General features: G+C 38.0%; 1 long non-coding RNA gene across 1 annotated transcript; it reads left to right on the top strand.

Moving 5' to 3' along the window:
* The first annotated feature begins 69,410 nt into the window (after positions 1-69,410).
* On the top strand, positions 69,411-137,800 carry LOC139684968 (uncharacterized). Its single transcript, XR_011700006.1, has 3 exons — positions 69,411-69,464; positions 129,626-129,668; positions 137,668-137,800. It is a non-coding gene; the product is annotated as an uncharacterized lncRNA (long non-coding RNA).
* Positions 137,801-144,179: the final 6,379 nt, after the last annotated feature.

Below are 144,179 nucleotides of genomic sequence, written 5' to 3'. Positions count from 1 at the left end.
CATTTTTTACTTATCAATCATTTGAAATTTTTGGGGCAGAAGCAGTGCAGCTTTGTTTTTTTGGTGTTTCTTCGGCTGTTGCCATGCAAAGTACAGATTTTAATCAGAGGTAGGCAAAACAAAAACTATAAAACATCTTCATATTTTAAAATTATAAATGAATTAAAATTTATTCAAGTTATGGAGTCAGGTTAAAGAAGTTTCAGTATGCATCCCTTCACAAACACCTCAGTTTTTTTGCACCTCAGCCCATATATTTATTGTGAAGTTAACTTATCATGTGGGGCCTTTATCATCTTCTTCATTTCTTCTCCTGATGAGATCCTTGGTTTTAACAAAAGAAGAATACACGACTATTTCATTGCAACTTACTGTCAGTAATTTTCTGAGTTTCATTGTTTGAAATGCATTTTGAAAAATTTTTATTTTCCTTCTTAACATAGCTCCTAGTAGAACAATTTAAAAGTCTCAGAAAGATGACAGATACAAATGAAATGGCTGTAGAGCTACACCTTTTTGAATTACAGTGTGAGATTGCCCACTGACATCAAAACCATGCCATCATAAATTTGTGTCTTTTGTGGGGAAAAAAGAGAAAATTAGATGCCAAACATTCCAAGTGTTTTCTGTCACCTGGCAGCACCCTTGGTTAAAGGCAAAAAGGATAAAGTAGGAATCAAAATATTTTAATACATTGCTAATTCAATTGTATGACAGTGGGGTGGGTTGTGTCTGAAGCAAATGGTTGAAGTCTAGAGGTGCATGGATGTCTTTTGTTGTGCTATTCCTCCCCATCAATTCATACTGCACTGGGAATCTGTGATAAGACATTAGTCAGGCAGTTTGAAAAACAGCAATGTGCTTCACTGTTGAGTAGGCTACTTAATGAACTCACGCTGCTTCTTCCCACACGTACATGGAGCACTGTCTACCGTCACTGTCTCACAGAGTGAAAATAAAAAAAATATACTATGCAGGGTCTTCAAAGCCTCTGTACTGCATGTTCTCTATACCAGAATTTTGAAGTCCTATGAAATGTTTTTGTGGGGTTTTTTTTAGAGCTATAACTGCTTCCTTTTTCTTGACATGGCACATATTGGGAGCCTCTAATCTACTGCTGAAAGAATCGTATAATTTTTCTGGTTTTGGATTATCTACACAGTCCTTCATTATAACCATAAAATGGTAACAATTGCATGAGTCTGAAATAGAATAGTAAATATGTTGATATCTTTGCAGATATATGATTATATAAATGTTAGTTGGCTTTATTCATCAAATTACACCATACACAGAGTCCATACTATGCTCAATCCCATCAGTTGTATACAACAAGGTTACCTGCAGGATCTGTAAATACTACTGTAAAAATTAGGTTTGTATATGCAAATACTTGCAACTTGTCTTGCACAATATAAATAGACTTGAACTATATGTCTAACCTGAATATCCCAGATGGGAGTGGGCAATTGACAATTTTTTTCTGAGTTTGGTAGCTTGAACATCCCTTATTCATAGTCTGTGTCTTTAATTGCAAAACTCTGTGAAGTTCCTCTGCAGCTCCCAAAGGGGTTAAAATATTTGGTCTATTTAACTTCATGTAAGTTTCATCATCTTGAGTTTTAGATTTAAATGAATTCAGAAACAGCTCTGTTTGTCCATGACTTTGTTCTAGGGTCATCAGGGCCTGTATAAATTTCTTTTATTTTTGGCTAAGGGCCAGCTCCAAGCTGACTCAGACATGTTGAATGAACACAAGACAAGTTTAAAAACTGGCTGTTTGTAGATAGTGCTGGTTGTACACAAGTGATAATTGCAAGGAGCATTATTGAGGTTGCTGCTTAACAAAGGGAAATTATTTTTTCCATCATCCTGGGACAAGAATAAGAATAAGCTGACATAAAAATAAGCTTTATTAATAAAATATTTTGTCCAGATAACTTTTTATATTTTAATTTATTGTAAGTGACGCCACAAAATATTACATACTTAGGGGAAAAAAAAAGATACCTCATAATCTCAGTGTCTTCATCTTACCTATGTCACCTTACACTGGTATAGAGGACAACACAGACTAAAACACATTTGTGAGTTTGTGTTTACAGGAAACTCCTAAGACCAAAGCAAGTAGAGTCGAATCAGAACAAGACAGGTTGTTTCCTATATACACATAAAATTAAGTGTCCTGCTTCAGATGCTGGTCAACACAAAAGGTCTGGAACACATACATGAAGTGCACTTATATAAAAAAGATAAGTTACATCTGCATGTAGATAGAGAGGTAGATTTTTTTTTTGTTCTTTGCTTTGCAGAAAAATGAACCCCAGGGGAAACATCAAAAACATGTTTCCCTGTTTGCATAGGAGTGCCATAAAAGATCATGGTGATAAAACAGTGTTTGACACGCTCTGTGTATGTGATTGGTTCAGAAACATTCAGAGCAGTTTTCCCTTTCTGTAACTCTACCTGTAGAAAGTATCATGGGAAACTGATTCAGAAGGAAGAATGGGAAATGTATCAGGTTACCAGCTCTGGGAAGCATCACAATTCATCCCTGCATTGGAGGTTGATTCCAGGAACCCAGGTCCCTAATTAATAACACAACAAGCAAAATAATGATACACACTGGTTACCAAAACCACTTCAAGAATGAAAAAGTCATCCCTCACTTTCTGTATTTTTTTTTCTCAATGAATCTCTGTGTGACTTTGAAGCAGGTGCACATTGACTGTTTTCTGATTATTACCTTTGAAATTACCTAAATGTGAAAGGAAATCGAAAGTTTATCTTTCCCACGTCTTCTTATATGTGCAGGAATATGGCTGAGTTACAGGAGAGATGACAGACACTGTGGCAGGTGGAGTGAAATGTGCCAGTAGAAATTTGTCTTTTAGATGGAAGGTCCCTAAGTCAACTGGCATCCAGTCCAGGAAATCAACTGCATCCTTACCAAATTGCTGTTCATCTTGCAAGGAAGAGCACACTGAGTATCTGAGTGCACAATCTGTAGAAGTCAGATAATAGCATATATTGGATTGTGCTGCAATAAAATGAGTAAAAATGGCTTAAGTATTCAAAGGAAGGTACTGTTATCTGACACTCAAGATGTTATTACTAAGCCTGACAGTATTGGATCCTTTACAATATTGGCTTTGATCATGCCTTACTAATAAATTCTTTCTCTTCCATTTCACTGGAAATAGCTTCATTTTCTTACCTATACCTTTCTATTGAGTCATTTAGAAAAAGTCAAAGTCATATTCCACAACTGAGAAATGGGAATTATTCTCCCTATCTGAGAAACCGGTAAGTGTCATATCCTCAAAAGAGATGTTCAAAAAATCAAGACTTATTTCATTCTTCTTTTACAATTGCTAAGGGGAGCCATGCAATTCTCTTCTTCGAGGCCACTGAGGGGCTCAGCAACTCTGCTGTCTCATACACAGTGGAGTGAAGTGTTTCTGAAATGGAAAAGAAGCTGTGAACAAAGTCACATAGGACAAGTTTTTCATTACTGCTTTTCTGCAAACAAAGATTGGGATTCCTTATTTTCTTCAAAACAGTATCATTGCATCATAGAATCAGAATGGTTTCAGTTGCAAGGGACCTTAAAGATCATTTATTTCTAACCACCCTGCCATGGGAAAGGACTAGACCTAATTGTTCAGAGCCCTATCTAACCTGGCCTTGTCACTTCCAGGATGGCACATCCACAGTTTCTCTGGGCAACACCTTCTAGTGCCTCATCATTTTCACAGTGAAGGATTTCATCCTACCGTCTAATATAAACATACTGTTGTTCATCTTAAGGCCATTCTGCCCCATCCTATCACTATATGCCCTTGTCAAAGTCCCTCTCCTGTTTTCTTTTAGCCCTTTCAGGCAGTGAAAGACCACAATGAGCTCTCTCTGGAGCCTTCTGTTCTCCAGACTGAACAATCCCAATTTGGTCAGTATTTCTTCGTAGGAGAGGTACTCTATCCATTTAATCAACTTGTCTCTCAGCTGGACTCACTCAAACAGGTCTATGTCCTTCCTGTGATGAGTCTGCCGGATGCAGTCCTGAAATCATTGTCTGTCATTATTTTGATTTCTCAATAAACTCATAGTGGCTCAAGCCTGGACAGTATTTAAAATTGGGGTTTTTTTTCTAGGATTCCTTCCACTGCAGGCCACTGCAAAAAAATAGACCCTAAACAAAAGAATCAGGAAAGTGCTTTATATCACAAACTTCAAAGAATGTCTGGGTCTCTTTATGAAGAAAATTTTAGAGTGCTATAATGCAGGATAGGAAAAGAGGTGTTTTCTTGGATCAGTTTATTTTGTCTGATACTTTGATGTCTTTCTTATAGGTAGTATTAAGAGTATTTTTATAGGTGACAGCATAATAAAACAGAATAGAATAGTTCATCTGGAAGGACCTACGAACAGCCATTTAGTCCAAATGCCTGACCTGTTCAGGGCTGACTAAAAGTTAAAGCATGCTTTTAAGGACTTTGTGCTAATGCTTCTAGAACACAGAGAGGTATATGAAATTGACCACTTTGCTAGGAATCCTCTCCCAGTGTTTGACCACCTTTTGAGTTGCTTTAAGAGACTACAGAAAACAGGACTCCAGCCAATTTAGAGTAAGATAAAATAAAAAGGGTAGGTCTTTTAATTTCAGACCTGAGGCCTACAGGAATAGATGTCCACATGCCTCCCAAATATTGGTTTCATGGGGTTTATAAGTGTCCATCCCATCCTCGTTCCACCATCCTTCAGTTCTGCCTCATTCCAGCCCCTAGCACACCCCATCAGGAAGTGTTTAGGACCCATCCTTCATCATCCTTGTCTTCCTCATATCATTTCGGGTTCTTGGAGGCTGTCCAGCGTTCTGAGCTTTGAGGTCACTCTGCTTATGTTTATGTCTCCCAAAGTAGTAAGATGTTTTTCAGCAATTCTGCCTTGAAAAGAAGACTAAACAGATAATGGAATTTTGTGAGAGTAATATGAGATGGGGTTGCTATGTCTAAACACTGAACTTAAACTACTAGAAATACTGGTACACTAAAATCTACATCTAATACAAATACCTCTAAAATCTATAAAAATTAAAAAATAAAACAAAAATCAAAAATCCTAGGGCATCAGCTTCATAATATCAGTCTGAACTTCCACTCATGAAGCTTCGACCCATTTTTATGCATCCTATCACTACATCCCAGGGGGGGATGAGCTCAACACCTCACTCTCCACATCCCCTCCTCAAGAAGCTGTAAAGAGGATTAGGTTACACCTCAACTGTTCCTCACAGGACATCCCATTCATCCCTTTCTGCAGCTTTGCTGATCTTCCCTAGATGCATTTGCTTAGTAAGTTGTGGAGCCCTGAACTGCCACATGCCACTCAAGGTGAGACAGCACCAATGCTATTGACTTAATAGGTAAAAAACATCTACTAAACCTGAGATTATTACCCCATGCCCTTTTTTTGTAACATAAGCTTTCCATCTGACTACTTCAAGTGGCCTTGCTTTTTTTCAATGTTAGTAATTTTTCAGGAAATTTCTGTACATAATGCCAGTTTTGCAAAGAAATGGATAATTCATTAATTTAAATTCAAACAGTTTTATTTTCTTTCAGTGGATGAAGGTGTTTCAGCTTCAGAGATTTTTATGAAATCACATTCTTGAGAACTACCTATTCTTTCTATGGCTTTGCATTGATTCAAAGCTATGGAATAGCACTTGCACAAGAAGTTGCTACTTATTACTAACAATTGAGAATATTCTGCTTTATTTATCCAGGGAGCTGTAGTAATAGAAAAGTGACAATCTGTTGCATTTGATAAAAAGTCCTTAAAGATGCAGTAAGACTGTATGAATATACTGAAAAGGAACATTCTTTGTGGAATGAAATCATGACATCAGGTAGGTTGGATAATCAACACCAGAAGGCATCATGAAAAAGCCACCGCAGAAAGCATCAAGATGACCAAAATGTCTACTATTCAGCTTCCAGAGCTGTCAATTGAAAATGAGGCCTTACAGCTCAAATCAGAAAAGTCACAATATAGTGACCTAGACCAGATTCCAGCTCACAATACTAATGCCACTCCATACAAAGAACATGAGATAGACTTTGAAGGTGCACTGCTCTTATGGGAGACTATACATAATTCGAAAAACACCACTGAGATGACAGACAAAGACAATGTAGATGGAGGGGATATCCTATATATCACATAGTATTTCAGTAGTTGTAATGCTCTGACAGTAGGTTAGAAAACAGAATGGATCGTAGAAGCTACGTTTTGTCTTCTGTATCTACAGAAAAGATAAAATGAGAGTAAAATAAGGAATTAATAAAATTAAGAACAACAAAGAAATGTAGAAACCTAGTATAAAAGAGGGGAAACATCTCTGGAATCTATAATAAATTGTTTCCGCTTGCCATCTGAAAAACACATAATGATGCAGCAAAAAATCTAAAACTTAGAACACATTCTACAGCCATCTGGATTAAGACCAAAGTTAGAAAAGTGAACAAAGAACAAAAGAATTAAAAGATTAGGAAGAGAGGTAAGAATGAAGTTAGAAAAGTGAACATATGGTAGTCCAGCTGGACAGCTTTAGCAACTCTGAAAAACCATCGTCTGTTGGACACTGTTAAAAGAGCTGAAAGAAAACTAAACAGTATAGAAAATATAGCAGTGAAAAGAATGTAACATAAACAAAGTAAATCCACATTTGTTAGAAACCATGGTGACAGAAGTAAGAAATGTAAATTTTTTAAAGATCATGTACTGGAGGATGACAAGACCTTACAAGACACAGCAAAAAGACAGTAACACTTATGTCCCTGAGATGAGTGCAAAACTAAATATTGAAAAAAAAAAAAAGGAAAGAAGACACAAAAAGTGGAAATAAAACATTCAGAAATTTCTCCTTCAGAAACTTGGAGATGACATCCAGCTGACAATTAAACAAACCATAGCATGTGGGAACACCTTCTCTCCATAGATCACAGCATTGTATCTGGGCAAAGACCTCTGACATTTCTTTGTTTATGGTCTGTGAAACAAAGCAATTGTGAACCATATAGAGGTCATGTAATAGACTGATGTTTCTAATCATGTGTGTTTATCCTCGAAAAATTAATTCTGATTGCCCAGTCTCGTCAAAGCAGATGGGCTTCATTTATCTAGGAAGGGCAAAAGAACTGTAGCCCATAAGTTGGCAGGTTTGAAGGGGGAAGGGACGGCAACTGGGCTCTCCAGAGATAGGCCTAAGGGCATAGAGCCCGAGTTGAGAATGAAATCAATGGCCCAGCTGAAGTGCATGTACACCAATGCACGCAGTATGGGAAACAAACAAGAGGAGCTGGAAGCCATAGTGCAGCAGGAAAACTATGACATAGTTGCTGTCACAGAAACGTGGTGGGATGAATCACATGACTGGAGTGCTGCTATGGGGGGCTACAATCTCTTCAGAAAGGACAGGCAGGGAAGGAGAGGTGGAGGGGTGGCTTTATATGTTAGAGAGTCTCTTGACTCTGTTGAAGTTGAGGTCAGCAGTGACAAGGTTGAGTGCCTGTGGGCCAGAATCAGGGACAAGGCCAACAAGGCTGACACCCTTGTGGGTGTCTGTTACAGACCGCCCAACCAGGATGATGAAGGGGATGAATTATTCTACAAGCAGCTGGCAGATGTCTCAAAATCTCCAGCCCTTGTTCTTGTGGGTGACTTTAACCTGCCAGATATCTGCTGGGAGCTTCATACTGCAGAGAAGAGGCAGTCAAGGAGGTTCCTGGAGTGTATAGAGGACAATTTCCTTCATCAACTGGTAAATGAGCCTACCAGGGGGAAGGCACTGCTAGACCTACTGTTTACAAACAGAGAGGGGCTGGTAGATGATGTAGTGGTTGGAGGCCAGCTTGGGGCATAGTGACCATGAAATAATAGAATTTTCAGTTCTCAGGGATGTAAGGAGAGCCACCATTAAAACCTCTACCTTGGACTTTCGGAGAGCAGATTTTGGCCTATTCAAAGAACTGATTCAGAACATACCCTGGGAAACAACCCTTAAAGGCAAGGGGGTCCAGGAGGGATGGACATGTTTTAAGAGGGAGATTTTGAATGCACAGCAACAGGCTGTCCCAGTGTGCCGAAAGGCCAGCCGGAGGGGAAGACAGCCGGCTTGGTTAAATAGGGAGATTCTGCAAGAAATCAGGGATAAAAAGAAAGTTTATACACTATGGAAAAAAGGGCTGGCTACTTACGAAGAATTTACAGATAGAGCTAGGTCATGCAGGAAAAAAATAGGGAAAGAAAAGTGGAATTTGAAGTAAATTTGGCTATTTCAGTTAGGGATAACAAAAAGTCCTTTTATAAATATATTAATAACAAAAGGAGGGGCAAGGAAAACCTCCATTCTCTGTTGGACTATGAGGGAAATATAGTTAAGGAAGATGAGGAGAAGGCTGAGGTACTTAACACCTACTTTGCCTCAATTTTCAGCAGTAAGACAGGTGGCCCTCAAGACAACTGGCCTCTGGAGCTGGTGGACAGGGAGAGGGAGCTGAATAGCCCTCCTGTATTCCAGGAGGAAATAGTGACCGACTTACTGAGCCAGCTGGATCCTAACAAGTCTATGGGACCAGATGGGATCCATCCCAGGGTGATGAAGGAGCTGGCAGAAGAGCTTGCCAAACCGCTCTCCATCATCTTCCAACAGTCCTGGCTCTCTGGGGAGGTCCCAGATGATTGGAGGTTGGCGAATGTCACCCCAATCCACAAAAAGGGCTGCAAGCAGGACCCTGGCAACTACAGGTCTGTCAGCCTGACCTCCGTGCCTGGCAGAGTTATGGAGCAGTTCATCCTGAGTGCAATCACACAGCACCTTCAGGGTGGACAAGGGATTAGACCCAGCCAGCATGGGTTTAGGAGAGGCAGGTCCTGTCTGACCTGATCTCTTTTTACGATCAGGTGACCCACCTGGTGGATGAGGGGAAGGCTGTGGATGTGGTCTATCTGGACTTCAGCAAGGTCTTTGACACTGTCTCCCATAATATACTCCTGGAAAAGCTGGTAGCCAATGGCCTGGACAAGTGTACCCTCTCCTGGATTAAGAGCTGGCTGGAGGGTCGGGCCCAGAGAGTGCTGGTCAATGGAGCTGCATCCAGCTGGCGGCCGGTCACCAGTGGTGTTCCCCAGGGGTCTGTGTTGGGTCCAGTCCTGTTTAACATCTTTATTGATGATTTAGATGAGGGGATTGAGTCCATCATCAGCAAATTTGCTGATGACACCAAGTTGGGAGGGAGTGTCGACCTGCTGGAAGTCAGGAGGGCTCTGCAGAGGGATCTGGATAGACTTGAGAGATGGGCTGATTCCAATGGGATGAAGTTCAACAAGGCCAAGTGCCGGGTCCTGCACTTTGGCCACAACAACCCCCTGCAGCGCTACAGGCTGGGCACAGAGTGGCTGGAGAGCAGCCAGGCAGAAAGGGACCTTTGGGTACTAATTGACAGGAAGCTCAACATGAGTCAACAGTGTGCCCAGGTGGCCAAGAAGGCCAATGGGATCCTGTCCTGTATCAAAAATAGCGTGACCAGCAGGACCAGGGAAGTGATCCTTGCCCTGTACTCTGCATTGGTGAGGCCACACCTTGAGTACTGTGTTCAGTTCTGGGCCCCTCAGTTTAGAAAGGATATTGAGGTGCTGGAGCGGGTCCAGAGAAGAGCAACAAGGCTGGTGAAGGGTCTGGAGCACAAGTCCTATGGGGAGAGGCTGAGGGAGCTGGGGTTGTTTAGCTTGGAGAAGAGGAGGCTCAGAGGTGACCTCATCACTGTCTATAACTACCTGAAGGGAAGTTCTAGCCAGGTGGGGGCTGGTCTCTTCTCCCAGGCACTCAGCAATAGGACAAGGGGGCATGGGCTTAGGCTCTGCCAGGGGAAATTTAAGTTGGATATCAGAAAAAAATTTTTTACAGAGAGAGTAATCAGGCATTGGAATGGGCTGCCCAGAGAGGTGGTGGATTCACCATCCCTGGAGATTTTTAAACGCAGATGGGACGTGGCGCTGAGTGCCATGATCTAGTAAATGAACTAGAGTTGGACCAAGGGTTGGACTCGATGATCTTGGAGGTCTTTTCCAACCCAATCGATTCTATGATTCTATGATTTATCCATGCCTGGATTTTAACCGACAACATAGGGATGAGGAGAAGTTTATTGAAATATTCCCTAGTGATTTTTTTTTCATCTCTATTGAAAATTTTAAATTATTTTCCTTTTCTGTAAATCATCATAATATAATCTCTGATTGACAATACTATATTGTTGAAATTGTATTTTGAGACCAAATTCTCCAACTTTGTCCACAAGGTGAAGAGGGTAATATGAAAATTATATAATAAATACAGAGCTTCTGTAAAAATGTCTCCAAGTGTTCTTCCTCTCACTGTATGTCTGTGACTTTCCTGGGACTACTTTGCATAACTGATCATTTTTATAAATAATTGATCTTATATGTAAAAAAAATGGGAAGGATTTTTTTCAGAAGATCATAGGGACAAGGTGGTCTTAATAAAAAATGCGTGTTCTATCCAGCATTGCTTTAGTGTTACTTCTCTGTACAGTAAAGAAACCGCTTTGCACAAACTCCTGTCACATGTCCACAGGAAAAGTAAACTATTTCCTTTTTTGTCCTGTAAGTAACTAAACTCTACCATCCCTGCCAGGGAGCAGCAAGCATGTGGCAGCTTTGCAAAGTAGAACTAGCTGGTAGCTGAGAAGGTCCTGTCAGGAGAAGCTGGAGGTAAGAGTTTAAGTGGTCATGGACGAACAGTGCAACAGTTCAGGTATCTGGATGCATGCAAGACTAAAAAATGGCAATCACCAAGAGTCCTTGGTGTGGGCACAGAACAGTCACATAGTGTCTCTTTATGTTAACAGCCTGAAAATGTGGTTACCAGTATCCACAGAGGGTGGTTGCAGCTGCAGTATATATTGACAGGAACTCTGTAGCATTCCCCAGAAGACTCTAGCACACTGCATACCAAGAGAAACATCTTGAGCTGGCTAATATGATTACTGGAGACAGTTCATCTCCCTTTTTGCAGCTTGTAGAAAGACATTTATATATATATGTGTGTATTGTTTTTATAGACACTGCTGGAAATGGGAACATTATCTCAGGTTGTATCCTGCTTATCCAAAGTGTTGTGAAGGTCCATAAGTGCAGCAAGTATTAGAAAAACTGGATTCTGCCTTTTTTTCCATGGCTTCAAAAGAAAGATAACTAAACAGAAATCACCTGAAAATTCATATAAGCATGTCGAAGTCCCTAGCAGTGAACAATGTACAATAGTCTGTGCAAGTTTCTCTGTGGGGGAGTAGGGACAAGTTGAACCACAGTTGTTAAAGAATTTCCCAGTTCTTTACCTGACAGGACCAGTCAGGCCATTTGATAACAAAAGTTTGTACACAATGAAATTCATCTGGAAAGTTTTGCTCTGGTGAGTCAGCTGGTATTCATCACTACACCACATTTTTTCTATTGAAAAGTGACTTGGAGATGCCAAGCTGTGAAGCAGCAAATGTTTTAAAACTTTCTATATCAACTTAAAATATTTTAACCAACTGGCTCCCAGTAACAAAATGGATGTGAATATTATGTGTTACTTTATGGAATGGTTTGCTCTTACTGGCATTTTTTGCAGACATTAGGAATATTACAAATAACTTTTCTAACTGAGCCTATAAACTTTGTATGAAGGCTGAGGCATTGACATACCCAATGACTTTTATTGGGTATATAGCAAATTATTTGTAGTAAAATGTTGTTACACATCTAAATGTATGATCGGAATAGAACAAGAATTACATACATATATTGTGTGCTCCAAAAACGAGGTAATAAGAACCAGCAAGCAAATTATTTTAATGTATTTCTGACTATTTTGATACAGAACTAGAAACAATGACGAAATTGTAAGAGCAGTATGCTCATAAGTTTTTGTGCCTTGTTTGATTGTAGCTAAAATATAAAGGAAAAAATATGAATAGGCATAGATGGGAAAGGTACTCAAAATGTCTTCAGTTGTAAATAGCAGCAATGAAATATAAATTTTGTAATGAAAAACAATAGTTCCTGTTAATGTTAAGTTCTTAATTTAACAATATCATTAAATTCAAGCCTTAGAGTTTTAACAGATGAAAAATAAGAACATGCTGAGGTCTTTTTTGCATTACTTATTGGATAAGCATAAATAAAGTTATGTACAGATGTTTGCGTGTGTGTGTATGATGGGTTGATGTTGAATAGAAAAACAATATTTCCAGTGCAACTCCAACATAGAAAGACTAGAACAGCATGAACACACAGTTCCATCCTTGTACAACACTTTTTTAACTGTACAAAAATTACCAATTTTCCTTTTTCCAAGCAGATTTTTGCCTGGGTAGAAGCTGTTGTGTTCTATATATGTCACAGTTTTCCTACAGAAATGAATGGATCTAAATCTTGCTTTACACTAGCAATGTGTTTGTGAAAAATAGAGATAGATAGATAGATAGATAGATAGATAGATAGATAGATAGATAGATAGATAGATAGATTTGTTTATTTATTGAAAACAGTGAAATTCAAGACCACCACTATCACAGAAACAATCTTTGCAGTTTTTCATTAATTTGGGGGTTTTAAATGGATTTTAATGGATTTTACCAAATCTGCTTTTGAAATCCCTTTATGTCCAAAATTCATGGTGTTTCTGGCACAACAAAACCATCCTTGCACTGGTAAATAATTTTTTTTAAAAAATTAATCTGATAAAGGCTCTGTAAATTAATTGTTTAGTTTCTTTAAAAAAGTCATCTTGTGTTTTTTTTTTTTACTTGTTTCAATCTCATTTATTCCACATTTACTCTTGAGCTCAGAGTTCTGATTTCTCATTAATTTACAGCATCCTCTGGGGTATTCTCAATCTTAACTAGATTACATTTCAGAGACAAAATTTGTGAATTAGCCTCTGTCAGCCTCCGTTACTTCACAGAAGGACGTTTCATCCTTACTTGCTGCAGTATAGCCATACATAGCATACGTTTTTTTGTTCTGTATAATACTGAGTGATTTAATGTTTTTATTAGATTCTGCAGTTTATTTCAGTTCTTCTTGCCAGCTACACATCATTATTCATGTCAGTAGGAAAGGTTTTCATTTTCTATATTTCTTCGCTTCCAGAAATCAACATGGGCTTAATAGAATAAGAAATGTCTGGTGGATTTAACTGTTTGTTACCCATGTGCGTTGTAAGCTGAATCTGAGAGACAAGGATTCAAGTACACTGTGTTCCACCTGCACGAGTTCGATGATACTCCCACTGAAATGCGTTGAAGTTTTGACATTGAAAGCAATTGGAACAATTATTTTGTAATACTCAAGAAAGCATTTGATTTATTAGAAGCCTTGTTTATCTACATGCAGAGATACTGAATTCTTGCCTCTTCTTAAATTTAACCATCATAATTATTGGGGGGGGGGAGGGGTATTCATTTGTATATTATCTTTTTAACTAAGCTAAAAGCTTTCCTAACCCTGTTTAAATTACTTTGTGGATTGAATAATTTTTCTTGTTGTTAAAATAGTTATGGAAGTAAAATCAAATGTGAAGTTATGCAACTATTCCAATATAGGTATTTCAGCTCTATCTTATTTTTTCATGTTTTTAATAGGTCTTTCAAGGCCTTTGCTCTCATTACCATAGTTTGTGTAGAGCTGGTTCCATTCATTGCTTCAAGATCTAACTAATTCTTTCAAATTGACATCTTCCATTTATGTTCCTGAAAATTGTCATATGCCCAGATAAGACAGAAAAAATGCAATATATCTAAACCCTCTGACTTTGCATTTTATAGTAAATTTCTTTTTGTTTCAAGATGAAAACATAAAAAAATAAGCAACTCTACAGCTAGGCAAAAGATATTTCTAGAGTCAGAATGCTTGCTGATCCTGAAATCAGTTTATTTTTCATTTTTCTGTCCAAGCATGGCATTGATTCAAATTTTAATTTTTGTTTGTTTGGTTATTTTTTTAATTTTGAAATATATTTGAAAACACAGTATTCAAGCAGCCCCTTCTGAAATTGCTCCTTTTTGATTTCTTTGTTGGTGGCCACACAGTAAAAGGAATTCTGTTCCTTTATAATAGATAATTTTAAAATACAAATCAGTTTTCTAGTCTATTATCTAAGCAGTGGTTTGTGTATTTGTTCCTAGACACAAAGAATATATTTTTGTTCTTGTTTTAAGAATCTGTTAGACTATCAAGAGAACTGCATTGTCTTTAGGAACCTGTGTTTTGTTGCCTTTGCCATGGCCACCAAGGATAGATCTTTCCTCTTCTTTGCCAAAAATGAGTGGAAATCTAAATTATATAATCATTGTATTAGTTGATAAATTTACTTTCTGTACTCCTCAGAGCTCCAGCATTCAAAATATAATGGTTAGGATTAAGGATAAACTAAAATCTTAAGAAATTTTCTAATGCAAAATTTATGTGGGTAGAACTCAAATGTCCAATTGCTGTAGTTACTCCTTTTGTTAATATTAAAACTGAGAAGCAAATTGTGCAGAATAAAGAGAGAATGTTTCCACTGAATTCCACCAAATCTGCTGGGTTGACTCTTTTTTATCAGCTCTGGGTGATTAAATACAGATTACAAGCCCCCTTGTGGTAATGATATTTTACTGTCTACTCTCTAGGGATTATTAGTGCTTCCATGTCAATGGTAATTGTTGCATGGAACAGCACTAAGCAGGTTGTGGTGAAATGAATGATGGAGGAATTGTGTGCATCCACAGAGGGCAGACAAGTACTAAGGGGAACACCAGATGTGGGTTATGTTCCTTTAAACTTAACCTCCAGAACTGCTCAGGCAGCAGAGTTTCACAAAAAAGGTCTCAGCTTTTCCTCCTGATAGGGTCCATTGCCATTTGCAGACAGGCTACTTTAAGGATTTAGAGAGAAATGTACCACTGCTTGCAAGGTGTTAGTAGATGTGCAGTTAATGTGAGGAATAACGGCATTTTCTGAACAAATGACTGAGCTGTGGGAGAAAAAGAACAGTGCAATTTTCATGTGAAATATATTTATAATATGCAAAGTTTGACATATGTGAAAGTATTTTTGAGAATAAAAAATCTATGAGAAACAACTGAAATAGAGGGGGAACCTGCTTTATTAGCCATGCTTTCTTCACTCCATTTCTAAATAAACAATTATTTTACTCACAATCCTTTTATAATGAACATCTGAAATATACCTCTGCAGAAGTAATCTCCAGAAAAGATGTTTTAAAAGTACAGCTAGTTACATAGTTTGACATCCAAATTACTGTATTTTCTTCATGCCTGTATTTTGAGCCTGTATGGATCAGAGAAGGATGTGACAGAGATAAAAGATGAATAAATGAACTGAAGATAGTTCTGGTAGTTTTAGCTAGGCCTCAAATTAGCAGGCTCAGAGAATTTATGTAGATTAGGAGAGACAGGTATCACCTGACTTAAGCAACCAAAGAAACATTTCATTCCAGATGATGCAAACCTGAGATAGGTAGGAGGAGTTTCCCACTTGGCATCATTTCTGCAGTGGAGGCAGGACGTGCTGCTGCTGCCCCGCTGTCCCAGGCCTTGCTCTTGCCACCACTACATCGTATTTTGTTTTAGTTTCAGGGAAGTAGAAACATTTGATTGTTATGCTCTCTTTTTTGCCTTGCTTGGTATCTTTTAGATTATTTTATGAATCTAGGGTAATGGAATCTGGTTTTGGTGGGAGGTAGAAAATTGTTGTTGTATCTAACTTGTGTAAGTGTGTGTTATATTACAGGTTGGTTTGTGTTTTTTTCTGTATAAATATATATAGTTAGTTTAAGTTTAAACCTAGTTTGAGGGTATTTTTTCCCTTTCTCACTTTTCTCATTGTATGGACGGGTGAGGTGGGGGGAAGAGACTGACTCTGTGTTGGGCAGTTGGCATTTTGCCAGCTGAGCCCAGACAATAGTTCTTCTGGAAGGAATTTGATGTCATCTGCTTTCATATCTATAAAGAGCTGTGGGTTGTTTATTGTATTTTATCATGGTATCAGGAAAGTGTTCTACACACACTGTCTTGTCAGATATGGGTGAGATTGTAAGAACTGACAAGATATTGATGTACTTCTTGCATGCTCTATTTCTAGTTTGTGTTCAAACTTTGGGAAGTCACCAGCTTCTGAAAACCCTGGCAAATGGGTCCACAGCTGCAGGGAGGGTGGAACCAAACAAAATTAATACAGAAGAGAAAAATGGATCTAAAGGACAATTTGCAGTCTGACAGTTTATCTAGCTTTACTGAACAAATCTGGAGTTGTTTTGATATATTTCCTCTTTTTGTTGTTTTTTTTTTAAAGATGCAAGGTGCCAGGCAGGATCATTAAGAAAGAGAAAAATCTCTGTCTTTGTTTTCCTACAGGGTAGTTTAGATCACAGTTCAACTTGCTTCAAGTTAATAGGTTTTGGTTTATTGTTTTGTTTTTATTTTCTTCTTACTCATTGATACTCCATGTTTAACTCTGGCCTCATAAGCACACTGACATTTTTCAAACAAGAATGGAGATTTTTCTAACAAAGAAATGAGAATTTTAGACCCTATAAGTCTTTCCTTTCAGGCTAAGTGTAAAGATAGTACTACAGACTTTGTTGCATCAGGCTCCCTGAATCTCATTCAATAAGGAAGTTGCTGTTACCTAAATATCCAGTTTCTTTGGAGTTATTACCTCACTTAACACTAAGGCCTATCCAGCTGAGCACAAGGGTGTTGATATGATAAATAGGTCTATGGAGCCACTCCATCTACTTCAGTTAGCAGCAGCCAAGTTCAGGTTGCTGTAAGCAACTACTTGAAGACCTCCCTGCCCATAGTGGGGGGAAATGGTTGGACTGGGTGACCTATAAAATCACTTCCAACTCAAACCATTACACAATTCTCTGCCCTGTATTTGGGCACTGACCAGCATCACCTTTTCTCAAAACTTATTCTCTTCACCCGTAATGAGTAACGTTGCCTCCTTCTTGACAGAAGACAAGGGTTGTAACAATAATGCACTCACTTTCAGCTGTAGTAGAGAGAAGGCAAGACTTGCTTTGTAAGAAATAGGCTAAGTCTGGCTACTCCCTTTCACATGGGAATTTAAACTCAAATAGCCTAATAATAATATAGAACTGGACTGAATGAAAGGGAAGGATTGAAAACGGGATATTTTATCATCCCCAAGGACATACAGGATTTCAGAGATCCTTTCTTAGCAACCCATACATAGAAAAAAACCTTAATCCTTTCTGCAGTCCTGAAAGGCAAACCTTTTACCTCTCTTCAGGTTCCTATCTGCTTTCCCGCAGATGGTCAAGCCTTGGCTCCCCCACTAATTTTAGAGAAATAAAGATTTTATATATTTATACAAACATGGTATAGTATTATGCCAGAGAAGCAATTAGCCTTCAGCAAGAGGGCTATTTAGTTCAACATTTGAGTGGGTAGTCTTCTAATACAACTATAACTATTTACTCTCAGGTACTCATCTTCAGTCCCATTAATTTTTGTGTACTGTGACACTCTATAATTTATTCTTCTCAAGATTTACATTCATCTGCACTGCCATTAATTGTGTTTGTTGTGCTATTAGCTTTAAACTTTAATAAATACCACAGAGATGGCAAATAAAGTGTCAAGGAAAGTGGGTGATGTATGAAAGAGTATTAGTATCTGTCTGGAAAGATACACCAAATTTCTTGAGGGAATATGTCAGCTCCCATAAGATAACTGTTAAGATTATCTTGGGGTTTGAGGCTTAGTCCTGAACTGTATTGATTCTTTATAGTGTTTATAGTCCTTGAGGCACAAAAATTGATGTTGCCAGGACAGTTGTTACTCATGTCCTTCTCTGCTGATGCTCCCATCTACATTTTGTGTAAATTAAAGATGCTAGGAGACCCACTTATCACTCTGAAACTTTCACTGAGGATTCTCTGTGAAGAAGAAATGTCCTTTATTCCCTGGGAGTGACAGCATCCTGTATTTTAAGATGCTCGAAACACAGACAGATATCTCAGTTATCATGCACGAAAGTGCTAAATAACACAAAAGGTGATACATCCCAATTCTATGTAATTATTTTTCCATTCTGTTTTCAGTTTTTGGGGGAGACATTGGAGCAGGTAGTACCACAAAGGTGAAAGCAGATGACAAACCTAACTGTACTAGTTACCAATTCAGATGCAACAGTCAGAACAGTGGTTTTCTCATTCAAATCTTTAGAAGAACTAAAAATAAGAGTATGCATCCTCCTACCCCTATCTTTCTTTCCCCCACTGGTATAAAAGAGGGTGAAAAAGAGAAAAAGTAAAATGAGATCAAGAAATTGTTAATAATAATCTAGTTGTAAATGATTAGGAAATCTATGTAGCTATTAGATTGTTTTCTTGCACAGACTAGATATTTAATTAGAATCTTGGCCCATCTTTCTTGTAAAAAACACAATTTTGATTCTGATGGCCCCAGAAAATATTTTATCTTTTTCCTTTTCTCATTTTGCTGTGTACACCTGACTTTGCTCTTTTGACATTTGATTGCTCTATACTGAAATTCCACTGATGCAAATAAAGCAGAAGGAAGTTCAAAACCAGTGATGTAGCATAAACACATTTTCAAATATTTGACAAATAAATGGGCTTTCAAGCTGTCTGCATAGGTTCACAATTATCTTTTGTACAAAAGTACTCTTGTTAAGTGTTTCAAATCTCAAGTTCTTGTCCACAATCTGTTGTGTCTCCAGGTGAATTCAAATCACAACCTATTCTATGTATTACTAAAATGATGAGAAATGTGAACATTTTTAGCTGCTTTCCTGTGCCATTTAACACAAAGAGATGAATGGGATTTCTTTCAGAATCACAACATCAGAGATTGGCACCTGTGATCCAACAGCACAAAGTTAAGTGCATACACAGTTTTGAAGAAATATGGGAAACTGCAAATTAAGGTTTAGACCTACTGGGTTACACAAAATGAAAGTATAATTAATAGATAGCATAATGTTGGCAGTTGTTGTTCAGGCTTGATCCTATGGTATCCTTGGGATTCTTGCCATTGAGAGGCCCTGTTTCCTATGCAAAGCAACAATAATGGATTTCATTTTAGTACTCAGTGAGGGGTAACCCAATCCTTGTAGGTCTGATAACTTTCTGATTTGCTGGAAATTTAGACTAACTAATGTAATTTTCTGATTATAGTAACCAGATATCCTGTTAGAAAGAAAGTAAATTCTGTTCCTCACACTTGACTGTGAAGTATTGTCTTGCACGTCAGTAGTCTTGTGTGCTTTGAACCTGCACTTGCAGACATTTTTCAAACAGTATAGCAATAGACTGAAATAAAAAAGGAATAAGAACAGTGAAGTAGTGCCAATGCAGATAGCTCATGCTTTGAGAATTCTGCAAAACAAGGGCAATTTAATCTCTTAGGCCATCTTCCTATTTCATCTCTTCATCTGCTAATGTGAAATAACCCTAAGGTGAACATATCGTTATTTTAAACACCTCAGATTTGGTAGATTATGTATATAACCTTTCACCTGAGTGCAGCTATATTAAACATTATGAAGCTCAGAGCAGTGCTTGGAGAGGGTCCCAAAATGAGGATCAGACCCGGTTTTACATCTTAGAGACTGTGATGTCTTTGTGTCCTTTTCTGCACAGTCCTACAGAAATTCATACAGGTCTGCTAATCCTATTTTGGGACAGAAAGTGGAGGGAAATGTGACTTTAGTTCACATTTTTTAAACCTTTGCTTAATTTTCTTAGTATTTAACCATTGTAGATATAAAAACACATATACACAAAGTCTTAAAAAAGGAGAGGAATAAAAAAATGAAAAAACCCCAAAACAGTGACAGTTCCATACTTGTCAGATTTCTAACAAATAGCTTGTTCCAGCAGCCATTTCAATTACTGTGGCTTGAAGAACTACCCTAATGCTCATGTGTTCTTAGAGTGATTATTCTTAGTGATCACAAAGATGAAGAACTACAGCTTTGAGGAAACCAGAATATGTGTCAAAAAGCTTAATGTCACAGCATAAAGCTGAAGGGTTCATTTGCCTGCATCAAAGTACATGTTGCCAAAAGAAAAACATGACTAGCAACAAGAATAGAAGGAAAAAAGTGAAGAGGTAATTCAAAGGCTTTTGCAGTTTTATTTCAATTAGTTTTTAATTGTTTGTTAAAGCTTTCTAGTCAGTGCTGAGAGATGGCAGATAAGAAATTTGCTAGATTGCTTCCAACTGCAGCATAAAACATACTCTAAGAAATTATATCAATAATGTTTTTAAAAAGAATAGGGAGAAAGAGGGAATCGAGTTATGATTCATACATAGTGTTGTTTTTTAGTTTTCAACTTAAATATCTGCAATTTGAATGAATTTTTAAATATATTTTAGGAGTTTATTAACTTTTTCTAAAGGTTACAAGAAAACTCAGTGCTTTTCCTTTTTTCATTTCAATTCATAATTAATATATTGGATACTAAATTTGCTTTTTAATATTGTGGAATGCATGCAATACAAAAAAGGAATATCCCTACACAGATAAACATTGGTGTACATGATCTCTACTACTTACTATTTTTTATTCTGTTATCTTCAGTTGGATGATTCTCTTCAAACAAAATTTGCCTGTCTCAGAAGTCATGTGGTTTTAACAGTGAGTTCCCTAACAGACAAAAATCAACCCTGATAAAAACTGGGCCAACATTTGAATAACACCATCTTGTGGCTTATTTTTATGTCTCTGATAATAGTTACATAGTAGCTGAAAGAGAAGGGCAACCATTTATAGTCAATTCTCTACAGTATTCACTTCTTTTGGCAAGGAGGAGGATTTCAAGCTTCATGTAATCTCCTAAAAATATCCTTCAATGAAATGGTACCAGCATCAGAAAATGTCAGTTTATACTTTCTCTTGCATTGGCTTCCTTCCAAAGCAAGCTCATCTAAAATATCTTGACAAAAGCATCATGTATTTTTTAACATGCATTTCCTCATGTAGTATAATAGACCCATTCAAGGGTCTCAGGATCCCACTCAGGATGGTGACCATCCTGATGGCTTAAGGGAAACACCTTAGCACCTGGAAGGAGTGTTCCGAGAAACCATTGTCAGAGTATAATGGGTAATACAAGAAGAGACAAAGAGACCCCAGTGGCTTCCCAAAAGTGCTCAAGATAGACTGATAGGATTAATGGAGAAGGGAGTGCTATGTAGACAGCATGGCCTTTCTTCACCACATCCTATGGAGATATAGGGAGAGAATCCTCAGGTCTATGTCATCTGTCTAGCACCCCAAAAACTATTATTGGCTATAGTCACTCAAACTGCCTCAGAAAAAAAAAGGTATAAAAAGAGATCGGATATGAGCAAAATCATGGGAGAATTGCCATCATCCCTGCAGTGGTAACCAATGAGGTGCCCTGTCTCCTCCACACCTTCGGACAATGTAAGGGTGATCAACCATGTATTCTGTTTTCCTATGTCTTGTAACTCATGCCACCTTATACTCTTATAATGCCTATTAACTTATACTTTACCTAATGCTCCTATATATTATACCCTTATGATACCTTATACCTTATGGATTACCACCCCTCACTTTTACCTTATAGCTACCCCATTTAATAATATTACCTTGCTATATCTTTATTTCATAGGCACTTTATTTATTAACTGTACTTTGCTACTTTGATGCTAATTATATCTTGATTTACACTTCATAACTCACCAGGTATATATCTACAATGTACTTGTTGGTATGCAGTTCCTTTAACTTGTGTGTTAGTGGGAAGCAGCTATATTCTTCCTTTTTACTATTTTTTGTCACTGAGTGTGTTTAGATTTTGTTCTAGGTTGTTGTGTTTCTGGTTAGTAGGTTTTTGTTGTTAGTTAAGTCTGTTGTGAGGTGGGATGCTGCTTGAGTTTTGTATTGAGGCTTAGGTTGTTGTGCTGCTTTTTGTAGGGTGCTTCTGGTTTGGGGTTTTTGTTATTAGTTAAGTTCGATCATGCAGTAAAACATCACCGACAAAATGCAATCCATATAGTAGTCGTCACATATTTTTATTAGTAAAAGTTATTTTGGGAACTGCTAGAGTCAGTCCGATTTGTTTCTGGTGCTGGCAGTGATATAACTTGTAAGAGAACTTTACGGAGAAGGTTCTCCCTGCTATTAAATGCAGTCTTCATATGAGTATCAAAAGTCCCGTCTAAACAGTGAACCTGCCTAGTGCAGGGTCTTTTTAAGTACAGTGCAGACAGACTGATTTTGACTTTAAAAGTCTTTGATATTCTGGAGACACTTATAGCTACTAACAATATATTAATACAGGTGGGACAAGAAATCTCTGCATTTCTGCTCCTCTACATGTGACACCTCATGAAAGATGCAGTGAGTGGTACATCATCTCTTATACTACTTTAATATATGTTTATAGAAGTTAAACAAGCTTTGTATTGTTCTGAACAATATGGGACTGAAAATAGTGGAGAATGAAATTCTTATGTGCTGTGGGTTAATGCCGATGCACAGAGTATGAAACCAAGAAAAGATTAAAGTTACTAAAAAAAAAATACAGATACCATTCACTGAAATTTGGAAGTAATATAGAGCAGACTGTCTTCATCACAGTGCAGCTGATGTGTTCCAAGTGATGATATTGATCTGAGTATGTTTAATGCCATTGTTTATCACTTTGCCATTTTTAAATTCAAAGACACTCGGCTACATCAGGTACAACACCCTTGAAAGGAAAACACAGGACGCAAGATTGGAAAGTGAAGTTTCCTTGTCCTTCCAACTGGATAATGGACACCATAATGTAGACACCTTTTATAGAAGAAGGAAATCTTAATTGTTGTCAAATATTGGTTGCATTTGTCCGAGCCTATTTATCCCACAGTGTAGTCTTCTAATAAACAAAATAGTATGGGATACTGGCCTAGCCCAGGCATAAAGGACGCTGTCATGGGCTGTCTCTTGTTAAGAGGGGTTAGACTTTGCTGATCTTGAAAACAGTAAAAATTCCAGGCCAGATAACACTGTATCACTCTCCTCCAGCTCCAGCAGAGTAGAGCAGGGAATGGTGACTTTTTCCAATAGCTGCAGATGCAAAATGAGTCTGAGATCACCTCTCTACTTGGGCTCTGCTTTGAGTCTGAGCTTGCAGAGCTTTGTAAATAGTCCTTTCATCTAGAATTTCTGGGTTGAGTTTGCTGCTAATAGAAAATCTGACCTTCTTCTTTCTTTTAGCTGGAAGCACAGGGCAGAGGATGTTCTCTCTTGTGGCCATGATTGTGGCTGGAGTACTAAAATCTCTTGACCTCTGTCAAAAAGACTGGAGGCTGAACCTGCACTTGTGTCTACAAGTTTCATGGATGACTTGATGGAATCTGAGAGGAGCTGAGCTACAGTCAGTCAGGTTTTTTAGGCTTGTGAACCCCATGCATCCAAGAGATTAAGATCTAACCTACTAAATAAGGTACTTCCTATAATGCAGTTCATATGAGGCTATCAATTCCAGATGACGAGGATGATGATGATGATGATGATGATGATGATGATGATGATGATGATGATGATGATGATGATGGTGATGATGATGATTATAATAATATCCTGGGTTTTATTCCCTAAGAAAAAGGTTTGGGAGTTTTTTATCCATTTTGCATTTAAAATGTATCACCATAACATTTCTTACTTTCTGCCTTACTTATTACATTTAGGATCTTCCAAACTTGGATTGATTGGGTAAAGAAGGATGATTTTGGGCCTTTTCAAACCTGAATAGTAAAAAACTGTGATACCTTAGTAGATAAAATTTTATCAGTCCCATTTACTGTTGTAGTTAGGCCTCATTAGCATCACATATACACTCTGCCACCATGTGAATAAAAATCTCAGTTCTTCTTTACACAGACACAAAAATTCTCAAACAAGAAAAAAATTACCACAGTTGAGACTTTTAAAATATACCAACCATTGACCTGTGGAGCTGACAACACTGCAGCTACCTTACAGCAGGAAAACAAGATCCAGTGTTGTTTAAAATAATATAACATTACACCTGAAAAATGCTGTACAAGCATCTTTTCACAAAGTCTGTAGTTTAAGCACTCTCTAGGGAGAGGGGTAAAAAGATTCTCTTCATACTGTTTTAGATTCCTTTGAATCATTGCTGGTTCTAGAATTTGTGGATTATGTTGCATTCTTCATCCCACTGCTAAAGACAGAGCAGTAGCTAATTGTAGCAGTACCCCAGTCTTTGCTACCATATTGCAATGTAGCTTGTTTCATACAGAAATTACATATTTATTTATTTTGTATGTTTCCATGCTCCTACTCACAGACCCTTTATATCCACCTACAGGTCTGCTTGCTATTATAACTTGATATTAGCCATCCACCACACCCTGTCTTCCCTTTCATATGTGTGAAACAGCTGCCTTTTCGTATACAAAAGGAGGCCTGTATGTATAAATTGTGCAAACCAGTTTTTAGAGGATATACAGCATTTACATTTGCATTATGGAGACATTGGCAAATAAATGCCCAGCAGGAAATGTCAAAGAAATGCTGCTGTGTAATATAGGTGGCAATATCCTGGCATGCTGACATAATGAAGATGCTTTTCTGCTTATCCAATTCTGACCTGGGAAAACACAGCAAAGTGGGAGGAAGGAGTTTGATTTCTGAGTTGGTTCATGTTCTGTCATCCTACCAGGAGCAGCCAGCTGAAACACGTGCTTGTAATTTGAATGCTTATGAAAGATCACTGGGATTGAACACACAGGAACAACTAGAATGCACAACCATTACAACTATTCAGGTTTGTGTAGGATAGGGAACAGTACATCATTTCATCATTTCATGAGGTAACTTCCAACCATAACATACACAGGTGTGAGTTAGAGGATGTGAAGGTGTGGCCACAGGTTTCCCAGGAAAAGACGGAGATTTAGAGTAATATTTGGGAAACATTATGGCAATCTTCCTTTAGCAAAATGTAGATAATGAGGCAAAAACAGACTCCATACTGTTTCCTTCCCCTCTTCTTCCCTTTAGTTCCCTGTATGATGATGGCAGCAGACAGAAATAGACTCTTGCTGAAGACAAATATTCCACTCAAACCAACCCTGTGCATCTGGCTTATGGGTTCTCTTCACTACCCTGGGCAAGCAGCAGCCAACCCAGAGATGAGCATCTCAATCAATACCCTTTGCTCATCCTGCCAGAGAGGCCAGGTGCCCAAATGCTAAGTAGTAGTATGACAGCCAGCAAGAATGCCACATGTGCTGATCCATACTGTGTCCCAGACTGAGTCTTATAAGTCCTCAGCTCTGGCAAATTCACATTTCTTGAAGCAAGGCACTACATTTGAATTAAGTATGCAGATAAGATGTTTTATTTGCATAAAAAACAAGGTTTTAATTTTTTGTTTTGACCTGCATAATCACTGTGTTTACTTTCTCTTTGAAACATGGAGGGAAAATAGGCATCTCAGATACTATTCTAGTAATTTGGTAGTTGCTGACTTTTTAATTGTAATCACTTCTGTGGTACCAGAAAATGCCCTTTGTGATCAGTGATGACTCACTTTATATTTGCTGTCAGCAAGTCAAAGTTCAGTTTTCACATTTAGTTATTTTATAGGAGGGTATCCAAGATCTGACTCCTGCATATAGCTTCAGACATACTGCCTTTCCTACACAGATTATTGAAATAAATTATAAAGGTTGTCAAGTTACCCTATGTCTTGGTTTGAGATAAGCAACTGCCAACCCCCCCAAGCACAGAGAGAAAAGCCTCCCTTCTAACACCAAGGAAAGGGAGGAAAAGAGAGGAGAAAGAAAAAAACACTTCAAAGCTCATTTATACTAAAACTACATATATTTTTACAGAAAGGAAGAGACAATTAGAAGAGAGTACAAATATACACTCACACAAGCCTGCAACAACAAGTTCCCCACCTCAACTTCTTAACGAACACACAAATTCTACTGTCTTAACTACACATTACTTAAGAAAATACTTATTCCCCAGGGAGACAAACTCAAGCAGAAAGGAGAGACCCAGAACAACACAATTTACTTTCCTGAGATACCCTGTGAGCCAGTGGTGGGCCTGGTCCTCTCCATCCCCCCTGGGGCAGCATCGTGCGTCCTCCCAAGAGGAGGGCTGAGAAGCGACTGCCTTAACCACTCCCACACTGGTTCCTACTTCCCTGGAGATGATGTCATAATGTGGTATGGAATACAAAATTACTGGCTAGAAGAGGTCAGCTGTTAGCTCAGCCCAGCTCAAGTCAGCTGACAGCTTCAGCCTAGTCCAGACTTCAGAGCCCAAATCCAGGCCCACCTAGGTGAACCCATAACACCCTACTGTAATGATCACCAAGGTTTTTCTAATATATGTGTGGACAGGTTTAATTAATGGTTTGGGATGGGTGTAGATGCACAAAAAACTTCGTTTTCTGACTCCACAAACTGTGTTACGAAATTCTGGATCATAGACCTGATTGTCTTCTATTAGGAAAACTGGGAAGATCTCCCAAAAGTCTCCCAAGTTTAGGAGAAAGATTGTAATGTTTAATTTTCACTATACTTTCAGATGAGTTTCAACTGTGTGCTATTTAAATGTATGAGCCATAGTTTTCTGGGGAAGGGGGGATTCTTCTCAGTAAAGGATAATTATTTCTCATACAATTCAGCTGGTCAGTGGCCCAGTGATTCCATGTGGCTCCCTTTTGTACCTTGTCTAGCCTACACATCTCTCAATCATTGTAATGAAAAAATGCTTTGTGAATAACCTTTTAAGTTGCTCTTTGTTCATGTCGTTCCTACAAATAGGCAGTATAGTCACTTATCCTTTTGAGACTGGACTCAGAAAGCAATGACTTGCTCAGTACTCTGGCAGTTTCAGGGAGGCATCCGTGTTCAAGGATGAGAGCACTTGGAGGAGGATTTTTCTTGGCTCTTGCTGAGGCTGGCACCTTGGTGACTGGAAATGGACTCTGTACAGTTACCTTTGGTTTAACAACTTTTGTTTCCACCTTCAGCTCTAAATTCTTTTCCATCATTTTAGCAGATCAAAAAGATATTTGGATATATTCATTCTGACAGCAGAGAACAGTAAGTGGAGGTTTTAAAGTATGTTTTTATGGATTCTTATTCTGAACACCAATTCTTTATTCCAGTTACAGTTTTTGCATTTATTGCTAGTTCATAACATATTGGTCATCACATCCTTTCAACAATTGTGTATAAGGAAGGAAAAATATTATTCATTAAAAAAAGTCTTGGGTATAATAGTCTTGATAATGGCCGTATTAAAGTGAGATAGTGTAACATAAAAAACTGTAATGTGTGTAAAGAGGAGAAATCACTGTGAAAAACTCTACACATTGCTTGTAAATGATCACTGAATACAGCACAATTGTAGTAAATTGTGATTATAACAACTATGTATATTATGCTTGCTGCAGGGTAACCTCCAGGTGTTCTTGAAACAGAAGCAATAGGAAGCAACTGTAGCAATTAGCAAACTAAATATTATAAATTTAATCACAGGAGATACTAAAATCGTAAAATATATAAAATGGGTAACTAGATTTTTCAAATGTAAATATGGTTGTGACTGCGTTTTGTGGAATACAAACCCTGTGTCCAGTGAGGTTATAGAGAGATACATTTATTCCAGGCCTGGGTGCATGGGGGATAGCTCCTACAAAAACATGTGCACCTGGTTGAGTTAACAATAGGTTTATGTGGAAGTAAGTTATACATATTTATTTTTCTTTCATGCATAAACATTATTTTCTTAGAGAAGACAGGGATATTATAATGAGTCTCAGGAACTGATTTCCATTTTCTCCGCCCCGTACCGCTCCTTCTTGCGCTTGCGCTGTTCCTCTTGGTAATTCAGGGCAAGGGCCTCTGGTGGTCTTTGAGGATTAAGTAAGGCATCTTCCTCCTGTGAACTTTTTACCTTTTGCTTAAAACTGGTTTAAACCAGTCTTGTTGGCAACTGTAGCTGGTCTAATTGGACTTATCTTTTTCTTTTGACATGTTTTCTGACTTATCATGGGGTATCCTGGATGTTTTAATTAGTCCAAGAAGCTCTAGGCCTCTTGGTATGACACTTTCAAGGACACTGTGTGAGTTTTGCTATATGTTAGACAGTGAATTTCATACTATTAAGCAAATTCTATGATAAGTATAAAAGCATAAGTAAACTAAAATAAGCATCATCATAAGTCTAGGTAAATGAGCATAAACAAAATAAGCATACGTAGAATAAGCATGAACAAAATAAGCATCCTAATCCCTAAGTAAAATAAATATAGGCCCCCTTCTCCTCCCCCCCCCCCCCCCCATCAACTGTTAAAGCCATTAATCAGAAGTCATGGAAAATTTTCAATTTTTATATTTATAAAATAATGTCTAATTAGAGTCTTATTGCTAATACTGCTACGTTCGTAATGAATGACACTTTTTACCTGATGAGGAAGGTGGAGAGGTGGAATAATTCAATGAATTACAAGAAGCTTGATGAAAAAAACCTGACCATTTTCTTTATTTAGGCTTGAGCTGTGCAGACAGTAATTTAATGCTCTCTGCCTCTTTACTTTTGCAAGCAGAATGTGACATGCCTTCTGAAGTTAGCAGTTTGAAAATGAACATCACTAGGTAATACAATGCAAAAAATAAATTTATGCTACAGACTGAAGATTCCCATTCTTGATCCATCCACTGGAAAGGAAAAAAAAAAAGAAAAAGAAAATAAAAAGTACTTATTTCACCAGAGGTTGAGTTTATAATGTTTAAACTCACAATTGCTTTAAAGAAAATCTAGATATTGATAGTATTGATAGTAAAGTGCAATTTTATTACTGCTTGACCACAGGCTGGAGACATGCAGGGAGCTCATGCCCCAAAGTACGTGTCTACTGTGTACAAAAATCTAGTGATTTTTATACAGATAGCTTAAAATATTATCTATTATAGACACAGATTAGGTTTATATATGATTTTTAATATAAGAATGTTATATAATATCATTTTAAACCATACTCCCTTCTACCCCTCCACCCAGCTTTTCTCCCTCCTGCTGTGCTGATGACAAGGTGCTAAACAGGCCTCTCTTATCAGTCTTTTATTCAAGCAAGCCTGTAATTCCCCTTTTATCTCACTTGTCCACATTCAAGACCTGCTTAAGTCCCTTTTACTTTGCCTGCTAGCAGTTACTTTTTGCAGTCACAATGAACATAGTTAAAATTTTTATGCTATAATTTTTGTCCCTGTTTCACAATGACTAAAGAGAAATTAAAGGATCAAGGATTGATACATGGTGTCTTTTAAAACTGTTAGGCAAGGCTTTTATTTTAGAAGCAGTAATCTTGAATGACAGTTCACAGCCTAAGCTTCTGTAACAGAAGAATAAGATAAATAAGACACATTTAGAAGCAAAATACTCAGTTTTCCTCCCAGCTTTTTATCATAGCATCTTTCTTAAGACCAGCAAAGCTGTTGTACTTCTTTCTGCAGTTACACATCATATGACTAATCACATGGGATGCTTTTTGTATTTTCTATTAATGTAGAAAGAAAGGTAGCAAAAGTTCAATATAAAATTAACAAGTCCTTGGATGGACTGACAGAAAACTAAGGAAGAAGATATCTTTATTTAAATGGAACTTTGTTAGTATTTCTCTGCTAAATTAATTATGTGGTACCTATTTCTGTGAAATAGAGCAGATATGAATATCTTTTAACTAGGTACACCTGAAGTAGTTTGAAAGTCTGAAGCAGGTGTATAGGTGTCATAGGTTATGCTGGGCGCTGACTGTCAGGAACTGCTGCGTGTTTCTACTTGGCTCAGGGAACTGAATATGTCCATTAACTTCCTGAAAGCCTAACACACATAGAAATATGTAAAGAGATTATACATGTTGTCACATGAAAGGGAGGAGTCAGACAGAAATACAAAGATTTCTACTCTTAACTGTATTAATTAAAAGTTATTAGCTGTAAGCGCTTTCAGACAATCAAATCCTTATGTACCCCAACACTGTCTGTCTTTTAACTGACAGCACACAGGTTGGAAGGGGTTCTGACCTCTGATATGAAGCAACACTTCAGCCAGGGAGAAAATTATTAGCAATAAGCGCTTCTAGACAATCAGAGCCTTATGTTCCCCAACACTGTCTGTCAACTACCAGACAGCCCACGGGTTGGAAGGGTTTCTGACTTCTAATATGAAGCCACAATTAAGCCAGAAAAGAACTTTTCTCACAACAGCCCCCGAAATAACATTTATTAATAAAAATTTGTGACAGTTATTGTGGGTTCTGCTTTGTCAGTGATAGCGTTCAGCTGCAAGATTGCATTTAATTGATAATAAAAGACTCCCAAAGAAACCAGCACCAAACACATTCTACAGAGACAAACTAAACTCAAGTTACAATATAGCAATGTATCCCATTTTCATAACAGACAGAAACTAGCAACAAAGAACTACTACCTAAAAACACAGCCACCTAAAACATTTATCCAGACACTCTCTGAACAACATAGGACAATAAAGTACCTTGCACACCACTCTATAACACAAAACAAAAAGAAAGAACAGAGCTTCTTTTTATCAACACACATGTTGAAAAGGAAATTGCACATTGAAAGTAAAGCAAGTTAGTGTAGAGCAAAACAGAGCTGGTCTTATAAAGTCAGAATAGCAAAAAGCAATAACCAATATAAAGTAGCAATGTGTGAAACAAGTTACTGTTATTAGTATTAAGGTAGCAAAACACATTTTGTAAAGGAAATGCTTATAAAGTAAGAATCAAAGAAGCTGTTAGCATAAGATGTAAGATAGAATGTAAAAAGGAAGAAAGTAAAGAAAGTAAAGTTAAAAAAAATAGAAAGCACATGATCCTCTCACCCCTACATTGTTCCAGGAGGAGGAGGAGACAGGACAACCTGCAGCAGTTACCCTCACAGAGACACTGGCATTTCCCTTCTCTCCTACTGGAGTTTAAACTCCAAACACTTTTTATACTTTTTTTCTTTCATGTGGTTTGTGTGACTAAAAGTCAATCTTTTTTTTTTTTGGGGGGTGGGGGGATGGTGATACAGATGCCCAAGGGGAGGTGACTTCTTTGAGCAGTTAAAGAAGATATCGCAAAGTAGAGCCTTGCTATTTCTTAACACTCTACCCTTTGTTAATCTCATCAGTTTGAAAGCTTTTTGTTCTCTGCTGGAGCACCCCTCCAGGGATTGAGGCATCTTCCTCAACCCATCAGACCTTATCAGGGGCCATCACCCCGCACATGCATATGTGTGTGTATGTAAAGATATGTGTATGAACTTTGCCCTATGGAGATAAACTTTATTTTGCTGAAATACAGGTATCTTAGATGTTCCATGTAGTGTTTCTCCTATATGATATCTATTTCCTATGTCTGGCACAATCAGATGAATTAACTAGCAAACATCAGTCAGATGTGGAGAATTGCAGAAACATTTTCATGTGTTTTGGCACTTCCCTGAATTGGACAATAGAAGCTGCAAAGATCACCTAGAGCTAGATATCTAATTCCTTCTCATACCACTGCCTCAGGTAGACTAGGGATATTGCAGTAAAACGTTCTGTTCATAGCAACTACCTGATATTCAGGAATACCTATATTAACATTAAAGCTTGCTTGGATATGTTTACATCTAAACATATATGTGGAATTAAACTTATAATTGATAGTAGTTATAAGCAGTCATTTCCCCAAGAATAGATAAGTGTTTCATACATGCCAGCATGCAATTATAGTGATATGTATGCCTTCAATAATTATACAAGGCATAACAAAAATGTTCAAAATCTTTCCTGTTAAAAACATAGTCAAATACATATCTTGGAAGAATAACGAAAGAATATGAACAAATTGATCATCAACTATAAAGCATTTTTATTCTAAAATTCAAATGATGATATTTCTACAAATGCTCTGAAGGCAAGACAGCAAGATGAATTTTTTAGTGCAACACTATGATAAATGCATATTATTTTCAATTAATCCTGATTTCTTTTCCCCTTTCTGTGGGGAATGTAAGCTGAAATGTACATTTATGATACCTGAAGCTAATTATTTCTTACCTTATTGTGCTCCTTCTGAGAGAAAAACAATATAAAACTGTTCAATCATGTTTTCTGATGTCTGACTTGTTAACAAGAGCATGGGTCACCTAGTCTTTTAAATAATGTCACAGTTTCTGAATTAATTTCTTATTAGCATTATTTTCCAAAGGAAAAACTATATTTTAGTTTGCTGTTTTGATATAAACCAATGAAAAGTATTGATGAATACTGGAAAAAAGCTTCTGCTTTTCTTCCCTGCAGTCACCATATTATTTTTCAATTAGTTCTTTTCTTCTGATTTTCCTCCAAAATGAAAATTTTATTAAATGAATTGTAATAGTTTATAGAAAAATCTGATATTATCAGAAACTATTCCTGTGAGATCTACTGAACATATAATGTGATTACACTCAGAGCCTGTCACTCAGTATATTATGCGTGGAGAGACAGTGATGCCTCAGAAGCATTGATTTTATGGATATGCCATCTCTGAATGACTGACACCTAAACAGCAAATCCAATGCATTCTTCAGTTTCATGTATGTGTAATTCTTACAAGTATGGTACTGATTCACTGCGCAGTACATGCCCATCTCTTTCTGGTACAAATGAAGGCAACTCTATAGTCCTTAAGCCAATGATGTTCTTAATACGGGAAATGATACCTTTGGATCTTGATACTGTGTTCTGGTTGGACTGACCTGAATATGACAAATTTTAAAAGTCTGTGGGACTTTGCACACAGGAAGGTTGAAGAATTTATGTCCTGAGTTTGTAAACTAATCTTTAAACATTGTGTGCTTCATATTTTAGGGGAGTTATGATATAAGTGCAAATTATGGTCATTACAAACTTTGAGAGATTAATATAGCCAAGGAAAAAGAAATGGCTTAGTCTACCTAGAGATTAAATGGATAACATTAATAGGCCTTACACCATTCCTGACTCCAAAGTTCAGAACCTGAAGTCAGATTATATTAGAACAATGTCTTGCTCAGGTGATGTGGGACACCATTGCAAACTTAAGCATTGTAGGTTTTTTTTTTCAAGACTGATGTTGGCTGATGCAAAACTGAAATAGGCACAAGTACATCTCAGAGTTTTCTATACCATACATTCAGCTCATTAACTGAAACAGAACTTTATGAAAAACACACATAAGCAGTTTTTACTTAGCATTGTGCTATGAATATAGATTGAAGTTATAAATAATTCTGGCAGCCTGCTGATTTTTTTTTCGAGACATCTCCAGGCCTGTATAATGTTAATCCATGTGGATACAGGAAAACAAAAAAGCCAATAAAGATGGTGCGGCAATGTGGAAATCACACCTTCCTGTGTTAGCAACAGCCCTAAGAAGAGCTTCTTTTCAGCAGTTTTTGCTAGGAACTTTGACAAGGATGGAAGGGACCCAATTACAATCGCCAGAGGATATCTGCTAGTTAGTTTTGTAGCAGACAGATGCAGAATTTCTGCATGCTTCAGGTGACTTCAATTGCCCTTTTATGTTTCTTGCCTCTTTCATGAGTAGATTTGCAGCTGTTGAATACACGCACAATCTGTCTGCTGACCCAGGGTAGGTGATGAGCAGAGAACGAGGAACTCCACATGGCTTTCTGGTAGCACATGCTAGTGTGGTCTACAGCAAAATCTATTACATGCTCATCATACAGACCTCATAGTGAAATTCTTAACTAGAGTTTTGTGCCATGAGTACTTTATGGGACAAACAGAGTGTTCCAAATTTTTTCCAGTAAAAAATAATTTAAAAAAATTTCACACTGAAGAAGGAAATGAAAGTATCTGATGATGATCTATGGCTGTAAACTGAGTTTTCTCCAAAGAAACTCTTTTCTGCCTCAGGTGGCTAGGAACTCAGTTTAGCAACGAATTTTGCATCAGAATTTGAAAATGACAATGTTAACCAGATAACTAGTGCTTGATCTTTGGTGGGTGTAATGGTTTGACCCATGGCTTCCTCAGTAACCATTGTATCTAAGGAAGTTACAAGTATTCCACACGTGTCTTCCACGTAGCAGTGGGACAGTGGTTTGGTTCTCACTTCCCGGTCCTTGGCTGAGGAGCTGGTGGGAGGTGGTTGAAGTCTGGTCCCTCCGGTCCCTGGTGTTTCTCCTGTCCTGGGTGAGATTGTTTCATTCTTGTTCCCCTTCCTTGAGGTTTTTAATTGTGTTTGTTTTGATTCATTCGGTTTCTTTGGGTTGGGTTGGTGTCTTCCCTATTTTCCGGCTAATCAATCCCCTTTTCTCCCTTCCCCCCTCCCCTGGGGTGTAGGATCCTATGTATTGTGTATACAGTGTGGTTTGTAAATGTTAGTAAATATAATTTATTCTTTTTATTCAGTTCAGTTTCTTTAGAGTGCGTTTCTTTTCAGTTTTTTTTTCCTTTCCTTTGCTGGGAAGGTTCTGGGAGGGGGAAAGGGGGCCAGGGTTGGCAACAGCTAGGCCAAACCTGCGACAGTGGGACATTAGCTGCAGTGACTGGAAGCCTGGGATTTTCAGAGGAGAAAATTGATTTGTGTTCTGACATGAGCATTTGTAAAACATAAAAGGAATGAGAATGTCTTCAAAGTTTGTTTCCTGTGCCTTTAGCTCATTGACTAGGGAGGTGAAGAACACAAGCAAGCATTTTTCACAAATTGTTGTGCTATGTTTGCGATTTTCAGAAAAGTGTAACACCCAGTCAATATCGCTACATAGTATGAGGGTACAAACCCTGACTTTGTGGAAAAACTCATTGTCACTCTATAAGTAGTTCACCATTTTGCAGGGTTTTTGGAATATGCACATGTATAACCATCATCTTCAGCTCTCCACACAAGGGATGACATCTCATTCAAATACAGCAACAGGACTTGAATTTTTTGTTTCTCTTCTTACAAGTAACCTGTCATAAAGCAAGAGAGTCCTTCCACTCTAGCAAACAAACATTTTGATATGAATCAATAGCCTTTTTTTTGAAGATGATGTTTTATAAACGTCTTCCAAATGAAAATGTTTCTTCTAATTCCATTATAGAAGGTGTTGGGAGTTTGGTTGTTTTGGTTGGTTTTGCTGCTTTGTTTTGTTTTGTTTTTTGTTTTTTTTTCTAAAATGTTCATTGCTCTGATCTTTTGATGAGTTTTGGTTTCCTTGAAATACTGATATTTCTGTGTTCCTACTTTAAGCACTTTATGCAAACAAACCATAACAGTGTCAATTTCTACTTTCTGTCCAGTCATTGAGCCTATGAAGTGAATTATTCTCTGATCAGGAACACCTTATAGACAGTTTAGATCTTCTGAAGCAAAACAACAGTTTAAGGTTACGAGGGTCACAATTCCTAAGAGAGGTCTCTAGCCTTTAGATTTATGAGTTACTTTGTGGTTAATGTAATAAAGGTTGGGAGGAGCTGGTAGGATGTTCCACTTAGTTTAAAAGAGAGCTCAAAATAAAGCTGTTGGTTCTTACTAAATATAGTAGCAAAACCCCAAATGGTTTCATTTATTTAATATTAAATGTCTTCAGGTAATGGAATATCAAAATATTTCATAGCAAAAGAACACACCTTAATGTCCCCTTATATAAGGGGGACAGAATGCCAGAGCAAAAGCTGATGGCCTGTTTTGGGAGTTTAGCCTTGGCTATCACTAAATGCCTAACTAGGTACTCACTCACTCATCTTCCTGCAGCCCTTTTTCCTTTGCCCTTTTTCACTTTTAACTCCCCCCCCCCCCCCACCCCGAGCTGGTGAGGACTGTGTGGTTGCAGCCAGTCTCTATAACAGTTTGTCTCTGTTGTTTCTTCTCCATTATGTTTTATCCAGCTCCAGTGGGGCTCCTTCCCACAAGATGCAGTCTTTCAGGATCAGCATGTTTTTCCGCAGCCTCTCCATATCTAGAGGAACAGCCTTCCCTTTTTCTTCCCTGGCCTCAGTGTTGCACTGCTGTTTCTGTCTGTATTCTCTTGGGATACTCACATCACTGAGGCCTACACTTATCACCAAGTGCATTTGGCTCTAGGAAATCTCCTATAACTCCTGTTCCCATTGCTCAGGATTCTCCACACAGACAGTTGGCTGGCCTGATCACAGCACTGAGCAATGTCCCCCATCACAGCTCATCTGAGTGACCTCGGTTAGTAAAGCAGTCTGGAAACAGGTGCCTTCCCTCCCCTGAAAACCTCTCTTTAAGAGCACCATACTGCTTGACTGTTAACATGGTGTCAGGAGGACTGCTTGTCTATGCATCTCCAACACCATCTTCCAAGGGAGACTTTTCCAAAATATCTGTCTGGGCACTGCAGGGGGCTGGAGGCTGCTAGAGGTGAGACTAGCAGGCATAGACTCACATGTCTGAGAATGGGGACAGGCAAGACAGGACAGGACATTTTCCTGTGGTTGATTGGCAGGGTTGTGTCTAGGGTGGCTTATCAGGTAGAATTCCAGTGCCACAGCCTCAGGTAAAGCAGCTCCAGGAGCCAAGGTCAGCCCGCAGCATTACCCAACTATAGTCACTTTTGTCAACAAGAGACAAAAATAATTATAATATAAAAAAAGAAAAGGAAACAGAAAGACAGGTGAAACTGAAGCACCAAAAAAGGTAAATACAGTATTTGTTTATTTTTATGTCTATATGTGAATGAGTTGAATACAAATTTAGGAAAATAGCTTTATGACTGCCTCTAGGAAAGATTCCTTCTCTTGATAGAGCCTAAGTGCAGATTTTAAAGAAATTTCCTTTCAGAAAAACACATTTTTATGATCTCCTCAAAACAGTTTTTGTCTTTCTCCATCACAAAGTTTCCAGAGACATATTTTCATCTCTAAAATACTTTTAAAATTAAAATACTTATCTTATGACTCTGCAATATGAGGACTGCAATATGAGGAAGATGGGGATTTCCACTGAGCATCCACAATGGTCAGCCTTGATTGCTCTCCTGTACAAATGAGTGGAAAGGGTCAGTTATGGTGCTTTGAACCATCCAGGTTTGCTGAGCCAGAACAGAGGAGACAATAGGAAGTTAGAGAAATCTCGAGAGTATGTTTTAGATGTTTTACCTTGAGAGATATAGTATGAACTCTGCCACTCAGATTGTGGTTCTTTCTCCAAGATGCTCCCTGGGTAAGATAGTAGTAAAGCACTCTTCTGATAAATCCAGATATGAGAGTGCAGTATAGTATTTAATTACTTTTTAATAATTTTTAATATAAAGCTTTTCATGTAGCTTTGCCTTTGGATGCTGTAATGTTATTACTGAGTCACCACTGAAAATGGTGCAATGGTTGAGGTGTGGCAACACCGCCTGTATTTATGGTTCCATTCTACCTGAACAATAGATTCTCAATTCACCATAAACCTAGAAGTCCTTTTTTTTTATAAGTGCCACCAGGCACAAGTTGGAAATCACATACTCCTTTCCTGAAAAGCTTTGGATAGTGTCAATTAGGTTCTGAAAAATAGAAAATTGCTATAATGTGAAGGAAGAAAAACTAAATATATATATATGTATATAAAATATATTATACATTATATTTATAATATAATATGTAATGTTTTCATAATATATAATATATATTTATATATAATGTTATTTATATATATGCGCTCTAATAACTTGAAGTTTCAATCGTTAAGAATAGAGATTAGGCTAATCACTATATCTCTGCTGATATATTTTTCCTTGAACTGAATTTCTCTGCAGTCTCTCTGTGGCCTTAATGCCTCAGGAGCAACCACTTCATTACTTTTCATATGTGTCATCTGTCAAAGGCTGATTCTACTGTAAAAGATTTATTTTTCTTCTTATATCTGTCATTTTACACAAGATGCAACTATCTAAGCTGATTAAAACTGTTATGCGTAAAGGTGTTCAGGCCAAATATTTAATGACTAAATACCCCAAATTATCACAAATGAGTTTTCCAAGTTTTTGTGGGAGTATAAAGGGACCTGAAGTATGCTGTCCTTGAGAGTCGTGAAGAAAATTATAGCCAAATCCCTCTCAGATATGGGAGGAATTTGGCACAGGCTTTTGATTATACCTTGCCACACAGCAAGAGTGCAATGACCAGGATTTCCTAAAGGGTGAATTTTTTATTTGCTTTCTCAGTGTATAACCACAGAAGCAAAGGTCACACAGGTGTAGTCTCTTTGAAGTGAATAGTGATGCCCATGTATAATTTTATCCATATACTCATGCTGTCAGTTATATATTATCGTTATCAAAACATAAATTTCTCTTTCATGGAGGAATGGGTAGTATCACTGGGGGTTTGGGTTTCCTTTTGTTTGTGTGTGTGGTTTTGGTTGGGGGTTGGTTGTTTGTTTTTTGGGGTATTTTTGTGTGTTTGGTTGATTGATTGGGTTTGTTTTTAACAGATCCTTAATTTTTTGAAAGTACTGTCTTTGCTAGTACATTACATAAGGATAAACTGTTCCTGATGGTCCTGACATTAGGAAACTGTATTTGAAATGTGACAAGATAGAAGCATGCAGAACACTTTTGGCTCAGTGGAAAAATAACAGTCTGAGCATTTTAATTTTCTAAGAAACATGAAATGAAAGAATAACATTTAAAAATTAGAGTTTTAAAATGCTTTCTTAAATGTTAAGCCAAAATTATCCAAGTGCTATGTCACACTCAACCAGTCTCTGCAGTCCCCCACAAGTTTAGAAAAGCAAAACTTAAAGTTTTACTGTCAGTATTGTTAAGCCAGGAACTTTTGTGCTGCCTGTGTCAAGAGTCTGTATTTTCCCTTACTCCATTCGTAAATAGTCATGGTCCATTACCTGTTGTGTTCCTGGCCGGTGCTGTTGATAATGATGCTGTTACCAGTGTAAACAAAGAGTTGCTGAGTGTATTTCAGTAAATGGAGTTAACAACAACGCACAGTGACCTGTGTGTCATGCGTTGATGTGGAAGCTGACAAGCATGTGGTATTTGATAACTGCTGCCTCTGTGGAGGAGAATGTTGGTTTTATTCTTTTTTTTTTCATGGCATAGTATTTTGCTAAGTTATTCTCTTGGAGATATGTGGGCTGCAGAGGGTCCACCATAAGAGAGGATAGATCAATTCATGGAGAATATGTGTGGAAGTGGCTCTTAAATGCAGTGAAAAAGATTTAGTGTTTAGCTATTTCCAGTGATCAGAAACTGTGAGTAAAGTAAAAGGTAAGCTTTAGTCTTTCTCACATTTATAAAATCCTTCTCTTTACTCACTACAACCTATCTCTAGTAGCAGGTAATGGAGCAGGTGGTCTGATTTAGGCATACCTGTGTTCATCTGATACTATGGCCTGAGTTCCAGGAATAAGCAGTATCAATAATAATCTAAAGGACTTTTTTCCTCTTTATGAATTTAATTTTAATTTAGGTCTAAATTCCTGGTTTTTCTTTTAATTTACTTTGGTTGTTGTTTTTTGTGCTGGTGAAAGGTATGTCAGTTCCTAATTTCAGAGAAGTATTTCAAACTTAGTCCTGAAATTATATTAAGCAGAACAAGGGTTTTCTGATATGGGAATAACTCCAAGGTATATTCAGCTGATCAAACCAGTCAAATTCACTGTTTAACCAACTGCTTTCATACTCTTTCCAGAATTTGGACTAATTTAAGAGTTTAGAGATGAATTAGGAACTCTCATTGCCCGCTTACCAGATGCTGTTGACACATGTGAATAAAATAGCAACAGTCAGACTGAGAAAAATTTTTGAAGATCACCTTGTACATGAAATATTAAAGTCTGAGCTAAGCAAGAGAATAAATTCAGTCACCTAGGGACAAATTAGCCAATCTTACTAGAAAATTTGTTCACAGATACTTCTAAAATGTCAACTCAGTAGTAATTTTCACTGTTATTTTGATTCAACTTCCATCATTGTTTTCTGATCTCTTTCTACCCTGCAAAATTTTCCCCTTCTGTGTATTTTTGTAGTGGATGATTTCCCCCAGCACTAGATATTGCCTATTCCTAAAATATTTGCCTGAGAGCTTTTGCTTCTCCAGTGGGAAGCTCAAAGAGTTATCATCTAACTGATTTTGTGTTTTGTCTTTTTCTTCCATGAAAAATTGGGTCATTGCAATGCAGGATAAGTTAAAAAAAAACAAACAAACAAAAACAAAACACAAACGCCAAAACAAACAAACAAACAAAAACAAAACAAAACAAACAAAGGGAAAAAACCAACCAAGCAACGTTTAAATTAAGATGTAGCCTTTAGCTTCACCAATACCTATTCATATCCATGATAAGCATTTTATTGGGATTTTTTTCTTAAAATATATTTAGTTAATAGGAATCTTAGGCATTTGGGTTTTATTGTTTGTTTGTTTGTTAGTTAGTTAGTTTGTTAGTTAGTTAGTTTTTAAACCTAAAGGGTCGAGAGATTTGAACACTGAAATACAGTGGCATAGATCACTAGAACAGAGAGATTCAATACATTGTCCAACTGAAATGTGAAGCTTTGCAACTCCCTCAAGATTTATGGTTAGGCAGACTCTATTCTTTCTGAGTTAAGGCTGAAAAACTAACAACTTAACTGCAAGCATTTGGACTGCCTGTGCTGCCATTTCAAATTATGTTTAACTCAAATTAGTCAATCTCTGAAAACCGAGACAGGAAGATCTCCAGCTATCTTAATTCTTCAGCTGAATGTGGATCTGTTTGATTTTATATTGTTATATGAATAAAAGAGAGGTTAGTGTTCTGGTAATTTTATAAATCTGTCAGTTACAATTCCCAGTGAAAACAACTACCTTTCCACATGGAAAGGTGAATAGAAAATAGATTGCTACCTATCAGCAATATATTCCAAATACATAATCTTGCAATGATTTTTTTTGTTAGTTGTCAAAATGTGTTTATGTTCACAGCAAAAGTACTGAGAACAAATATAAGACTGTACCATGAAAAGAGAAGCGGGGGAAAATAGCTGTGTGCAATACAAAATGGTACTTCAGGGACAAGACAGTGTCATTAAAATAGCATTTCTATTGGAATAATCATCATCAATTTTAGAAGTTTGTGAAAGGATTTAGTTGAGAATTGTTCTAGAAGGGAATTTCAAAAATTTCTGTATGTTTTTGTAGTAAAACCCAAGTCCTTTTATCTTCAGTTCGTGGCCCTACTTTGTGTTTCTGATGATGCCCCCTCCCTGGAAGTGTTCAAGCCAGATTGGATGATGCTTTGAACAACCTGGCCTAGTGGAAGGTGCTCCTATCCATGGCAGGTCATCTGGCTGGAATAAATGATCTTTCAGCTCCTTTCCACTTCATAAGACTTCATAGATTCTATGAAGAAAGAAATTTCATTAATTTGTGCCTTATCTGAAGTTTTACTCACCTACTTGCAAACCTTAATAAATTGATTGGCAAACTAAATGGCAACAGCTCCAAATCCGTATCTTTAGTTGATATATTTGACTTGTGCAGATCAAAAATGTCATACGTCATGAATGTAAGATAACCAGTTGCTGAATTAAAGTGGATATTGATTTAAATGCTGAGGCTGGTACAATTCTATGTCACTTCTTTCTCAGTAGCCAAGTAGTTAAGTATTATTTTCAAGGTGAATTAATTGTTCTGGTACTTTCACAGAATTTATAATCCCAAGGTACCCAGTCTCTGTTATTGCTGCTATGCAGCCAGGATGATAATGTACACTGACCAATCTCTGGAATATTTCTTATGACTCCTTCCATTCAGATAACTTACTTTATCCAGATTTCAGAGTACAAAAATAGATTCAAGTGTTGCATTGAGTCTCATTATATTTCTTACATTTCAGTTATTAAGTCTAGCTTCTTCTGAGCTTACATTACAGTGCAAATGGATATTGTTGCCTGAAAAGTCTGCAAAAAAAGACTCCAAGCCAATTTTAGTAGGAGATAAGAGAGCAGTGACTTTAATGAGCACCCAGGCACATCCAGGAATACATCAACACGCGTGCTCAAACTCTAATTTCCATAGTTTTTATAATACTGTCCACCCAATCCCCACTTTACGCATCTCTTAGTCCAGCCCTGTCCTGCCCCAGGCCCAACCCCTCTGATTTGAGTCTGGGGGAGATTTGAGATCCCTCGTCCCTCATCTTCATCTTCCTCAGCTCACATAGGGCTTTTCCAGTGTTCTATGACCCAAGGCTGCTGGCTTGTGTTTATGTCTCCTGGTGCAGGCCTTCTGATATTCTTCAGCCCTCTACCTTGAAGAGAAGTCTAAATAGCTAAAAGAATTTGAGGCATTGATATGGGATAGAGGTTACAATCCTTGAACATTGAACTTAAGCTGTTAGAAATGCTACTACACTTAAATCTACACTTTGCTACAGTTATGGTACTTCTAAAATCTATAAAAATGTAAAAAATAAAAAAATCAAAAAGCCCTACTGCATCAATATAAATGGAATAGATGTAATTCACTACTGCTTTTAAGTAGCAGTAACTGATTTCTTCTAGAGCATGTCAATAGAAAACCAATTGTAGTGAAAAGTTGTTTTCTTTAGGTCCTTCAGTAAGATACTTTTTTTTTGGTATGTCACGCTGTCTTTTTTGTATATTATGTGTAGATGACAGCCTATGAGCTGGAGTCACCAATTCATCTCACAAGATATTTCTATTTAACCTGCCAATTTTTCAGGTGAAAGAAAGTAAACAGTATGCTATGACTCAGACTTGCAAAAGCTAAAGGATTTATCCCCTGCCTTAAAGTGGCTGGAGGAAAGTAGCAGCACCACTTGTAGATGGGAAAAAGAAAGGTCCCCACACTGTTGCTGCCTTTACATTGGCTGCATTATGACCTCAGGGTGAGAAAGTCAGCACTTGTCATCTTACCTGCTTTCTTCCCCATCTCCTCAGTCATCAGCTTTGCTACAGAAGTGCTCCTCCAAGTGTTAAGATAAGGAAGTCAGTGGAAAGGATATGTGGCTGCTTGCATGGGACTCATCCAACACTGCCATCAGAGGAAACAAAGCAGAGTCTTCTGGGAAAGCCACTGTTCCTTGTCTATGAGAAGAGCAAGTATAGGCCTGAGCTTAACATCTTCACAAAGAGAGAATACCATCTGACAAAGCAGGATCTCATTTCCACACAGTCAAAGGCAAGCCTTGGCTGCCTGCATGCTAAGGATCTGTGTGCAGGCCCTACAAATGAGCTAAACATTTAGTCTTCTCGGTGAGTTCTGGGTGACATGCTTAGTGACACCTGGAGAAAATCTTGTCTTACTTGGCGTAGTCAATCAACTTGTTAAGCTTCTATGATGAAATGACTGGCACAATAGACAAGGGGAGATCAGTGGATATTGTCTGTTTGGGCTTTGGTAAGGCCTTTGATACTGTTCCCATAAAAGCCTCATAGAGAAGATGTTGATATGTAGGCTGGATGATCAGATTGAAAACTGGCTGAATAGACAGGCTCAGATGTCATCAGCTGCGTAAAGTCTAACTGAATGCCAGTAACTAATGGTGTATTCCAGTGATCAGTCCTGTTTCTAATTCTGTTTAATATTTTCATTAAGGATCTGTATGATGGGACAAAGCACACTCTCAGCAAGTTTTCTGATGATGCGAAACTGGACAAAGTAGCTGGTATGTCAAAGAATCAGGCTGCCGCCCAGTAGGACCTCAACAGGCTGGACTCTGTCTTGTCCTGGTCTGACAGGAACCTTATAAAGTTCAGCAAGGGAAAGTGCAACATCCTGCACATGGGGAGGAACAACCCCAAGCATCAGTATATGCTGGGGGCCACTGACATGGAAAGCAGTTAGGCAGAAGTAGTCCAAGGAGCCCTGGTGTGCAACAAGTTAAACATAAGGCAGCAGTGCGTCCCTGTGGCAAAGAAAGCTAACGGTATCCTGGACTGCATTAGAAGTGTTACCAGTCAGTCCAAGGGAGGTAACCTTGCCCCTCTACTCAGCACTGATGAGACCACACCAAGTATTGTATCCACTTCTGAGCTCCCCAGTACAGGAGACAGATGGACATATAAAATACAGCAAAGGGCTACAAGAATGATGACAGGACTGGAGCATTTCTCATGAGAGGGCAGGCCGACTGAGCTGTGACTGTTTAGCCTGAAGAACAGCAGATTCGGGAGTATTTTACCAATACATATAATATATATCATGGAGCCAGGTTGCTTTCAGTGATGACCAGTGACAGAACAAGAGGCGATGTGCACAAAGTGAAACACAGGAAGTTCTTTGTGGACATAAGGTAGGATGTGTATGAGGTTGACAGAGCCATGGCATAGGTTATCAGGGAGGTGGTGTTATCCATCCTTGAAGATACTCAAAAGCCATCCAGATATGGTCCAGGGTAACTGCCTTTGCGTAGCCCTGTTTGAACAGAAGACTTGGACAAGCTTTCTTTCAGATTTACCTTCCAACCCCAACCATTCACTGATTCTGGGAAAGTAGAAAGGGTTAGTTGACAGTCTAGATTTTAAGTTTTGCTTTCTCTTTTCATGTATCTCACTTATCTATAACAGGAACTTGGACACTTACATGTAGATACATAAATATAGATATAGTCTTAAACTGTTTGAAACCTGGGTAATCTTGTTTTAACACAAAGATTTAAGGGGTGTGACTTAAGCCATTTAGCTTTTCTCTAACTCTTACATAATTTTCTCTAATTTGTTAAAATTGTTCCTGTTCTTTCTAACAAATGCAGTAGAAATTTATTCACATTAATAATCTCTATGTAATATCAGAAAATTATTCCTCAGAAGGATCTACTAACTGATACTTCTCTATCTCTAGAAAACTCAGCTCCTTTTTTAAGATCTGTAGTAAAGATAACAATTTCTAGCCAGTTTCTGTGCTGCATTACATTTTAAATATATTACTTTCACTACAGTCTGATTTTTGCATTTGACTGCTGGGGATTGACTGTGTTAGCTCTGTAGATTTACAGGGGTTCATTCACAAAAAATGTGTATAAAATGTTTTCTGAGCACAAATATTAATTGGCAGAGGACAAGATATAGTGTTACTTCTGAGGCAGTGGTACTTCTCAAGGCACTTAAGTAGAAGATCTGCAGGCAGAAATTTCCTATGAGAAACAGCAAATATTTGGGGTCCTCACAATTTGTAAGTGTTATGCCATTTTTAACCACCACCAGAAATATATGAGATATTATGTGCACTAGTAGATGTACTCAAGAAATGCAGAAGAGGTAGATTATAACTTTGCCTGACATTTCTTTTATTTTTTCAGTCTCTCTTATGTTTTTCATATATAACTGAAATCCTGCTAACTTTGAAATTAGTAGTATGATGGTTTTACTTCCTACTTGCCTGGTTATTTACTATGTATTAGCATATAAAATTTTTGACAAAGAAAACCCATCATGTTTTATTCTGCTATGATGACCTGAAGGTTTGGTGGCTTCTTCATGAGTTCATGCTGCATACATCCTTTTCTTTAAGGAGTGGAAATTATCTGGTTTGTGAAGCAACATAAAATATGACAGTACTGGAAATATTTTCTTGAAGAAATAAAGGCTGTCATATCTTTAATACTACACATATGCCTCTTTTCACAGAGGAAAACACATGCAGAAACTGACTCAGTTCCCCAAAACTTTGGCCCAAAATTGTACCACCTCTGCTCAGGTTTGAGTAGACCAAAGCTAAAAACTTGTCATGAACCACTCAGCTTCAAAATAGTGGTGTGAAATATGGGAGAACAAGAGCTGTAAAAAAAAAAAAAATATGTCATCAGAGCAACCTGTGTGTAAGGACAATAATTTTTGATTTGTTTGTTTTCCAGCTGCATTAGCTGCTTTACTGCAAGTACCTATTTCTTGAAATGACCTTGCTTCAGTAGTATCTGTGGTCCATAACAACACACAACATTACAACTGTAGGTATGGCTTTCTCTTGTGATTTTAGCCTATTAAGAAAAGAGTTCAGTGTCCACGTAAGATCTGACGTGCTTGTCAGGCTTGGTTCAAACAGCAAGGCTTGTCACATTAGAAATATTTCAGGTAAACCTGTCCAAGTCTGAGCAAATGTCAGATTTGCAAGCAGTGTTGTCAAAAACATAAAGTTAATAAGCTGGAGAAAAGGAAAAAAAAATGAAACCAAAACAAACAAAACCTTATGATATGAATAATGTTAATTGTTATTTATAACTGTAACTTATTAGAAAATAATTTTTGAATTAACAGGCTTTATTTTAACTCACACTGTCTCTTTAACAATGAACTCCAACAGACAGAAAAAGGCATTCCAAAGCTGGAACCCTTCTTTCTTGTACTCAGTCTGCTTTCATCACTTGATGTTGGATTATAGAGCAAAGTTTAAATAGGAAAAGTGAACCTCAAGCCAGATTTTTAAATCCACAGATAGGCAAAAAATTTAAGTACCCTGATTCTGAAATGCTGAAGCTCTGGAAACTTTAATTTACTTTAAAGGGAGATGCCAGGGGCTCAGCAGCTGAAAATAAGGTCTGTTATTGAGGCACTTCCCTGAAGATTGATAATTCAGAGAGAGGAGATCCATAACCAGAGAGTGCTCACACCTCTTTGTGAGAAAGAAAATTCTGAACTGAAGAAACTGAACTGAAATCCTTACTGTTACTGTTACTAAGCAGTAAAAGCAGTATCCACAGGAGAAATCAAAGGGTATCTATTTTACAAAACATGAACTTTTACACCTTTAACACATTTCACAGGAGGGGGGAGAAAGGAAAAAGAAAACAAATTGATGCCGTGAATGACCCTTCCCCCCAAAAACAGGACTTCGAGCCACGTTAGTGTAGGGTAAGATAAAAAGTAAAGGTCCTTTAATAACACAGGGCCTACAGCCCACAGGAATACAGGATGACATGCATGTACTCCAGTTCTTGTTTCCATGGCTTTTATAATAAGATCCCTCCAATCATTGCTTTACACATTTCTCAGTCCAGCCCAGTCCCACCCCTGGACCAACCCCCTGGAATTGGGTCTGGGATCGTCAAGACCCTCTGTCTTCATCAGCTCTTCTTCCTCAGGCACACAAAGGTCTCTTGGAGTTCATCCAATTCTGGCTTTTGGGTCACTCTGACCTATGTTTATGTTTCATTCTGTAGGCCTTCTGATATCCTTCAGCTCTTTACCTTGGAAAGGAGTCTAAACAAGATTGATTAACTAAAGGAATTTGAGCTCCCTGTTCTGGGACAGGGGCAGTGATAGAAAGGCATTAAACTTAAACTGTTAGAAATATTAACCCTCTAAAAATTTACAACTACTGTGTTCCTAAAATCTACAAAATGTGAAAATCAGAACAAAAACTCCTTTGGCATCAAATCCAGAACAAATCAAATAACAAAGGGGGGTGGGTGGGGGGAATTTTTGGGAACAGCATGATTTGAAAAGTCAAATATCAGACCACTGAGTCCTGGCTTTCCCTTCTGCTGACTAGTCAGCCTCTGAAGGCTGATACTTTTATTCCAAAGTTGCTTTCTTTCACCCATTGTGCAAGAAGCCAATCCACACACAGAATTGCAGTACTCAATTTATTTACTTTTTTGCACAGAAAAGGAGCTAAGTGGCAAATCCATAGAGGCAGGCAAAAGCAGGCATACTTACATGGTTACAGTCTTAGAGCAGGCATGTTCCTATGATTAGAGTCTTAGATATCTCAAGGTATTACTTGGCTAAATTGCTATTGGCTCATCTTTTCCTGCTCTAAAAGCAGATATGTCCCAAGAAGTAATGACACATGCTCAGTGTGTAACAGTCTTTTTGTGAGCAGGGGACTAGGGGTGTGGTTTCTACTATTATAATGAGCAAATGTGATTATTGGGTTAAATCCTCACCACAAAAATGGTAAAAACTGGAGGTGTTGGCTCATCATGCAATATTCTGGTTAAAAAGGATGGTATCTTTTCAGTTTCTTGCCTTCAAGGATTTGTGTCATCAGTTTTATGTTTTCTACATTTCTGGGTCATTTCTCGCATTGCTTGACCACTTTTTTCTTAACTTGTTGTTTGGAACTTGGATCCTGTCATTCGACAATACAACTCCATTATTTTTCTCCCTCTAGCTTTTTTTTTTTTTTCCCTTCATTTACATAGAAATTCTTTAGGTAAGTTTGATTCTATCAAAAGCATGAATGTGGAATTAAATCTAATTCTCCCTCTGTCTAAGTTGTGTCCTCAGAGTGATTATAGTAGTTAGTAGTACCATGATGTGTTTTGTCTAGGAAATTAAAAATGTTGAAAATATGGAAATAAAAAAAAAGAATTTCCAGCAGTTCTGTCAAGTTACATTGTTCTGACCCTTCATTTTCTTTTGAGCTCCAGCACGTACTTTTTTATCAGATTTTTCATCTTCATTTTTAGACTTCTGCATCTCCATAATACAAAGCTATCTTATAGTACGAGCTGCACTAACACTCACATTAAAAACACTAATTTTCAAGGATTCTTTACTGAGCTGGGAAAATTTGCTTTAGGCAGACACATGCCTCAACACTGTGTTGAAGAGGGAGACCTGTTCAGTCTACAAGGCCGCTTTATGGCATTGTTTCTTTTCCCCTAAATTTCCAACCTGAAAATTCCAGAAGCTTCCTTTTTGTGTCCTGATCTTCTGAAACTCTGCAGAATTTGCAAGCAGTCTAGTTACTCCAGAAATTCAAAGAAGTTTTATGTCAAGGAGCACCAGCCAGCTCAGAGAATCCAAACTGGGCCTTTCTCCCTGCAAGACATGCTGCTATGCATTAAAATCACATGTCAAATCAGCTTTCCTCTTCAGCCTTGCACTAATTCAGGCAGCCCAGATGTCCATAGTGACCTGCCTTAAAGGCCTTGATTTACATAAGTGAGCATGTCAACAAACACACTTTTCCACTCAGAAATTGATTTATAATCTTACTGGACTCTGGACAAACTTTGCTTGCAGACAAGGATTAGATTTGTGTATGTGTGAAAAGTTAACAGTCTAGGAAGGGTAAAATCCTCCAGATAAATGTAAAAAAACCCAATCACTGCTAGAAAAATAAACAGGATGAAAGTAAGTGATGAAAAATTTTTGTTTTAACATCTCTCTGCTTTGTTTTGATAGACTAAGGCTGTGTTTTAATGCTCTTGGATCAAGTACACTCAAATGGAGGACAGCACTGTGCAAGAGCCTCTAGGCAATCCCATGGGGATTTTACGGGAGCTCCAAAGCAGGCAGCTGTACGAGGCAATACTTTAAAATGTTAGACTTGTTCCAGGATTAATAATGGTGGGAACTCTGTAAAAAGTTTATATGGAGGTGTTATTTTTGGCTGGGATAGAGTTAATTTTTTTGTAGTAGCTAATAGAGTGCTGTGCTTTGGATTCAAAATGAAAATGATGTTCTGTATCAGTTCTTGCATTAATAAAATAGCATATGTACTGAGGCCATATGTGATGACATAATTCACACTCCTATTGCTATTCACTCCACTGAGACTAGCATGACTAGATTTGTAAAAGAAAGAAAGAAAGGAAGGAAGGAAGAATCAAACACTATTTTCTGTAGAAGTGACATGGTGGGACAAGACCCCTATTTGTAGTCAAGTGAACCAGCACAGAAATTAAGGCAATGGTTATGACTGTTCTACTTTTTTCTGAGCAGGGTAAAATACCTGGGTTATGACTGGGAATGGAATAAAGTGGAAAAGTAGGTAAATCTGTGAGTTTCATTTATGTAGTGTCCAAAACAAGGACAGAAGGTGCTAAGTGTGTATGCAAGCAATAGAAAGCTGACAACTAAGGAAGCAAGTTGAATATGCTTTTTTACCTGACCTACTTTAGGTCAGGTGGTGGCCTCTGAATGTTTCCCAATGTTAAATAAGGGGACATAATCACTGTGAGTGCTAGTTAACACACCATCCTTGTGGCCTGTAGGGAGAGCAGACTTCTTCCTCACAAATTACGTCACAGAATCATAAGCAACTAAGCTTCTTCTTATATTCTGTCAGATCAGTTTTGCCAAGCACAGCACTGATGTACAAAGCTTTTATGGAAAGCGTAGGAGATCATGTAGTAAAGCATGGCTGCAGGTTTGTAGTCCAACCTTTTTCTCACAGAAGGGCTAACTTCAAAGTTAGCCCAGATTACTGATGGCTTTTCTTCAGTAGATTTGGAAATTTCAAAGGATGTTAATTCTACTGCTTTTCTGTACCCACTGCAATTCTGAGCTCTTCTGATTGTGAACGACTTATTTTTCATTATGTCCATTAAAATTCCTTGGCTTCTTCCCCAAAGCAAGGAGTACTTCAGAAACAGATTATTTCAAGTCCCAAGCAATATCTCTGATCTTCTTGTGTATAATTAGAATATAATTTTCTGACACAGTTTGCAGTAAGACCACAAGTTTATGTAGCTTTCCAAATGCAGTCTGAATGAAGATTTTCTATGTAATATAAATTCCATCAATCATTTTATAAACTGGTCATATTTATTGCTAAAATATCGATCTTAATCTATGAAATCTGATTCTTCCTTTGGTTTGTTTTGATTGTTTTTTAAAACCGCTGGCCATTGAAAACTACAAGCATAGTAAAACAGTCTTTTGTGCTTTTTATTCATATTACAGGACTTTGATAGCAATTTTGTACAACAACTGTTTTTTGAAAGGCATGCAAGGAGTCCTGGTATTCTGTTACATTCATAGACAATCAACTACTAAAACATAGTCAATGATTTTTTTTTTATTTTCAAGATTACTTCAAATATTAGTTGCTAAGTCCGCTGCCAGAAAATAGTATAATATATGTTTGTGCCAACTCTAGCACTTCAATTATTACTGACATTTTACAATTTGTGGAAAATTAGTTTTTATTAAAAGTTTTGATGGATTAAAAGATGCACAAAATAATTTGCAGTATAAAACCCACTTTTTTTGTTGTGATAATTTGAAATATGTTGTTCACAATCTCTCTAAAGGTATATTTGTGTTGTGACAATGTGATGTTAAGTACACAGATATTAGAAAACTATTACATACAAATTCACAAAAATTTATGTTATAGGCTGCTAACTTATTGTATCATGGTCTTGATATAATAATACACTGTACAAGAAAAATCATCAGAAAAACAAGCAATATCTTTTCTGTCAGCAACCTTACATAAAATCAAATAAATTTAATTAGCAATAACAGTACAATTGTGAAAATTTAGTTACAATTTTCCAAAATGTCACTGAAAATTGCTGTAATATCTTTTGATAACATTGGGCTAGTGTCCTGGGTTGAGCTGGCAAAACGCCAACTGTCCAGGACAGATTGAAAAGGGTTCCTCCTCCCCCCAACTAGCCAAGGGAAAAAGAAGAGGGAGAGAGAAAAAAAAAACTTCCAAAGCCAGGTCTATGCTGAAACTAACTACATGTATTTATACAGAAAAGAGAAAATTAAGAGGAAACTGCAATGTAACACACACTTACACAAGTCATGTATAACAAGAAATAACTTCCCACTTCCCAGTAAACACAAATTCTACCATTTTAACTACAAATCATTCTAGAGAAGTTGGTTCTTCAGAGACAGACTTAAGCAGAGAGAAAAGCTAGGAACAAATATTTTACTTCCCTCAGATAACATGATGTTAAGCTGGTGCTCTGGGCTTGGGCCTCCCCATCCCTCCTGGGACAGCAGAGTGTCTTGCTGGCACCACAGCTGTGAAGCAACTGCCCAAGCCACACACACACCAGCTCTTACCCCTTTTGAGATGATGCAATATGGTATGGAATACAATATTATTGGCTAGAAGAAGTCAGCTGTTAGCTAGCTCAGCCCAGCTCAAATCAGCTGACAATCCTAGGCCTAGCTGAACTTTAAAGCCTAAATTTAGGCCCACCTGGCTAAACCCATAACAGCTAGGTTTCATCATCCTAACAATGAGGATGGTAGCTAGTTGGTAATGGCTAAAAAACATAGTGTTGGAGACATTGATATTCCTGGGAGGTCTGCATAAATAACTAATGAAGAAGTGTCTTTGGTATTACATTCTAAACATGTTGGCATTCTGTCAGGTTTCCAATGCAGAACCATAATCATATTTATTATAACAATCTAAGAGCAGAGTATATCTCTTTTTACACATATTTCCAAAAGTAACTTCATAAGCAGTGAAAGAGTATGTGTCTTTCACCAAACATACATTTGAAGTGGGTATATACTGTTTTAGGATAGCAAGACTATTGGGCCTGCATATAGTCAGGAGGTGCTTAGAAGAAAAATCCGTGTAAGATTGTGTCTTGGTTTAAGACAAATGCTTGAGCAGACATTTCTATGCATAAGTTCTCTCCTCTTTTGTTAAAACCTCCCCCCTTTTTATCCAGTATAGAGACAAAATGAGGGGAAATATAAGTGAAAAATAACAATTTACTGTCAAGAAGTATAGCAACAGCAGCAACAACGCAATCAGAACAGTTCAAAGCCACAACAGACAGAGATCGCCTCTACTCTCTACCCACTCCACCCCCTCTTCCCTGCCAAATTCCAAGCACGAAAGCAAAATCTAGGGAAAAAAAGTTTGTCTACAAAACCAGATTATACTATTAAACTGCTCAGTGCATGTCACCCAGCTAGGCCGAGGCCTTATCTGGCTCTGCTCCCAGCAGGCAGGACAGCAGCAGGGACAGTTATAGAGTTAATTTCACTTTTGTTTTCTCTCTGGCTGCAGTTTCTGTGGTTGTGTCAGCTTCCAGTGGCTTGGCTGGGGCTCCTTTCCACAGGGCTGCCTCTGTCTTGGCTCCGCTCAGCTCCTGCAGAAACAGCAACTGGGGGCTTCCAGCAAAAAAACAATTTGTGATGGCACAAGCCTTGGAGAGGCTGCAACACTCTTGAGAACCTGGGAACAGTTACAGGTTGATGGCTTTGGTGACAGTGACAGCCTCTCACAAACTGTGGGAAGGCGGGGTGGTGGCTGCCATCTTATCTGACCAAAAACATGGTCTGATAGTTGGAGGGGGTTCCACTTCCATGTCAATAGCATCTTCCTTTGCCCCACCTCTCCCTGAGTTAGGCAAAGCTTGAGGTTTGTTGTTATAGAAACAGTTCCTCCAAAACAATGTTAGAAAATGGGAATAAAATACAAACCTACTATAACTATGACAGACTGCTAAACCTAAGGGAATACCTTTCTCTAAGATGTCTTTGAACAATGCAATTCTAGAAATTGAAGAGAATATAAGCCTTCTGTAATCAAGCAGATATGTTTACATCATTCTTGTATTGTTCCCTAAATGCTTTTTTTTTTCCCCAGTCAAAAAGATGTTTTTCTCTGATCAGGTTCAACCACTCTCTTACCTGTTGTCAGAGAAGCAACTAAATATTATCTCCATTCTTAATATGAATGAATATTGCAAATCTGATCCACCGACTAATGTGATGAAAAAAAAAAGGATGTAAACTTTTTACTATATATAATGAAACCTTGGAATTTACTAGATGCCGTCTCAAGAGTTCAACAACAGTTTCAAGTTTATTTACAGCACAAGGAAAAACAAGCAGAATCTCTTTTGATGCAAAAAATATTTCTTTGCTAAATAATTTTCTTTTGGTTTGTTTACTATTTTTAACTTCAGTTACATAAAATTCAAGGTACAAGTGCTCAGTTTCTGAAGATGTCAGACTGAAAACACAGAAGTTTATGTTTAAATGAACCTGGATCTGTGTTCTAGACCTCAGCTGGAAATTGATATCAAACTGACAAGCGTAATAGCTCAACATTATAAGCACTTCTTTGACATGGCCAACTTCAGATGGTCTCAACATCCTCTACACCTATAAAGATAATAGGACAGATAAAAACAGGTATTCCAAATTGTGCAGAGCTTCAGACTTTAGGCTGTCATACAGCAATTTTAAAATTGATTTGGCATTGAACAGTAAGCCTCTGTCATTCTCTCTGAATTCAGGTTTACTAGTGAGACCTCCTTGTGCATGATCAATCACAGCATCTGTATTTTGTACGCTTAGGTAAAAAATGCATTTAGGGGAAATGTTCAGAAAGTCATGCAGCCATCTAATTCTGCATGCAAAGATATTTAAACAACATATGGTAGTATACACAGTAGTGACATTTTGTGAGCTGTAGCTCAGTAAACTAAATTTGGACTTGAAATTCCAAAGTCGTATTCTTGACTCTGTTACTTATATAGTGTGTCTCTTTAAAATAGTATTTCTTGTTTGAAAAGTCCAACTCATTATTATTGTTTTGTTTGTTTATTTTTGTCCTTCAGTATTTCCTAAACAGTGCAAAGCCCATGCTGTGGGTAACTCCCACCATCCTTATAGCTGCTTACTAGTGTCTTACTCTCCAGAAAATCATCCCAATGTTTGATTCATCTCAACATTTGATGAACATCGCTTTAGATGCTAGATGAAGGAAAGATTTGGGGAAATAGGTATACACAATTTCTTCTAAAAGAATTGTGTGTCACTCTGTGTTTACTCTTTGAAGGTATAAACTCTTATTTTACTGGTTTGCTTAGATATTTTTTCCTCCAGCTGTAAAAGAGAAGCTATTATTCATAATAAAAAGATTGCATTTTCTTAAAATTAAATGCAAAGCTCCAAAACTTATTTATAGATCCTATTAGAGAAGATGACTCTTGTGATTTAATAGAAGCTTTATATTTTAAGCAATATAGATGATAAGCTTATAACTTACATCCAAATTTTACAGTAAAAGATTTAGGAAAATATTGACTAACACTTGCCTGCTGACCAAACTGCCAACCAACCAACCAACCAACCAACCAACCAAAAAAACACGAGAAAACAAAACTAAGAAAAAATTTGTAAAATTTCTTTATGAATTGTGTTACTTGACTGAGACAATTTCTGTCATTTACAATTTTTGTGCAATTCATTGTATCTCTCTTTGGATGACATTCAGGATGTACACCTTCAACCAACTGAATCTGAACTATAAGGATCTCACTCTCAGTTAAATGATACTTTGTAATAAGGACACATCATATGAGTGAAATAAATAATTTAAAAATCACTGCATCACTGAATAAGCAGTATTTGAATCCTCATTTTTTTGAAAAATGGGTGCTACTTTTTAATCAAATCTCTTTGTGCTTGAATCTTTGTGTATTTTTCACAGTCTTCTCAAGCACTACAGAATTATGATAGAAAAGGTGAGGCATCTGTCCTTTAAAAGTTCTTTAGGACATCAAGTGTGATGCTGGACTCTTACATGCTATTTTTTTCAAGTTGTTAATAGTAAATTGAGAACTTATGCATTACCCTACAGAATGATTATAGAAAGACCAGTAGAAAGACCAGTGTGGAATAAAGAGTAGCAAATGTAATGGTTTGACCCATGGCTTCCTCAGTAACCATTGTATCTAAAGAAGTTACAAGTATTCCACACGTGTCTTCCATGTAGCAGGAGAGGATTGGTTTAGGCTCACTTTTTTCTCTTGGCCGGGGAGCTGGTGGGAGGTGTTGAAGTCTGACCCCTCTGGTTATTAGTGATTCTCCTGTCCTGGGTGAAGTTGCTTCATGCTTGTTCCCCTTCCTTAAAGTTTTTAATTGTGTTTGTCTGTTTCATTTGATTTTTTGAGGTTTGGGTTTGTTTCTTCCCAATTTTCCGGTTAATCAGTCCCCTTTTTCCCTTTCCCTTTCCCTTTCCCTTTCCCCTGGGGGTGAGATCCTATGTACTCTGCATACAGTGTGATTGTGAATGTTAGAAAATATAATTTATTCTTTTTATTCAGTTAAGTTTCTTTTCAGTTCATTTCTTTTCAGTTTTTTTTTTTTTCCTTTCCTTTACTGGGAGAGTTCTGGGAAGGGGAAGAGGGACCAGTCCAGAGTTAGTAACAGCTAGGCCAAACCTGTAATAATGTGTTTCAGAACAAATGCATATTTTTTAGGTGACATATAGTGTGTTGAAGACAGAGTATTCTTCCATGTTCTTTCTATTCTTAGACTAAACAGTTCTACTAACAATCAAAAGTAGCAAACATGCATAGACATTTAAAGCTGGTACTAGTTTCCTCTATAACCAGGTAATATTGGTGACTTGTTTAGACTCCCCCCTTTATTTTTGCTCATTCTTCACTGAAAAACTGATTGATAGCTTGTCTTAAACCTGCTTTGAGGAGTAGGTAAAGTTTTTTGTTTACTTCTTTAAATGACCCATATATTATTAGATTATAGATAATCAGTTTGGCATAAACGAACATTGAACAGTTTTAATAATATCGAAGTTTTTGTGCCATTTGTGGAAGAGGAATAGTGAAGGAGGACATTTTTGCATTAACAGCTGTTTATTTTGGCTATTTCCTTAAATGCTAGCTTTTAAAGAAATATAGAATTGAACTGAAGGAATTAAAATTATCAAAACTGTCAATTGAGGGTGGTAAAATATTTGATAGAGGCACCTGAAAGCAGAGGACAAAATATTGGGCAGGAAGTGGATTTTATGTATCTTTAGCAGATTTTTAATGGAAACTGTATCAGATTAATTTGTGTATCTGATCATTTGTAGAGATACCCTCCATCTTCCATTTTAGGTTTAGGTTATGGTAGTCATTGGATGCAAGTCCAAAATCTTGCTTCAGCCTGCACTCTCAGTCTTGACTTACATACCTTCTTTCAACCTAAGCATACAAATTCTCCAGCAATTTATATGAAACAGATGCTTTATAGCATATATTTTTCTGTGTTAAGGCCCTGACATTCAAGAAATCTCAAGGGAGATATAAACTAACATACTGTAATGTTGTAGAAAAAGCTGCAATTTGAACATATTTTATTTAGAAAATCGCTTTGTTCTTCGTAAAGCTGTGAACCATAGGTCTCTGCTAATGGCAAGTGTCCAAATCTTGAGGTAGACTTTATTATAGCCAGGTTATTTCTAAGAGATTTTTGTCCAAGTTGCTAAATTTGTAGCTGTTTTTATTACAGAAATTTAGGCAGATGAACATAATGGAACTGAGGTAGAGATGAAAATTTGCAAAATAAGAAAGACTCATTGTAAGAGTATAGCCTCACTGAATAATTAATACATAGCAAGTTGAAGCTAGAGCTGTAAAGCTGAAGCAAAGCTTATAGTCAGAGCTAGAAAATTGTTTGCTGATATTTACTAGTAAGATAATTGCATCATGGAAAACAAGGGTTCATATGCAACAGGCAAAAGAATAATCACTAGACTACTTTGTTAAGATGCCTACAAAAAATGTCACCTCTGGTAAAACAAACAAACAAACAAACAAATATGTAAATTTTTGTTATTATTGGTAAATTACTTTTAAAGCTTCAAGTGATAGGAGTGTTTTGAACTGTGGATTAAAATTACTGAAGTTTTTCTTAAGACAACTTAAAAATGAATGATATTTTAGTTTGGAAGCACAGCTTCTCAACACTTTAAACACAAGAACAATAAAGAATCTAATTATGTTTCCATTTTGTAAAAAATATCTAGGTATGTAGAAAAGAAAAAAAAAAGCAACGAACTTGTGTGTTTACACAGGTATCCTGGGAGCAGGCTTGTATGCAGTAATCAAAGTGTTATTCCCTATGTGATGATAAGAATGATAGGATCTCCCAAGCAATGAAAATTGTGCATACTTCTACATATGATATCTCTGAGCTAGCTGAAATTTGCTATTGAACAGGGTATGTGTTGCAACTGATAGTGCATGTGTGTTAATGGGTTTGCATCTACCTATATAGGCTAGGAAAATAATGACTGCCGTGCTGTGAGTATTTGATATTGACAAAAAGTCAACCTCACTGTATATCAATCAATGTTTTCTTAGGAGACAAGTCATCCCTGTTAGAGTGGTGAGGCACTGCAACAAGTTGCTCAGAGAAGTTGTGGATGCCCCATCCCTTGACCTGTTCAAGACAAGGTTGGGGATTTGAGTTTGCTGGTCTAGTGGAATGTGTCCCTTCCCATTGCAAAGGGATTGGAACTGAATGATCTTTAGGGTCTCTTCCATCCTAAGCCATTCTGTGATGCTAGAATGGATTCTACAGTGTTCAATCAGGTTAGTTTTAAAATTTCAAACTAAGTGTTCCTGAAGTGATGCATTGACAATATATTGTATGCTTAGTACTAATGATGTGTTCTACACAGTGCTGAACACTATCACTACATATACAAATCTTTGTATTCTGTGTATACAGTGTCCCAGAGCGTGCAACTGTGTTTAGCGCTGGTGGCTGGTGCTCCTTCATTGTGGAGGTGACTTGATCAGAAGCACTAACCCTAAGAAACTTGTGAGATCCCCTAAGTAACTTCCTTTATTCAAAGAATATGAATATGACTTATTGTACTTCCCTGTATGTGAAATGTAGGCACAACTGCTATTGTCACGGCAGGAACCAATATAAACTAAGGAGTCTGCTCAGAAAATCGTTGTTGCAGAGTTTAAACTAGTTGAAGCCTAAGACATCCCTGAGGAAGGGCTTTTCAAAAATGCTCTGGTATCTTCCAGAGTTGTCGTTCTGGGAAATATCAGAGAAGAAAATACGAAAAAATGCAAACTGTAAATGTGAGGGAAGCTTATTTTGTGCAGTGAACTGTTTGGCAGTATGAGCTGTGAATGAGCACAAATCTCTGCATCTGTCCCATCTACCATTTCCCCAGGGACAGAACAGTCACTACTCATGACTGCCTCCACTGAGATGCCACACTAAGCCACATCAGGGAATTTTACAGCATTTACACTTTCCCTTAGTGTATTTATAAGTAAACATGTTATCTCTTAAGGTAAAAATAATGTACTTGTTTAGTAAATGAGGAGTGTAGCTGGGAGACAGTAATAAGCAGGAACAAGAGTATCAGAAATTTAAAAAGTACTGAGATAACACCTGATTTAACATTTTATGAAAGCATACAAAGTCAGAACACAAGTAAAATGCAAGTGTATTTTTTCCTTCTAACATTGACCAAACTAGAAGCAGCAGATTTAACATGGTTGCTTGCAGCTTTAGCGTTGCTAAGAACAATGCTTGGCATATTTTTTTTTCTTCCCTCGGTCTTCTCAACCCAGTTCCAGCAGTGCTAAAAGCTCATAGATGAGGTTTAATATCACTTTTTTGAGTGTAAGCTGCATACTTTAACAAGTATATACCATACTGCCATTGCACTGATTCATGTTATAACTGTCTAGTTGCCACAAAAATATCCTGCTGAGTGCCTGCTTCAATTTTACAGGTTCTTAATTTCTTTATTTATATTGAAATTTTTTTTATTCAGAAGCTCGTTTCAAATTCCCTCCAACACACAAAAAGTACTTTATCAGCAGATAGTCTATTGATTTACATATAGATAGACCATCTTTATGGTGTAAGAATTTAATCTATTAGAGCAATAAAAGTTTTAATCCAAAACAATCCAAAGAAAAACATTTTTAATAAGTGTATTTATCTGTTTAAAGACACATTGCATGTATCCGTTTCAAACACTGTCAATAAAGGCTCTGTTTTTATCAGAGATATTTTACTGCTCTTCTTTTCCACTCCCCAGAAACAGACATCCCAAGAACTGGTGCATTAATCACATGGAAAAATTTCTTGACTTTCTTGTTTTTAACAAGATTATTTTTGTTTCAAATAGCAGCTGACTTTTCAGAATAAGAAATCAGAGGTAAGGAGGCACTGAACTGAGGAACATTTTACTGGCAATTATTAAAAAGCTATTTCACTACTTATAGGAAATCTTGTTTCACTATTTTCTGTCATTAGCTTGAATCCTTCACTTGTGCTCAAACATATCCTGCAAGCCATCTGATTTTTCCATTAAAAATTAGTGGGTTCCTACCTATGATCCATTTTATAAATAAACAGTTTTCAAGCCCACTGCCCTTAAGCTCTTTATCTTAAGCTCTTTATTGCACCTTGTTCAAGTCATAACTTGGGCCTGCATTTCAGTTGTGGATAGAGACAACATAGTCTCCTTGCAGCTGAAGTGTATATATGTACACAGGATTGTTTTAGAAACTATGCCATTAAATTTTAATGTAAGGAGTGGAATCTTTTTCTGTTATGTGGAATAGTACTCCATTTAATGCATACATTTTGACAAATCAGTTATGACATTTATTTTGATAAGGCTGTGGATGTCAGACAGCAGACACATGCCAGTCAGTTAACTGGTTAATCGCTTAATAGTAGATTTGCTGGTGAGAGCTGCTGTTTTCTACAGGCACCATCTCACTTTTTTCTGTGACACATAATTAAAAATAAGCCTCATCATTCTTTGATTACACCAGGAAACTATGTTTGTGAATAAATAGTCCCTTTGAAATTAATAGGTGCTGTTTAGCAACTAAGATAGCAGACTACCCCTCAGCATTCTTAGTTGTAGTAGGATAAAAAATAAAATTACAGCATAAAAAATAAACCCCTCAAAATTTCAAACTATGGCTCCTGAATTAAATGCTTCTCATGTCCTCAGTAATTTTTTCACATTGCTCTATGGTAAGAGTTCTGATTTCTCAGCTGAGAAGACACTTAAACAAGTTAGCAAAAATGTGATTTTTTTTCACCCTGAGAATTTCTTTATTTGCTCAGAGCAGATGTTAAGCTCTGCAGTAGGTCTGTTTCAAGTATCGTTAGGGGAAAGTGAGGATTCTTGTATAAAATGAGCAATCTCTTCGTAAATGCTCCTAGATTACCAGACTGGCAGTCTAAAGATGAGAAAAAATTAATCTGTTGATTTAATAAACTTTTTAAAGTCATACGCAGAGTCAGAATAATATGATGTCTGCATTCGGTCCTCACTCATAAGCAGTTACATTATTACTTAACCAGTGATGTCTTTATACCTTTAAAGAAAGACTTGAAGTATGGTTTCCTACTGAGAATCTCTGGTGCTAGTCTTTTTGTTGGGTTTATTTGTTGTTTTGTGGATTTTTTTTAAAAGACTAAAAGGAAAACAAATGTTTTGGAATGTGGGAAGGTATGGGAAAGTTTGGGAAGGTTTCAGAAGGTTTGGGAAGGGAAGGTTTGGGAAAGGAAGGTTTGGGAAGGGAAGGTTTGCGAAGGTTCGGGAAGGGAAGGTTCAGGAAGGGAAGGGAAGGTTCAGGAAGGGAAGGGAAGGGAAGGTTCAGGAAGGGAAGGGAAGGTTCAAGAAGGGAAGGGAAGGGAAGGTTCAGGAAGGGAAGGGAAGGGAAGGTTCAGGAAGGGAAGGGAAGGTTCAGGAAGGGAAGGTTCAGGAAGGGAAAGGAAGATTCAGGAAGGGAAGGGAAGGGAAGGTTCAGGAAGGGAAGGTTCGGGAAGGTTCGGGAAGGGAAGGTTCGGGAAGGTTCGGGAAGGGAAGGTTCGGGAAGGTTCGGGAAGGGAAGGTTCGGGAAGGGAAGGTTCGGGAAGGTTCGGGAAGGGAAGGTTCGGGAAGGGAAGGTTCGGGAAGGTTCGGGAAGGGAAGGTTCGGGAAGGGAAGGGAAGGGAAGGGAAGGGAAGGGAAGGGAAGGGAAGGGAAGGGAAGGGAAGGGAAGGGAAGGGAAGGGAAGGGAAGGGAAGGGAAGGGAAGGGAAGGGAAGGGAAGGGAAGGGAAGGGAAGGGAAGGGAAGGGAAGGGAAGGGAAGGGAAGGGAAGGGAAGGGAAGGGAAGAGAAGGGACAAGGGACGGGAGGGGACAAGGGAAGGGAAGGGAAGGGACATGGGAAGGGAGGGGACAAGGGAAGGGAAGGTTCGGGAAGGTTCGGGAAGGTTCGGGAAGGTTCGGGAAGGTTCGGGAAGGGAAGGTTCGGGAAGGGAAGGTTCGGGAAGGTTCGGGAAGGTTCGGGAAGGTTCGGGAAGGGAAGGGAAGGGAAGGGAAGGGAAGGGAAGGGAAGGGAAGGGAAGGGAAGGGAAGGGAAGGGAAGGGAAGGGAAGGGAAGGGAAGGGAAGGGAAGGGAAGGGAAGGGAAGGGAAGGGAAGGGAAGGGAAGGGAAGGGAAGGGAAGGGAAGGGAAGGGAAGGGAAGGGAAGGGAAGGGAAGGGAAGGGAAGGTTTGGGAAGGTTTGGGAAGGGAAGGTTTGGGAAGGGAAGGTTTGGGAAGGGAAGGGAAGGGAAGGTTTGGGAAGGGAAGGGAAGGGAAGGTTTGGGAAGGGAAGGGAAGGGAAGGTTTGGGAAGGGAAGGGAAGGTTTGGGAAGGGAAGGGAAGGGAAGGGAAGGGAAGGGAAGGGAAGGTTTGGGAAGGGAAGGGAAGGGAAGGGAAGGGAAGGGAAGGGAAGGGAAGGTTTGGGAAGGGAAGGTTTGGGAAGGTTTGGGAAGGGAAGGTTTGGGAAGGGAAGGGAAGGGAAGGTTTGGGAAGGGAAGGTTTGGGAAGGGAAGGTTTGGGAAGGTTTGGGAAGGGAAGGTTTGGGAAGGTTTGGGAAGGGAAGGTTTGGGAAGGGAAGGGAAGGTTTGGGAAGGGAAGGTTTGGGAAGGGAAGGGAAGGTTTGGGAAGGGAAGGGAAGGTTTGGGAAGGGAAGGAAAGGTTTGGGAAGGGAAGGGAAGGTTTGGGAAGGTTTGGGAAGGGAAGGGAAGGGAAGGTTTGGGAAGGGAAGGTTTGGGAAGGGAAGGTTTGGGAAGGGAAGGGAAGGGAAGGGAAGGGAAGGGAAGGGAAGGTTTGGGAAGGTTTGGGAAGGTTTGGGAAGGTTTGGGAAGGTTTGGGAAGGGAAGGGAAGGGAAGGGAAGGGAAGGGAAGGGAAGGGAAGGGAAGGGAAGGGAAGGGAAGGGAAGGGAAGGGAAGGGAAGGGAAGGGAAGGGAAGGGAAGGGAAGGGAAGGGAAGGGAAGGGAAGGGAAGGGAAGGGAAGGGAAGGGAAGGGAAGGGAAGGGAAGGGAAGGGAAGGGAAGGGAAGGGAAGGGAAGGGAAGGGAAGGGAAGGGAAGGTTTGGGAAGGTTTGGGAAGGGAAGGTTTGGGAAGGGAAGGTTTGGGAAGGGAAGGTTTGGGAAGGGAAGGGAAGGTTTGGGAAGGGAAGGGAAGGTTTGGGAAGGGAAGGGAAGGTTTGGGAAGGGAAGGGAAGGTTTGGGAAGGGAAGGGAAGGGAAAGGAAGGGAAGGGAAGGGAAGGGAAGGGAAGGGAAGGGAAGGGAAGGGAAGGTTTGGGAAGGGAAGGTTTGGGAAGGGAAGGTTTGGGAAGGTTTGGGAAGGGAAGGTTTGGGAAGGTTTGGGAAGGGAAGGTTGGGAAGGGAAGGGAAGGTTTGGGAAGGAAGGTTTGGGAAGGGAAGGGAAGGTTTGGGAAGGGAAGGGAAGGTTTGGGAAGGGAAGGGAAGGTTTGGGAAGGGAAGGGAAGGTTTGGGAAGGTTTGGGAAGGGAGGGAAGGGAAGGTTTGGGAAGGGAGGTTTGGGAAGGGATGGTTTGGGAAGGGAAGGGAAGGGAAGGGAAGGGAAGGAAGGGAAGGGAAGGGAGGAAGGGAAGGGAAGGGAAGGGAAGGGAAGGGAAGGGAAGGGAAGGTTTGGGAGGTTTGGGATGGGGGGTTGGTTTGGGTTGGTTTGGGAAGGTTTGGGTAGGGATGGGAAGGGGTTGGGTTGGGTAGGGAAGGGAAGGGAAGGGAAGGGAGGGGGAAGGGAAGGGATGGTTGGGATGGGAAGGGTTGGGAAGGGTTGGGAAGGGATGGGTTGGGAGGGTTGGGAAGGTTGGGAGGGAAGGGTAGGGAGGTTGGGATGGGAAGGTTTGGGAAGGAGGGTTGGTTTGGGTTGGTTGGGAGGTGGGTTGGGAAGGGTTGGGAGGGATGGATGGGATGGGATGGTTGGGTTGGGTAGGGTTGGTTGGGAAGGGAAGGTTTGGGAAGGGTTGGTTTGGGATGGGAAGGGAAGGTTGGGAAGGGTTGGGAGGTTTGGGATGGAAGGGAAGGGTTGGGTTGGTAGGTTTGGGTTGGGAAGGGAAGGGTTGGGTTGGGAAGGGAAGGTTGGGAAGGGAAGGGAAGGGAAGGGAAGGGAAGGGTTGGGTGGTTGGGAAGGGAAGGGTAGGGTTGGGTGGTTGGGTTGGGGGGGTTGGGTTGGGGGGGTTGGTTGGGTTGGGGGGGTTGGGTTGGGGGTTGGGAGGGTGGTTTGGGAGGGATGGTTTGGGAAGGGGGTTGGGGGGTTGGGATGGTTTGGGAGGGATGGTTTGGGAAGGGGGTGTTGGGGGGGTTTGGGAGGTTTGGGGAGGTTTGGGAGGTGTGGGGTTGGGGGGTTGGTGTTGGGTAGGGAGGTTGGTTGGGAAGGGTTGGGGTTTGGGAAGGGAAGGGTTGGGAAGGTTTGGGATGGGAGGTTTGGGAAGGTTTGGGAAGGTTTGGGAAGGTTTGGGAAGGTTTGGGAAGGGAAGGGAAGGGAAGGGAAGGGAAGGGAAGGGAAGGGAAGGGAAGGGAAGGGAAGGGAAGGGAAGGGAAGGGAAGGGAAGGGAAGGGAAGGGAAGGGAAGGGAAGGGAAGGGAGGGAAGGGAAGGGAAGGGAAGGGAAGGGAAGGGAAGGGAAGGTTCGGGAAGGGAAGGGAAGGGAAGGTTCGGGAAGGGAAGGGAAGGGAAGGGAAGGGAAGGGAAGGGAAGGGAAGGGAAGGGAAGGGAAGGGAAGGGAAGGGAAGGGAAGGGAAGGGAAGGGAAGGTTCGGGAAGGGAAGGGAAGGGAAGGTTCGGGAAGGGAAGGTTCGGGAAGGGAAGGGAAGGGAAGGGAAGGGAAGGGAAGGGAAGGGAAGGGAAGGGAAGGGAAGGGAAGGGAAGGGAAGGGAAGGGAAGGGAAGGGAAGGGAAGGGAAGGGAAGGGAAGGGAAGGGAAGGGAAGGGAAGGGAAGGGAAGGGAAGGGAAGGTTTGGGAAGGGAAGGTTTGGGAAGGGAAGGGAAGGTTTGGGAAGGTTTGGGAAGGTTTGGGAAGATTTGGGAAGGTTTGGGAAGGTTTGGGAAGGGAAGGTTTGGGAAGGGAAGGGAAGGTTTGGGAAGGGAAGGGAAGGTTTGGGAAAGTTTGGGAAGGTTTGGGAAGGGAAGGTTTGGGAAGGGAAGGGAAGGTTTGGGAAGGGAAGGGAAGGTTTGGGAAGGGAAGGTTTGGGAAGGGAAGGTTTGGGAAGGGAAGGGAAGGTTTGGGAAGGGAAGGGAAGGTTTGGGAAGGGAAGGGAAGGTTTGGGAAGGTTTGGGAAGGTTTGGGAAGGTTTGGGAAGGTTTGGGAAGGTTTGGGAAGGTTGGGAAGGTTAGGGAAGGTTAGGGAAGGTTAGGGAAGGTTAGGGAAGGTTAGGGAAGGTTAGGGAAGGTTAGGGAAGGGAAGGGAAGGGAAGGGAAGGGAAGGGAAGGGAAGGGAAGGGAAGGGAAGGGAAGGGAAGGGAAGGGAAGGGAAGGGAAGGGAAGGTTCGGGAAGGGAAGGGAAGGTTCGGGAAGGTTCGGGAAGGGAAGGGAAGGTTCGGGAAGGGAAGGGAAGGGAAGGGAAGGGAAGGTTCGGGAAGGGAAGGGAAGGGAAGGGAAGGGAAGGGAAGGGAAGGGAAGGGAAGGGAAGGGAAGGGAAGGGAAGGGAAGGGAAGGGAAGGGAAGGGAAGGGAAGGGAAGGGAAGGGAAGGGAAGGGAAGGGAAGGGAAGGGAAGGGAAGGGAAGGGAAGGGAAGGTTCGGGAAGGTTCGGGAAGGGAAGGGAAGGTTCGGGAAGGGAAGGGAAGGGAAGGGAAGGTTTGGGAAGGGAAGGGAAGGGAAGGTTTGGGAAGGGAAGGGAAGGTTTGGGAAGGGAAGGGAAGGTTTGGGAAGGGAAGGTTTGGGAAGGGAAGGGAAGGTTTGGGAAGGGAAGGGAAGGGAAGGGAAGGGAAGGGAAGGGAAGGGAAGGGAAGGGAAGGGAAGGGAAGGGAAGGGAAGGGAAGGGAAGGGAAGGGAAGGGAAGGGAAGGGAAGGGAAGGGAAGGGAAGGGAAGGGAAGGGAAGGGAAGGGAAGGGAAGGTTTGGGAAGGGAAGGGAAGGTTTGGGAAGGGAAGGGAAGGTTTGGGAAGGTTTGGGAAGGGAAGGGAAGGGAAGGGAAGGGAAGGGAAGGGAAGGGAAGGGAAGGGAAGGGAAGGGAAGGGAAGGGAAGGGAAGGGAAGGGAAGGGAAGGGAAGGGAAGGGAAGGGAAGGGAAGGGAAGGGAAGGGAAGGGAAGGGAAGGGAAGGGAAGGGAAGGGAAGGGAAGGGAAGGGAAGGTTTGGGAAGGGAAGGTTTGGGAAGGGAAGGTTTGGGAAGGGAAGGGAAGGGAAGGGAAGGTTCGGGAAGGGAAGGGAAGGTTTGGGAAGGGAAGGGAAGGGAAGGGAAGGGAAGGGAAGGGAAGGGAAGGGAAGGGAAGGGAAGGGAAGGGAAGGGAAGGGAAGGGAAGGGAAGGGAAGGGAAGGGAAGGGAAGGGAAGGGAAGGGAAGGGACAAGGGACGGGAGGGGACAAGGGAAGGGAAGGGAAGGTTCGGGAAGGGAAGGGAAGGTTCGGGAAGGGAAGGTTCGGGAAGGTTTGGGAAGGGAAGGGAAGGTTCGGGAAGGGAAGGTTCGGGAAGGGAAGGGAAGGTTCGGGAAGGGAAGGGAAGGGAAGGTTCGGGAAGGGAAGGTTCGGGAAGGGAAGGGAAGGTTCGGGAAGGGAAGGGAAGGGAAGGGAAGGGAAGGGAAGGGAAGGGAAGGGAAGGGAAGGGAAGGGAAGGGAAGGGAAGGGAAGGGAAGGGAAGGGAAGGGAAGGGAAGGGAAGGGAAGGGAAGGGAAGGGAAGGGAAGGGAAGGGAAGGGAAGGGAAGGGAAGGGAAGGGAAGGGAAGGGAAGGGAAGGGAAGGGAAGGTTCGGGAAGGGAAGGGAAGGTTCGGGAAGGGAAGGTTCGGGAAGGGAAGGTTCGGGAAGGGAAGGGAAGGGAAGGTTCGGGAAGGGAAGGTTCGGGAAGGGAAGGGAAGGTTCGGGAAGGGAAGGGAAGGGAAGGGAAGGGAAGGGAAGGGAAGGGAAGGGAAGGGAAGGTTCGGGAAGGGAAGGGAAGGTTCGGGAAGGGAAGGGAAGGGAAGGGAAGGGAAGGGAAGGGAAGGGAAGGGAAGGGAAGGGAAGGGAAGGGAAGGGAAGGGAAGGGAAGGGAAGGGAAGGGAAGGGAAGGGAAGGGAAGGGAAGGGAAGGGAAGGGAAGGGAAGGTTAGGGAAGGGAAGGGAAGGGAAGGGAAGGGAAGGGAAGGGAAGGGAAGGGAAGGGAAGGGAAGGGAAGGGAAGGGAAGGGAAGGGAAGGGAAGGGAAGGGAAGGGAAGGGAAGGGAAGGGAAGGGAAGGGAAGGGAAGGGAAGGGAAGGGAAGGGAAGGGAAGGGAAGGGAAGGGAAGGGAAGGGAAGGGAAGGGAAGGGAAGGGAAGGGAAGGGAAGGGAAGGGAAGGGAAGGTTTGGGAAGGGAAGGGAAGGGAAGGGAAGGGAAGGGAAGGGAAGGGAAGGGAAGGGAAGGGAAGGGAAGGGAAGGGAAGGGAACAGTTACATATATTTCTGGTACAACTCTTTACAGGCTTTTTAAAGTATTTTCATTCTGTACTACAGAATCATTTGACTCTGCTGCCCTTCTGGGTTTGAGGGGTTTGAAATGTTTTTCTTTTATTTATTATTTTCCTAGTCATACTCTGGCTCTTCTTTTAGTCTGTTATATTCCAGCCACATATTAGGAAGAGATTTGTTTTTTTCTCTCTTTGCAAGACTGGTTCTGAGTATATCCAGGAACACAGGAGTATTAATTTTCCTCAGACACATATTAACTTAAAAATAGTTATTGAATATGATAAAAACATGGATCTGTAACAGTGTTTTCATTAGTCCTGTTTGTCTGGAGGCATTAATATTTATGTAGATCATGGAACATTGTTACCCACAAGTGAGGACTGGAAAAAATTCTCTCTGGTACTGTATCTGTTAGTCCACTAGGAAAGTGTCATGCTAAATATATTGTATCTGTGTATAAATGGTTATAGTGAAAGCTCTGGGAGACATTTCTGCACTGAAACTTTTCTTTAGAAGAAACAGAGTTTGGGAAATACCTCAAAAGCCACAGTTTTTTAAAGAGAATGTAGAAAAATAAATAAACCAGATATTATAGAAGAAGAAACATTGACAAAGTTACTGAAATAGGAAGATGATGAACTGCATGCCACAGTAGTAAACTAGCAGTGTAGTAACAAGTCAGACTTGGCAGGAAAGTATCAGATCTATTGTTCATAAACTATACTGAAAAAAAAAAAGATGTCCTTCCACAGTCTAAGTCTGAACTCACACTAACTACTTCATGCAGCTCTGAGAATCCCATCATAAGAAGGACTGGGACCTGTTGAAGGGAGTGCAGAGGAGGGTCATGGAGATAACCAGAGAGCTGGAGCACCTCTCCTATAAAGACAGGTTGAGAGATTTAAAGTTGTTCAGTCTGGAGAAGACAAGGGTCTTGGGAGACCTTAGAGCAACTTGCATTACCTAAAAGTGGCCTCCTATGCTGGAGAGGGACTTTTTACAAGGCCATGTAGTGATAGAAAAAGAGATAATGGCTTGAAACCAAAGAAGGGTCAACCTGGATTAGATACAAAAAAGAAGTATTATACAATAAGGGTGGTAAAACACTGGAACATGTTTCCCAGAGAGGTGGTAAATCACCTATCTCTGAAAATATTTACGGTCAGATTTGACATGAGTCTGAGGAGCCTGATCTAGTTGAAGATGTACCTGCACAATGAAGAGGGGTCGGACTGGATAAGCTTTAAAGACCCGTTCCAAGTTGTCCTTTCCCCCTTCCTGAAATTATTCTATGATTGTATGAAACAACATAAGCTAGATAAAATAGTGTTGTAATTGTCAAGTAAAATGTATTCAAATAACCATCCCTCCTTTTATGTAAGAAATCATGGTTTCTAAATTACACTTTACCCAAAGCACAGAACTCTCATAGTTTGCTCTCAATGGTGGTAATCATTGGTTTTGCTCTTCTTTTATTTTTTTTTTCATTGTTTCTCCTGCAATTTGTGTGTCTCATTTCTGTGGCTTCACTGTACATTGCATTTTAATTAGTAAACATTTAGAGAAGGAATGTGCTTTCAGTAAAAACATGCCTCTTTAGAAATGCTGGCAGTCTTTAGAAGAAGGTGTAATAGGGGAGGGCGGGCAGAGTTTCTGTTTTCTTTTAAGTGGCAAGAACACACTAAAAGCTTAACATACAGGTTGTAAAAATTGAACTACCATTTCTTGTGTATATATGTGATAACCATGCTTCTAGGGCATCTTAATTTTTTAACTATTCTTTACTTTGTGAAGAATAGCTTTAATTCATTTTGTATTATTTTATTTGTTGAGGGTTGGTTTTCTTATTTCTTATTAGAGTGATATGAAGATAAACTGTCTGGAGGAGGGTAGTGGAAGACTTCAATGAGCATGTGAAAAATTAGTAGTGTCAGTCAGGTAAATGTCTTTTTTTTTCTTTTTTTTTTTCCCATTGGTGATGATTTTCTGTTTGGTGTTCTAATTTATGTTTGTAGCAAGATCTCAATTTCTATTGGTTTTATTCTTAAAGTAACATTTCTGTGTTAATGTCTTTGCCTTCTCTTTTAGTAAAACACAAGTGCTCAATATATCATTAAGTTTTTGAGTTTTGTCATGGCTCCTATGATTCAGTTAATCAGTAGTGCTTCACCATTGCCCAACTTTGAAAACACATCACATAATAATGACAAAGACATTTCAAAATTCTCAATAGCTGTTGTAACAAGCCTGAAAGAAAAAAATGCTTTAAAAGCTGGGGAAAGTCATTCTCTCCTGTTCTTCCCACAAACTGGGTTCACAAATTCCCTGAGGAACATAAGGGCAGGAAAGCAAAACTGAATACATAATCCAAATCATGCCCTTGTAATGACATGTTGTTGTGTCATAACCTGATAACACACAGTACAATAACAAAACAATCCTGATCACTCTCCCTGCTCTGAAAAAGATTGTGAGAAGCAATTTTCTATATACAGAACTATAATAGAGTGTACTACAACCACATGAACAGACAAAGCAACATTGTAAAGAGTGGCTCTGTACCTAATAAAACAAATGCTTATGTCTAATTTGGATCCAAGCCACTTTGGGCAGATCTGTTATCTCAACTCTTCAAGTCCCACACAGGGCGCCAAAGAAAGCTGTTGTGGTTAGGAATAAGAACAACAGTACTAATAGCAGAGCGCACAAGATAGGCAAATGACAAAGTTGCTGATTCTGGAAATTGCACATAAATGTACATAATGGAGGATAGCCTACTGTGGGCTCTTGCAAACCCTATTTTTTCTTGGGCGCATTTTTGTAGCTCTGTTTGTGCAGGTGCTGCAGCACTTTTTGATCCAGAGTTTAGACTTGCACTGGGACTTAGGATTTTCTTACCTTGACATCACCACCTCTTAGTCATGTTTCAGATAGCACAAGAATAGAATGTTTTTCCTTCAATGTTTTTGAATTGTGAACTTGAGTTGAGTCATCCTTGAAACCTTCTACCCTCTAGAAAGTGAAAATACACCTAGAGAATATCTAGAGGCTGAAACATTGGGATTCTTTTATGCAGAACAGATAATTTTGCATAAACTTACCTGGATGCTTCACTTTAGCATATATCTAGAACTTAATCTTTAGAAGTATTTTCAAAAAAATTTAAATATTTTAAATTGGTTTACTCTTCTGAATACGTTTTGTCTTCTGAAAACTTTTTGTCTTCTGCAATTAGATGAAATGAGTGAATTGAGTAGAAGAGCAATCACCATGTAGCTGGCTTTCTGCTTTGATTCCCGTTAGCTACAAGAAGAATTTTGATGGTTGGTTTCTTAGTTGTCTGGGTTTTATCCATGAACGTGATTAGATTCTGAAGCAGGTTTCCCAGAGAACTTACGAGTTCTGTGTTCTTGAAGGTGTTAAAGAATAAACTGGACAGTTTGATCTAAGTATACCTTAGAGGTCTACTTTTTGAGAGAAAGGATGGACTAGATGACCTCCAAAGGGTGCTTTCTTTCAAAATAATTCTGTAGACTTGTGATTCTATGTTTAACATTATTCCCAAGAAGTAGGAGGAGAGTCTTATCATCTGTTTATTCTTAATTTCATTAACCTCTTCAAGAAATCAGTTATGGAATTTCATTGAAACTGATGTATGAAATGCCAGTAGATACTGTTTGGAGAAATTATCAAGGACCTTAAATTGTCAGGAAATGTAGTTCAGCTTAGAGAAGACCCCATGGTCTTAAATATCAAGTTTTTGCAAAACCAAAATGAAATTTTGTATATGCGCGCGCGTGCGTGTGCGTGTGCGTGTGTGTGTGTGTGTGTGTGTTTGAAAATCTGTTTATGCAGTGACTAAAATCCTTTGGGAAGTCTGAAGTTGAGATAAAAACTCAACTGCAAACTTCTGAGATTCCCTCTTATTTCTGTTTTAGTCATGTTCTTACTGTCACCTTTTCAAAAGACAGGTTTTAGTAACTGATGTGTCACTTCAGAATTTACTAGTAGGGTTATTTTACTTTAGAGTGTTACAACCCAGTCTAGCTTTACTGGGTGTACATTTTAATTTCAGACTTCGAGAGATATCACCCACATGAACTCTTGCAAAGTCTTTGATTCTTTCATACTTTGAGTTCATGTCTGGAAAAGAAGGCACACATGTTTCTCCAAGAGATTTCTTTTAATTTGGTGAGAAAATAGATGTTTTAGAAAAAGGTTTACAGAAGCAACATACAACTTCACAAAAGCATTACAACAGACGAGGATTAACAGACATTCCTATGCTGTAGGAAACTTTTGTAACCCCCAGCAAACACAAACCCTTAATACAACTTAAGTTATATACACACAACTTAAGTTAAATACAGAAAATAGGTGTTTAAGTTACCCACAGGAGGACGAAAAGAGTAAAAGAGAGATTAAGAGAAGAAGGAATAAAGAGAGAGAGGAAAGAAAAATATAATTATGACCTAGAAGTCACATGTTGATGGCTTTGAGGAGAGCGGGCCAGGGTAAAATGGAGACCTTGTGCATGCCTGTTTATAGACTTTATTTACTGTGGCCATTCCCCACAGGCAGGACCTTTTGTTCACTTACCGCTCACTGTTCCTGTAGTCAAAGGGAGGAGTGCCACAGCCAGTCAGGGGCTCCAGGGGTGTGGGTGGGTTACCAGGCAGACCTTACCGATTGACAAGCCCCCTGTGCCAGGTCTGCACCATGTGCCTCCTGAAGCTGGTGGCCATCTTGACTGACCATGTGGACACTGTGCTGAAGGCCTGGCCCCCTCCCCTGGCATGCACACACACACACACACACACACACACACACACACACACACACACACACACACACATCCCCACAGGGTGTGTCTGACCCAGTAATTGGTATCTAACATCCAGCTGTACTTGTTTGTTGTTTTACCTAAAGGAAATCAAGAAAGACATTATGTGTGTAATTTCTTTGTTTTGCAAGAGCAAAATAGTAGAGTACTGTCTTAATGTCATTAGTACAATGATCAAGGCAATAATTCATCATAGTTTGCTAGAAGTCAAAGGAATTGCATCAGAGATCACTCTGCCCAAATCAATATTTAAAAAAAACCACAGAGTAATTTGATTGAAAACTACCCCATGTCTCAAAAATGATTAATTACTGAAAAAGCACTAATATTAAAAGCAATGATTCCAATAGTCATGGAATAGGTAAAAAGTGTTCCTATTGACTCCTTAAGCCCTTATTTTTAGATACTTCAGAATACCATCTAACATCTGTCACTCTTTTCTCTTCTTACCTTTAAGAATAACTTAACTTTTTTCCTGAACTTGATCTTCTTTCAGCATTTCTAAAACACGTTCATTTAATAAGGAATTCATTTGCAACTGTAACAGTGATTTTATAGTCATTAGTTTTTTTGCTTTCAATGTGTTTTGAAGCATGCTAATTGGAATGGGAAAGAATAGATGATTTTGGGAAACTGCATCAGTAAACACTATAATTAAGTATAGCATATTATTGATTTTTGTAGATTAAAAATTACTATCAGTTTTATAAACAATATTTCAGAAATACTCTAACATTTACCAATCCCAAGAGAAGTATAGAAGTTTTCATCTTAATATATTGATGGTCTTTAGACAGATAAAAAATTTATATACCATTACTGTAGGAAGCAGTATCATCAAGATGAAATCTTGTCTGTTAGTTCCACAGTTCTACTCTGAGAAAATAGAAGAAGTAAAGTGTCCTAGTTCAGCAAGCTGGGACCAGTTTATCACTGTGTAACTGTGACCAAAGCTGTGTATTCTACACCTGCTATTGCATTAGTCAGGGGCTGTTAACAATGGACCATTTGCAGCAGCTGCTCTGGGCATGCCCAAGCCCTCAGGATGTAAACTGGGTGTTAAAGAAGCCTGTGAGAGGAGCTGTGATAACTCCCCTCTGGGGAGTTGTTAGCACCTCCACACTCAGCCTGAGGGGTCGTGTCTGCTAATGGGCCATCAACAATCCCCAAAATACCCCATGACTCACAGAGTTAGATCACACATTGTGGAACTCCCTGCCCTGGAGGAGGTACTAGGCGCTCCCACCTGAACCAGAGGCTATATAATCCTGGGATTGGGGGATTTCTGGGACCATTCATAAGATCCAGAGGAGGATCAGAACCTCAGCAGGACTGTGACCATCATCTGCACCAACAGGTCTTTCTGTCCCTTCTTTTTACTTTGGTCTCAGAGGGAATCACGTGGGGCTCAGCACAGGGGCTAATGAACACCATTCTGTTTTTGCCTCAGGGTGTTGGGTCATACTTCTGGGTCTTGTGGATTAAAACCATTTTCTCTTTGTATTATTGCATTTATTGTAATATTTTTATTAAATTGTAACTCTGACTTATAATCTCTTTTGTGTAGGGTTCATTTCTCCTGCCAGTTTACCTTTAAACCAGCACATAAAGTTAGGCGTGTTTCCACAGGTATGAGCACAGTTTCATAACCAGTTTTTATACAGGTAAGTAATTTATCTGAGAAACTGCTGTCCTGACACAGTTTTTTATTTATACCTTACCAGCCTTTGTGTTGTTCTGGCTGCGGGAAACTTTCATTTAATGTAAAGATTTTTCCCAGAGCCAAATATTACTCTGATTCTGTTGAGAAATCTAGAATTGTACCCTGTCATCAGTTGAGATGAAATAAATAGGACTCAAGACAATAAATGTTACTGGAGCTATTGTATCTGCTTCCCTTAGCTGAAAAGTGTTGTGTGAGTCTACTTGACTGTATTTGTACTAACTATATGAATATGTTTCTTCAAAATCAGCTTCACAGCATGAGAAACATGTACTGACTTTGATGTTCAAGATCTACTTTTATTCCCATATTGGTAAATAAATTTGGAATAAAGATTCATGTCCTGTTGAAGTCACTGTTAATTGAATATAGCATCTACAAGACACTTCTGTTAGGTTGTTATGCTTCTTCATATTAACTTTCAGAAGATACTTCTAGGTGTGTCCAGCTTCTCACTTAGTATGTTCTCAGGTTCAGTTTTATCAGATAAGCTAAATGCTCCAGGAAGCAGTTTTTTGTTCCCTTCTTTTAATGAAAATTTCCAGGGCTTTTCTGTATTTCAGATGCTTTAATAGTACAGCTGAGGAATCCCCTGTTTTTTCAGATTATTAATTATTTCAGGTTTGTTTCTTCATATCAGTTTTCTATAGCTGTCTGTGCAACATCTCTGGCAAGTGAAAGTGTTATAAAATCAGTGGGGAACAGGTTGCTCTTTGATCTACTAATTTAGTGGAGGGATGAAAAGACTTTTTTTAGATCCTTTGTGAACAGTAGGTATGGGTGGGGGCAAGGGTAATGAAAGAGAGGGAAAGCAAAGAAGCTCAGAAAGTAGGGCAGAGGTTGCAGCAAAAGGAAGTAAAACAGAATAAAGATCGAAAGACAGCGAAGACTAGATTGATGAAATTATTACAAGGGTGATGAGAGGAGAAGAGAGAGAACTCTGAAACTGTGTGTAGTGTATCTTCCTTATGTGGTTACTTCTGCAATTTCACAGACATTTATCTGCATAGTAGTCCTATAATAAAGTCTTAAAACAACTTAGAAACAAGCAAATGAAAAATTCTGCTTAAGCTACATAAGAGTATATATCCACTCCCCTCTCCTTAAAAAAAACAACCAGAACCATGACCCCTGTCCAACTTGCGCTGAAGCTGTAACTCAGCGAAAAAAGGAATGTCGGCATTCCCTTGCTTGAAGTCATAAGAAATGTATGATTCTCTTCCCCTCATATATATTTTTTTTTCTTTTAGTTTGGGGGTATAATGAAGACTTTTTTATTAGTAACTATCACTCATGCTAATTCTAGACCTCTTTATTCAGTGATGCCCCTTTCTGGAGGGAGATTTGTGATGTTCATGAGACAGGACAATGAACTAGTTCTGCTGGACTTTCACCAGACCACAGAACCCTGGAGGAGGTAATCTTGAGCAATAATAGTTCAGAAATGCAGAGGTCATAATATTTATTTTAACACTCCTTTTACCTTAGTTCATGCATTTTGTTACACAGTTTTACCATTTGTTTCAGTCCCATCTGTAGGGAGAAGAGGTTAGTAAATTCTTTGAACCCTTCTTGTTGAACTCTCTCCCCTAATAAAGACTTAATTAAAGCTCTGTGAAAATCGGTCTGATTCAAGAAAACTCATTTTACATTTAAGAATTTCTACGTATTAGGGTTTAAAACTTAGATTATTCTTGTGCTTCATCATGTTCTTGAATCGCATCCAGTCTTCAGCTGGCTTGGAGAAGGAACTATAAGCCTTTAATTAAGTTCTGATGAACATTTCCATGTGATGCATACAGAAGAGAAAATCCCATTAAGGGAATGGAGTGTCCCTGGTTCAACAGTGTTCTTTACTTTTAATAAAGCTGTTCTTCTAAGTAGAAAGCTTTCTATTATGTGAAATTGCAAAACCTTTTTGCTATCTATTCTTATATCTCCATTAATAAGAGTATGCTTTATAATAAGATTCACTTTGAAAACTAACTGTTCAGTACTGGGAAAGGAAGCAGTATGTTAGGGTATGCTACTATATAGCAGTAATTTAAGGCCCACAGTCTTTTGTCTGGACATAACATGTGCATAAATGTACCTCTTTTGTGAGTTCAAATGTCCATCTTTTGTGAGTTCTGATTTATTACTCAATAATTTTTAGTTTACAGTTACTGATACTGAACACATCTCCAAAATTACCTTATGTGTTAATGACTTTTTAAATGCTAATAACAACAAAAAAATAAAAACAGATCAACAAAACAGGTTTTATTTAATTGTGGTACAGTTCCTCACTCATGCCAGAAGATATTATTTGTCAGAAAAAGTGTCCTGAGAAACCTTTATATATTTGTACATTTCAGGCCTCAGATATATGCCATATGGTGAATAAACTGAGTTTAAGGGTGGTTTAGCATTCAAGAATGGTTTAGTGTTCTTTTAGAAGAGTATATTTATCAGTCCATAAATACATGCTACAACAACTTTTCCAACAAACTTCTCCTTATCTAGAGGAAATCCTGAAAAGCACTGCTCAAAAATAGTAGTTATAGTCCTCTTTGTAATTTGCCTTGTAAAATATTCTTGTTGAAATATGCTTTGTTTTATTTTACCTAGATAGTTGATTCATTTCAAAGACAATGCTTAGTTGACTTATGTTATTAATCAAAATTTCTGCCTCCAGCAACCATTCTCGCAGGAAAATAAAACAAAGTGAAGAAATAGAAAAAAATAAAATGAAGCTATAACACCAAAACTGTATACAATGTAGATTTTTTTTGTTTGTTTGTTTTAACTGACAGAAAAAGTTCTATTTTCAGCAGTGAGGTGTAAATTACCTCTCTGGATGTCAAAGCAGTTGGCGACGAGGGTGGGTTTTCACTTTATAATCTAAACCGCTTAATATATCAGTAGATTAAGATTATTATTCAGCAGTCCTTTATGTTAAAACATTTTAATTAAAGTAGCTTCTTAGTTTGCTGCCTCATGACTTGGTGTGAGATCTGATTTTTAATTTGTGGAGAGACAAAGCACTTCTGACATTAGGATATATTTGTGGAGAGAAAAGGAATATTTTACAATCTTTTTGACAAACAATCTCACTGGATAAAGTGTTACTTTCACAAGCCAGTGTTTTCCAATGGTATTGCTTGAAAAAGGAGATAAGATGTTTGTCCAAGCTAAATGTAATCAAAGAAGAAAATGGAAAAAATTGGCAATGTATGCACCAGGGCAGAGAATAGAGGTCGGATGAAGAACTCTTAAAAGCTAAATTTAATATTGACTTAATGAAGAATTTCTCTGAGGTTCTTTTTGCTTATCTGTTTTATAAGCTGCAAGGAGTAGCAGGTACTATTTCTGTTATGATAAAAAATATTCTATTATCCCTGCAAAAAGCTTTTACTACCACAAATTTTTTTGTCCTTGTCCTTGCCCCACCCTTCCAAAAAAACACCAGAGTGCTTTGTTTGAATTGAGTTGGGTCCATGGCATGTTACTGCTAGTGCTGAGGGAAAACTAACCTCAAAGCAAGAGCAAGAGACATGTTGACAATCCATGTGAAAGACCAGCATGAAAATCACTGAAGTTACCAAGCTACTTCATAAATGGAAACAAGAGAGAATGATGAGGAGGGAGAACTATCTTGTGAAGTCGGGGAACCCATATATCTGTGTGCCCAGAATGGTCCTCTCCTCTCCTCTTCTCTTTTTCTTTTCTCTAGTGCACTCTTTTGCCAGAAGCTCTTTCCTTTCTAATGAACCATATACAAAATACCAATCTGTCTCACCTAAAAGCAAAATAATTCATTTAGTTAATATGGGACTGCACTGATGATGTGTAATAACTGTGGCTAATGAGTCACATAAGGCAATAAATATGGATAGTAAGATGTACAACAGCCATTTTCAGTAATATGAAAACCACAGAATATATTCCTTTCATCTCTTCTAGTTTTTTTTCTGTATGTAAATTTATCTATTTAAGACAATATATCTGTTTTCAGATTAAAAACTTATCTGCAGCCTATCAATATACATCAGAATTTTCCAGCAGTAAACTTCACAGAGAGGAAACAAATAAAATTAATAAAATCACAATATTCATTGAAAATAATACATCAGTCCTTGTGAAACTACAGATGTCTAAAGCATATACAAACATACCTACATTCATGGATGCATGCATTTTTGGTTTTGTAAAGGATCAGCTGCTCTCTAGGGCAGTGATGGGTCTTTAGCAAGCTGATCAGAGTCCATTTCTTCTTCGCTCATAGATTTTGGGAAACATATTAGACTAAAGAAAGAAAATCTCATTATGCATTATTATGAATTTCAAAACCAAAGTTAGAATTGTATCTGAAGTAAATGGGTAAAATCCCTTGAGACATTTTCACCAGCATGTAATTTCATTAGAATTCATTAAAACACTGTAGAGGAAAAAAAAGAGCAACCCCAGGGAGGGTTGTTCCTTTTAACTTTCTTTTTCTTCCTTTGAATTACACACTTAAAAGATTTTTTGAAATATTTCTGTCTTGTTTTTCATCATGGTTTACATTGCCATTTCGAACATACTGCGGGGAAGGCAGTATCATTGGGTCTAAAATTTCAAGTGTTTAACTTTGTATGTTATTGCTACACTCTACTAAATGTGTGGGTTTTTTCATTAAAAAATAGATATTTTTATGACTGCTAAACGCTGAAGGATTGTCACAATAGTTACTGCACTATCAGAATAAAATCCTTCTCTGCATCTTGGCTTGCCAAAGAATTAACACTTCACTGCAAAAGTTCAGTAGCTTCACAGGGTTTTGGAGTGTGGCTTGTTGAGGGGGGTGTTTTATTATTTATTTCTTGTTCCTCTGCTTTTATGTTCAGACAATGCTGAAATTTGAAGAAACTCAATGTAGTCACAATATTAATATTCTCTGCATTATATTTTTGGGGAGTTGTATGAATTTTAATTCCCCTGAAACCTAAGACAAATGAGTTAGTCACAATGCCAATAGTGATGAACACTTGAACTCTGTGATACATAAGTAACTCAACTCTTCTGTAATGCCCCATCGACCAGAAACAGAAAAGTTTGGAAATAATTAGTCAGTGATTTTTTTTGATACAAAAATCCTCTGTGTTGCTTAAGATTTAAGGAAGTTTTTCCTGTGCTACAGTGGAGAAAAAAAGACTTATATTTTTTGAATGGTGTGTTTATACAAATTTAGGATGTTGAGGAGCAAGTGATTTGATTTTACTAGACTGACATTGTAGTAAACCCTCTGTATTTCTGTTTAACTTTCAATAATTTCTCAAGAAATCATAGCAAGTTATCTGAAAGGTTTAAAATGGTTATCAAGGAAAAAGTGGGGAGTTGATTGTTTATTTGTTTCAGGGAGACATTTGAGTTTGGCAAATACCTCAGTTCTTGTGCACCTCAGCATGCTCCTTCCTTAAATTGAAGTCAGATTTTTATTGCAGGGCATAATAGCTCCAGAGAGAGTTGCTACAATTCTGGACTTGGGCAATGAAAATGTGTATATCTCTGCAATGGGGCATTTTGGAGACAAATATTCTTCAAATATTGGGCTATCCATGCTCAGTATGTTTTTTGATACAAACTGGAGAAGATAAAAAAAAAAAACCAACAAAACGACAGGGAGGTAGGCATGTGGAGAAAGAAAAAGGATGTAACTGTGAATCTTTAAGAAACATATCTTTGGAAACTACCCGATTCTGTTATTCCTTCGGGAAGTATAGAGGCTCTGTTGTGCATCTAGGATGAACTATCATGTTGTTTGACTTAATCAGTATTCTAGAACTGATTAACAAGTGTTAGAGATTGACAGAAGACAACAGACTGACACTCAAAGGTTTGTCAGGTAGAAGAGATTACAGCTTTTGTCTTTCTCCTCTCAAAAGAAAAATGGGATTTTTTTACAAAAATATTTTAAAGTATTTTTTAATCAGAATATCATTTCAGCAGTCACTTTCTGATTAGCATTATCTATAACATCATTTTAGATGAGGAGGCAACAGTTAGACTCACTTGTCTTTGGTTTCTGTATGGGTAATGTCTATAAACTCTTGAGGCCCCACAGGAAGTGTTTTTTAAGTTTCATTTTGCAAGCTACACAAAACCAATAGTGAGGCCCAAGAAGAATGTCTGCCATGTCTGTGGAAATTTATTACAAAATTTGGCAAAAACATGTTTACAAAACACTTTGCTGCCTGTAAGTGCTGAATTTACATTTTCAATGTGCGTCACAGAATTTAATCACAGAACCATAGTAAAATGCAAAAATATTTTGTCATCTCCATGGGTGATTTGAAGTGATAGAGTATGTCATTTCTCATTGATTGCAGGTATAGTGCTCCTTTGGCATTCTCACAAGCTTATTTTTCAGGTTTTATGATGGGTCAACAAATAGCAATTAAATTTTCAAATAGGGTCACTCAGGAGAATCCCAGCGTCTAAAATGAGACCTTTAAGTTAAATAAAGCTTGCCTCAAAATCTGACTTTTCTTTGCTGTTACTACTAATAATAAACCTTATGGCCTCAAGCATTCTATTTGCATTTTCTCTTCTTCTCCTCTCGGAGCATTGTGTTCCAGATGAATCCTCTTGCTTTATCAAGACTATACCCACTTCATTCCTTTATTATTACAGACTGCATTGCAGCTTCAGTAGTTACTAGAGACAGCTAAGCAGCAGTGTTAAAAAAGCTATTTGTGGAAGTAAAGCCTCCTGCCAGTGTTCCTTCTATTCTATTGTTACAACTTTAAGGCTGTAGGTTTTTTAGGATCAGGGGCACATTTACTGGTGAAATGGTTTCTTAATGTTTGGTTTGGTTGTTTTTCTTGTGGTGCTTTTTAGTGTTTGTGTAGTACTGTTATCATATGCTACCCCAATGACATTTCTGTAGGAAATGAGTATTTGAGTTGGGTCAGAAAAAAAGTCTATTTGTCAGCATTGTTTTTGTTTCATTGATTTGTTTACTTTTTCTAATTTTTTTTCTGATTAGGAATCTTTTTTGTATATCTGTCTTAGCTGGTCAATCAGCTCATAGTCTAAGACATTATTCAATATTCAGAGATATTGCTTTAAATTTAAATAAAAAAAAAAGGACCTTAGATGTGGAGGATGTGTAGTTAAGCTTTGATCTCATGAGCAACCTTTCTGCCCCTGAATTAACTAGATCTTTTGAGTTCAAATTGTGAGGCTTTTTTCCTGCACTCATATTTTCTGTATTTTAAATAGAGAATAAATGATAGCTTGGAACTGTAGGTGTTTTAATCTATGAAAATCTGATAAACCTAAAGGGAATTCATCTTATAAATAGTAGAAATAGTCAGGTTAAGTTAGCTTCAGTTATCTACAGTACTCAGTAGTGGAAATTAACATAATCTGAAATAAATTCAAGCATCAGAATGCCCTCTTCTTAAAAATGCAAGTATTATGCTTCAAATGTATCTCAGAATATATAACATTCAAATGTATAACAGAATTTTCCTATTTATATCTATGATTTATGCAACTATAAATGTAGTTAAAATAAGGAAAGACTTCAGTTCTGAATGTACTTAAACATCTTTTCATTACTTCTAAAGCTATAATTCCATTCATGTATGTGCACTCATTTATTGTGTAAGGATTTAAGCTGCCATGAAATCAATCACGGTTAACTTGGAATCACAGAGCTGGAAAAGTTTGCATGTGCCACTCTTGAGCGATAACAGCGTAAGTTTCATACAGATTTAGAAATTGACAAATTCCCCTTTGTAAATGCAAAAACTAAACAACCCTGAAATTAAGGTACAATTGCAGCATATGAAAGGTATGGCATGTATTGAAGACTTCTAAATATTTTCCTATGAATAAAAAAATTTTACTTACCTTTGTCTTTGTCATAATTTTAAAAAAAAAGGAACAAGATTAGTCATTAGAATTGGAAAATTAATTTGAATTATTTGTAAATATATTTTTTTCTTAGTTTTCAGAAATTATTCATGGTCTACTTAATTTTCACCAAGCAAAAGTACCCTAACTTGACTCTTCTATGTTTAGACAACACCATTACTGAGAATATGGGTGAATAGGCTTTATTTGGGGAAGAATCAGCATTAAGACTTTTAAAATCTCCCTTGATTTTGAAGAGCGCTATTTCTTTTTTTTTCCAGGCTTGAATTAGACGTTTTTACATGGGCACAATGTAGAGGTAAAGGTGAATTGAAAGGCAGCCCCCCACAGTCTGGTCACACAGTGCTCCATAGCATCTCTTTCAGCTGGCTCTGCTTAAGTTACCCTGATAGTTTTCCTCACAATGAATTTTTCTGTCTCTAAAGTGAGAGAAGGTATCCAACGTGATGCCTAGAGGGTTTTTGATTTTTTGATTTTTTTCATTTTTATAGATTTTAGAAGTACTTGTAGCTGTAGTAAAATGTAAATTTAGTGTGCTAATATTTCTAGCAGCTTAAGTTCAATGTTTATACATGCCAACCAATGCCACATATCAGTAGCTCAAATTCTTTTAGTTGTTTAGACGTCTTTTCAAGGCAGAAAACTGAAGACTATCATAAAAGCCTGCAGAATGAAACATAAACATGAGCCAGCCCTTGGGTCTAAGAACACTGGAAAGCCTCCAAGAGCTCTATGTGTGCTGAGGAAGAGGAGGACTGATGAAGGGGGAGTCCTGCTGACCCCCAGACTCAAATCCTGAAGGAGGTGGAAGGGGGTGGAACAGGGGTGGGACTGGGGCTGGACCGAGAGATGTGTGAACTGGGAATTGGGTAGAACATGTTATAAAAACCATAGAAATCAGTGTTCCAGGATCGTGTGCATCGATATGTATTCATGTGGGCCCTCAGCCCGATATTAAAGGACATTCACTTTTTATCTTATCCCACATTAACTTGGCTCAGAGTCCTGCTTTGCTAGAGTCTCTCACAGCATCAAAGGGAAAAAAATTAAAGTAAATGCTGGAGAATTACCTTGTTTGGATTAGGTTCTGCCCTTAAGAAAGAAGAAAGGCCTTCGCTTCTTCATCTTCACCAGAAGTTTGAGATCAATATTTAATTAATACTAAATTCTGATAGATATCAAGTTCCCTAATCCTTTACCATTAAAGTCCATTTGCCCAGGTAATCACTAAAGTCAGATAGATCATCTGTATTTCTGAACCCCAAAATTTTTCAAGGACTCCCTGTATTTGTCTCCAGTTATGAATACTCTGAGGTATTATGTGCATCAGTGAACATCTATATGGGAATTCAGCCTTCATATATAGTCATTTCTATTTCATTGTAGGAACTCATTTGCAAATATTTAATGAAAACATACGTAGTGGTGGAAGTCTCAGTTTTCTTAACAAAAAAGAACATAGTAATTTCAAATGTTATTTAAAATACTACATATAATAACATTTATTCTTACTGAAGAAAAAATTACCACAAAAATGTGGGTTTAAATCTTGGAATGAATTATTTGGTTTTTTTCCTTTTGCTGCTGAGTTTTATTAATAAGAATAAAATTTGAAGTTATGATTAATAAAATATACTTTAATAGGTATTTCAGAAATTTAAGATGAGTTATTTCTAATAATAACTACATAATAGTACATCTGTAATTTCCCCATCTTTCTAAACTAGCATGATGATTGGTATTTTGAAGCATGCTTTAGTTTGAGCATTGTCATATTCCTGTATTTGTTCATAAATGAGGGAATTTATGGTAACTATGTAGAACTGTTTGGCTGTTTCTGCCACAGCAGCATGCTTGGTGCGCCACCAAATAGATATATAATATAGTATAATTATTTTGGGTTTACAGGAAAATATAAATGAAAGAGGCGCAGATTAGTTGATAATCAGCTTCTCAGAGTCAGATGAATTTATGAAATAGTATATTTCAGTATACCTTATCCCTTTTTACTCTGTGTAAAGCTGAATAAACCCCACAATTTTCCTGTAGGGTTTGCATGCTTTCTGGATGATACGTTTATACTTGATGAGCTTTTTTGTTGCTTTCTTAAGTGTGGAGCCCAAAGATGATACATGATCAGTATAATTTTATGGACAGAAAAAATTCAAGTCTTTCTGAAAAGTGTAAAGCCAGTGTTTTGCAGAACTGGATTTTCTTTTTTTTTTTAATTGGAACAGTAATGGAAACAGATTATTTTTTAATTCCAAACATATATGAACAAAAACTTCAAGTTTACACCATTATTTTGTGTTAGTGCTAGGTATCCTCATTCACTGCACAAAGAAGGACTTGCTTTTACAGAATTTAGTTTTGTCAAGGTTTGGACCTGCTAAAGTTGCACACTTACATTAGAGCTGGTTGTAGTTTATGTGCAAATATAGTAAGTAGATTATTTTTTCTGGTGTACTATACTACTTTTCATTTCAGCTTTTATATTTCATGCATAATTTTTGTGTAAATGATTTCATTTAATTATTGTTGGAAATGGATGAATGGCCCTACAAGCCATCAAGCAAAAATTTAATTTAATGCAATTGCATTTATGTAATGTTACCTGTCTGAGATGAAATTTCAAATACCATTGAGAACAAAGAAGTAAGACAATAGTAGAAAAAGATGCTTACAAACAGAGCTAGAAAACAGCAAAAATGAATTCTAATTAATTTAGTGAGAAAATATTTTAAGAGATTAGTATTTTTCCACCTGCAGATGTCTGAACTTGGATGAAATTGTAAGACTGGCAAAAACCTAAGATAGTGAACAAACTCCCAGCAAGACAAGGAGAAATAGCTGAAAGAGGACAATGCAAAAATATATTATTCTGAAACATACAGGTGGTACTGGTTTATCTGTGTCTGTTTTGCCTGTACTATTAAGTCTGTTTCATCCTGTCTTCCCTTGCTTATTGAATTCTGATTGTTATCAGTCACTCTGAAAAAGTTATAACTGCTTGTTAAACCATTTCTGATGTTTTGAGCAATCCCAAATCTTGTTAACAGCAAGGGGTAGTCAGCCAAAATCAAGGCTGAGCCTTCTAAACAATCCAGGAACCAAAGTGGGTTTAGTCAATTAGAAGACAGTAAAGTTGTCTTGGTTTCATGCAAGCTTGTCTCTGAATTCCAATTGTGAAACAGTTAGTATTCAGTTACTGTATTTATTATATGTATATTTTTATGTGGAAAATTAAACACTGCAGCACCTTGCAGCAAAGTTTTAGAAGAGTTTAGTAGTGTTCTTCTTTGTCGTCAACTGTTTTAATTACATTACATCAACATTGCTTCAAAGATATGAATGGAGACAGTAATATACATCTCATGAGATTTTTACATGCACATACATGTTTATTTTCTGTTTCTTGTCTCTTCACATTTTCTGTTTGTAATTTAAACTTGATACATAACTCAAGAAACAATACATTCCATAAGATATAAGTTTATATGTATGTATATATATATACATATAAGATATAAAGTTATGTATAAAAATGTTTAATTCAAGCTTGTGATATGAAATATTATGACTATGAAACATTTGACATCCAACATATAAATATATAAGAGTTCCTTATTTTGGGTCAGAAAAGTCCTGATATTGAAACAAGGAAGACTGAAAATCCCTCTTCAATCACTATTTGTTCCATTGCTTCATGCAGCCTACATTTAATTTTTTTCACGAAACTTATTCTGCTCTTCAGCTCAGTGAAACTCCTTGGTTTTCTCTGACCATAGGTGATTTTGCTTCATGTGACCTTATGCATGTAGGCTGGAGGACTATATTATAGGGCATAGTTTCAATTTTCTTTCTTTCAATATGTGATTGTAGTAAAGGGTTTTTGTCAGAGTGAACTAAAACAGACACAACAATGCCTTCACAAGGTCTTCATTTTGATGGTTATTCCTAACCAAAACAAGACCTACAGAAAATAAGATGGAAACAAACAATATTGAGTAAAAGTCTGTGATAAAAAGGTTTACCACCAAGTTTTCTTGAATTTCATAAATCTGAGTGTTCTAGAGCACAACTCCTATGATGAGTAGCTGAGGCAGCTTGGGTTGTTTAGCGTGGAGAAAAGGAAACTCAGACGAGAATTACCACTTTCTACAGCTACCTGAAAGGAGGTTGTAAGCAAGGTGGAGGTTGGTCTCTCACAAGTAACAAGTGGTGGGACAAGAGCCAATGATCTCAAGTTGCATCAAGGCAAGATTGAATATCAGGAAAAATTTCTTCACCCAAAGTTGCCAAGGATTGGATGTTGCCAAGCAGTAACCCAGGAACTGGTTGAATCAGCATCCTTGGAGGTATTTATAAAAATGCATAGATGTGACACTGAGATAGTTTAATGGTGGACTTGGCAACACAGGTTTGGACTTGATCATTTAGAGGTCTTTACCAACTTAAATGATTCTATGATTCTATGTTTACCTACGTGAAACATTTTGTTTAACTGAGCTTTGCATTAATCTCTGGCTCTTCTTTCTACTACTGCAGTAATAGTTGGTTTTCAAGTCTTAGTCTAATCCAGGAACTTGTGGCCCTTCCGAAGCAGGGCAGAATTTCAGAAATTAACTATATCAGGGTCTTACAAGAATAAATAAAATCTCTGCTAAACTGTAGGAAAAAATTTTAAGGCATTTTTGCACAAAAACAATCATAGTTCCAGGTTTCTTGAATTTTTTCTCTTTAAATCTGTGAATTGCACACTGGTTACATGACAATTCTATAGGATCTTGTTTGGTTTTCAATGTAAGCTTTGGTTCTCCTGCATTTCAGGCTCTCCTGCTGCATCAGAATTATGCATGCAACACTGTCTGTGACACATGTTGGACAACTCTGTTATATTCATGTCCCCTGAGTCATGGAATGTCTTAAAAAAATAGATGAAAAAAAAGTATACTTTGGTTCTATAATTGAGAATGATTAGATTAAGAAGATGTCTGGGTAATCTAAAAATAATGAGAAATTGAAAAGTTCTGTCAGCACTGGCATTAATTTACAACTGACACATAGCAGCCTATGGAAATTATAGGTTGTGATAGGTCAGTTTTACTTTCCATGTCTTTGAAAAATACCAGTTTGCTAACTCTAAAAATTCAAGTCTTATATTCTGATCTTTTTTTTTTTTCCCCCGAAAAGAGGTGAAAAGAAGGGGTGGAAATTAGACTTCCAAGATCTGAAAGAAGATAGATCTCTTTAAAATAATTTTAATAATTTTATCTGTAATATGTAATAATGTAATAATTTTATCTCCATTTATTTACAGTGAGGAAATATTTCTTTTTACTTTCTCCTATGTCCTTAACTAATGTGTCTTCCCAAGGTACATAATATAATATCTGTATTGTAGAATATTATACATGTAGTGAGAATTACTTATATTGCATGGCATAGGGACATGGACAGTAATCCACCTAATCAAAGCTATTGAGCAATAACAATTTTCAAGCATTACAGATTGATCAAAATTGCAAAGGAGTGACAAAAATTTAGATGTTGGATGATTCAAAGGTATAATGATACCTCCTCATGCATTTTCGCTGTGTTCCTTTCAGTATGTATATAGTCTCTTTTTTTTTTTTGCTGTAAAGCAAAAAGAAACAACAGCAATAAAAATGATAATTAATTTGACCTAATTTGGTTAAAATGTTGATATTGATGCACTTATTGAAGGCAAATAAATGAAACATCAGAATTTTTTAAGTTCACCATTATTTTATTTTAAGTAAGTTTGAGTTAATTGTGTAATTTTGTTTCTGGACTTTTTAATATGTTATTAATTTGAAGCTTTGAATTAATAGTAACTTGGAAACTTGCACATCTGGAGTTGTTTTTTATAATTTTCTCAGAACTTTCAAGTAAATCCCTTCGATTGTCTTGTGTGTGTGTGTGTGTGTGGCTCAGCTTTGCGAACGAAGATTTGGGAAGGGCTGTCCCCACGTGGGTGTGCCCTTCCAGCCTGCGCAGTGGATTTTAGGTGAGGCTCAGCGTGCGCAGAACTGGCCCCACCGTTTAAGTCCTGAGGTTCATCTGCCATGGCCGAGCAAGCTTGGACAGTGACAGTGAAGTCCTCAGGACTAGAACCTACAGCACCCGGCATTTCCCAGGAGGTCTCCCATCCAAGTACTAATCCGGGGCTGACCCTGCTGAGCTTCCGAGATCTGACGGGATCGGATGTCAGGGAGGCATTTAACTGCCTGAGATTGTCTTGTGTTGAACTGGCAAAATACCAACTGCACCATACAGACTGTCAGTCTACCTCCCCCTTTCACTGAGAAAAGGAGAAAGGACACAAACTGGAAACTCAAAACAGGTTTAAACTTAAACTAATTAGATATATTTATACAGAAAGGGAAAAATTAAAACCTACAATATAACACTCAATTACACAAGTTAGAAATAACAAAAATAACTCCCCACTTCCTTTCAAACACAATTCTAGCTACAAATCACTCTGGAGAGCTCAATTCCCCAGAGACAGACCTAATCAGAGAGAAAGACTAAGAACAAACTTTTTACTTCCCTAAGATAACATTGTGGTGAGCTGGTGCTGGGCCTGGTCTGAAAAGTCTCTCTATAGGACAAAACCCTTAGATTTTTGTACTTGACATTTCTCTTGGTTTACATCTTTCCAAAATACTTGTTGTCTCCCAGGTTTTTGTGTTGACAAGACTAATTTCAGAGGCTCAGAACAATCTGTGAAAGTATTCCTTGGAAAAGTAAAGGTGATTTTACCTGTGAGATTGAAGGATATGCAGTTATGAATCTAAATTGAATTGAGGAAAAAATGCAATTAACTGAGAAATCTCCAGAAGTAACATTTAAAAATTGCAAGACAAAAACAAACAACCCCTCTCCCCCACCCCCCCCAAAACAAACAAAACAAACAAACAACACACACAGACACACAGACACACACACACACACACACACACACACACACACACACACACATGCAGGAAGATAAAAGTAGAAATAGGCCTGACATAGGAAGATACTGTCATGGAAGACACTTCAAAGCTTTACCTGAAATAAAAATCAAAAGAATGCCATTTTATCACAAAGACTATTCCTCCTAACTTTCAGGACAGTCTTTCTTCCATAATCTTCCAATGCCCTGTTTGATTTTGAATATCAGTCACAATTCATAGAACCATAGAATATCCTGACTTGGAAGAGATCAACAAGGATCATCAAAGTCCGGCCCCTACCCTGCACAGACAGCCTAAAGAATCACACCATGTACCCGAGATTGTTGCCCGAACTCTAAAACTCCAGTGGGAGTCAAAGGCTAAACTGTCAGTAACTGAAGGGAGACAAGAATTTTAGCCACAATCCTTGTCCATATCTTGCAGGTTTTCTGTGCATTTTTTGCCATTATTTCATTATTCATGCTTTTATATTTGATTTTACTTGGTCTGTAAATTTTAATTTGCTGCAGGCTGAGATATCGCCAAAAAGTTTAGATGCTACCAGAAGGATCTGCAGGATCAGAAGTCTATAAATGAAAACGATTAATTGCATTTCATGTTTATTATATTATTAATGAAGCTGTGATACTACCACCCATAGTAAAAGTCATACTTACAAACAATCTTTCTCATGCATGAAGTGTCCTGACATTCCATATAATATCATAGAAGTATGTTAACCATAAACTATCCAGAAGATTGAGATAAGTTTAGGTATGCTTTTTAAGTGTTCGAATAAATCTGCTTTAATAAAATGTAACTAACAGTTCAGCTTTTCATCTTACTGGTACTTTTCTTTGGTCACAAAAATTGATTTGCAACATTAGAGTGCATTGATATGTGAAGGCTGAACCTTGGCAGAAAGGATTTTTTATAAGCGATTTAGAATTTCTAAAAAGTCACTTAGAATTCCATTGGTGATCAGATTTAGCCTGAGGTAGGAAAATGTTATCCTACCATAAAACTTTTTGACATTTTTGTCTTTATATATGCTTCAATGTCATTATCAGCATCAAATCAATATTTCTATTTGCAAAAAATTACTTATTTCTAACCCATTGTGAAATACATATGCATTTTAAACAATTTTTTTAATCCATTGGAATTAAAAATATTTTTTAATCTAAAAATCTGTTGTATGCCAAGATTAAGCAAAGTTTTTATGCTGGGATGGGTTACTTAGTGGACTAAACATCTGACATGTTCATGCATAAGATAAGGAAGAATAAACTTGGTAAAAGGATCATAAAGCTATTTTTTTTCTTAACCTTTCAGTTCTGCAGGGAGTGCATTTATTAAAACATTGAGAAAGACTATCTGTTGAAAATTAATTTTTTGCATACGTAGGGAAAAACTGCAAACTAATAGAAAAAACCAACAGATTTTTGGTACACATGATAAGTAATGACCACCAATTACATTTTCTTGAGCTTGAAATTAAGTCTTCCTAAAAATATTTTCAAACCCATTATTTCCATCCTACACTACCAACACTTTCATTCTATGAAGCACTCAGTGCTATGGGATACATATTAATAGGCAATTTTCAGTAACCTGGTGGGTACTGGTAACAGGTTATCCATCTCCCACTCATATTAGCAGAAGACAAATTCCTATCTGGTCTGCAAAACAATTTCTGACTTTCTTCAACAGACAAAACCCATTCCTTATATAATATGTGACTTCTCATTAAACGACAGGAAATCTTACCTCCTATGCACTCATTTCTAGTGGGGCAAGAGAAAGAGACCACTTTTATTTTCCAGCAAAAAAATATAATTTTCTTTGAATTTTGAAATATCTTTAAAATTTATGCTGATAATTTGGTTTTCTTTTTTTGTCTCAGGATGGCAGAAAGAAGCCTGAGCACCCTTTGGCTTCATAAGGTATATTCAGGGGGAAGATTCGGATTAAAATTAGAAAAAAAAATCACGGTTAGGATATGGTCAGGCGTTGGAAGAGGTTGCCCAGGAAGGTGATGGAGTCACCATGCTTGAACATGTTTGAGAGGTATTTATCTGGCACTGAGTGATATGGTTTAGAAGGTAGATGTTACAGGGGAAGTGCTGGATTGATGGTTGGACTTGATGATCTTAGAGTTCTCTTTCAACCTTGATGATTCTATGATTCCTTGATTGTATGATTTGCTTGGCAACTCATGTTACTAAAAGAGTATCCAAATTGCCTGGAGGGAATAATAATGAGACATAGAAACATAAGTAATCCAAATGAGGCATTCATACTTTGCCTCTGAGGGGAGTAAGTGAAAACCCCCAACACTGACAGAACATTTGATACTCTATTGTCTGCAAAGTAGAAAAAAAAACTATCATTGCAGTATTCAGCATCACTTTCAATATTTCCTGTCTCCTATGGCGGTAGACAAGCTGGGATTTCTGTCTCCTAGTTATGGCAGAATGCTATGCTGAACCAGCACTGGAAACCTGGAAAGCTCCCTGGCCATACAATACCTGGAAATCGATGCATCACATGAAATAACCCTAATAATATGAGAACTTGTCTTTTAATGGCCTGAAAGAAATACATCTTATGAGAACTTTTCTTAGGAGAGGTAGCTTTGCACTCTCAAAAAAACAATAAAAGAAATAGAGCTCTGCCTCATGTTTTAGATTCAAAGAAAGCTTAACTTGTAGAAAAAGTGAACAACCCTAAGAGTACTAAAAGAATGAGAAACAACTATCACAGACCAATTGTCATGATGAAGGAAGTGAAGGATTATGGAAAGGGTCAGTATCAGGAATAAGATCTCCCTGATGCTAAATGGTGAACTAGAGAATAAAAGAATTAATGGGAAAAAATGTTTCTCTGTTGATTGTGGCATGAATCATTGCAAAACAGACAAATTATAATCAACTCCCTGTCAACCCTGAAATTGTGCAGAATCTGCTGATCAAGCTGGATCTCTACAATGCCATTCTTGAATGGGTCTTGATGGAATTCATCCAGTAATCCTCAAAGAACTGGCTGATGTCATTGCAAAACCTCTCTTGATGATTTTTGATGGTCTTGGGAATCTGTAGAAGTCCCAGCTGATGGGAAGCTGGCAGACGTTATCTTGATTTTCAAGAACAGCAAGAAGGACCCTGAACAGTACAGACTTCTCAGTCTTACTTCAGGGCCTGGTAAAGTTATGGAGAAGATTATTCTGGGAAGTTTTGAAAAACACCTAAAAGACATTGGTCGCAGCCAGCACAGATTCATGGGAAGAAAGTCCTTCTTGTCAAAACTGATGTCCTTTTCTGACAAGGTAACACATTTTGATCAAGGGAAGCCAGTTGACGTATTCTTTTTGGATTTCAATAAAGTATTCAATACTGTGTTTCACAGCATCCTTCTGGACAAAATGTCCAGCACACAGCTGGATAAACACATCACATGGTGGGTCAGCAGTTGGCTTAAGGGTTGAGCGCAGAGGGTCAGAGTTCCCCCCAGAGAATGGGGGAACATCAGAGTGGTGACCTGTCACTAGTGGGGTTCCACAGGTCTCCATCTTGGGCCCAGCTGTAAAGCCCTGGGTCAAAGCCACAAGCTGCCCAGGCATTTTAGTTAAATTTAACACCCAAGAGTTCCCACTGAACTTTTGTAGAGCCTTTTAGCTCTTTAATACCTTGAAGTCACATAAAGAGAAAAAGCTACACACTTTTTCCAAAGAAAATGTTTTAAATTATTGAGAAAATAGGCATTTTGGTAAAAGTTTCACACGAATACCATATAACCAAAGAGAAGATTCCACAAAAGTGACTAGAACAATGATCCAGTAGGATTTCTTTATGCCTCGTTGGTGCTGTGTGATGTATGATTGCTGCAAGATATAGCAATTCTGGTACAGGAGCTGTTAGTCCATAACCTAGGAGGCTGAGGGAGCTGGGGTTGTTTAGCCTGGAGAAGAGGAGGCTCAGAGGTGACCTCATCACTGTCTATAACTACCTGAAGGGAAGTTCTAGCCAGGTGGGGGCTGGTCTCTTCTCCCAGGCACTCAGCAATAGAACAAGGGGGCACGGGCTTAAGCTCTGTCAGGGGAAATTTAAGTTGGATATCAGAAAAAAAGTTTTACAGAGAGAGTAATCAGGCATTGGAATGAGCTGCCCAGAGAGGTGGTGGATTCACCATCCCTAGAGATTTTTAAACGCAGATTGGACGTGGCGCTGGGTGCCATGATCTAGTAAATGAACTAGAGTTGGACCAAGGGTTGGACTCGATGATCTTGGAGGTCTTTTCCAACCCAATCGATTCTATGATTCTATGATTCTATGATTCTATAGTTGGTACCAGCCTTTCCCTTCACTGGGAAGTGCCGGCTCCAGGCTGAGCAGTGCAGGTCCCGGCCAGACAGAGACATGGCTTTCACCGCCAGCTGGCAGAGGCGGGTTGCAGCCACCATGACGACGGTAGTGCCACACGATTTCATCCCTTTCACCGGTTATGAACTCCCGCCCCTGATCCAACCCTCAGGTGCCTTGTTATTGTTTGTGTTGTTATTGACTTGCATTATCAAACCTGTTTCAAGTTTACACCCCTTTGCCAAGCCAATCCCTTATCCTTACCCTTAAATCCAGTCTCCCACGGAAAATAAAGGCTTTTGGTGTGATTCCAACCCCTGCCTGTGTCTGGATTATTCTGGGAGCCGTTCCCTACCCAGTCCCAAGACCAGGGTATATGGCGTAGGCAGGATACCAGGCAGGCCTTCAACTGGCAGCCAGCTCCATGGCTTCTGATACTGCCATGAGGCTTCCATGAGACTGCAGGCCTGACCAGGCCCTTCACACAGCTCACACACAAAAGGCAGTTGATTTGACCTAATTAAACAATCCAGTGAGATATGAAACCAGTCTGTCATGCCAATGCTCTCCAACATCTTCATAGATTACCTGGAAGAAGGACTGGAAACGATACTACATAAATTTGCAGATGACACAAACCTAGAAGGAGCCGTTTGACTCCTTCAAAGGCAGGGAGGCCCTACCGAGAGATTTCAACAGATTAGAGGACTGGGCAATCACCAGCCTTATGGAGTTCAACAAGGAAAGTGCTGGATTCTGCGCTTGGGATGAGGCAACCCTGGATGTACATACAGGCTGGGGAATGAGATACTGAAAAGCAGTGCCACAGAAAGGGACCTGAGGCTCCTGGTTGATGGCATGTTGAATCTGAGTCAGCAGTGTCCTGGTAGCCAGGAGGGCCAGCCATGGCCTGGGAAGCATCAGGGAAATCATCACCAGCTGGTCAAGGGAGGAGATTGTCCTGCTCTGCTCTGCACTGGGATGGCCTCACCTTGAATATGGTGTGCAGTTTGGGGCACCACAGTATAAGAAGGATATTTAGCTGTTAAGAAGGTGTCCAAAGGAAGGCAAAAAAAGATGGTGAAGGGCCCCAAACAGAAACCAAATTATGAGTGGTTGAGGTCCATTGGTGTGTTCAGCCTGGAGAAGAGGAGACTGAGGGGAGACCTCATTGCAGTTACAATATCCACAGGCACTGAACTCTTCTCTGTGATGAACCAGTGACAGTACTCAGGGGAATGGCCTGAAATTGTGTCATGGGGCTTTGGATTGGATGTTAGAAAGAGGTTCTTGACAGAGAGTGGTTGGGTGATGGAACAGGCTCCCCAGGAAAGTGGTCACAGCACCAAGCCCGACGAGTTCAGGAAACATTTTGCTGATACTCTTGGGCACATTATGTGACTCTTGGGGATTGTCCTGTGCAGGCCCAGGAGTTGAACTCAATGATCCTTATTAGTCTCTTCCTAGTTGGCATATTCTGTCATTCTGTGAAATTCAAAATTGTATGTGCAGATTGCCTATACTTTTTGCTAATTCCTCCCTTAAATTCAGTGATTTGAGTTTTTAAATATTCACTACTAAGTTTTCACCTGCACATAAATTTGGTAGAATACATGGTTTCAGATAATTTTCAAGTGCAACATTCTGTCTTGATAACTTTATCATTCAAGCAGGTGAGACTTGAAAACAGTAAAGCCAACTTGATTCCACAAGGAAAGCTCACAGCAGCCAGTGTAAAATGTTTTGCTTTTTTAAACCTTAAATTATGCTGCTGGTCATAGACAAAGACCTTTCTTCATGTCCTTTGTCTAAATGACAGTGATAAATTTTAAGTCTGGTGTTATCACTATCAAATGGAATTTCTCTATTCCTTCCAGGGCACACATAGTAGGTACTGCAGATGGATTGTAATACACTGAGTATGCAGGTTTTCTTGCAGGTGTGGGGTAGGCAGAATATTCCAAGATGCTGATAGATGCTCAGAAAACAGATGTATCTCCACACACCAGCTGTGTCAGTTACTATACCTACCAGTAGATTCTTGATCCAGGAGTATTTCTGAACCCTTTCTGAGAGAACTGAGTGAAAAAGGCATACTTTATCTGTCTTGAATATATATAAGACTTATATTTTTTCAGGCTGTGAATCCTTGTGGAATTTCAGCAGTAAACGCTGACTCAAGTAGCTAATTTATCAACAGATTAGCTTTATGCATGCAAATGTTCCTATTAACATCTGCAAGCTTGATTGCAGGTTTACATTTAAACAAATATGAGTACTTTTGTGCATCGGAGACCAGTAGATATTATTTATGTCTCAAACTTTGTAATTAGTAGTAGCTATTATTTCAGTGTACTCTTGTTTCACCCTAGGTATAGCTTGAAAAGATATATTTGAAATGTGATGTATTTCTAAGATATTTAATGAATTCCTAGTTATGACACACTATCCTCCCTTCTACATATTGAATTTTATATCTTGTTGCAAATTACAGTGTAAAAAAGGATTCAATTTTGATGCTTACTGATATTTTAGCATTTCAGAGTAAGAAAAAGAATGAATTGTATAGCCTGAACTCAGGCTACTTTTACCAGAATTTGTCTCTCTCACCTTTGCTCAGCAGTAATAATGGCAAGAAGAGTTAAAAATATACATAGCAAGAACAACCAACCAACCAAAAAACCCTACCAAAGCTAGAATAAAGCATGACAAGAATCTTCTGAATTCAAGATATATAAAGCATGTTTCAAAGTTTTAGAGTGTCTTTTGCTAATTAAGGATTGACTTTTCATATCCCAGCATTTCTTTATCAGTAAAATAGATGCAAAGTCCATGAAATGTGTTATATCCATATCTGCCTTCTAAGTAATGATAGCCTATACTTACATTTTTATTTCTTGATTGTATTTTCTATCAGTCTGCTCTTCTGCTAAGGTATGTCCCCGCTGACTTGTCTCTTCTTCCATTGTTCTCTTTTCATTTTATAATATGCTTGGGACATCTTTAATTTGTAACCTGGCCAGAGCTGACTTAATCGGCAGTATAAAAGAGGGAGCTGAATTCATGTGATCCATCACCATTCTGCAGTCTACCATTTTGGGACACTCTTTTCAGCATCCTTTACCCTCAAGACTCTACAAGTTGTTTTTCACTTGCAACATGGAGAACTATACATAAACTGTGTATTTATTTTGTACTAATTTTTTTTCACTGAACTTAAACACATACTTGGTACACTTGTACTCTTGTGATGGACTAAAATATTAGAAAGATTTTTCACCCTTTTACTGGCAATTCTGTGATGAATATAAAGGCAAGTTCAGATGAGCCAAAATCAGTGGTTATTGGAAAGTAAACATCTGACAATGGAAATATTTATGTAAAATTAGAGTCAGAAAGAATTGTTTAATGCAATTTTACATTGTGGATTTTCTATAAGATACTCTGGAAAGGAAACTTCAAAGTTGTGTTCAGATGTTTCTGGTGCTCTGGAGTGACTCAGAAGATATTTACTGTGCATCAACCCTGAGGTCTTCCATGAGTCTTGCAAATGTGATGTATACATGGAATCCAAGAGGGAGGAAGTTCTTTTAATTAGAAAGAATTGCATGGATCTTGAAGAGTGTTAACCTAACATCAGTTGTGTTTTCATGTCTTCTAGAATTGTAACTGGGAAATAAAAAGTCGTACGAAGTATTTTTGTTTCTTTTTTCTCCACTAGATTTCAGATTTTAGTGGATTTTACTATTTATTATTTTCTTTAAAGCAGCAAGGAAATATCCATTTTTGCTTCTGGTCACAAAAAAAGAAAGCACCAGAATAAGATCCAGTTCATAGCTAGGATATTCAGTCCACAGTCTTTTTAAAAATATTTGTTATTTAACTCATTGTATCATTGTCACATATATTACAGTCTCTATTACAAAGAATCTAGAGTATTTTCAGTATAAGAGGGGTAAATTATCCACTGGCAAATGTTAGGATGATGGTGTTCATTGATACTCCTTATGTGTGACTTGAGAAGTCTTGTATGGAATAAAACAACACAAATATCTGGTCATAACTAACACAGGTTCCTGAGGGAAATGTTCTGCATAACCAACTTAATTTCCTTTTATGACAAGGTCACCCACCTAGCTGACCAAGGGAAGCCAGTAGATAAGGAGGTTTTGGATTTTAGAAAAGCTTTTGACACTGTATCATTCTGGACAAAATCTCCATCATGCAACTAGACCAGTACATACTACATTGGGTGAGCAATTGGCTGATGAGTCAAGCTCAGAGAGTTCCAGTACATTCAGTTCCATCCAACTTGTGAGTTTCCCCAGGGAACAATTTTAGTACCAGTGCTCTTTAATGTTTTCTTAAATGTTCTGGATGTAGGAATCCAGACTGGATCTTAAGTGAATTTAACAATAGACCAAAGCTGGGAGGAGCTGTGGACCCCTTGGAGGGTAGAGAGGCCTTACAAAGAGAACTGGATAGACTAGAGAACTAGGCAATCACCAACTGTATGAAATTTAATGACACCAAATCCCAGAATCTCCACCTAAGCCAGGGCAATCTGTTTACACACACAGATTTGAGGAGGAGAGTCTTGAAAGCAGTCCTGTAGAAAGGGAAGTGTGTGTTAGAGTTGATGGCAAGTTGAATAAGAGTAAGCAGTGCCCTGGCAGCCTAAACAGCCAATCATATCTTGTTGTGCATCAGACACAATATCACCAGTTGCTTGAGGAATATGATTGCCCTGCTCTGCTCTGTGCTGGTGTAGTCCCACCTCAAATCCTGTTTTGAGCACCACAACATAAGAAGGGCATCAAGCTGTTAGACTGTGTCCAGAGGAGGGCAGCCAAGATGGTGAAAGATCTTGAGGTCAGGACTTGGAAGGATCAGCTGAGGTCATTTGGTTTGTTCATCTTGGAGAAGAGGAGGCTGAGAGGTGACTTCATCACTGTCTTTATCTTTCTCAAGGGAGACAACAGAAGGGGAGGTGCTGATCTCTGCTGATCAGTGGTAGGACATGAGGAAACACATGCATGTTTTTTCCTATAATAATATTTAGAAAACGCTGTTGACTGCATATCATGTAATGTGATTTTGAAGATAAAGGAGTATAGATAGGAGAAGGTATAAAAAGTAATCCAGAAACAGTCTCTAGATTACGTGAAGCTCAACATTTACAGGTTTTCAAAATTTCCATTTTATGTAAATCAGTATCTTTGAACTGAAATATTGAAACCATATGGATTTAAGACTATGGTCTTATTTATAAAATGAAAAAGTAAGGAGATGTCTTATGTCTCTAGATGTGCTATCATCTCCTTCAAAAATGTATTGGAATAAAAATAATGTTATCTACTCTGTTGACATATCCCTCAAAGGGATATGAGCATGCTCTTACAAAATGAGAGAAATACTGAATTTGGTGACATCTCTTGACATTATCTGGTCCAAATCCTCTTCTCAAATCAGAGTCAGCTACAGCAAGTTGCTCATTAGTGTGTTCTGTCAAATTTTTTATACCTTCGGGGTTGGAGACACCAGAACCTCTCTGGGTAACTGGTTCTGTATTCAAACACCCTCACAGTAGAAAAATAATTATTTTTTTGTGTAGAGATGAAACTTTATGCGTTTCAATTTCTGCTTATTACCTCTTGTCCTATCAGTGGACACCACTGTGGGAGTCTGGTTCCTTCTCCAGTATCTCACATCATCTATTTATACTCAGAGAAGATGGCCCTGATCCTTCTGTTCTACAGCATGAATAGTTGCATCTCTCAGTCTCTTCTTATATGAGAGACACTTCAGCACCTTTATACTCTTTGTGCCCTTCTGCTGGATTCACTCCAGCAAATGCACACTTGTCTTCTACTGGGAAACCCAGAGCTGGATTCAGGGTTGAGCAGAGAGGAAGAATCACCTCCCTCAACCTACTGGCAATCCTCTTCCTAAAGCAGTCCATGTTGCTCCTTCACACTTTTTTGCTGCAAGTGTGGCTTGTGATCAACTTGTCCACCAGGACCCCTTCTGTAGTGCTGGATGGGGTTATTTCTCTCTAGGTGCAGAACTTCTCCTTTCCTTTTGTTGGACTTGTTTCCCTTGTCTGAACTTATAATTTCCTCTTCATAAATAATTTATTCTTCTTATATATCACTACATACTGTTTTGCTTTGTGATTATTTTGTCTATTTTTTTCCTTCCATTGAGATGAACAAAAATATAATACCCTGTAGGTTATATTAACAGGATTTTCTGAGAGAATATTTTATAATTTAAAGGAGAAAGTTTGACTTTTAAGAATTTCCAGAGTAAGCTTTGTGACTTCTGGGTGTTTTTCTCTTGTTTTTATTTTATAATTACGTTTCAAACATTTATTCTTCATTTTTGTATACTCTGATGCATTATCAGACCACAGAAGGCAAGAAGATACTTGATTTTCAAAGGAAAGATAAGAAAACAAAAAAGAATGAGCATTTTGTTGACAGCTTCCTTAAATAAAATTAACAAATAAAGTAATACTTTTTCTATTTGAATTTTTGTAGGAAAAGTAGACTGAAGGATATGAACAAAAATTGCAGTTACTACTGCAATACCTAATTCATAAAGACTTAGAAACATCTGAAGTGTGTATGTAGTGACAGAGAAAACTCTTTCAAAACTCTTGCCAAAAAATAGATATTCTGTACTGAACTTCACATAGCAGTGGCTATACTGTTAGAGATGAGGCCAGTGTAGTTCTGTTAGTATGCTTCTTTATTTCTCATTCCCTATAGTGTCTTCACTGCAATGAAGTGATTACAGTTATCAGTGCTTTCTCTTGGATCTTAGTGTGTTAATCCAGAAAACAGAAGCAAACTCACAAATATCTCTTCGGGTATCACTGCCACCTTTTCTCAAGAAGATTGCACAAAGTGTTTTCATGAAAGGTTGAGTTTCATTCTCTCTCATGAGACCATTAAAAATGTTAATGTAAACTTTTTCAGATGTATAATAGACTGTCAGAAAAAGTGGGAGGGTAATACAGTGAGGAGAGAGGGAAGGGAAAGGTTAAACTTATTTGTGGAATGCCAAGCTGAGAGCAGTATGCTCTTGCTCAACAAATATAATGCACAATCTGGCATTTATTTTATGTGGAATACAGAACAGAAGAATAAAGGACTTTGGGTATATATTCGCGCTAAGCATTAATGGAGTGTCCCTTCCTGCTGTAGAGAGTCTTCAAGATGTAACAGATGTAACACAATTAAGTAAATTGTAGAATTTCAGTTCCTAATGTGTTCTGCTGGTCATTTTACCATATTTTTTGTTTGTTTGTTTGTTTTATAAATACATATTTGAACAATGAAACATCTTATTCTTTAATGGTAGTATAACCTATCTTAGCTGAACTTTTTAGGGAAAAAAAAGTAGACAGCCATTACTATATGGTGTTAGAATAAACCCAAGGATTTTTATTATGTCACTTTGCATTATTTGACTTTTCATTCCACTAATATCAAGTGGTTTACTACTTTGAAACTACTAGAATGAGAATTTGCATATGTTAACCAGAAGTATTCTCATGGCTGACTCCGTTCCTCACCATCTTCATATTAAATGGCACATTCTGCTGAGGCACAAAGGAGAGTTTCTGCAGTGCTGTGCAGTTAGCCAGTTACCTATCAGCTGATAGGAGATACACTTGGTCTTGTTCCTTGTAGCTAAGTGACATTGGTCAAGGACTTCTGTTAGTGGTATCTTCCAATAACACCAGCTGAGGAAGAACGATAGGTATTTACTGCTGAAATAAGTCATAGTCATCTTTGCAAGGAACCTGTAACAGCCTCTTGTCTTTAGATTTTGTTTTGTTTGTTTGTTTTTTTCCTTTGAGAAGACTCAGTAGAATACAGTAATTCTATAGAATAGCTTTCATGAAGTCTATTGCATACTATGCCTGGATATGCAATATCCAAGCCATTTCTTCTTTCAGGAAAGTAACTTAGGACATAGAATGAAAACAAGTGTTATAATAATTGCTGCTGAAGTATCAAATAAAGACAAATGTAGGTAGCTGAAAATTTTCATCTTCTTTTTTAATATCTGTTCATCATGCACCATAGTTTAAATACATAATATTCTGACAAGGACAACAAATGCATTTACTGGGATGAATCATGCAAAGGGCCATTACAACAGTCATCAAATATACTAAACAACATCTACCAAAACTGAGAGGTGAGTAGGGTTGCAAGAGTATTACATATTTATTTCAGTTTTAAAGTGTTGCTCAGGCCCTCATTTCATTAAGGTTGAACATCACCAAGAATCATGATATCACAGTTTCAATGAACATCTTGTTCCACTTTTTGACAACTTTCCTAGGGGTCAAAGAAATTTTCTTTATACTGAGTCTGAGTTTCCCATGTTCAAAGTTGTACTTGTTGCCTCATACTGAGAATGGATTGGCTTCATCTTCCTTATGCGTCCTCATTCCTCAGCAACAGAGGAATCTCACTTCAATGTCTTTCTAAAGATTGAAGAAACCCAGATCTCTCGTCCACATACTGTAGCCCTGACCATCATGGTGAACAACACTAAATTCACCCCTGTACATTAGTGTCAGTCCTATGCCAGAATCCAAGGACTAGACCCTGCACTCCTTGTGTGGTCTCACTAATGCGGAGCAGTGGGGCAGGATCAGTGTCTGATCCAGCTGCTGTGCCTGTGCAGGATCATCCTGAGATGCAGGGCCTGCTTTGCCAGGAAGGAATTGTCTCCTTCTGGGAACTTGCTGCCTTGCAGAGTTGTTTCTGCTCAGTGAGCCCTAGTCTTTTCTGTTGCAGAGGTGAGTCCTTTCCAGGACTTTGGGGAACTCCATGAGGAGTTCATTCCTAGAACATTCAGCCCATTTCTTCAGGTCTTCTGAAATTCCTCTAAGTAACATTACTATCCTTCAGCATGAGGTCCACTTCCCTTGATATTGTGCCTCCAAGTCCTTGCTGGCCCTGTCATCAGATCAATCAAGCACATGGTGAGAGCTCTAAAGTTCTTTGGACGCCTTATTAGTCTCTGAGGGGTGCCACTCTTAATAAGCCACTATTTGAACATTGCAAAATTGACCCCCACACTTTAAACCCATTTTTCCAGAGCATTTTCTTCTCATAGTTTCATGGCCATATGCAGACTAGACATCCAGTAGGCTAAAAGGAGTCTACATATGATCATGCCAAGGGCCTTGCTAAAGTCAAGGTATACAATATCCACTGCTGTCCTGTAGATGCTCTGCCAATCACCTATCGCTGACCTTGATCAGGGTTGCCCTTGGTGGATTTCTACGATGGCTAATTTGTCTGTCTTCCAGAATGACGGTCTCATTGCACCGTGTGTGAGCAAACCAATACCAGGGTAATCTTGGGAAAACAGTTAACTAGCTAGTTCTTAGGCAGTAACACATGGTAACAATCAGGGCAAGAATTTTCCTCATGACCAGTTTTGTACATGGATGGGACACCTCTTTTATGATTTGTTTGCTTTATATAAGGGGAAAATATTTTTATAAACCACAGCTACTGTTCTTAAGTAAAATATTATGCAACAAGGTAAATTCTGCTCCCTCAACTTATGTTTCTAGGAATAGGACTCTGCAGTAGAAAAGTTCATATGCCTTATAAGATGCTATTAGGTCAGTTGAGACTGGTCCCAATTTCTTTGTCCTAAAGCCTATTAAATTGTCTTATGCTTGTGATGGTTTTAAAAATAATGTCAGTCAGCCTGAGAGTGGAATTCTCTTTCCTTTCTGCAAATGGGTTATGTATGCTGTGAACGCAAGTGTTCATTGTGTTTTGTGTTCTATGTTAAAGTACATATTGCTTTATTACTTTGTTTACCAATTAGAGAGCCTTAAGATTCCCTTCACTCTGGATTTTATTACTAGGATTTTCCATTTCCCTGTCTATAAGCATATCAATACTCAGAAGTTCAGCATGATAGGCATTGTTAGTCATGATTATCTTGGAATGCTGTTTCTGTCATAACTATATAGACACTGGAAGGATAAGAATTAAATGATAATATCATTGGTGAAGATAGACTGGTCAGGTGGCCAGTGAAAAATAGGGAAACTGTGTGTGTTTTGTTCTGTCTTTACTCTGCTACAACCTATTGTATTTGGAGAAAAAATTCTATAGCCTTTCTGCTACTTGTGTTCCTCCTGAAGGTAATTAACTACTGCTGTCAGATTTGAGTTCCCAAAAAGGACTGGTGCAGTGGTATTTTATTAATGATACTCTGCAGTAAATTGTGTAATGAATTGTGCTGTTTCATTTAACAGAAAATCTTGGTTGCTGAAGCGGTATGTTTCTTTAGTAAACTCATACTGAGGGTAGCTACTTCACTAAATAGTCCTTCAATTTTGTGTAACTGATGTGGATATATAAATATAAAGACAAAATTTTTAATTGCTTGTAAATCTTAGATTAATAGCAAAACTTTGGTCATTCATCTTATGTATAGTATAATCAGGAGGTCTCTACCATTAAGTTTTTGTAAATGTATGTGTAGTGTGTTTTTTTTATATTAAATTGGTCCTTTCTTCAGTTGCTTACTATTTCTCTCCCAAAGGGAATTCAGGTTCCTGGACCTCTTTAATCTTCCTTACTACCAAGCCATTCCTATACAGACTTCACCATGACAGAAATAAGTGGTATGAAATCAAAATATGAAATGAAATAAAAGAGTAGTTCATACTCTGTTGAGAGATCTGATGGCTAAGGTTACCGATCAAGTTGCTATTTTCTGTTTCAGTACCTGATTAATATTTGTGGAGATTAGGTTCAAATAGACCAAAACCATCAAAGAATCACCCTGTAATTTTGGGGCAGATCCTGGGCATGATATCTCTACCTTGGTTGTGACAAGTATATAAGACTTTTCTGTATCTGAAAACTTTAAATGATTTAGACATGGAACAATAAATTCCTGTGTCCTGTGCTACTGAGTTCAGGTGCTGGGACACTGTTGAAGTGCCACTGTTCAGAACTAGAGAAGTCAAGATTTGCATAAATAATGAGGTTTAAATCTCTGAATGTACTAAACTACCCAGTTGCATTGGACTTTTTCAATATGCAATTTGAAATGTTGCTAGACAATCTCATTCATGCTGCCTTTCCCTATAAGATCTAGACCAGATAATCTTTTGAGGTCCCTTCCAACCTGGGCTGGTCTTTGGATTCGTGATTCTGTGACTTGTCTCCAGTTGCTGAGTATCTGGATTGGCATAGGAGGAAGCAAGAATAAGTCAGGCATTTAAGAATTGTGTACAAGCATATTAACACAGGCAGATGCAGACAATCACAAATTCTCCCAAAAGGTCCATCCATCTCTAAAACTCAGTAGCTGAAATATCATGAATTCCAGTGTATATGTCTTATAGACTATAAAAAATTACACTGGAATATTATAGTAATGGCATAACCTTATAGGGTGTAAATTCTGATTTAGCAATTGTACTGGTTTAAAGGTAAACTGGCAGGAGAAATGAACCTGACTCAAAAGAAATTACAAGTCAGAGTTAGAATTTACTTTAAAAGATTACAATAAATACAATGATACAAAGGAAAATTGATTTTAAACCACAAACCCTGGAAGTATAACCCTGCACCTTGGGGTACGAACAGATTGGTGTCTGTTAGCCCCTGTGCTGAGCCCCACATGGTCCCCTTCAGTCCAAAGTAAATGGGAAGGAAACCTATTGGTGAGAATGATGGCTACAGTCTGTTTGAGTGGCAGTCACAGTCCTGTTGAATTGTGACCCTCCTCTGGATCTGACAAGTGGTACCCCAATTCCCAAAACTCCAATACTGTATATGCTCAGGTTCAGATGGGAATATCCAGTACCTGTCCCTAGAGTGGGGAGTTTCACAGTGGGTGATTTGCTCTGTGAGTCATGGGATATTTTTTGAATCTTTGATGACCCATTAGCAGTCATGACCCCGGAGGGGAGCTATCACAGATGAGTCATTGCTGTGGAGAAAGAAATACTCCCCTGTCTCACAGGGTTCTCTAACACCCAGTTTGAAGCCTGAGAGCTAAGGTGTGCCCTGGGCAGCTGCTGCCAATGATCCATTATAATAGTTCTATAGAAAAGTTATAGAGGGTGTAGAATAGACTGTTTTGATTACACCAACACAGTGGTAAGCTGCTCCTGGCCACTGCAACTAGTACAGCAATACAGAAGAGTTTATTGTCATAAAATTTGTCATTTTGATTCTGAACAGTTATGACTTTTAATGATTTTCCCGTGAAAACTGGGGAGATCTCAGCACATTCATGTCAGATATAAAAAGACATCAGATGATAACTATGTACTGATGAATTAAGCTGCTTTTAGTAAGAAATATTTTTTATAAAAATATTAGAAACTTTTTTTTAAACTTTAATTGATTTTTGTTCCAAGAAAGCAATTGAATAGTCCCTAAGTAGCCTTTGTCGTGTTTAATAATGAAGAAAAAAGAACATCAAGGTTTTAAAATTATAAACTTCAGCAATGTTTATCATTTACACTAATTCCACTGCATACACAGGATGATATTTGAAACTCTTCAAATAGAAAACACTAGTGAAAGAAGTTTTGAAACACAGTTATAAAAACAGATTTGCAGTCTTATGTTTTATCATACGTTACCATTCCAATGTTGCACTGACATATTCATTGAAAATATCTGCAAATATTTGGCCATTTGTAACATAGTTGGAAAATATCAACTATATGACACCACTGAAGTTTATATGATGTGGCATTCAATTTCACTGACTGCTGACTGCACCCAGTATTTGCTGCATATCATTTTTTGTGCAATTTTTTTCCTGGAAGCCATGCACCAAAAATGACTGACTTCATCCTAGTGTTAAAGCTTTCTCATTCTGGTAAAACAAGGCTGGTAAGAAAAAAACCCAGACATTTATAAATTCAATAGGACTACTCAATTGCTGAAGTTTCTTTGTCATTTTTAAAACCTTGTTCCTCTTTTTTCTCTTTTCCAATAACATGACCAAAGGCTACATGTCCATCTGTGTTTTGCATTCAGCAATCTTTTGAATGTCTTAGAAACAATAGATACTACACTATAGTTTAAAAAGGAGCTCACTGCAGAGGGGCAATGGAATGCACTTTATGAAAGACTCCAGAAGGAAAATATGAGAATAATATGAGAAATGCACTGAGGATGTAGCACATTTGAGAACAACCTAATTAAGAAATTCAATGGATTGCAATGCTAACTGTATGCTCAGCAAGTTCTCTTTACAATAGGACATTAAATGAGCAGTATAATCAGAGAACAAAAACTCTCTGGAGTACTACTTAGATCATCTGCAAATTTCAGGTTGAATCTTTTCAGGCAATGGCAATATGTATTTTTGCACATATGACATTATAAGATGTGAAGGAAGTGGCAGGAACAGCAGCCTATAGAAAGTTATATGAAGGCTTTGGCTGGTAACAGATTTTCTGCTCAAACTCTAAATACTGATATGTATCGATAAAATGCTCTATTTTATTTAGTCTGTTTCGAGTGTTAGAAGCAGGTAGGTGATGTTACTAATTTTTCAGAACGTCCTTGTGTTTTATTAGCACTTATTTTAATATAGTTTCAGACGTTAATATACTATAAATTCTCTTCAAAAGTTAAAAAACACACAAAAGTGATGTATTTGATTTCTTTCAATTTTCAGAACAGTAGGAGTTTGGTGATGGCCTAAGTCTCTTTTAGCCTAAAACATTGTTGGCTTTTGGGACTAATATTTGTCTTATTTTGGAAAGGGTTCACAGAATGCTGTTTACTACCTGCTTTCCTGTCCTTGTATGGTGCTAGCTGGACAGTTATCCTAAGTCATTGTACAGATTTAAATACTATAACTCTGCTTGTGTCATTCTGCAGGGTATACCTTAAGACAAACTACCTGTACTTCTAGCTTCCTAATTATGCCCCTATTCATCTTCTGGTTGGCTTAATAACAGATGGATATGGAATAAAATATTATGTTAGATATTACCAGGTTATAAACTTCTGATTGGCTTCTAAAATTGTTTCTAAGGAATAAAGTAATACTCAGGATGTTCATTCTTTAATTGTTTTTTCCTCCCACTTGTTCTGCTTATCTGTTCTCAGTGTTCCTTCTAATCTGACCCATCACCAATGCCCAGATGCTTGTATCTTCCCCTCATCTTAGCCTTGATGGATGCCCTTTTCTCCAAAGGCATTGCTTATACATCATCTTGATTCATCATCTCCCTGATTTCTTTCGTTCATGTATGCATGTTTCCCTTGCACTAATAAATCCCTTCTTCCTAATATCTATCCTGTTTATTCATGGTAGTTTATGACAAGCTGTTACCTTGTGCCTCATGTGATTGACTCATATCAGGGACTGTTCTTTGCCTTCTGTAGTCATTCTTTTCTGGCTTCCTATGTCATTCATTGCTAAATAGTTGTCCTGGAGGAGGACCTCTCCTATGGCTCCTTTCACTGTTTGTTTGGTTTTGCTTTTGTCTTTTTTTGGGTTGTTTTTTTGTTTGTGATTTTTTTAATGTGCTCAACTTTTCCTAGACCTCTATAAAACTCTCTTCTGCTAGAAAGTCACCATTTTTCCATGTACCGTTGACTGTTTAGGAATTTATTCTAAGTTCTTGCAACATTTCTTTATCACGGTCTGGAGACTCAATTTCAGTTTTAAACAAGAGACAGCAAGAGGTCCACAAATTTAACAGTAAATAATTACAATTCCAGTACATTACAAGGTTAAGTAACTATAAATTAATGGATTAATCGTGATCTACACCAGACAGGATTCTGGTATCTACAACATGACTTTAAATCAAGCATGCTTGGAAATGTGTTTTCCTAGCAGTGTCCTTTTGCTGAAATTATTTCTCAACTCTCACAATCCTTTTTGATTCCAAGTGTAAAATAACCCTCTATGAGTCACAGGTTCTGAGTTGATTTAGGGAGAAGGATTTTTGCTAATAAGAATTTTAGAGAGTGTTGGATTTATATAGATCCTACCAATGTTATCAGGGATTCCCTAATCTATTGCAGAATCAATATATTTTCCAAAATTCTCTAGGGAACTAAATGCCTTACTAAAAGCTATAAGTGGCATTGTAATTTAGTTGGACCTTGATCATTATTCATATATTAATCACTCAGTTTCTTCTTATCACTTTCAGCCAACTGAAATTTGCAAGGCTGCATATATTCTTTATTATTAGTATGTACAACTTAAGTCCTTCTATTGTCTTTAATGAAAAAGTGGATACTGGATTTTCTCACTTGATGCAATGCTCTGTCAATGGGAATGAACTCCCTATGGATATGTATTCTTTGTCTAGTACCATCTTCAAGTTACCTCTTTCCAATATCAGTGTTCCTGTCATTCTTCAGTCTGTAGCTACATGTAACAGGGAGTACATTCTCCATTGTGTTTCTCCAGTCTGAATTGTAGCTTTGTGATAGTCTTCTGTGGGACTTTGCTTATACAGAACTTTGAGGAAATAATGGGATCTGTGGTTCTGCAACTTCTTTCAAAAATTGAACTGCAAAAGGCTTTCTCAGATCATTGAGAAGTTCATTGTGGAAGTTTGCATTTGGAAATCAATATGCCTCTGTGATTAAGTGTTCATCACCCTGATGAACAGGACTGATGAACTAGCTCAAAAAAAGTAATCTAAAGCACTTGGATCTCTCAGTCTCTCTTAGAAAGCTGCATACTTGACTTCTATTTTCCGTCTTCACTTCTTCTTGTGAAGAAATTGAAAAGACTTCAGTATTTTCTGTACAGAAGAAGTACTTTATCCCCTTTGCAAACTTGCTGGATAGGAACATATGAATTACCATATAATTGTTCAACAGGTTTTGAATGAGATTTATGTCCAAAAAGAACTTTTCAAGGAAGTCAGAATAGTTGAAGCACTGTAATGTCAATTGGAAACTGACATCTTCTGGAGAAAACATTAGTACAAATTCCATATATGTTGAGTCTGTTCCTATTTACATTTACTGTTTTAGGTTCTTTCTTGTAATATATACACTGCTACCCACTATTTCCCTTTTGATTCTGTCTAGGAAGTCCTTTGAATATCCTCTTCCAGGAATTTTTTTTCTAGTTATGTCAGCAAAGAAGTTTTTCTTTTCTTCCATATTGTGTAGCATAGAATAAAAAATTCATATAGTGATTTGAATTAGCTTCTATTAAATACTTTGTTTGGTGGTTGGATTTTTTTCTGGTTATTTTGTTGTTTGGGTTTTTTGTTTTTGTTTGTCAGGTTTGGTTTTGTGGTGTGGTGTTGTGTTTTGGTTTGGTGTAGTTTTGTTTTTGTTTGTTTTTATGTGATCAGGCCTGCAAATCCTAACCTTATTTATTTGTACTGCATTTTGTTTAAATTTCAGTCAGAGGGAACTTTGTGGGATACTTCCTTCAGGAAGGAAAGCATTGAAAATGTAATACAAATAAGGAAACCAAATTTTAAAGAAGTGTTGGTGTGATTAAACAGTGCCTTTTCATTCCTTTCAATAAGGTTTGCATCAATTTCACTTACAGCCTTATAGTGTAGACAACGTTACATGTACCTTGCTGCATTTAAAAAAAAAAAAGTTACATTTTTCTGCAATTCATTACTGATATTGAAGAGACATTCAGAAGATTGCAGTCATTCTCCTTGTAACATGCCTTATGATGTTTCATCCCTTGAAATTTCAGGAAATTTGCAGATGCAGAAAATTTAGTTAAGTATAAATAAACTTAAGATAAATATCCAGGTCTTTGATACTGGTTCTAATTAAGTATTTCATCCTTTAATAGTTTGAGTATTGATGATTTCAATATTTGATAGTCTTTATTTCACCAACAGTTTAAAATATTCCATACTTTGTTTTGGAAGTGTAATTAATGGGAAGAAAATTTCTCTGCCATTGTCAGCACTGTCTATTTGCAGGTATCTTACTAAAATTACCTCTGATCTGAGGATGAAGATTTCTGATTACTACTTTGTTAGCAAAATAAAGTACTGAATCATGGACAACCATGAAACAAAAGTATGAATCAGAAAATATTTGATGTAGTGGAGGAGAAGTGTTTCCAGTTAAGACTAGTTTCCTACTGTAACACAAATTAACAAGTCATGCAGCTTTCTTCACAGCTTTGCCAATCGCCTTATCTCTTTAGCTGATAGGTGTTTAGGGCTCTGACCAATCTGATCTAGTGGAAGGTGTCCCTGCCCATTGCAGAGGTTTGAAACTAGATGACCTTTAAGGTCCCTTCCAACCCAAGCAATTCTACGACTCTTTGATAATCTGCAAACAGTTTTAGCCTTCTCTTATGCAGTGATATTATCCCATGCGTAGTAACATCTTCCTGTGATACTGATTAAAATTTTATTAGCCTTTTCTTCATTAGTTATCTGAAAATAAATATAAAAATATTTCCTACATCCTTAGGCAGTAGCTTCAGATCATATGCCTAACTGAAGCTGTCATTTACTAGTTACTGTTAACAGAAGTTACTGCTGAATAGTGCCAGTAAGACAATCTAAGTGGTAAAATCTAGGTTTTTTTAATTTGTTGTTGACATAATGAAAATATTTGGCCCTCCTGAGGCTATGACAGAGCCAGCAATATATGCTCACAGCCCCAGAAGGCAGCCATACCCTGGGCTGCACAAAAAAGTGTCTGGCCAGCTGGTGAAGGGAGTTGATTCTCTCCCTCTACTCTGCTTTAGTGAAACCCCTCCTGAATCCAGTTCTGAGGCCCCAGCATGAGAAAGACACAAAGGTGTTAGAGTGGGTCCAGAGGAGTGGTACAACAGTAGTCATGGGTCTGGACCTCATCTATGAAGAAAATCTGAGACCATTGAGTTTATTCAGCCTGGAAAAGAGAAGGGAACATGGAGACCTGATTGTAGTTTTTCAGTATATAAAGGAGACATGAAAAAACAAGCAAAAAACACAAACCGCAAACAAACAAACAAACAAACAAACAAAACAAAAAACCTCCACCAGTCAACAATAACATATTAAAAAAAAAGTCACTAAGATTTCTAGTGACAGGATTAAGGGCAGTGGTTTTAAACTGAAAGAGTTTAAATTTAGATTGGACATGAACAAATTTTTGATCACAGACCTCATGGCTACCACATTGTTGCAAGCATCAGGGTCACATTAGATGGGGCATTAAGGAACATGATCTAGTGAAAGATATTCCTTTCCTTGTTGAGGGGATTGAACTAGATGATCTTCAAATGCCCCTTCTAATCCAAACCATTCTATGATTCTTTAAAAAGTGTGCTTCCTGAGAAGGCATTTTCTGTATTATAGACTGAAATATCTTTTTGTAGTAACCTCACTTAGTATGTTCTGAAAAATGACAAAAATCTTTGCTTATCAATTCAGGTATATTTTAGAAAAACTACCATCTTCAAAACAAAACTAAAAATTGCTAGAAAACCCCTTAATTAGGACATTGGCTGATCTAGGACATTACTTCTTTACTCTTGAACTGAAAATCCCTGAAATTAAGAGGGACTTAAGACTAATTTATGTGGCAATCGACTTACAGTATCTAGAATGAAAAAAGTCCTGTCAGAAGTGGACTTGTGAAGAAAATGAAGAAACTAAGGCTAATGTCTTAAAAACGGAGGGTTTTAATATTGTTTAAATGTGCAAAATGGAGTCTATTGTTTTATTTTGCTAACTCACCCTTCTCCTTCCCAAAATCCCGAGTTACCCTTATCTCCCACTTCGGAATGTCTGCAGTGTCCTTGATGAAGGCTCAGAAAGTTTTCTCATGGGCCTATATCTAACCATTTCTATTGGTTCTTAACCCTTTAATTCTTTGGTGAAAAGTCCAAAGTCCCTCGGGATTCCTATTGTTCATCTTATGATCCTCCTTGAACCCATAAATACCACCTTCTGTTATCAATAAATGGCTCTGGCTGTCTCTCATCCCTCAGCTGTGGTCACTGTGTGGTCCTTGTGGGCTCCCTGGGGGCTACGTGGTCGGGGCAGTGAGGGGAGCTCACCCCTCTAGGTAATGGACTAAGCCCTGGACCTAGAGACCCCCACTTAACCAGCAAATTTATGCTTTGTTGCATCTGTTTCATGTGGTTGCTTCTAGTGAATAGTTGTCAGTTCCTTTTATCTCCAGTGAAGTATCTTTAAACTGTATTATTGTTAATGGAAATAGAGCTAGCTTTCCATGAACTGCAATAATATGATGCTTTTATATCACTGAGAACTATTAGCTTAAAATACATGGCATTCCATAATCCATGTGTGCAATACTGGAAAAGTCAGTTTAACTTGTCCCTCCACCTTCAGGTCTGATGGCAGTTAACACAGGTGTGCAGAACATGAAGACAAGTGTATCACCCATAACTGCATTGACATCATAAGTCAATTCTCCAGGAACTTTCTGCATTCCTCATGCAACTATGCAAGTAGCTTGAAAAACAGTCTTCTACCTTAATGCTTGGCAAAAAGAATTAGAGTCACTGACTAAAAATAGTCTTAGGCATGATACTTCTTACCCTCCTTTTATGTAAGACATATGAATAGGTCAAAATCTATTCAAAGATCCTTCTTCCCCAGGCAGAAGTAATAAAAAAGTGTTACATTCCTTTTCAAGGAATGTAGCAACACTTATCCATTTGCTATGAGGGATGGGAGGTATAGGAAATGAATTGGTTTATACTGTTCAATGTACTGATCACAAGGCACAACGTAGTCCTGCAAAGCAAGTTTCTGCAAGCCACATTTCTGCCAACTTATTCCTCCAATGGTAATGGAAGTTCTTAAGGGCCATATTTTAAAGGCTGTCTTTGTGTGGGATAGAGGAAAGTCTCAATTAACAGGGTGGAGAGAGAGTATTTATTTTCATAACCAACTAGATGCATCTTTTGAGATGAAGAGAAGGCAGATAATTAATGGGGTTTGGGTCATTTGTTTTGTTGATTTGTTGGGGAAGGGTGTTATTGGTTGGTTTGTTTTATTGGGGTTTTTTTGTTTTGTTTTGTTTTGGGTTTTTCTATTTGTTAATCTGTACTAGTGTCTTTCTGAACCTTTAGGTTTCAAAAGTCTTTCATATAGTATTTTAGAATCACAGAATGGCTTGAGTTGAAAGGGATCTTAAAGATCACCTAGTAGAACTGGCTGCTGAGTGCCACACTGGCATGCAAATGTAATTGGCTTCTAAATGCCACTGCCTTGTGAGCTTGGTCTTTTTATATCTTTTCTTTTGAAAGTGTCACTATCACAAATGTTCACAAGTCTGTAGGCTTCCTTGCACTTTATTATGCAGATAGAATCAAAGCAGAGATTTATAAGCATAATCCACCCCTTCTATCTAACTGAGAGTTATTATTGCAATCACCACTCCATTCCCCATGTACACATGTCATAACTTTAATCCAAGTTAATAAAACTTCTCATCAGTAGAATAAGGCTAGTAGACTGCTTTCCCATATTATTAGAGGATTTAGAACAAATAAGAAGATATGGAGAACTGAATCCTCCTGGCACTTTAAGCCACCAGAAAACACTTACCTGAGGTCTTTTGATGTTCTTCTTAAAATCTGCATTTAGCTATAACTATCACTTTACAGTTTAATAGCACTTCAAAACCAAATACCTGCAACATAGTCCAAGAAGGGATTCAGGATCCAAGTAATTTATTGGATATTTCTTTTCTTTATTAGGGAATTATATAAGAGGATTTTAAAGTCAAATACTGCTTCATTGCCTTGTGTGTAACATGCTAATACCCAACGAGTTTCTTTTTCTGTGCTGATTTGCAGAATTTCTTTGGGCCTTCTCTTATTCTGTTAGACCATGAGATTTTTTTTCTAGAAAAAATAAAGTTACTGTGAAGCATGCTTGGGGAAAAAATACCAAACCCAACAAACAGGTAGAGTATATTATTGAATAATATTCTTCCATGTGGAGAGTGGGAAAATATTTTAATTTATTCAAAAAACATGAGTATGGCACTTCGGGAATAAGACAAATATATTGGTAGCAAATCTGCATGAAATAATCTCTTTCTTATAGTTCATAGTTCTTGCATGAGCAAATGAATCAGGTGAAATGTGTCTGTAGTGTTTCTAAGGGAAAGACCATAGGCCTGAAACTTGCTCCCCAACTGCGTTGCTTGCTACAAGCTGAATACCCTTCACCTCCTTTTCCTTGTTTCATTCATTTGCATCTGTTGTGTCTATTCCAAATGTTTGGGGTTTTCATGCTTGAGACAATATTTTCTTGAGTTTTATGTCCCTCTGAAATAAATAATGAGTAAAATGGTAGAGTGGTAGGCAAGAGCTAGTTTTTGAAACATACGTAGATGCAGAGGATAAGTACTTAAGTAGTACCCTTGAAGTCTGTTTGATACTAGGCCACCATGACTTTTTTTTAAATCATATTGTATTATATCTTATTACTGGTTTGATTTCTTCCAGCCAGTATTTCTATGTTGTTTTCTTATCTTAGATAGCTGTCAGACCTCTGTTACCATAGTATCCACATTCATCCTATCTTTAATATATTTTTCCTTCTAAGTGCAGTCATGTCATCCTACTACTTGTAACTATTTTCACTGAAAAAAATAAGACACTAACTTAACCTCTCTCAGATTGCAAATATGGTTGATGTTGGAATGAGAGCTGAAGCTTATGCTCCCACATTCCTTTGCTGTGCATTATTAAATTCATATCTCATATATAGTAAGGTACCACTCCTTATTTGTCACACTTGGGAATGTTGGGGGAAGTCACTGGGCTGTTGTTTCTTGGAGAAGAAACTACTCTGTTCACTATAAATAAGAGATGTTTCTTTTTCACCCCTGGACTCTCCATGAGGAGTTGAATATGCTGATATTTCATACCATGCTTCCTACAAAAGAAAAATGGTGTAAAGAAAATATTCATATTAGCTTTTCAGTAGAGTAAAATTTCCCCCAGTTATTCTGGGGAATGAAAATAATTGTGTCTGAAGTATAAACTGGAGATTCAAGTTTGACTTTATTTGTCATCTTTGATAATCAAGAAATAGTTTCTTGTAAGTTACCTACCTTTTTTTTCTTTTGTATTCATTACCGGTGTCAACACTGTGCTTCTGGGCTTCAGTTCAATGAATTATTCCTGCTTGAGGAAATTTATGAATGTACATAGCAACAGCCAAAGTCAATAGGAACCAAGCAAGTACTTCACTGTTTATTTAAAACCAAAGGTTTCATTTATTACTAAAAAGGATGTTTTCTTCCCTTTAAGTTGAAGAAAAGGATTATATTGCCTCAATTTCAGTCTCTATGACTAGTAGTGTCTCCAGATTCAGCTTAAGTAGCTTCAGCTTTGAGAAGATTCAGGCAATGTATTTCAAAGATAGAATTTGGTGGCAAGTTTCAGAAGACAATTAAAATAGAATATTTTAAAAGAAAGAATATGTTCTCTTTGAACCATTACAGTTTATTTAAAAATTAATTCTGTCCTTGCCTAGTGACGTAGGAGCCTTATTAACATGCAATATTCTTTGCTTACAGAAGCCAGTGTTACACAAATTCTAAAAATAACAAGGTGATAAAAGAAAGAGAAAAAAGTGTGAAAAATTGCACGATTTGAATGAAAAAGCTAAGGACTCTGGGAATGAAAGAGCAACAGTGGTTACCAGAGGAATTAGTTTAAGTAAGGTAAAAAGGAAAGAAGCAAGTTCTTTTTCCTGCCCACTCTGTTTTCACTAACAAATATTTATACATTTTTTTCTGAATTTCCGTAAAGATCATATCTAAGTATCCAGATGTAATAGCTGTAATGGAAAAGTAGCTGTTAGTAGCCCTCTACTACTTAATTCATCCAAAATGATTATCCCTGAGATATTCTAGTGTGCAGAATTCATCTTAGGATACATGATGACTTTGAATTCTTTTTATTTGCTTAAAAAAATAATACCAAAAGAAATAATGATGATCACTAAAGTTATCTCACTACATTGTTTCTGTGTTGAACATTCAAAGCAAATATATGTAATAAACAGTGTCCCTCTATTATGGATTTTTTTCCTTTAAATAGGAAATCATTACTATAATATTAATTGAATTTTGTTCGGCATGATCCATGATGACAAATATACCAAATGTCATTTTGTAATATGAATACTCAGTTTGGTCCCTGTATTATAAATTGTGCCTTCAGAGCTCTTGGAGGGCACATTGGTCTACTTAAGCCCATGAACCATCTAGTGTAGACTCATTTACTAGTCTAGTGTGTACAACAGTAATACTTATGCTGCTATTATATATATGAGCTAATTCTATTAAAATAAACTCATTTCAAAACACATAAGCCTTCTGAATCACAGATGGCACTGATTTAACTGTATTTTGATTTTTAATCTAATATGTCTCTGTTGAGAAATCCTGTGTCATCACAATATATGACAAACTCTTTAATGTGTCTAACAGAGGAGGTAGGCTTTTAATGTTTATAGACTTCAGAGTGACACCTCATTGCATTTTTATTTAAAATAAAAATTAAGCCATATGAGCAAATAAGAAATAAAATATTTCAGCGTTAGTTCCCTCTTTACCTGTTAGTAGAGCATTCCATAAACTTTCTTCAGTTTTAGAAACAAGAACAATTTTCTCTTCACGAAGAGCAGCTGGTTGTCCAAAACACTCTCTGAGAGATTTATCTCCAACATAAAACAATTTTTTTCATGCTTAACCCCCTAAAAACTCTCAAGGCATAACCTTTTTTTTATTAAGCAATGCCAACCTTTTTTGTAACGCCCAAGGAATGGAAATTGACATCGTGTTGATTTCTATTTTCTTGTTTATGTTCATCTCTATTATTGTACAGCAGTATGCTACTTAGATTGTTCTCCAGCATGTCTTTATATTTTCTGTTTTCCACCTAAATGAGTTTCTGAAATCCCCTTGCCTTCATCTGTTTTCCAGAGAACTATGTTTGGCTGTATATATGATATCAAAACTTCTCCTGTACTTCCTTCAAAAGATGAACTTGTAACTGGATTTGTTCCACTTTTGCTGATGCCACCTTCTCGTATAATCTTTTCTTCCCATATCCTTTTGTTGCTCCTGGTTATCAGATCACAGTAATTCCTTATTTGTACTTTAGTGCTTCTATGTAACTAGTAATAACAAAGGCAAATGGTTGGTAGTCAGTATCAATCCATTAAAAAGCATAGCAGACACAGTATTTAACAACTCTAAGTTTTTCTCGTTAAGCATAATCGCTAGTTTAAGCTGCTCTTTTCCAAGAGACGTCTTTCAAATATATGCCATGTACCATTAAAAAAAAAAGATCATAGAAAAGAGACAAAACGCTCTGTAACTGCATAGAATAGTTTATTTAAAAGCATTAATTATTTTCTATTGGTAATTTTAATTATTCATCTACAGCCTTACTTTGTTTAATATATTAGTATGAGAAAGTTTATATTTTAGTCAGCATGTCTGGACACCACCTATTAAATGTACATGGGGTCTGAAAAGAATGATAAAAGGCCTATATTAAAGACTTTTATTGGTGTAACAGTTGCACACAATACAGTCACTGATGGAATGTATACTTGACCTTCAATCATGTGAAACACTACCATTACACTTGGTTTCCAAATGACAAAGTGGGTGTCTCTGAAATTACACAGTCATTGTATCTGGTTAGGGAACAAACTAAATATTCATTTCTTATATTGAATATGTTGTGTTAGGACAGTGTGTGCATTCATACTTTGGACTTTTTGTTTCAAGTTGAATCTTTCTGATCTGATAAAAGAAACACACAATAACATCTGAGAGAAAAATTGTTCTGCTGAAGTGCTTTAAACAGGTCGGTATCAAAATTGCATAGTGTTAACAGCACAGAATTAAGTGGTAGTCAGTGAATTAAACATTTTGGACAGAGCAACAATAAAAACATATAGCCCACAATAATAAACACTTACAAAAGCTTAGTAAATGCCTCTAAATTTCCAGGCACCTTCTGCAGCAACACATGCTTGCGCACACAGCTGCACCCATACTACCTTCGCTTATAGGCTCTGAGTGTTGCAAACCCTCTCTCTGGCTCTCTTAGTCCCCTCCCTACACTTACCTCTCCTGTTAGAGAGCAGGCACTGCAGCTCTGCCTGCACCTGCAGCCCACTGACATGTGCACCAGTGGGGAATCCCTCTGCACAGGGACACCTGTGCACACCTAGGCACACCTAGAAGCGGGGTCCCTCCTCTGCCTCCTCCACTGAAATGGTCCAAATTGGAGTGTGTGTGCCCCACAGCAAAACTGCCCTGCTCAGGATTATTCTACACACAGCATTGTCAGGTTACTTTCATGAGAAGCCTTCAGTAACCAGAGACACTACAAAAAAAAAAAAAATAAAAGCAAACGCTTCCTTCCAGATTAAAAAAAAACCAAACAACAAAAACCAAAACCACAAAAACAAACAAACCATGAATTCATCTCAGATATTTATAAGGCCAGTTTAGAGTAATAATGGCTGCACACAATAAAATGTGCAATGTGTCTGACTGTCTTTTTTCAACGTATTTCAACATGATTTTAATTTGGTATGATAAAATCAATATATACAAAACACTAAGAGATTATCTCACGGAATTCCAGTATTTGTGCAGCTTTGTGGTGTTAGGTTTGGGTCATATATATGGGCTTAGTAACATTTCTTTCTCTTCAAAGTGGGAGAGATATTGTACATAAGATGAGAGCAATGTAGTGTGGTGGGAGAAAAGACAATGAAACTTTATTGTACTTGTATACACCTGATCTTTGTCTACCAAAATATATACATATGCTTTCCCTAGAAAACCCATTACATATCGTTATTTTCTAAATAACATAATTATTTATACAGAAATATCATTAAAAAGCAAAATGAGTATTCCAGGGAGACAATGCTCAGTAATAGCAAGTATAATCCTGTTCTACAATTTTAATTAGAAGGCTATCTTTTAATTAGTTATTACTGTTTTCTAACAATGCTAGATAATAATAGAAATTTTCATTCCCTGATACAGTCTTCTTCAGTTCCTTTTGTTGACATTTAGAAGTTAGTCAACATGGTGCAGATACCAATGAACTTTGATTACTTATTGCTTTTAAAGTGTTGTCATCCCCATTGTTCTCTGGCAGCTGTTTTGTTTAAATTTGAAATCTTGAGTTGCTTGCAGTATGATTGTTTCTGTTCTGACATTGATTTTCTTTTGCTCACCATTTTTGTTTGTCTGCCTCCTTTATGTTCTTATTTTTGTCCATTATTTTCTCTCTTTGTTAAAGCAAAAGATAGTTAGCTGAGCTGCTTCCAGATATAGCTGTATTTTTGATACCATTTCAAGTCAATCTCAAGTTGTGTTGATGTGTTGAGAATTAATTTCTAATAAGCGAGCAATTAATTTTGCAAGTCCAAATAAAAGAGCATTCAGGAGGATTGAATGTGTTTCCATGTTCAGCTTTTCATTTCAAATCTTAGAAAGTCAATATGTAGCTGTGTTTAAACATAGTATTTTATATTTTGTAGTTGTTCTAAATGAACTTGTTATGCTAAACTGTCAGAAGCCAGACAACTTCAGTCTGATAAGGGAAGCATATTGTCAATATGTTATAGGCATAGGGTGGGTTTGTGTCTTTTTTGGGGTGGGGTTTTCTATTGCTACATTTTATTCCAGGAGTTTATTCTAGGAATATGGGGATGAAAGACTATTTAGTTCTATAAATTCTTCTGAAATTAGGGATGGTTTATCAGGGATGGTTTATTATGGACAATTTTCTGTCAAATAGAACTTTTCACTTGAGTAACATCATATTAATTTGAAACACTATGATTCTGATTCTGGGATCGGCACATGTTTAATTGGTTTGGATTTGGATAAGGAAGGTTCATAATCTATATTAAAATTGCCAGGAACTCAAATTAATGTCATGGCTGCATTTTAAGAGCCCCCTATGATCTCTTCTAAGAACCAAGGAGTAAGGGGATTATCTGACTAGACCATTTTTCTAAAATAGATGATGTCTATTTACAAAGACCTCTTCTCTGCCTACCTCATTTTTAAATGCCCTGAACCAAGTTGTCCTCAGTTGGAGAACATCTGAGAATTAAGTGGAATTTCTTCTCCCCTTGGGCAATAGCACCTAATTCTCTCTCACTTACAGAGGAGGCTATCAGGAGATTCGTAAAACAACCTGTATTGTTAATATGATATTGCAGGAAGAAAAAATGTCTTTTGCTTGAAATTATGTCAGAAGAAACAGAGTTGAGATGCATTTGCAACAATTATCTTCATTCTGTGCTAAATAAAACATGTTGACTATAAAATAAATTGTTTCCTAAAAGAATACTGTAACATTAAGCATGAAGTAAGGACAGTAGGCAAAAATACTTAATTTGCTGCCTGACTTCAGCTCAGTTCGCCTGTTGCAGCCTTTCCTAACATCATATAGCTTCATCTTATCATTCTCTTCCCAAAAAATAAAATCTTATATGTTTATTTCTCATAAACTAGTGGAGCACTTTCAGATATAAGAAATATTAAAAAACAAAACAGAACAAAACCACAAACAAACAAACAAACAACAACAACCAAAAAACCCAACAACACCAAACCAGGAAATAGGTATGGATTTATAATTGTGTATGAAATTCTCAAGTTATCAGGACAGGTGTGTTAGGTTGAGCTGACAAAATGCCAACTGCCAACACAAGGAGAGAGAGTTCTCTACGCACCACCAAGAAAATGAAAAAAAAAACCCAAAAAAAAACCCCTGGAAAACTTAAAACAGGTTTCTATATTTATACAGAAAAGAGAATATCAAAAATAAACTACAATATAACACACACCAATAGAAGTTAGATATAACAACAATCCTCTACCTTCCACCAAAAACATCACTCTGGATCCATAAAGCATCCCAAAAGACACCCAGCAACAGAGAAGAAACAAACAAAAATAAGATATTTACTTCCCTGAAGTAAAACACAATGTTAAGTAGAGGCAGGGCAGCAACAAGGCCCACCGCAGTAGGACAGCAGCAGTGTGTCCTGTCTCTATCTCAGCCATGATGGGAACTGACCAGGCAGCTCTACACCCAGTTTTATACTTGAAATGACATCAGAATATGGTATGGAATACCATTGGCCGGTAGCAGTCAGCTGTCAGCTGGCGTGATCCAGCTTGAGTCACCTGATAATCTAAGGCCTACTCTGAAAACTAAAGCCTAAATTTAGGCCTAGCTAAACCCATAACAACAGGAAATATTTATTTCTTCTTCTTCTGCACTCTCTGTATTCATTCATTCATAGCTAAGCTTCACAAATGAAGATTTGGGAAGTGGTCTACCCAAGTGGGTGTGCCCTTCCAGCCTGCACAGTGGATTTTTTAGGTGAGGCACGGCTTGTGCAGAACTGGCCCCACCGTTTCAGTCCTGAGGTTCATCTGCCACAGCCGAGTGAGCTTGGACAGTGCCAGTGAAGTCCTCAGGACTAGAACCTACAGCACCCGGCATTCCCCAGGAGGTCTCCCATCCAAGTGCTAATCAGGCCTGACCCTGCTGAGCTTTCAAGATCTGACAGGATTGTATGTCAGGGTATCATGGACATAGTTAGTCTCAGTATAGACCACATTAAATACCTTGACTGCACTTTCAGCTACTCTAAGCTACCTTCAGTAGGGTTACTCTTATTTATATATTCTGAGGTGCAATGCTTTTAGGACTGTTATTCCTGCTCTTTCATCAGCTCTATTAGGATGAATCCAACTGTATGGAGCTGGTCCAAAAAGGAACAGAATTAAAATTGCTGAGGTGTGAGTAACCCATAGTCATATTCCACTTCTGTTGATTTGGAGAGATAAGAGGTGGAGTGACTAATGTAAATGAGTCAGCAAAATTATTTATAGTCAGACTGCTTTAATCTACTTATAGGGAGGCTGTTGGCCAGCCATCAGTCTGTTGATTGACATGTATGAGAAATTACAGCTAAGCAAATTCCTGCTTCACTCAATACAGACTTCATCTCTGCATTGAAATAAAGAACATTCAGACAGCTTTAGTTTTCATTTCATAGTAGAATGAAAAGCAAAACATGGAACCTCAAAAATAATTGTTGAATGGGATCACTGTTCCCTGGTAATCTTTGCTAATGACATCACTACTAATACCTGCTTGAAACCAGTCTTAAGGAAAACAGGTAGGATGGTGATAATCCTTTCACACATTAGCTGAATTCTGCTGCGAAAAGATTTTAGAGACCAAGTTTACCAGAAAACCTGTGAAAGGCAGAGTTATTGTTAGCATGATTACTGCATGGGTATTTTGGGAGGGGCGATTTCACTATTAGCTCCACTGACATGTACTGTTAAAAGAGTTCTCATAACCAACTGCTAGAGTTAATGTAGAATCATACTGAAAAAAATAACTAGTAATTGTAAGTTTTAGTATTTCTTACAATCTCTGGTGTAACTGAGCAGAATGTGTTTCTGACAGCACTTGTAGAGACAAAATTATAAAGCTATCCTAGAAACAGCTGCTCTTTGAAGCCTTACTGATGTCTCAATTTAAATCGGTAAGTAACAGAAATATCTCCATTTCACAGCTTTGAGATGGCTATGGCAATCTTTTAATTTGCAAATTTAATACCATATTTTACTTCCCCCAGTCACAGTAATCCAAATGAATTACTTAAATTCTGGAATGATAATTAAGGAGATAAGAAAGGTACAGTGGATTCCTTTTGAATAGTTTGAATTGGCCTAGTATAGGTGTTAGAAGAATGAGTAAATTAAAGGTCAGTAGGGAATAATTACACCTTGCTACTTCAGACAACCTTTTTTTAACTGCATTTTTGGCCACACACTTATTTTCTTGTTCCTCATCTTTTCTTGCCCAGCTTAGGATGTGTAGGATGCTACAGCTTATGGAATTGTTTTTATTGCCAGACTCCAAATTCCTGGCTCATGAGGTGTTTACAGTTACAGTGAAATTACTCTCATAAAAACAATCTCAAGAATAGGTTAATTGAAGAGTAATGTGAGAAAGCTTTATCGCAGATGTCATTCATGATAGTCTTGTATTGTCTGCAACACTGTGTGAGGAAAAGGTTCTAGAAATTGCTTTGGAGTTTGATTTGAAAGACAAAATGTAAGAAAAGACCAGATGCCTTAAGAAACAATTTCCACTGCAGAACATTGTGCAAGTCGAACTCTAGTGATGAGAACAGGGAGCATTTTTATCCAGCTCAGGTCCTTCACACAGATGCAGCCTTTATCTCTCACACTTGCTGTAAGATCCTGGAATCTTTTTATGAAGAGCTAAAGCTTGTAGTCTGTAAGGGACACCTTCATGCACACAAGGCCTTTATTCTCCCTGGCTGCATTTCTATCTGCTTGCTGAAATGCACTGCTATGCACGTACTGGGAACTGATTTTATTAAGCCGTCACACCAAAACTTTGCAGAATACAGGTAGCACAAGACAAATTGGTCTGGTCCTCTTTTGGTATTCAGGTATTCATTTGTGACTCTAACCCAGACAAAATTTTGGGGAAATTTAGTAAAATTTCAGTCTCTGTTTTCACAAAAAATTCCATAGAGCCATAATTGCTCACCATGGCACACCACAATCTGATACAGGAGTGAATTTCAAAATGCTTACTGTCATTCCCATGGACTCTGCTTCATTTTCTGCTACTATTATTGATGCTATTTCCGTGTTCCATAAGGTTCACTGCTGTAATTTTCCATTATTTTGACTTAAATACAAAGTTGCTTGCACTAAGGTAAGTCCTGGCTTTTCACTATTAATGTTATAATTAACTCAGTAGAAATGCATCTGTAGCATACCATGGACTAAGCAGACTCAGTTTTCTTGGTGAAAGATGGAGTGGAAGTAAATTAGCATAACATTTTTTGCTTTATTTAGTAGTGACATGTTAGTGACATTTTCTCAACCTTATGTCAAGAAATATTCATGTTCATGTAGAGAAAAATAAGGAATTTATGCTACTTAAGGCAGAGTGCCATGAAAAAAGATGTAATGGTACCAATGTGGGGATTTGTTGTTTATGTACCATTCCACAGTACATTCTGCCAGGAATGTTTTCCTTTTGTAGTTTTGTTGTTAATTTCTGATGAGGGTGAGGGACAAGCATGCTTTACTTGGTGCAAAATTTTCCTGTGGTTGTAGGTGAGTTCATTGGGGCTGATTAATTTTTGTATTCCCATAACTGCAAGGCTGTATCTGCCTTTGTGTGCTAAAAGCAAATCCCCATAGCTATTCCTTGAAATAAACACCCAAGATTCTGGTTTTTTTCTTGCTTTTGCAGTCATCATGCTAGACATGATTATATATAAAATGAGGATAAAAATTCATTCATCTGTAATTATATGGTCTCATTTGGCATCTAAATTTAGGACAAAAAATCAGTGATTAAATTTGCTTTCAAAGTCTTTATTTATTATCTAAAGAACAAGCTTAGTAATTACCACTTAGGTATTGTGAGAATTGTGCCTTCCCTATTACATTCCTAATTATTTTTAGTTCAGGAAACTTATTTTTATAGTTCACTTAGCTGACTGTTTCAGTCTGAGTGATTCTCTTTTGTTTGCACTACAGAAAGTAGGACCTGTATATTATGGAAAAAAAATTATATTGTCCTGCTGGTACATTCATTAGGATACTTACAATAAGCATACCTCAGTACACATTATACTTTGTTCTTATATGAGAGAATTCCATACAAAATATTTTCTAAATATTTATAGAACATCCCAGCGGAGATCCGTAGTGTGTCTGAAACTGCCTAGGGCTTCATCATCGAACCAAAATTAGTTTTATGTTATGACTATGGTGAGATAAACCCATCCTGTGTATAGAAATGTCATGTGTATCTTTCAGTCTACTGTGCAGACAGATCTGGATGTTTTTAACCACTACCTTGCAAGTCTCTTGTTAGGAAAATTTTATTTTATGCCTTGAGCTGAATTAAATACAGGTTTGTGCTTAAATATAAAAAAATTTAATATACAATGCATAAGCAGATTTACAGGAACTCCGCAAAGGTGAGGCAGGAGCCATTCCTTATGTATGCTTGCAGCAGCATCAATCCTGTGAACATTAGTGTGGGGCACTCAGCCCAGCATTCTATCCATTCCCCAACCTGGCACTGGATCCATTCTCCAGCCTGGCTCTGCTGCCCAAAGGTGGCCTCTGATCACTCATGTCCATGGCCAATGGATTATTAGAATACAAGATTGTGACGTGCCTCATGACCGAGGAAAACTTCACTCCTTTGCAGGGAGTCCTTCTAGCCTGTCATTCCTATATCCAGCCAGATAAAACCCTTCTCTAGTCAGACCTTCTTGTCCTCCACATCAGGTCATTCCTTGGTCATGAACTAACAAGGCTGAGCAGCTTTGATATTCCCCTGCACTCTGTTGGGTATGCACAATGCTTGTAACTTGATCACATTTGCCAGATTTTCAGAGATCAGCAAAATGACAAGTTAGTGGCAAAAGGCAGTTCTTTCAACAGAAAGTGAGGTCTTCTTTCAAGCATGGGGACGCAAGAACTATAACCTGACAATACTTGACAGAAACTTTGTATCAAATAGCAAATAACATAGGGGGTTTTTTTTATTTTTTCTTGCCCCTGCTGTATACCAGTTATTGAATTGATTAAATCATTTGTGTAAAAACTTAAAAAAAACCCCACATGATTTTAAGCCGTGCTTTCTTCTGCTGTCTACTTTTCAAACAGATGAAATCTGGAAAACCTTTACCAACTGAACAGTCATACTTTGAATACTTAATGATTCATCAAAGTACCCCTTGTTCTGCCACTAACACTGAGCTGACTCTACTACATCACTGGCATCATTTTGTTTCAAAGAGTTATTTGGTCTTTATTAGTAGACAGAAGAAAATCCAGTGATAGTTCACAAACATTGCTCCTTGGAGTAAACCAATACCACCACCTGATGTGTTCATATATGTATCTGTCTATTTGTTTTACAAATAAGGATTTCTGGTTTTGCATTTGAACAAAATGTGCCAGAAAATATACTAATTAGTTCTTGAGATGAAATAATTTGTCCAGGTGCATGAAGTATGTTAGTCTCTTGTGAGTTCATTCTAAGCATATGAAAGTTAAACTGATACTACACATGATCTTAGCCAAAAGGCCGAACTCCCTGCAGTGCTACAGGCTGGGCACAGAGTGGCTGGGGAGCAGCCAGGCAGAAAGGGACCTTGGGGTACTAATTGACAGGAAGCTCAACATGAGCCAACAGTGTGCCCAGGTGGCCAAGAAGGCCAATGGCATCCTGGCCTGTATCAAAAATAGCGTGGCCAGCAGAACCAGGGAAGTGATCCTTCCCCTGTACTCTGCGTTGGTGAGGCCACACCTTGAGTTCTGTGTTCAGTTCTGGCCCCCTCAGTTCAGAAGGGATATTGAGGTGCTGGAGCAAGTCCAGAGAAGAGCAACAAGGCTGGTGAAGGGACTGGAGCACAAGCCCTATGGGAAGAGGCTTAGGGAGCTGGGGTTGTTTAGCCTGGAGAAGAGGAGGCTCAGAGGTGACCTCATCACTGTCTAGAGCTACCTGAAGGGAAGTTTTAGCCAGGTGGGGGTTGGTCTCTTCTCCCAGGCACTCAGCAATAGGACAAGGGGGCACAGGCTTAGGCTCTGCCGGAGGAAATTTAAGTTGGAGATCAGAAAAAAATTCTTTCCAGAGAGAGTAATCAGGCATTGGAATGGGCTGCCCAGAGAGGTGGTGGATTCACCATCCCTAGAGATTTTTAAATGCAGATTGGATGTGGCGCTGAGTGCCATGATCTGGTAAATGGACTAGAGTTGGACCAAGGGTTGGACTCGATGATCTTGGAGGTCTTTTCCAACCCAATCGATTCTATGATTCTAAAGTTGTGGGGTTTCTTTAATCAAATATTTCAGAATATAGGCAAATTTTAACAAATTAGTTGTCTTTGTGAAATATACTGCAGTCATCCTTGAAGGGTGTCAGCTGCTTTCATATCAGTGCTTAATGGAATTTAGAGTCCTGAAATCAATGTGGTTATGTCAGCAATCTGACAAATCCATTATTGTAAAAAATAAGGTAACTGGAATTTAAGAACCAAAAGCTGCGTCATCACTAGCAATCTTTATATCCATTGACTTCAACTGGATACAAAAAAGGTTGATTTTTTTTTTATAAACATTAGATGTTACATCAGCTGAAGTCTGAACCATTATTACAGTGTTAGTGTTGAATGACTGAAAAGCATCTGAGAGAGAATATAAAGATATAAGAGTTGTGGACTTTTTCAAAAGATCACCAGGAAAAGATTTATTTGGGAATATGGACTTAAAATAAGAGGTCTATAATTTGCTGCAGAAAGAAACCTGAAATGGAAGAAGCTTGGCAACACACTGAGTTCTCTGTTTATGAGATGGTGAAGACATATGTATTCTCTTAAGTGTAAATTACAGATTAAAAATTATATTCTGGAAGTTCTTTCTCTTTTTCATATTTGAAAGGGCATTTCTCATACTATTATAAAAACTCTCAGTATTTTACTCAAATCATTCCATTTAGAGGGAAGATCTGCTTCCTTGAAATTAATGCATTTGTTTCGGATTTATTCTCAAGGTGATTAATTCAAACAAGTAAATTTTCCTTTTATTTCTTTTTTTTTATTTTTTCCTGCAACAATACTTATCTGAATCTGCTTTCTTATGTGCACGTTATTGCAACTGAAAATGTTTGTCAAAAGTTTTAGTGTCTTTAAACTGAAATAAATGTGGGCATGTTGATCTGTACCCACAGAAAATTACTATTTGGTACACCAAAATCATCAGAACTTAACTCTAATAAGCCACAATATGAGTTGCTGAAGTTGGAAAAACACACATTTCTTTATGCAAGTCAATAAATCAACAGCTGTAGAGACAAGGTTAATTTCATTCTCACAGCTTGTGTAAGGAGTGATGGGTTCTACAGAGATCATTTAATGATACAAACTGAAATAAAACATCTTGAATAATCCCTGTAAACTGTGAATTTTGCTATAAAGCAGACAAACATGAAAATAAGGTGAATAGGACGATTGTACTATTTATATTGTAACGCGGTAAGCTCTGTAACAGAATAACAGAAGAGTACTTGGACTATAACTTTATCATATTTCAATGGTAACAGCTAAATTTACACTTCTTGAAAACTGGATGTAGAAAGTCCAAAGTTTTATGAGTTAAGACATTTTCAAAGGGGTGGGGAATAACCAAATATTTTCAGGCAGTAATTAAAAAAATTATATGCCTATGCTATATGCATACATTTATAGGTCTGCATAGATGTACAAAGATACAGTTAGACTTTTATAAATATATATGTGGAGGAGAACAAGGAATGGCAAGGACAGATTACCATAGGAGGTAACTTCTTCCTAATCTCTCAGAAAAAATATGCCAGCGTTATCATTTGTCAGTAGAGGCTTTCATGTCTTCAACTCAGGGGGTAAGATAATTAAATACTATAAATTACTATTACTTCTCTGAAATCATTGTAGACATAGAGAAGCAAAGGATCTGTTTCACTGATTCTTCCACAATAGAGTATGAGAAAGTATGATGTCATTCACATAATATGTGCAAAACAGGAGTTAGATGAGAAAAGGCTAATCACAGTGTTTCTCTGCAAAATAAACTTTCAAGTGCTCTGATTATAATATTTTATCCAATACACAATACCAGTATTGGTAAACCAAAAGTCCAGTTGTTATGTTGCCTTCATTCCAAAAAAGCTAAGTAAGAAGTTGTTGCTAGGTATTTCTTTTTTATTACCTGTAAGATTGGTATTTATTTTTTATCAGTTTGTTGGTTAACTGCTGCTGCAGTAAGCAGAACCAGTGGTATAGAGGAAATAGAAAATACAGTTCATACCTGCTTCATAAAACAGTTGCTTTAGAAATATTTCTTGCTAGGCTTTGTAGTAAAAAGCTAGCCAAAATCCAGTCAGGTAAGCTGGAATGGGGAGGACTGTATAATACAGCGAACCTGCTTCTTGGAAACCTCAAAAAAAAAAAAGAAACTGAGGAACTGAAAAAAAAGAAACTGAGGGACTGAGAAACTGAAAGGAGCTAAAAGGGAGCTTGCTGCCTGGGAAGCCTGAAAACTGTGCTAAGTAAAAAGTTTCAGATGAAAGCAAACCTTATCCTAAATTAAATTCATTGTAACAGTTTTAACAGGTGAATTTTATTTCCAAAGGTGCAGTGACCATCTCTAGGACTTGAGCCCACTATATCTTAAGGTATGTTATTTATAATTTCCGTAGTAAACAAATAGATCTGAATATGTCTTATAATACTGATCATAGTTATGTTGCAAGAAAGTTAAAGGTGTTTTAGTCTTAAGTTCAGAGATGTTAGGAATCTCCTATTATACCTTTCTTTACTGAACCTTCATTCTGACACATTATATAGCAAAGCTAATGTTCTGGTAACCCATTATTATAGAACATCATCATGAAAGGGAAGGCATTGGAAGGGAAGGGAAGGGAAGGCGAGGGAAGGCAAAGAAAGGGAAGGCAAGGGAAGGCAAGGTGAGGCGAGGCAAAGAGACGAGAGGGAAGGCGAGGAAAGACAAGGCAAGGGAACGGAAGGGCAGGGAAGGGAAGGCAAGGCAAGGGAAGGGAACAGAAGGCAAGGGAAAGCAGGGGAAGGCAAGAGAAGAGAAGGGAAGGCAAGGCAAGGCAAGGCAAAGCAAGGCAAGGGCAAGGCAAGTCAAGGCAAGGCAAGGGAAGGCAAGGGAAGGCAAGGCAAGGAAAGGCAAGGCAAGGCAAGGGAAGGCAAGGCAATGGAAGGTAAGGGAAGGCAAGGGAAGGCAAGGGAAGGCAAGGGAAGGCAAGGAAATGGAATGGAAGGCAATGGAAGGGAAGGGATTGCAGAGATTCAGGAATTAGGTAGCAAATATAAATAGGGTTCTCTGTTGCTTACTTGCCATCTGGGGTTAAAACACAACAGTCTGTTTTGGTGCCAAATATGGGGCATGAAGTTTTGATATAATAACATATCTGACCAGTGCAAGTTAAAATGAATTTTTGTCCCCCAGGCAGTGTTATGTAGTAATGTACTTGCTGCATGTGTTCCTTGTGATGGTGAATATCCTTCATGGGGTGTAGGCTAAGGTTATAATTTTGTTTTACTTTCCAGTGTTGGTTTATGGTGTAATAGTGTCACTGGTCAAGAAACTAGGGCATATTTCAGCATTGCAGTCACCTCTGTATTTTGGGAGTCATCTCTTGGAAACCATTAATAATTATAATTTTAGCCTTCCCTCCTTCGAGAGTCAGCCTATGGGAGGAATTCCTTCCCTCCTTCCCTCTCTCCTTACATCCCTCCCTCCCTCTTTCCCTCCCTCCTTTGCCCTTCCTCCTTCCCACACTCCCTCCCTTCCTTCCTCCCTCCCTCCCTCCCTCCCTCCCTCCCTCCCTCCCTCCCTCCCTCCCTCCCTCCCTTCCTTCCTTCCTTCCTTCCTTCCTTCCTTCCTTCCTTCCTTCCTTCCTTCCTTCCTTCCTTCCTTCCTTCCTTCCTTCCTTCCTTCCTTCCTTCCTTCCTTCCTTCCTTCCTTCCTTCCTTCCTTCCTTCCTTCCTTCCTTCCTTCCTTCCTTCCTTCCGAATTCCGAATTCCGAATTCCTTCCTTCCGAATTCCTTCCTTCCTTCCGAATTCCTTCCTTCCTTCCGAATTCCTTCCTTCCTTCCTTCCTTCCGAATTCCTTCCGAATTTCTTCCGAATTCCTTCCGAATTCCTTCCTTCCTTCCTTCCGAATTCCTTCCGAATTCCTTCCGAATTCCTTCCGAATTCCTTCCTTCCGAATTCCTTCCTTCCTTCCGAATTCCTTCCTTCCGAATTCCTTCCTTCCTTCCGAATTCCTTCCTTCCGAATTCCTTCCTTCCTTCCTTCCTTCCTTCCTTCCGAATTCCTTCCTTCCTTCCGAATTCCTTCCGAATTCCTTCCGAATTCCTTCCGAATTCCTTCCTTCCTTCCTTCCGAATTCCTTCCTTCCGAATTCCTTCCTTCCTTCCGAATTCCTTCCTTCCTTCCGAATTCCTTCCTTCCTTCCTTCCGAATTCCTTCCTTCCGAATTCCTTCCGAATTCCTTCCGAATTCCTTCCGAATTCCTTCCTTCCGTCCTTCCTTCCTTCCTTCCTTCCTTCCTTCCTTCCTTCCTTCCTTCCTTCCTTCCTTCCTTCCGAATTCCGAATTCCGAATTCCGAATTCCGAATTCCTTCCGAATTCCTTCCGAATTCCTTCCGAATTCCTTCCTTCCGAATTCCTTCCTTCCGAATTCCTTCCTTCCGAATTCCTTCCTTCCTTCCGAATTCCTTCCTTCATTCCTTCCGAATTCCTTCCTTCCTTCCTTCCTTCCTTCCTTCCTTCCTTCCTTCCTTCCTTCCTTCCTTCCGAATTCCGAATTCCGAATTCCGAATTCCGAATTCCTTCCAAATTCATTCCTTCCTTCCTTCCTTCCTTCCTTCCTTCCTTCCTTCCTTCCTTCCTTCCTTCCTTCCTTCCTTCCTTCCTTCCTTCCTTCCTTCCTTCCGAATTCCGAATTCCGAATTCCTTCCGAATTCCTTCCTTCCTTCCTTCCAAATTCCTTCCTTCCTTCCAAATTCCTTCCTTCCGAATTCCTCCCTTCCTTCCTTCCACATTCCTTCCTTCCACATTCCTTCCTTCCTTCCGAATTCCTTCCTTCCAAATTCCTTCCTTTCTTTCTGTCTTTCTGCCCTTCCCTCCACCCTTCCTTCCTTCCATTTCTTCCTTCCCTTCCTTCCTTTCCTTCCTTCTGCCAATATTCTCCTTCACCCCCTTTGAATGCCCTTGTAAACAAACTGATCCTTTTACCAGAATCCAGTATGTTGCTGAATATTGACCAGACCTTATTTACAACCTTGAATTTTGTTTCACACTGGACTATAGCTTCAAAAAGTCCACCAGACCTATAAGAAAAGCTTGTGATGGTACCATCACAGTATATTCTAGAATGAAAGTTCCCAGGGTCTGTTCAAGCATCTTTTAGCTTTCTTTGTTTTGTTGCCATGCACCTCTGTAATCACCTCTGTCATATACCTACTGAAAGAACTGAAAATTCAGTACTAACATTTACATCAAGTCAATAGAGCTGATGTGATATTAATTGCATCTGTGTTGTCTTCTCTTTTCCCCTACCCTTTGCCTGTGCTCTTGATTTAAATGGTAAACCCTTGGGTCAGTTAATGGTCCATTACCATTTATACACAATGATACAGCGTGAAACTCTTGTTATGATGTCCCCTTTTTCCATTAGCACTACAAAAAAACCCAAACAAAACAACTATGATAAATAATAGAGGGAGAGAGGAATATCTCCCCACAGATTATATAGAATGAGACAAAGAGCGCATCTCTGCATCTCTCCTTTCTTTCTTCTATGAGACCTAGGCATAGTCATGACATTGCAAAGCAAGAGTGGCAAAATGCTAATACCGAAATTAGCAGTGTAATTCTCAAACTTGAGTGGGATTTCAGGTCATCACAGAGGACAAGCTTCGAAGGTGTACAGAAATTGCAGAGTGCTGTCACCAGTAATATCATAAAGCCTCATATGTGGTAACTGGATTTTGCTTTAATCAAATGGACATGAACAAAGAGAGTGCAAAACCTAGCCACTACATGTATTAATTTTTGTTTTCACAATAATGGAAATGCAATGGAATGTGTGGGTTTGTTATGAGTGCTTTGCTTGTTTGATTTTGCTAGCCCCTGCTAAGGAGCACACTATTAGGTATTAGTTCTGTGGGTTTATGCTCTTGAACTGTTCTCCAGACTTTAGCTTTACTCTATCTGCAGTGTTATTACCTGAGTTCACTTTCAAAAATTGCACTGCAGTAATGGTAAAAATGAAAAAGTAGACAATGTAATTGATGTTAAATATTAAGCCTGGCTACTTAAATAGAGTTTTAGATGTAGTGGCATGTTCTTCTTGTGCAGATACTTTATGAAAGTGCCAGTTTTGATGTATATGTGTTACTTCAAAAGTCAGAGCTAATATTATTGCACTAAACCCACTGTCTTAGCAGAGACAAAATAAGGGAGTTTTATTATTTTTACTTTCATAAAACAATATCCTATTATAACATGGTTTACACTGCTATGTCTCAAGGTACTGTGAAGTAAACAGAAGCAGCTGAGTTTTTCTTTTACAACCATTTTATAGGACTTCATGGAATTACAAAATGTAAGAGGATGGCAGACATCTCTGGAGACAGTCTAGTTCAATGTCCCTGCTCAAAGCAGGAGCAGCTACAGTAGGTTTTTTAGGACATTATACAGTCAAATTTTTAATATCTCCAAGGTTGACAACTCCACAATCTCCTGGGGAACTTACCACAGTGTTCAAACAACCTCACAGTAAAAATTGTTTTCATACCTTCAGACAGAATTTCATTTATTTCAGTTTGTGGCTGTGTCTTGCCACTTGACACTACTGCTGAGAATTTGACTTCTTCAGTCCCTTCTGATGTGTATTTCTATACATTGATAAGATCCTCCTGAACCTTTTATCTCAAAGTAGAACAGTCCCAGCTACTGTTAGCCATTCCTTATATGGAAGATGCCTCAGTCCATCATTTTTGTGGTCCCAAGCTGAAGTTACTATAGTATGTCCATGTCGTTTGTATTGGAGAGAGCAGAACTGTGCACAGTCCTCCAGGTCTGTGTGATCAGGTATAAGCAGAGGGAAGAGACCAGCTGCAAACAACACCCCTCCTAATGCTGAACCATGCATCAAATGGTGACTGACCTGTGAGCACTGAATGGGAAAAAAAAATCCATCAATATCTCAATGCAATATATTCAGTTGATTTTCAAAGTATGTTCCAGTCACCTTTCACATTTCCTGCTGTCACGTGAAACGGAGAGAGACAGAAATGCAAAGGTTTCAAGCCCTGCCTGTATGAATATAAAGTTATTTGCTATAAACATCTTCAAAACAATCAAAACTTTATGAACCCAGCACTCCCTGTTGAACACGGGACAGAACACAGGCTGAAAAGTTTTTCGACCTTCCTGTGAAGACCACACTTAAGCCAGGGAGAACTTATTAACTGTAAGCATCCCAGGACATCAAAGCTTTATATAACCCAGATCAGCCTGTCTGTGTCTCACCTGAAGAGACAACACAGGACAGCACACTGCCTGGAAAGGCCTTTGATACTCAGATTATGGACCACACTTAATAGCAAGAACAGCTCCCAAAATAACTTTTATTAATACAAGTATGTGACAATGACTGTTGGGGTTGCTTAGTTGGGGATAACATTTAGCTGCAGGATTGCATTTAATTGATGACAAAAAAACCCAAAAGAAACTGGCACAAAACACATTCCACAGAGACAGGCATGCCAAACTTGTTTCAATACAGTAGTATATCCCACTCCCATGACAAACTTAACAGAGGATTGCTAATTTGAAACACAACAGCTCAACCCCACATTTAAATGCATTCAGTAACCCAAAGCAAAAGCAACACGAAGAATATAGCCGCTTCCCACTAACACATATACACCCAGTGAGTTATAACAAATTATAGTTTGTAGAACATAGGAAAATAGAGTAAGAATTTGGTTGCTTAACCCTGCAATGTCTGATGGGTAGGGGAAGGGAGACAGGATAGCTTGTTTGTTGCCCTCCTAGACATGGTGGAAGTTTTGTCCCCAGATTTTACTCATGCCCAATCTCTTTTTATACCTTTTTCTTTTTCTTTGGGTAGGTTGAGTGACTATAGTTAATACTTTGGGGGTGATAGATACCTCAGGCGTGGCTCCTTGGGTTTCTGCAGCGTGCCACAGGGTGTGGTGCAGAAAGGCCATGTCATTTCCATAACACTCCATTCTTCAGTAACCCCATCAATAAGCACTTCCAGGGAGACACTGGAGTCTCTTTCTCCTGTCAGCATCCCTCCAGGGGGTCAAGGCATTTCCCTCAACTCATATCAGGGCTATCACCCTACAGGGTGTGTTCATCTGACCCAGTGTATTGTGACAGCTTTGCACTGTAATTCCTGATCATTTAGTCAGGTACCTTTGTAAAAACCAGAATATGGTTGTTCTTCCATTTGAAGTCATTTATGATAATATTTTCCATACTTGGAAAATGTTTTTCATGGTTATGCATTGTGCTTCAGACGCACTGAACTCTCACTTCAAAACTGGGTTAAGTTCAATCTTGTCCTTTTTTTTTAGAAATATCTACTATTTGTGCAAACTTTTTTAAAAACTGCTAGTAATGAAGACTGAACAACAGCTAATCCACTTGTATACTAAAAAATTTTGAGAAGCCATACTGTATGTTAGATATGGAAACACTTTGCCAAATTAGACAAGAAACTTACTGGCATTTTATTGCAGATATTTCTCAATATGGATGGAATGTTTTCTTTTATCTTACATATATAGATATTCCATTAGCACACACCTCTGTGCATATATTTTCCTTTCCTCTATTAAAAATCATATTCAACGTTTGTGAAAAGGGAACATACAGAACTTTGGGGATGTGTAGGAGTAGTGCTTGGTCACTCTTTAAATTTCAAGTGGAACTGAAAAGTTAGGATTATTAAGGACAGCCCAGACCAATATATTTTCTGGACGAACTGACCATTATATGTTTTTCATCTTGCACTCTTCATGATACCTGTGCGTTAGTCTAAACATTTTGGTGACAGAGAAATTATGATAAAAATAACTTTAGTAAGTAAAATCATCTTGCCTAAATTAATCATCCTTTTAGTGAATGATATAGGTGCACTGTAGTTTAAACTCTGGAAAAAACATGGTTAGAAATTGTAATGGAATATCCACTTGAATTTTAAGTCACACAAGAAGCAGATGAGGAGTTGGGGTTGTTTAGCCCAGAGAAATGGAGGTTCATGAGAGACCTTAGCACTCTCTACATTTACCTGAAAGAAGGTTGTAGCCACGTGGGTGTTGGCCTCATCTTCCAGGCAACTAATGACAGAGCAAGAAAACATAGCCTTAAGCTGCTCCAGAGAAGGTTCAGGTAGGACAACAGGAAGGATTTCTGTATGGAAAGGATCGTTAGGCATTGGAACAGGCTGCCCAGTGAAGTTGTGAAGTCACTGTCACTGGAGGTGTTCAAGAAAAGCCTTGAGGTGGCATTGCGTGCTGTGGTCTAGTTGAAAAAGTGTTGATCTTTCAAAGTTGGACTGGATGATCCTAGAGGTCTTTTCCAATTGATGTCACAGAATATTCTGAGTTGGAAGAGATCTGTCAGTATCAAGTCCAACTCCTGGTCCTTCACGGGAGAGTCCCAACAATCACACCATGAGCCAGAGAGTGTTGTCCAAACATTTCTTAAACTCAGACAGGCTTAGCGCTAGCATCATGCCCCTGAGGACCCTGTTCCAGTTCCCAACCACCCTCTGGGTGAAGACCTTGTTGCTAATATCCAGCTTAAATCTGTCCTGACACACCTTCAGGCCATTCCCATGGTTTCTCACTGGTCAGCAGACAGAAAATGTTGGTGACTCATGAGGAAGTTGCAAACTGCAATGAAAACTCCCTTTTCCAGGCTGAAAGAACAAGTGACCTCATCCAATCCTCACATGACTTCCCCTCAAGGTCTTTCATAATCTTCATTGCTCTCCTTTGGACACTCTCTAATAGCTGAATCTTAAAAGTATCCAGAAGCAGAGTCATAGATAAAATTTTAAATTACCCTGGCTTCAATATACCCATATTGTTTATATGCTTTTCTTAGTAAAGGCAGGGGCATGATACTGGTGTGGGCTTGCATAGCTTCTGGTTACGTTACATTTTTCTATTAAGGATACTGAAAAAAAATTGTTCTCAGCAAAACTCTCATAGAACAACTAACTATAACTTTAGTGAAACCTTTCTATGACCTTTCTCTGATAAGATTCTCTTTGATTCAAAAGAAGATATTTAATTTGAAATTCATATTTAAAAAGACTTACAGGTATATGTATTAAAAAATGCAATTTTTAAAAGAGATAGATACTCTATTAATCCTGAAAGTTTTAATGGATCAATAAGTACAATAGAGCTGCAGATATTCAGCAAGAACCTGTTGTCTGGAACATGAGCTTCTCAGTTTCTGTCTCATTTACCCGCTGATATTTATGGCTTTATACTGCTTTATAATGAAGTCACTGGTTAAGTGCTCCTGTTTCCTTATCCTATGTTTTAGTATATTTCAATAAAAATGTAAGAATATCTGTTTTTTCCAGGTTCATTTCAAGCATTCTGAGTGTGGTGCTGTGAAAGATGCTGTTGCCCACAACAGGTTGGTATTATCATGATCAAGTGCTGCATTTTGATTTCATCCAGCAGCTGAAAGATTTGTGGGGTAAAGAAGTATTGGACTTTTAAAAGCGTTAAACAGGTAAGCCTATTGGGGGGAGGGGCGAGGTGGGAAGAGGCGGGGAGATTTGGAGCAGGGGAGTTGACAGTTTTCAGGCTTATTTCAATTACAGATCCTATCTAACTTCTTTCATCATCCAAAATAAAATAAAAAATCTGTATTTCACAATCGCAAATGCAAATGACCATTGCATTAAGCAGCTCTTTATTTTGTGCAGGAAGCTGTTTTCTTTATGGAAGACATGTATTTTACCAAAGGAGATTGACTTGTTTCCTTTCATTGTGATAGCAAAGAAAAATCTCTGCTATACTCAGTAGCATATCACTGCTATGAAAGCAATGATAAAATGTAAATTAGTGGGTTAAGAGAGAAATTTAATGACTTATATGCAAGGTATTACATTAAAATACCATTACCTGTATGAATTTTCAGGGTGATTGCCTGTTTATTTCAGGGTTATTTTACCATAGTATTTAGTTCTATTTTTAGACGAAATTCTCTTTCATCTCTAAGATACCTATTTAAAAAATTCATCTCATTCCTTAGAACAATTTGTAGAAACCAATTCACCTAACATAACGCAATGTGATGTGGACACATTTGAACAATACCAAAGGTGTGTCTGTCTTGTCTGGTTTTGATGGGTATTTCACAAACAAAGTAAGGACAATATGAACAGTTTATGCCTTTTTTTTTCTCTATGTTCATAGACCTTTTATCTTTCCCAGTCAAATCTTAGTAACTCTGTAGGAACATGGTGCTCTGGTAAAAACCAAACCACTGAATCAAGACTATTTCCTGAATTATGGCTTGACTGGCTTTTGGCTTTAAAGATTGATCATATTAATGTTTTATGCTTAATAAAGAATAAGAAGTGATAATTTATTTACCAAAACTATTTAAAACTGTCTTGGAGTATGTCTAGGGCAGCAGTAGACACTGATGCACCAATTGCAAGCTTATGCCAATGTGAGTGGTACCATACAAATATACAGTTTGGCTGAAGAATCTATAGTGCAATAATCAGGTCACACTGTACGTGGTTATCTGGACTGTATAACTTCCAGACATGATCTCATGGATAAAATTCAGCCTAGGCATAAGTACAGAAAAACTGTCTTCACATTCATTTCTCCAGACTTCTGGGATCAGCGTGCACTCAGGTGTGGGTCAACTATGTCTGTGTTTATATCGTAGCTACATTACTATTGTGCTCTGCCTGTTTACAAACAAATATTTCCAACAGATTTTTTTTAACAGTCAGGAAAAGTACATTTTATTGACCACTTAGTGCTGCAACTGAATTCTCTGAATAAGACAACTAACAATTTCACAAACACAGTGTTGCAACTCATCTTTGAGATAATAAAATTGGGGAATTTTAATGCTGATTTATAGTGATAAAAATAGATATATATTTAAAAATACCATTTTATATTGAATTGTGTTTCTAGCTTTCAATTATTTTGCTAAAGAAACCTACAGTCTGGTAAAATATTCTTCTCATATGTCTATATTTCTCATGATAGCTTTATTCCGATGACATTAATACAGAGTTGAAGTCTCTTGAATCAGGATTGTTTATGCTTTTCTGATATTCATCTCCTTAAGATTCAGATTTTTATCCATTTAAAAACAAATCGTTTGCAGTATTTAACTGAAAAGTTAGCTATTAAATAGAATTCAATCATGATAACACTGTCAATCATAGTTCAAAGCTTTTGGAATGTGTGGTCTGTAAAACACAAGAAACAAGAGAAAATTAAATCCTTAGTTTGCCTTTTGGAAAGCACTGCTTTTTCTTTCTGCTGTCCCTCATTTGTAGAAGTCTTTTGTAGTCTGTACTTTAAAAACTAAGTATATTTAAAAGGTTGTTACATTTGTTACCTCAATAAGGGTTCAAATTGTTCACCATTTGCTTCAAGGGATAAACTGTGTTTCCAGCTAAATAGTTTTCCATGATATTCTGCTGGCTGCATAAAATGTGCAGAATATGGGAGCTCTACAAAGAGAGGAAACCTTTCTCAAAAGTCTTAATTGTGTTATTAGTCAATGAAAAATTTTTGCTAATTTAAAAGCCATCATGCCTTCCAAAAAACTTCTTTCCTGTGCTCTACAAAATTTTTCCTTCCGAACTTCATCCTTAGAGTTTTGTACTTCGCTGGGTTTTGCTCTGGGGGCTGTAGAGGGTCTTTGCTTTTGTTGTTGTTGGGTTGGGTTGCATGTTTTATTTGGTTGGTTATGGTTTGTTTGGTTTGCGGTCTTTGTTTTGGTTTTTTTGTTTGTTTGTTTGGGGTTTTGTTTGGTTTGTGTTTGGTTTTGGTTTTTTGATTGGTTGATTGGTTTTTTGGAGAGAGTGCTTTTGATGAGTGTTCTTTTTTGTTTTTTGGTTGATTTGGGAGGCATTTTTTGTTTGGTGGTGGTGGATTGGTTTGGTTTGGTTTCATTTTGGTTTTGTTGAGTTTTTTTCTATGAACTTAGAAAAAAACTTCAAGAAGCAGTGAGAAAATTACCTGCAAATCAAGATCTTCCTAATTCAAATTTTATATAGTGGTATGTGCTGGTTTAAAGAAATACTGGCAAGAGAAATGAACCATACTCAAGAGAGATTACTAGTCAGAGTTACAATTTACTAAAAAGATTACAATAAATACAATTATACAGAGAGAAAATTCATTTTAACCCACAAAAAACCCCCCCATGTATAACACTGCACTCTGGGGCATGAACAGAATCGTGTTTATTAGCCCCTGTGCTGAGAGCCACATGGTCCCTCGAATACAAAGTAAAAGGAAAGGAAAACCTGCTGGTGAGGATGATGGTCACAGTCTTCTTCAGAGTGGCAGTCTGCTTCAGAGTGGTTCTTGTCCTCCTCTGGATCAAAGGCCCAAAACCCCAAGAGTATATAAGTTCAGGTTCAGATGAGAATGCCTAGGACCTCCCTCCACAGCAGTGAGTTTCACAATGAGGGGTTTACTCTGTTAGTTATGGGATACTTTTGGAATTCTTGGTAGCCCATTAGCAGACATGACCCTTTAGACTGGATGAGAAGGTGCCCTGGAGGGGAGTTATCACAGCTGAGTCACTGGTGTGAAGACAGAACCATTCTGGTGCCTTGCAGTGTTCTTAAGCCTCCAGCTTGTATCCGGAGGTATCACGTGTGCCATGGGCAGCTGCTGCAAATGATCCATTATTAACAGTGCATTAGAAATGACATTGAGGATGTAGAATACACAGTTTTGGTTACACCCACTCAGTGATAAACTGATTCTGGATGCCGTAACTAGGACATGGCACTATGCTTCTGGCAGCCTGTCACGGACTAATGCTCTTTCAGGTACTGGAAGGAGAACACGAACAATCCTAGTCATACAATGAACAGCTCAGATATTTTTGTAAGACATTCCTTTCTGATCCTGGGAGCTTAAAGTATCTCCTCAAACAGTAAAAATAAGGCACAGTTTTTTACACACTTACTGTTTTGTGGGGACTTCCTGCAGGAACATCTTGTTTTCTAATAGTTTTACTTTGGTTTAATAGCAGTATTGCTAGAGTATGAGAAGTAAAGCCCTTCTCAGGAAATTTCAATGCTGTTTTTAGGCTCTTATGATATGGGTATAAACTGATTTCCACCAAGCCAAGCTTAGCTCAGACTATCATATTCTGTTTTAAACTAGGCTCTTATGATATGGGTATAAACTGATTTCCACCAAGCCAAGCTTAGCTCAGACTATCATATTCTGTTTTAAACAAGTAGAATATACCTCTTTAAGTTTATGTATAACAGAAGTTTAAATATAATACTAATATACATGTCAAACTTATAATATTTCCATTACTGTTAACAAAAAAGGAAAATATTCCAAAAGGTGATGAGTTCATACTATGAAATCTTTGCATTTATTATTCATAGCAAAGCTGAATGTGGTATGCAAACTAGGTAACTGTACTGTGCTTTCTGCAAAGACCTGGGGGCAATTATATGTTTTAGATCTGGAAGTTTTATGTGACTCATAATAATACCACATCCTTTCTTCAGGGTTATTGTGGTTGTGCAATAGACTGATAACTCCAAGTTAATCTAAGGCTGTTTACAGTAGCCTCCTTACAAAATGAAGCGAGAAGTGAGCATATATGTGAGTTCAGGCATGAACTCAGTTTTTGATTTCTCATGTGATTTACAGAGTATATTTTGAACTTAACAGAGCTCTTAGTACAACTTTGCTTGTCTTTGATTTTTTTCTTCTCCGATCTTTTCCTGATTTTGAAATTATGGTATTTTTAATTATTCTCTTAATTAACATGTGATTTTTTTAAATTTGATTTAGAATCTGTTGTCGTCTGGGAATAAAAAGCTCCTGGACTATGTAAATACTTGAAAAAGTGAGGTTCATTTCTATCCAAGGTATTCTGTGATTTGCTGTGGTAGAAAAAGGTAGAAAGCAAATAAACCCCATCTGGGAAATCATTGAGTAGGTTGTCATAGAAGGCTGTGAAAAGGGTCATGAGGAGAAATAACAGGACAAGAAAGCTAACAATGACTTCCATTAAGTCACTAAATGAAAATGAAAAAGTGGAAGGCTAAAGAAGGATTCCACAATATGAGGAAAGAAATCGTTGACCAAGTAAGAAAACAGTCTCCATCTATCCCCCGTAGAATGTGGACAAAAAAATTCACAACTCATCTCTGAATATGTCCCATGAAGACTGTCTCCTTACACCATTTGTCCCTGGCTGTTGTGCAGTGGGCATTGAGGGTGTACAGTAGACAGATTAAGAGATGCAGCTCTACACCAGCCTTCCTGAGAGTGAGACAGACTGATCAGACCTGTTCTTTTGGGAGACTCTGCCCTCTGATGGTCAGACAAACATAAATTTTATACAGCTTGGTCAGCTTCATGTGCTAATATGAAAAGAGATGGATGAGGTGGTGCTTGCTTTAACCAGAACGGTGCATAATGAAACTGTCCATTTGCACTTCAGACTGTCAGTCCCATTGGAACTTTACTGCCCTTAGATTATATAAATAGACCTTTGCACAGTGGGCGATATCAGCCCAGAATGGGTCAACAAACAGAGCTTTTACCTCTTGAAGCTCACCCTCATATGCATTTGTAGTCATAAAATCTTGTCATACTCTTTCTCAAATTTATGTTTCAATTAAAAGCAAAAATAATTCTGAACTTTTTTCTCTTATTCAGTCTCTGTCTCTCAGGTTTTATCCTTCTATTCATAATTTTATCACCTAATCAATCAATAAATTTCAGTTGTCTAGCAAGTTCAGCAGGCCAAGAGTGGAAATCAAATGTACCAAACACCACCATGTTTGCTGATAAAAAAATTAGCTCCTAGGGAAAGTTACAAAAAATGTTTCATTACAGAGGATCTTAGAAAAATATGAGACAAATACAAGACAGATAAGGATAAAGGCTCAGAGAGATCCTGAGTGTATCAATACAAGTATCTGGTTGATGATAAGAGGAGCTAAAGTCTCATAACACCTACTTCTTCAGTAAAGTCTTCTCTGTCACAAATCGAGGTGCAGCTGAAAAGCAGAAATTATCCAATATTGGTTAGCCTTCTTTTAATATTTTTTCAAGTGTTTTTAACATCTGCAAACCCTTCTGAATGTTCATCACTTAATAGAAATAGATAAATGGAAAAGAAGTGAAAAAATATTAGAAGAAACAAAAACCAAGTGTATTCCTATGTCAAAAGTGCAAGTTATTTGAGTAATTCCTTCTAGTTCTCAACCCTTTGCTACATAAAAATTGATATAAATATCTATTCTTATTTCTACCTTTTTGAGAGTATCCTACTCATATCAAATTTCTATCTTACTACAGGCACACTTGAAAAAGGCCCACACTTTTTCAAGTGTTTCAGGGTGTAGTCTGACTGTCTGGGGATTTTTTTCCAATTCAAATGGTACTTTGAAACTTCTGTCTTTACAATTCCATGATTTTATAGTTCATGTTTTATGAGAGCTGTCTTTCCTCCTCTTATTGGCTGATCTATCCTGGCATTGCAAAGAAAGATGTACTTGCACACATCTGAGATCACGAGAGCATCGTTCTGTGATAAGATGGGAATGAACAACAGGCTACCTTAGTGCGATGCAGCTTGATGATGCTATTCTAGCTGGGGACAGTTCAATACAGATTAGAAAAGAAAACAGTCAGTCAGTGTACATTGAGACACAAAGCTCCTAAACTAGATGTGCAATATCTCATGGTCTGTGAAATAAACAGTATGTATTTTAAGAAGTCTCTAAATGAGCACTGAAAAATATACATTTTAAGAGCTTCGGATAAGCTAAGTCAGTTGAATAATATCCATCCTTTTTCCTATGAAAAGTCAGGAGATAGAAGGGAAATC

This window comes from Pithys albifrons, chromosome Z (assembly GCF_047495875.1).
Source record: "Pithys albifrons albifrons isolate INPA30051 chromosome Z, PitAlb_v1, whole genome shotgun sequence".
Taxonomy (NCBI): Eukaryota; Metazoa; Chordata; class Aves; order Passeriformes; family Thamnophilidae; genus Pithys; species Pithys albifrons.
This window is presented reverse-complemented; position numbering and strand designations above follow the sequence as displayed.